Raw genomic sequence first — 121,896 nt, forward strand, 5'->3', positions numbered from 1 at the left:
ATCATGATGGAAAGAAGAGGTAAGAAAGCATATAAAGATGAAGAATGAAAAAGAAAAATCAAGAAAATTGCAACAATTATTAAAGCCAAAGGAAACGTTAACGGTAACTGCTGTCAAAAAACAACTTCTTTCTTATTAAATGTGCTTAATCACAATTTTTCAACTATTTGTATTACCGAGACTTGGTTAAATGAGTCAATTTATAATGCTGAAGTAATTGATTCTCGATACAATGTATACAGAGGACTATAAGAATGCGGATTTCATGCTTTTATATCGACGTTTAACTGATACGGATTTTTCTTTTTTGAGTACGTATAATAATGTTGATGATGCAGTTGCTGTATTTTATGATAGTCTATATGATATCTTAGCTGATTATGTCCCGAAAAAGCAAGTTGGCGCTCGTAAATATCCAGTGTGGTTTAATCAAGGTATAATAAAAGATATTAAGGCTAAGCATTTCCATTTTAAACGCAGAAAAGATTCCACGTACCATTTGGATAAATATAGAGAACTGAGGGCCAGGGTAAAGCGGGACACTGCAATAGCTTACAATAGTTATACACGAGATGTTGAAAATAATATTGTAGCTGATCCGAAGGCATTTTGGAATTTTATTGGTAGCAAAAGGGATAACTTCAACCAGAGCCAGTTTTGTTCCGACGGAGTTCCTCTTGGTTCTAGCAAAGATATCACATCTGCTTTTGCAAATTATTTTAAGTCCGTTTATGGTTCAACGTCGAATTATTCTCTTTCGTTCTATGATGACATTATCAACGATAACTCATTCGATTTGTTCAACTTGAAATGCTTCTCAATGAATGAAATTGGTGATGCCATAAATAACCTTAAGTCTAAACGTACAGAGGGACCAGATGATATTCCCAGCAGGGTTTTCAATCATGTAAAACTTTCGTTGAATGTTAATCAGCATGGATTTATTCCTGGTCGCTCTGTGGAGACCAACTTAACTATCTTTACGGATTATGTTTCCAAATCATTGGATGCTAGAGCTCAAGTGGATGTTATCTACACGGATTTTGCAAGCGCATTCCATAGGGTGGATCATGATACGCTTCTGCACAAGCTGGCACAACACGGGCTTTCTTATTCTACTCTTACTTTTTTTGTTTCATATTTGTCCAACAGATTTTATTACGTCTCTTATAAAAACGCAGTATCAGATATGTTGGGGATTGATTCAGGGGTTCCGCAGGGTAGCAATCTGGGACCTTTGTTATTCTTGTTATTTATAAATGATTTGTCCCTGGTAATTAACTCAACCAGATGCTTACTCTTCGTGGACGATCTCAAGATATTCACAACTGTACATGACTTAACTGACTGCCGGTCCTTACAGTCTGATTTAGATAACGTATTTAATTGGTGTCGGCTCAACAAGCTCCATTGGAATGTGTCTAAATGTGAGCCAATGACGACGTATACATTGAGGAAGAGGCCGGCAGAATTTATATATAAATTAAATAATGTGAATTTGAGGTGTGTTGTTAAAAAGAGGGACTTGGTGTGTTGTTTTCGCCTGGTTTATGCTTTGCTGAACATATTAAAGCCACAGCAACCACAGCTTTGCGTCTCTTAGGATTTCTCATTAGAAATGGGTACAGTTTCTCAAACTTACAGACGCTGCAATTACTGTTCAATTCTTTAGTGCGATTCTTTATTTTAATTTTATAGAAACTATTCAAAATAAATTCATTAGGTATTTCTACTTCAAAAAATTCCGTGTTTTCATTGGTTTTAGATCGTACGAATTTGCACGCAAATTATTTAAGATCACCAGGTTGTCTCTCAGAAAAAAAATTATATCGCTCTGATAGTATGAATATGATAATGATAATAGTATAAATGCTCCATTAATATTAGAAAATATTGGTTTCTATGCGGCTGCATATTGTGGTACGCTAAATTCCTCGGTTTTCAAGTGAACTGAGACGAAATTCTCCTCTTATTAGAATCCTTTCACTGTACAACACACTGTCGGCTTCTTCCTTCATACCTCTGTTTGGCATTGGTATTAGATCGTTTAAACAACATTTGACACCTTTGATAAGTGCTGCAGCCACCCAGTAGCCAAACTTGATTTTTATCCTTGATTTCTGTAATTTGTGATGTAATTCTGTTCATTTTTATTAAGTTTTGGTTCAACACATCCTCCGCGCGTTATGTGATGCGTTAATTAATATTTATGCTTGATCTTGGTTGTTTTGCTTGTTTTTATTGGTTATATTATGTACTAGTAGACTTAAATTCTGAAATTTGTAATATTGACCTGGATCGCAAACAAAAGATGACGGATGAACTATTTACTGTTAAGCAAGTGCTGAATAAAGCGTGGGAGCACAATACCAATGTACCGATTCGATTACCCGAGAACAATATTCTCTATTTCTATTTTGCATGAATTGGGATTACCGGCAAAGGTGGTGAAGCTTATAAATTTTATTATAAAGCAATTGCGCGTAAAAAAAGGAACACGACTAAATAAAGAAATCAGAACTACCAACTTCTGACATCTCACCTGCTGAGAAAGAAAACAGTTAAGCTGACAGCAGGGACACGGATGACATCAATATAATGGGACGATCAAATGCCAAATATATAGGACTGGAAATCAACACAAGCAAAATAAACATCTTGATACAGTCAAGAGATGATGTGGTCACTTATAACTGATGAATCTTACTAGCGATGGAAAGGAACAAGGATTCAGAAACAAAAAGGATTGGCTCTGAAAGATGGAGCGTTACCCAAGGAAACAAAAGTATTGAGGCGAATAAATAATGTAATCATGAAATATACCGAGAACTAAGAGAACTACAGGGCACGCAATAAGAATGGCTGAATTGCCTACCAAGAAGAACAGCAGATTGCAAGAAAAACGTCCAGTAAGAAAACCCCCGAAAGGTGGGAGGAGGCAGTAAACGCAGGTGCTATTCGGCTAAAAAGGGCTGTAATTTCAAAAATTATGATTCGAGGGGACATTGAGCTTGTCTAAAAAGAAGTAGGTAGCAGACTGTGAAAAAAAACCAAACGATGATTGATGTCTGATCGATGATTGATGATCGGCGACCACTTGTAACTACCCAACACAAGTGGACGTTACGCAATAATACGAATGTCAAAATACGACAAAATAAATAAAGTGTTAGATTTTGATAAAATTTGTAAAAAATATAAACATATAAATATCAATCGTGCACACTCTACGCTTTGCAGTTGACTGTTGATAGTCTACAAGTCTACACTACAGTAACGGTAACAAGATCACGATGAAAATTTGGATTTTTGTAGCTTACGGCTTGGTTCAATTATTAATTGGTAGCAGTAATGCAACCCCCGTTGCTGCCGAACCATTTGAACAACTCGATGTCTTAGACGATGACACCACTCTTGTCGATCAACATACTAGAATAAAGGTGAGTTTCACTTCGTTACTTTTACCATATACATTTAATGTATTTATTGAGTACGATTACGTTTGTTTGGAACAGTAAGATTCGTTTCAATGTTTTTTATTGCTTGCAATTATAAATTATGTATTTCAGTTTGAAATTGAACCAAGTAATTTGAGTGGTGATATGAAGAATACAATTATGGGTTTCATTAATAACGCGTGCGATTCTAACAACTCTGCTCAGGGTCGTACCAACCATATACAACAAAGTATGGCTGAAAAGTATAGTGAAAATAAATGGATCGTTATTGAAAACCCATCATCGCTAAGTTTCGACGATGATGTAGTAGAAAAAAAAATGACCTTCAAGAGACGTAAAACGGGATCTTGGACAACATTCGTCATCCTCGGTTGTCATGCTTAAACTACTTTTTATTGATTTGTTTACCAAAATTATCTTAAAAAATAAACCGATTTTATTCAAAAACCGTATCTTTTCAATTAACAATTTATTAATTTTAATAATTTAAATATCGCATCTCGATATCTCCAATCGTTCTCGAATTATAGAAGAAAATGTTAAAAATTCGTATACCTTAATCGGATCAAGTTGCCTTAGCAAACAAATAAGAGATCACAAAAATGTTAGTACTGGTTTAAAACTACTTTTGAGGCGCAATTAAAGGCCAACGGATCAAGGAAACATCAACAATGACAATAAAACAAAAAACACAGGAAAAACCGCTGCTTAAGTCTCAGTCCTGGACACGTTCCCAATGGCATTTCGTATTTTGTCATATTTTCCCTGGTCATTGGTTTTTCTTGAAAAATGGGTTTTTTTGGTCTACCCCATGAATAAAAATCTAGAGGGGGTGGAAGCAATGTGGGTTTTGCTCGAACCAATAGTGCATATTATGCAAATTTTCACCACCTACGTTATTGAAAGACGCTTCATGCGTCCATAGTATTTGTGATAAAAAGTTTTTTTATTTGCCCGAATGATATTTAATAGCCAATGATAATACTTCAGTCTGTTATCATAATCGGTATCTGTTAAGGCCTGATATAAAACAATGTGGTGGAGATGTATACTATTTTCTTAAGGAATCTTGTGGACAATTGTTTTCGGGATTCCCAGATTATCTGGGATCATATTGCGCACCAATGTGATTTACGAATTCATAGAGGTGTCTGTTTCCCGTTATCGCTATGCCTATCTAAGATGTCTAGATATCGTGTATCTTGTTTCTTTGAACATTGAAAATAAATCCCTAACATATCATACGCTTCTGCGTTACTAAATGACATGTTCACGGTTACCATGGTTATCTGAATTGTTTTTCTCGATGAGGTAACTGGATTCGATTGATGGCACTCGAATTTTTTACATTTTCTTCTCTAATTCGAGATGCGGTTTTCACTGATATTTAACAAATTTTATGGTTATTAAGGCTTTGTGAAATGCGCATAAAATGCTCTTTCAAGGAGATATTAAAATGTAAACATTTGAAAACACATTTGCCTCTCCCTCCCTTATTATGACAGGAGAAATGTCGCAAAATAAAAGCTCATAGCTTATGGCTCGTCATTTAACTGTCTGAGATAGCGGGAATTTTATGTTTCTCTGTGACAGTTACGCCCCTAACAATCGAATTACGAATTTCAACATAATTTGCAACTATTTCTCTTGTCCACTTTGCCTACAAGATTTTTTTCCCAAACCTATAGGTTTGGGAAACCATTGTCGAGATACAGATACAGCAAAATTTGTTTTCTTCAAACGTCATTAAATGACAACTTTGTTGGCGTGTTTACTCGCGGTAGAAGTAAGTCATTTTTGCATAACGACGGTTGCTAAGATCAACATAGCAAAAAAGTACTTCAGCGTTATGGCGCTAAAATAAAGAAGTTTGAAGAAAAAATACTATGTTTTATTCGGAAGAGAAGCAGTTTCGTTTGTGGCCGGTCCGTCATTGCCGGACGAACGAACTGAGTCTGTTCAACTGTCGGATACGCCACAATTTTAACGGCTCATCTGTCATTAGCGACTCACTGCGTTCGTCGCTAAACAACAAACCACGCCATAAAAAACACTGCTTCTCTTCCATATAACACAATATACTATTTTGTACTCATAGCATCTAGATACCTATTTCCCGCACAGAGAGGACGTGCGGGAAACGCGTTTTCCCGCACAAATGCTTTTTGTTACCGCAACTAACAGGAATATTTAATGACCAAATGTGCATGTTTATAAGAAAAGCTTAATAAGAACGTTGTTGGGGGGTTGAACAATGAGATTCACGAATCCCCCATAATTTCTTACGATGGGGTTTTTAATAATTATTTTCTGTTACTCTCAATAAAACACGTGTCGTTTCTATTGGAATCGTTGGAAGAATGATGTCTCTCTTTATTTCGATCTCTCTCTTACAAAATAAGTCATTCGGAAGTAGCGCCATCTCGCGTTCACGGCACAAGCTTACAACTAATAATCAAACATACTCCCCGCGTTGAAAGTTGGTACTTTCAAAATAAAAGAGAACAAATAATACAAATAAAATACAGCTTAACCTATATTGAGTCTCTCTCTTCCGTGCAAAACGGTAACACACAAACTCTCTTAACTGTCGTAGTAGTCTCTCCAGCTGCAGTCTTCAACTTCACAGTACGAATCACACCGTCTTGTCCGGGTAATATTTCTATGACTCTACCAAGTTTCCACTGTTGCGGTGCTGCGCGTTCGTCTTTGATGACCACCATATCATCAATTTTGACGTTGGTGTACTGTTGTTGCCACTTGGTACGTTGTTGCAATGTTTGAATATATTTAGTGCTCCATCTCTGCCAAAAGTGCTGGTACATTTGCTGCAACCTTCGGTATTGCTTGAGCTTGTTGCTTGGAACCTCTGTAACATTTTCCTGGGGCAACGCATTTAAAGGCTTTCCGATGAGAAAATGTCCCGGGGTCAAGGCTAATAGGTCATTAGGGTGATTGGAAATAGGCATAAGAGGACGTGAATTCAAAACGGATTCAATTTGCACAAAAACAGTATATAGCTCTTCAAAGGTAAGTACAATATCACCAATAACACGTTTAAAATGTTTTTTAGCCGAGCGAACGGCCGCCTCCCATAAACCACCATAATGAGGGGATCGCACAGGAATGAAATGCCAGCGTATATGATTTTTTGCACAAAATACTTCAATTTTCTGTGTTTCTGAAGTCAATTTCTTAAGATGATTATTTGCGCCAACGAAGTTGGTTCCGTTGTCTGTGTAAATGTTTTGACACAATCCGCGTCGTGAAATGAACCTTTTTAAAGCATTCAAAAAGGCATCAGTACTCAATTCACCAACCACCTCCAGGTGTACCGCCTTTGTAGTAAAGCAAACAAAAATACATAAATAGGCCTTGATAATGGCTCGATTTCTTAATTTTCCGTCCTTTATGTTAAACGGTCCAGCGAAATCTATTCCAACGTTATCAAAAGGCTTGCTTTCAAGAGCTCTAACACGCGGTAAGTTAGCCATTTTATACATTACATCCTTAGGTTTAGCTCTAAAACAAGTAATACATGTTCGTAAAACTCCCTTTATAGTATTTAAACCATTTACTGGCCAAAATCTTTGTCTTATAGTTGCCAGAAGACCCTGAGGTCCAACATGTAAGTTACGCAAGTGTTCATCTCGTATAATCAGGTAAGTTAGTTTATGTCCTTTTGGTAATATAATAGGGTGTCTGGTATCAAAGGGATAGTCGCTATTGGTCAATCTACCACCAACTCGCAACAGGTCATCAATGAGAAATGGATCCAAACCCAACAAACCACTGTCACTAGGTAAGCTTTGTCCAGCCTTTAACCGTTTAATCTCGCTAGAAAAGCTTTCCAACTGAGCAATTCTTATCAGTTTCCAGAGAGCATTTTTAAGCTCGTCCCCAGAAATTTCACTACAAGGATTCTTAGTTTTGTTCTTAGTTCTGTCGATAAACTTTAAACAATAAGCTGTAACTCTTTGTAACCTATGTAACGATGAATATTTTGAAAATAAATCAAGTTTTTGAACGTTTATAAATACCATTTTATTTTTCCTAGCTTCTGGTACCTCACTTATGCCTTTTATTTCCTTGCTCGGCCAATTCTCTTCTGTTTGTGATAACCACTGAGGGCCAGTCCACCAAATATCTGCATTTACAAGTGTTGAAGCATCCATTCCCCTGGATGCCAGATCTGCTGGATTGTCCATAGATGGAATGTGCCTCCATTGATTTTGTTCGGTTAATTCTTGAATTTGTGCAACTCGATTTGATACAAATACTTGCCATCTGCATGGCTCCGAGTTGATCCAGTTTAATGTTATCATTAAATCGCATCAAAGAATGATAGACGTAGGAACATTATTTAATGCTCTAAGTGTATTCGTCAATAAGTTCGCTAATAAAAGTGCTCCGCAAAGCTCTAATCTCGGTACTGTTAGCCCCTTTAAAGGTGCCACTCTTGTTTTGGAAGTTAACAATGATGTTCTTACTTTATTTCCCTTTCTTGTCCTTATGTAAATACAAGCCCCATATGCAGTCTGAGAAGCATCGCAAAAACCGTGTATTTGAAAATCATCAAAGTTATTTAAAAATGCATGACGGTGAATTTTGATCGTATTCAATGCTGAAAAACCATTACATAGCTTTATCCAAGTGCTATGCAGCTCTTCAGGAATCGATTCATCCCAATGGGTCTGTAATTGCCACAGTTTCTGTAGGACTAACTTCGCTCTAACAGTAGTAGGTGCTATTAATCCCAATGGATCAAAAATCTGTGATATGGTAGATAGTATAGTTCGTTTCGTTACACCGCTTGTTGGAGGAATGAATTTAACTCTGTAATGTAAAGTATCCGTAGCTGAATTCCAAACCAATCCAAGAGTTTTAGTTTCGATGTCCTTTGTTAAACAATGATCCGTTCCTTCCTTATTTTGGTCGAATTCATCTATATTCGATTGCCATTTTCTCAACTCAAAACCATAATGTTGTAATGCCTCTGTTAGTTGTCGTTTTATTTCAAAAGCTTGACTGATAGTATTCGTGCCAGTCAGCAAATCATCTACATAAAAATCCCTCAAAATAATACTGCTAATCCGAGGTAAATCCTGTTTGATGTCGTGCGCAATTTGTTGTAAACTTCTAATTGCCAAAAATGCAGCTGACGCCGTTCCATAAGTAACCGTGTTAAGTCTATAATGATGCAGAGGTTGTCTAATATCTGATCTCCATAAAATTCTTTGTAAATCCGTGCACTCATTACTAACGAAAACCTGGCGATACATTTTGGCAATATCAGCGGTTATGACATAATTATGCTCTCTAAAACGATATAAAATCAATACCAGTTCTTGTTGTATTGTCGGCCCAACCATTAGAATGTCATTTAATGACAGACCTGAAGTAGTTTTTGCAGATCCATCAAAAACCACTCTCAACTTTGTAGTAGTACTAGAGTCTTTCAACACAGCATGGTGTGGTAGGTAATAAGTATTTTCTTGCCAAACATTGTTCATGTTTTCTTGGATTCTGCTCATATGTCCCAGACTTTCATATTCCGCCATGAAGTTCCTGTATGATTCATAAGTAGCTACGTCATTGACTAACCTTTTTTCTAGTTTTAAGAATCGTTCGGTTGCCATCTGAAGTGACTCACCCAATTTTATGCTTTTCATACGCATTGGAAGCTGTACCACAAAATGTCCCGTGTTGTTTTTTACTGTTGTCTTTGCATATAGTTCCTCGCATTTGGCCTCTTCTTTGGAATAAGGCTTTGGGATTGAAAAGTCTTCTATTCTTCAAAAGTTCTCCAATTGTTTTCCGATTTTGTCAATAGTAAGACTGCAATGGATTTTTGGGTTGTGTATGTTTAAATTGCATATCGCTACCGGTCCTGATACAATCCATCCCAACACGCTCTTCTGTAATGTAGGTAATCCACTGCCAAGTTTGATCTGTCCAATGGAAACTAACTGTGCGAAAATTCCTGCTCCCAATAGAAGATCGATCTGACTAGGTTCGCAGAAATTAGGATCAGCCAATTTTACCTGTGCTGGTATTTGCATCTCCTTCTGTTTTACTCTAAAATTTGGAAATTCGTCAGAAATCTGCTCAATAGTCAAAAATGATAAATTTGCGTGGAAATTGTTATAAATCGATTTAATCTGTGTACTCACGCCTTCGGTAATACGTGTAGCTGTTTGGTTAATTCCTGTTACTGGCAAATCTACCTTGTATGTGTGCAGTTTCAACCTTTGGGTTAAATCATTTGTAATAAAGTTGGATTGAGAACCAGAATCCAATAAAGCTCGTGCTCTTTGCCATTTACCTTCTCCATTCTTTACTTCAACTATCGCTGTTGACAAAAAAACATTCTGCTCGTTGGTGGCGTTCAAAGCTTGTACGGTTGGTTGTTCATCGTTTTCTTTGGTGTTCTCTGGTGTTATATTTGTCGCTGTTGGAATTGGTTTTGCTACATGCAACAATGTATTATGCCTTTCCGCACATTTTTTGCACGTGGACAACGACTTACATTTACTCGCAAAATGGCCACCCTTCAAACAATTGATACAAAGTTTCAATCGTTTTGCCTCGTTATACTTTGTTTTTACATCTAAATCTTTAAATTTACCGCAATTGTAGATCATGTGATTTCCCTTGCATAGGTAGCATTCCGCTTTGTCGACGGTCAAATGTGCCGATACTTTTCCAATCTTTGGTTTGCCTCTTTCGATCGTTTCGAAAACATTGCATCGGTTTGTTAAAAAATCAATCATACTTTGTGCATCTGGTATTTGTTTTCTTTTGTACGTTTCAACAACGTGTTCTTCCCATTTAAATCGCGTTGTTTCATCTAATTTTCTGGCTAAGATATGAATTAAAAGCGTACCCCATTGCTTGACGGGTTCACCTAATGCCTTTAATGCGCGCGTGTGCCTGTTGTAATCGTCAAGTAAACGACGTAAATGCATATGAGATTCTTTTGTAATCGCTGGTAATTCGAACAACGCCGATACGTGAGTTTTTATTATTTTTTCTTTGTTCTCGAATCTTTCTTTTAACAAATCACGTGCAATCTTGTAATTATCTCGCGTTATCTCTAATGAAGCGATTGTTTTCGCCGCATCACCCTTTAAACAGCTGATCAAATAATAAAATTTGTTTATATCATCCATATACGGATCATTATGTACCAAAGCACAAAAAGTTTCATCGAAATGTACCCAATCCACGTAATCACCATAAAACTTTGGAAGATCTAACGTCGGTAATTTAACATTTTTTTGTTGAATTGAATCGCTTTGTCTCGGAAGCGCGTAAACATCTATTGTATCACTTGCCGCTGCCGACGTAGTCGGTGTCCGTATTATGTGTTTTTCCACGAATTCAGTCGCCTTAGATAGGATCGCAAAATACTTATTTTCAAAATTATCGCGTTCATTGCCTGTTAGCTCGTTTTCGTCGATTAATTCTAATTCTGATTGTATCTCGTTAAACTCTGCTAAAGCGTCCTTGACGTGTTCTAACCGAATTCTTGCCTCGTTTGCATTTTCCGGTAACGCTTTTTCAATATACGTTTCAAATCTAGTAATTCTTGCTTTTATTTGACCTCTATTTACTGTTAAAACTTTCTTTCGTTCTGCCATTGTTGAATGAAAATGTAGGAAGGTAAGAAAAGGAACGGGACTTACGTACGTCACTGCGTTGCTCTTCCCATGGACGCCCAAAATTTCCAAATTTTCTGTAACTATGCGGTTCGAAGGACCATATGTTGGGGGGTTGAACAATGAGATTCACGAATCCCCCATAATTTCTTACGTTGGGGTTTTTAATAATTATTTTCTGTTACTCTCAATAAAACACGTGTCGTTTCTATTGGAATCGTTGGAAGAATGATGTCTCTCTTTATTTCGATCTCTCTCTTACAAAATAAGTCATTCGGAAGTAGCGCCATCTCGCGTTCACGGCACAAGCTTACAACTAATAATCAAACAAACGTTTTATACATTCGTGTGCAGATAACACAGTTTTAAAATATTTAAAAAAATTTATAAAAATCAATTTGCAATCAATAAAATCAATATTGACGTTTTGAATTTCGGTTGATTTTTTCCTGTCAAAAACCCCACATGCAACTCATATCGTCACACAGGGACGTTTTATTCGTTACAAAAAATATTGTACAATAAAAATCCTTTCCGCATGAGGAAAGGATTTTTCCAGCATTCGCACTGTTCAACTGTCGGACACGCCACAATTTTAACGGCTCATCTGTCATTAGCGAGTCACTGCGTTCGTCGCTAAACAACAGACCACGCCATAAAAACACTGCTTCTCTTCCATATAAAACAATATAAAATAAAAAACAAAATAAAATTGATGAAATTGTGTTGACATCAAAGTCTAGCACCCAACCCTCTAACCCTTTGGACGTAATTAGTGCTGAATTCAACAAATTTAAGTTGTTAGTACAAAATCATATACAAAGTATGCGGAAAATGGTTGAGAATAATGCGAAAGAGATTGACAATTTAGAAAACTATTCACGAAGAAATTGTCTTGTGTTCCATGGAATCGAAGAGGGCGAGGAAATAGAGAAAACGGATGAGTTAGAAAGGAAGGTTTTGGATGTTATGGCTTCTCTAAACGTTGCTGATTTTTCCCCAAGTATCGACATGATAGATAGATGCCATCGTTTGGGAAAGCGGGTTAAAGTTGGGAACACCAATCGAGCAGTGATAGTAACATTTACGTCGTATAGACATAGGCAGGTTATTTGGTCCAATAAGAAGAATTTAAAAAATTCAAAGAAATTGATAACAGAATCCTTGTCCAGTAAAAGATTGGAGGGTTTCAAGAATGTCAGGGAGTGTTTTGGAAATAATAACGTTTGGACGTCTGACGGCCGAATTATTGTAAAAAATGGAAAAAGTCTTTATACCATCCTATTCCACAGCGATTTTGAGGAGTTCAAGAACAAGATAGGGGTTCCAACTGTGGTGGAGGAAAAAAAATATTTACGACCACAAAAGCATAAAAAGTAATAGCTAAGTATTTATTATTGTGTTGTTATAATGGACTGAGTTTTGTTTAGTATGGTTATTCGAGTAGTTTCTTTTTCTTTTTGCGCTGTTTTTTGTGCGATAAATTTGTATTTGAATAGCAATCTTTATTTATAAGTGCAACTGCTGCTAATATTTCTCCTCATTAAGTGAATTCACTTGCCTTTTGATTTAATTTTCTCCCAGTTTTATTCTTTTTATCTTTTACTGCTTAAAATTAATATAAACTAGTCATTCCATAACGGTTTCGTAAATCTGCTGTTTTTCCTTAAATGTTTATGCTCATTTTTAAGTGTTAATGAAAATAGGTCATTTGAATACACGATCGCTTCCAGCTCACTTTGCTGCCGTTAAAAATATTATACAAACAGAATCGTACGATATTTTCGCCATGTTGGAGACATGGATATTCATAACTACCGTCATTTGTTTGTTGGTCGCTCAGCCTCTGATCCTCCTGATCGGGGGTTCGGTGTTGGTATTTATCTAAAGTCTATTTACAATTTGAATGTTATTTTTAGCGAAGTTTTTCCTTTCATAGAACATTTGTGGATTGAGGTGAGTAGAGGCGAATTTTTTCTGACGGTTGGTGTTGTATATAGACCAAATGTTGATTTTTCTCAATTTTTAACTAGTTTTGAGGATGCCCTATCGCGTCTGGTTCTACGATCCGAGGGATTGGTGTGCTTGGGTGATTTCAATATTAATGCTTTTGGTATGACGGGAGCTTACAGTAGTCGTTTACTACCGGCTATTGAGTCATACAATCTGACTCAAATTATTTCATCAGCAACTCGAGTTACAGATACGTCAGCTACACTCATTAATTTGATTGATTGTCGATGTAGATGCACCCGTAAGCGATTCGGGGGTTATTCCGGTGCATGATATAGCTGACCATTCCTTAGTTTACGTGAACTTAAATTTATCAGGTGTGAAGGCATTGCCTAAAATATTACACTACAGGTATTTTAATTACGTTTGGAATAAACTCACGTTCTTCTACGTAAGCGATACCGTCCAGCTGATTTACGGGTATCCGTATGGGTTTTGATTCAAGGGCATTTAAAACTACTCTGTTGTCTCTAAAATGGATTGGAATTTGGGTATTTTCAGTAATTAATTTTCTTCTGCGAATATCTAAAACTGCGTTTAATTTTTGTAATAAATCTATTCCTATAAGACCATCGAAGTTCTTACTAAAATCGAATTTATAGAAAACGTGTTTGATTGGTGTTTTAAATATGTCCGGAATTTCTACGTAGATAGCGTCATCGTGACACGATGTTCCACGCGCTGTCTTTACTTTAAAAGGCATTTTTATCGCAAAATCTTTGAAATTTTTATATATTAATGAATTTATTAAAGTTTTAGTGGAACCTGTGTCGATCAAAAATTTAAGTCCGCTAAATTGTATATATGGAAGAGTACTGCTAATATTGTTTAACTCAATCGTTTCGGGCTTATTTTTCGTTATGGGTTTCGATGGAAGAGGCCTATTGCATGAAAATTTACTTCATCTTCGTCATCATTTGTCTGTTCGTTATTTTCATTGTTTTCGTTAGTCGAATCGGCTTCTTCATAGTAGTCGGGTTGATTGTAATAATAACCTTCGTAACTTGTATCTGCTGATTCATCGCTGATCTGTTCCTCTGGATAAGTTTCTTGATAGTATAACTTGTTAGGTCTTTTATGCACGTTTACAATGCTAGATTCTGCTCGTCTTTTCATTGCAGAAGTATCCACATCCATTGGTGTCGGTTTCGGTAACGCTTGTGCTCTATTACCGAAAGTATTGTTAAATTGTTGTGGCCTTCCGAACTGTTGTTGTGGACTTCCCGCCGCATTCCAGTTTCCAAACGAATTTCCAGTTGGGTTTACATTGGGTGGATTAAAGAATGATCTCGGAGCAGATTATGGTAATATCCAAGGTACATGAATATAAGGTATGCTCATATGGTGAACGAATTTTAGCACGTAATGCGCATTGGCCAGCGTACGTCATCACCGTGCGTCACAGCTTAGCAGCCACTTGTAAGCGAGGGTTTGTTTACAAAATTACAAACATTGGGTTATTTCGTTTAAGTGTCGTTAGATTTTTATAATGTATATTGACGTTAGAAAAGGTGTTAAATAGTTTAGTTTTTTTATTTTATAGTATTATTAATTATTAGTTAGATTTCTATGGTGGATATAGACGATAGAAAAGGTATTAAATAGTTTAGGTTTTCTTATTATATAGTATTAATAGTGTTTTGTTGATTACCAGGTAAATATATGTATAAACATTTGATAAATCCTAATAAAATATATGTCTTCTAGCTGTTAATAAAGTAGCCCCAAATTGTTTTAGTAAAAAGAAAAAATAAAATGAAGAAATTTTTAAGATAATATAATAGATAATAACCTGGTTTTATTTTCCCTTTTTACCTATAGAATAGTTATTTATGATATAAGTGTTAAAATTAAAATTTTATTTTGTGTGTGGAAATTTTGTCTTCTTTGAATGTTTTTAATTTATTTTTGAGTGATGTAACATAATTCAGTAATGTATATTGAGTTGCTTACATCTCATCAACGTTTTAGAAATCGCGCCAGCAAGTGGCTCCAGCGCGTCATTACTTTCTGCGCACAAGCATACCTTATATTTAGGCCTTCTGCACACGAAGCTGCTCGTCATAGACGCGTATTAGATGCGATTGTAGGAAAGCGTACGCTTCAGTGCATCTCACGTATTTTTAAATGAAAACCTGCAAATAACGACGCGGCTTGGCGATTTCGTCTAATAAGACACTTAAAAGCGTCATGCAGCGACGCTTCTTATACGCCTAAAGATCCGCAAACAAACCGATCTTAAAACGTATTTTATTCAGTACTTGCCAATATGTCAAGTGACGAAGAGGATCTACTTTTGTTAAATTATCTTCGTTCTCGTAAGAGAAAACAGAAATATAAGAGAAAATTTTGGGTGCATCCTTATATTCGCAAAAATATCGGCAAGAGAATATTTATTGCTGCCAAAGAGCTATCAGTAGACGACTCTAAATTTCAAAGTTTCTACAGAATGTCTAAAAATATGTTTAAAGAACTGGTGTTAATTGTAGGTCCCACCATTCAAAAACAAAATACTAACATGCATGAATGTGTTAGTGCAGAAGAGAGAATTTTGATAACGCTAAGGTAAGTAAAGTTATTTATTATAAAAACAATAATACAAGTTATATATTTAATTTTTAAAGAAAGCCATTTATATTACTACTACAAGCAGGTAAACTTTCTAAATTATGAATTATGTATCCAACCGTGGTGTCATAAATAGTGGAAGCTGAAGACGACGCAATACTAATCGGCGAAAGAGCGTGATTGCTTTGTGTGTTTGAATCGTGCATTTGAAAATGATCTATAGATTGCTCTTGCTGCGTTAACAGTTGTTCTAGCAATACAAGTGTTTTAATTTTAAATTGTCGCATATTTTTGTCTGATAAGTTCTTTATGTCGGGTAATAAACTTAAAAGAAACATCCTTCGATCGTCATCTAAAGTTTTATTACTTTTCTTTTCTTTGATATAATCTAAAATAGCGTGATCGATTTCATCTTTTTCCTCTACATGTCTTCTCTTTCTTTTCTTTTTTTCAAAGTTAAAAGAACTTTCTTCAGAAGATTTCGTGACTTTATCGTTTTTATTTTCTTCAAGCAGGGTATAACTTCACTGAGGTTCAGGATTGTCTTCGTCGGTCTCTGTCACTATTTCACTTTCTTCCAACAAAATGTTTCCGGTTTTTTCTAAATGCTGAATGGGTCCTACATATGGCAAGACAAGCTACATAATGTCGTGTAAATAGTAAGGTTTTTTAGATTTTGCTGATGATCCGCTCGCAATTGGTTTAAGGCTGCGTACAAAACCATTCCGAATGTTTTTCCATTTATCTTTACAATCTGCCGTTATAAAAAATTCCCGTGTTTATGAGTAAATATAGCGTGCTTTTCATATAATATATGTATACAACTATTTTTTTTTTTTGGATATTTAGCTACTGGATGTACATTTACTGCTCTATCTTTATATTTTCAAAGAGGTGAACGTACAGTGGGAAATATTGTAGAACAAACTACAAAAGCGATAAGGAATGTGTTGAAGGAGCCATATATGTCGTTACCAAATACAGAAAAATGGAAACAAATAGCAAGCAGATTTTTTGAGCTATGGCGGTTGCCAAACTGTTTAGGAGCAATTGACGGTAAACATATCCGCATTCAGGAATATCCAAATTCCGGATCCACCAACTTTAATTATAAAAATTATCATTCTGTTGTTTTATTTGGCTATTGTGATGCTGAAGGTCTGTTCACAACAATAGAATGCGGGTATGCTAGCCGAAATAGTGATGGAGGCATCTTTCGTGTTTCTACATTTGGTCGTTGGTTGGAAAACAATAATACTTTGCTATCTTCAACAGAACTTTCAAACGACGGAAGTGGGAATAAATTCCCATATTATTTTGCAGCTGATAACGGATTTCCTTTGAGACAAAATATTGTGAGGCCATACCCCGAAAGAAATACCTATTAACAATAAAATGCGAATTTTCAATTACAGACATAGTCGTGGAAGAAAAACAACAGAATGTGGTTTTGGAATGATGACTCAAAAATTTCAAATTTTTTTAACACCTATACGAGTCCGCAAATTTGAAACAATTATATCAATAATACAATGTGCATACGTTTTACACAATTTCATTAGAAAAAAAGATGGCACATTATACGCAGTTCCTGTAATAGAAAAGAATCCGCAAAATCCGAGAAACTTGCCAGATATCGAAAATATAAATATCAATGAAACTTCCTCACCTCAAAATCTCCGAAACAATTTAGCTAATTATTTTTATCACCAAGTGTAGCTTTACCATGGCAATGGAATTATTGTTTATAAAATGTTAAAATGAATATACATATAATATAATAATATATGAAATAATTCTTGAATTACCTGTCCATTTCATCTTTTGACCTATTGCAGACCAAGCTTTTTCGGTAACATATTTTCTAGAGTGTTCAGCTAATGTATGATTATACAGTGCTAGCGTAAAGTACCCCCCCCACCCTTTTAACTTCTGAACGGATTGAGATATCAATATGAACAAAAACACGTCAGTTTCTATACTTTATCAGCACAAATATTTTCTTATGGAAAATTTTGCTGTCACTTTTAGTTTTTCCGGAAAGTGGATCAACTTTGTTTTTTTAAATGGAACACCCACTATATTATGGTACCTTCCGAAAGAATAAAACAATACGAATCCAACGATACGCCACAATCAAATATCGGTTTATTAGTTTTTTGCATAAAAATTAAACAAAATGCGGAATTTCGCCAGAAAAACCAACGTATCTTCGTTGACTACCTGTCGAGATACAATGGACCAGGTGAATGGTGGACGGTCAGTTAAAGGTCGGTCTACGCTCCGGTTAAGCAGGGTTAAAATCGGTAATTTTTTTAGAATTTTTCTATGAAACAATCAATGCAAGAAAAGGATAAAAAGAAAGTTCTTCTTAAAACTTCTAAGAAAAAATTGTCATAACAACAATTTTAAAGTTTATAGGTACCTTGAAATTTTGTATTTAAGCCGGCATGCAAATATTTTCCTTCATTTCTATCTTTGAATTCTACCCGACCAAGTATAACCAAAGAAAGGCGAGATCAAAATGGCTAGAAGGAGTTTAGAGCACAAAATCGAAGCAATTTTAATATTCGCTCGTGCTGACAGAAATCTACATGAAACAGAGCGACAATTTAATGAACGATTTCCTGAACATCCAATTAGTCGAAAATATTTAAGAGAACTTGTAAATAAGTTTTTGGAAACTGGAAGCGTCGAAGACCGCAAAAGAACTGGTCGTCGTTTGATTTCTGAAGACACACAAGTGCAGATATTAACAGAAGTAGTTAATGCGCCCATGATGTCGTCTGCTCCTATCGCATCAACGTGTGATGTGAGTCCAACAACGGCACGGAAATATTTAAAGAAGAATAAATATCATCCATATAAAATTAAAATGCTTCATGAATTAACAGAAGATGACCCTGATAGAAAAACAGAATTTTGTGAGCTAATGACAAATATGATTGAACGAAATCCATCATACTTGAAATATATTTGTTTCAGTGATGAATGTACTTTCTTTTTGGATGGAAAATTGCATCGGCAAAATGTACGTTACTGGAGTGATGTTAATCCACATGAATATCGCGAAGTTAACACTCAATTTCCCAAGAAAATAAATGTTTGGGCAGGCATATTGGGAAATCACATCGTGGAACCAATATTCCTAACCGAAAATTTGACCGGAACATTGTATTTAAGATTATTAGAAGATTATCTTTCAGAGATAACGTGCAGAAATCAGACATAAAGTATAACGTGCGGAGCGATACTCCGCACCTGTTTTCTCCTAAGTTAATAAGAAAAAAAAGGAGACTAGTATAATTAATGCTTTTTTTTTGTATTATTTTATTGTATTACATACAAAACTCAAGTTTACAATTCATATTCACCAAAAACAAAAAAACAAATTGTTTAACAAAAACTTATAACTAGTTATAACATTACCTAAATAGGAATTAAATTTTCAAAAAAACATTAGTTTTCAAATTGTTGATCTTCATTTGCGCAGCCATGACAAATATTTTCGGAATGTTCTAAACAAATGAATTTTCGGCACTTGAAACATTTAAACCGGGTGGGCCTATTTTTTTTTCTGTCGCACTGAAAACATCTGCCTTTCTGGGCCTCAGGGTTAATTGGTTTTAAATCCTGCTGATCATTTATACCTAATATTTCCTTGAGACGAATTCTAATATTTCGTGGGATCTGTTCATTTAACGCTCGTCGTCGTACGTGTTCATTTAGAAGTTCCATGCCAAGTGACTCTAAAAATATTCTTCGAGGTGTCTTATCCTGATACCCTGCATTACTTTTGAAAATAATAAATGAGTTGATGCCAGCTATATTCAAAGTGGTATAGAATATGACCATGGGCCATCGCCGGGTAGTTCTGGCACAATTATAAGCCTCACACATTTTATCGACTGTGTCGACACCTCCTTTTGTTCTATTGTAATCTAAAATTAGTTCAGGTTTTCCAGTTTCCTCGTTAATAGAATCGTCTTCGAAGTGCATTGTAGATAACAAAAGAACAACCTTATTTTTTTTGGGAATATAAGAGCAAATCGTAGCTTTTTCTTGGAATCCAAACATGCTTGTTTTCTCCGGCCGAGGAACAGGCTGAGTGAACTCCAAAGGTAATTCCTTTCTGTTTTTCCTTATGGTTCCAAGAATTGTTAGTTTATGATCGATAGAGAGTTTATTCGCCACAGCCATACTTGTAAAGAAATTGTCCATCGTCACGTTTCTTCTACTACCGGAAATTGGTTGACAAAGACGAGATAAAAGGGAGACATTATCTGTTTGCACTTTGAAGGGTCCAGGGGGTTGCTGCCCAGTATAAATTTCCAATTTCGTTGTATAATACATTTTTGCGTCTACTAAAGAGTATATTTTGATACCGTATCGATTTGGCTTATTGGGCATATAAACACGAAATCCACATTTTCCACGAAACGCTGCTAACATTTCGTCCACTGTTGTATATTCAGACAAGCTAAAGTATTTAGGTAAGTTGGAATTAAATGCATCAAATACTTCTCGAATTGGCGCCAACTTATCATGCCTTTGACGTTCCTCACGAGTACTTTTATCGTCAAATCGAATATAACGTAATAGAAATTTGAACCTCTGAAGGGACATAGTGAGACGGAAAATCTCTATAGAGGTTCCATTCGTTCTAAACAAATCAGCCGCATTAACATGATTATTCTTTGACATTGCTGAAATATATAGCAACCCAAAAAGTGCCTTCAATTCAATAATGTCGGTTGGCCTTGCTGTTCGATTAGATGTATCATAATTCCCCATGCCAATAAAAATATTTGTGTTTTCTACAATAACATTTAGAATATTGTCAGGGAAAAAAAGGCTCCAGATCTCTAGCGGACTTTTTATTCCTTTTGCGTTTTTTTTACACCAGGAAGAATCTTGATTATGTTGTCTGCACGAGTTCTTACTTGTTTATTTCCAGGATGCTTACGCCAGTGTGTCTTTCCGTCTTTTCCTATATAAAATGCAGCAGACTGTTGCCCCGTGTTTTTCCCTGACAGTGGAACATCCAAATCGATGGGCTCAATTGTTTGTTCGTCATCGGTGTTATGATCTTGGATTTCTTCGTGGTCACTTGTGAAACTCGCATTATCATCATCAATATCGGTCTCCACCTCTTCAAAGAGCCTTTGAAGATATTCCTGTTCCTTTTCGTAATCCATAGCTAACTCTGGAACTACATAATTATCCATAGTAATTAAGCAAACAAATAATAAAAAACCAATAACTTACCTATAATGTTTTGCAAAAAGGATAACGTGAGGAGTATCACTCCGCAAGCGGCTAAAATACCAGAACCAAGCGCACCCCCGAACAGAATATTTAACACTAATTTCAAGACGCCAAAAGCAACAGGTACTGAGCCGCCGAGCATTAAAGTCGGAAGATTTTGTTAAATATCGGAAAAACTCGGAAAGTGCGGAGCGAGGGTCCGCATGTTATTCCTGGAAGGTTAATCCACGACTTTTGCAAATTGTGCAACAGAATCCTGACGATTTTGAAATGGAATTAGTGTTTCATCAAGACGGAGCACCTCCACATTATGCGGCAATGGTACGAAATTATGTTGATACAAATTTTAATGGACGGTGAATCGGTCGACGTGGGCCGATTGAATGTCCAGTAAGATCACCAGATCTGACACCTTTACATTTCCTTTTATGGGGTTATTTAAAATTCAAGGTATATGAAGGTCCGCTAGACAGTATTGAGGATTTAAAACAAAAAATTATTGACGTCTGCCAAAATATTGATCATCACATGTTAAGCCGTGTGAGAGAGGAAACACTGCAAAGATGGTACCACTGCCAAGAAGTTCAGAGTAATCATATCGAACAATTTATTTAATAGTTTGTTCTAAATAAATAACATATTCAATAACAACACTAAGCCAATTTTTCAACCGTTACGGATACTAGCAAAATCTTTGATAAAATTTTTTTTATCTTATCATTTCTTATATTGACTTTGATTTTTTTCTTTATAAATATTTTTTGATTAAATATGATTAACTTAATATACTTCCACCCAACGTTTATTTTATTTCTAAAAAAAATAAGTAATTGAACTAGCAATTTTAAATCCGTCTTAGCTCGAGCGTATACCGACCGTTACCCTACCATCCACCATTTACCTGGTGGACTGCATTTCGACAGGTAGTCGACGAAGATACGTTCGTCGTTTTTCCGGCGAAATTCCGCATTTTGTTTAATTTTTATTCGAAAAACTAATAAATCGATATTTGGTTGTGAGGTACCGTTGGATTCGTATCGTTTTCATCTTTCAGAAGATACCATAATATACTGGGTGTTCCATTAAAAAAAACGAAGGTGATCCATTTTCCGGAAAAACTAAAAGTGATAGCAAAATTTTCCGTAAGAAAATATTTGTGCTGATAAAATATAGAAACTGACGTTTTTTGTTCATATTGATAGCTTAATCTGTTCGGAAGTTAAGAAGGGGGGGGGGGTTACTTTACGCTAGCACTGTATGTATATTGTAACTTATCTCTTGAAAAAACCGGTAGAATTGGAGAATTGGCGTCACTGACATCATAGGCGCCGTTGGAACAACCGATGCAAAATTTTAAAAGTATCCGGATACTACCCAACTCTACAAAGATAGCAAAGCTTATCAAAGTGACAATAACGGGTGCCAGGCATTCTTCAATCTGGCATTAGAAGACGTCATATGGCAATCAGAAGTACACCGAGAGAAATATATTCTTAAACGAAGATTATTACTCTTGACTCAAGCTTATCATATTTTTATATATCCACAAGAAGATCATTTTGTTGAGTGAAGAAAAACGACATATTCTCAAAGCAAGTATACAAATATTCTTGATTCTCAAGAAAACGAATTCTTCTTGAACGTGTTGCGTCAACAATCCCTTTTTCTTGCAATAAGTGTATTGATATCTTGAAACAAGAATATGTTAGTGTTGCCATTTTCTTGCAATAAGTATATTAATAACCTTGAAACAAGAATATGTTTGTATCAATTGTTGCATCAACAATCCCATTTTCTTGCAATAAGTATATTAATAATCTTGGAATAAGAATACAGGCGTCCCACGGAAATGGGACATAGGATTTTATAGGGAACTATAGCTGCAATACATTTGATATTTGGCACGCCGATATATGTCTAAGATATCAATCTTTTAAGGGTAGTGCCATGTCTCAATCACTTTTGGTTATATCGGAAATGGCTACTAACTTTAATATTATTAGAATTTTCTTAAAAATAGTGAAGTTGGTAGCAACTTAGGAACACAACATTACCCTGAAAATATCGACCCCTCTCCTCTATATCGATGTGCGAAATATCGAATCAATTGCATCTATAGATTCCCTATAAACCGCTATATTCTTATCTTAACTATAATATTGTTGAGATTAGGTACATGTTTATAAAAAAATGTTTAATATTGTAACAAAGTTTATTTATTTCATTTAAGTTATTTAAATAATTTATATACAGTATGTCCCCGAATCGACTTACAAAGAGGAAAAAAAATGTTATTACTGAATTTTTAAACTTATCTCAGCATAAATAATGCGTCGGATATGTTCAAACCACTAAATCGCACGAATTTTATACTCTAACTGTCGAAGTTAACTAATTATTCCCATTTTTATGTAAAAATTTGACCTTTTTTCTAAACTAAAAATTTTTCAAAGTTCAATTTATGATATGTAACCATAGAAGAGTGATGTAAATCCAAATTCTACACTCTCTAGACGAAGTCTACATTTCAAAAAAGTAAATGTGTGGTGTGCTATAACATATCACGGGGTAATTGGGCCATATTTCTTCGACGAAAATGTAAATCAACAGAAATATTTGGATATGTTAAAAAATTATTTTAATGAACTACTTGATGAATTACCCTTAAATTTTATACGGTCAATGTATTTTCAGCGAGACGGTTGCTTAGCTCACCATCACACATTATGACCAAATGGTCCTAGTTTATGACCAGCACATAGTCCTGATCTTACAATTATGGATTTTTATTTTTGGGAACGATTGAAACAAATTGTTTACAGTGAATCATTACAAGGCGATGCAGAACTATTAAACCTAGGAATAATTAATGCGATAGAATCTCTACCACTGGCGGAAATTCGAAATTCTTTCAAAGAATTTAGAACATGTGTGCCGAATGGTTGATTTGTTCACTTACAAACTTACATAGTGTGTAAGTTATTAAATTATTAAAAAAGAACCACTGACTAAAGCATAGCAGTGATCGCTGCTCGAGAAATAGCAAATCAAGACAGGACATAGCGTAGTACATACGATAAACCTAGCTACTATGTGTAAGGAGCGGCTCTTACTTTGTTGTGTGGGCGTGCTAAAGGCGTATGCGACAAGCAGAACCTTGTCACGCCGGCTTGGATTTAGGGAGCAAAGTTAAATGAAATTCAATAAAAGAAATCAAGTCAAATTTAAATAACAAATTTAATGAAGTGAAATCATACGAAAACAATAGCAAAAGAAATAAAATACAACCTAAAATTAATAAACAGAATTAAAGTTAAAATAAATTGGAACAAGCAAAATTTAGCTACAAAAATAACTCGAAAACTTTATATTGATTAACAAGAGAAATTTTAATATAGTAATTTACCTGACTTTACTTGAAAATCTGTATAAGCAATTTAATTAGAAACATCAAAAAATATCTAAGTTCAACAATTACAAAATGATCAATTTAATAAAATGAATAATTCAAAAATAACATCGAATATTACGTAGGTTTATACCAAATCAGAAGAAGCCAAAGCAATTAGTTATAATCTTTACAAATTAATATGTAAAATAAAACATTAACGACTTACCAAGGGTTAAAGCGATCATATTGAGAGGAGCGACTCGTCAAAAAGTATAACACTTTAATTTTAATCCGATCGAATAAAAGTTAATTAATAATTATTAATTAAATAACTTGCATCAAACTTAAGAATTACCGGAGTCTTACTCGGACTTTACACTAAGACTCTTAACCGAAACCGAACAGGGTGCTTCGCCGAAGAAATTAATTTAAATCCAAACCGAACTGCCATAAAAGGCGCTCCTCCTCAATATTTAAACCTTTACCCCCTGGACGCTCTTTCCTCGAGGAAAGTCCTCATTGGCCAACACATGGCTCAACCAATTAGAGATTGCAACATCAGCAATTAAACAAAAGAGAGGGAAGGAAAACAAAAGGAAAACGTTTTCCCCCTGAACGCTCTTAACTCTAAGAATAATCTTATTGGTCAACGCGTGGTTTAACCAATCAAACAATTACAACTATAACAATTAAACAAAAGAAAAGGAAGGGAAGGATGAGTCGAGCAGCGATCCCCTCTATCCGAGAATGAATAAAAATATCAATAATTAATTACCAAAATCTGAACTGATCTGCGGATCGCTACATCTGCGTCAAAAGTTGTAATACATTTTCCGAAGCAAAGTTATGTGAAATTATGCATTAAAATGCATGAAAATGTTTAAATTATTAAACAATAGCGAAATTAGTACTCACTTCCGGTATAACCGGAGGTACAAAGATAATGATTTCATGTCGTAATAATCCGTTTTAACGGCCTAATTATGCATTCCAAATGGTTTTCTTATATCACTAATAATACAAAAAAATATGGGGTGAGCCACTTCTAAGGGACACCCGGTATATTAAATTAAAAATATATTAAAAATACCGTGCTGAATAAGAGTCCACAAGTAACCACTGTGAATTGGATACTGTGCTCCTGTCACATGGAAGGACTTGAAACATAATTCAATCGCATCAATTACCTTCTTGCATTTATATTTTATGTCATCGATGATCACATATGAAGCACAAATAGAATTCCACGCATTTCCTTGGAATAAAACGTATGGCTGTATACTTATCTTTTGGTCAGCATATAATCATCGTTGGGCAATTATATTTTGTTCGATTTCTTCTGGATTCTGTAAAGATTTTATTTTATTTATTTTACTTCCGAAATTACAGGGTTGCCCCTAATTACAAATTTCAGAACTTAAGTCTACTAGTACATAATATAACCAACAAAAATAACAAAACAACCAAAATCAAGCATAAATGTTAATTAACCCATCACAGAACGCGCGGAGGATATATTGAACCAAAACTTTAAAAAATTAATAGAATTACATCATAAATTACAGAATTCAATGACAAAAATCAAGTTTGGCTACTGGGTGGCTGCAGCACTTATCAAAGGTGTCAAATGTTGTTTAAACGATCTAATACCAATGCCAAACAGAGGTATGAAGAAAGAAGCCGACAGTGTGTTGTACAGTGAAAGGATTCTAATAAGAGGAGAATTTCGTCTCAGTTCAGTTGAAAACCGAGGAATATAGAAAAGATTCTTTAGCCTACCACAATATGCAGGCGCACAGAAACCAATATTTTCTAATATTAATGGAGCATTTATACTATTATTCAACATTTTATACAGAAAACAGAGTGATATAATTTTTCTTCTGAGAGACAACCTCGTGATCTTAAATAATTTGCGTGCAAATTCGTACGATCTAAAACCAATGAAAACACGGATTTTTTTGTAGTAGAGATACCTAATGAATTTATTTTGAATAGTTTCTATTAAATTAGAATAAAGAATTGACCCGGGATCCCATACTATTACCGCATATTCCAGCTTACATCGCACTAAACAATTGAACAGTAATTGCAGCGTCTGTAAGTTTGAGAAACTGTACCCATTTCTAATGACAAATCCTAAGAGACGCAAAGCTGTGGTTGCTGTGGCTTTAATATGTTCAGCAAAGTATAAACCAGGCGAAAACAACACACCCAAGTCTCTCTTTTTAACAACACACCTCAAATTCACATTATTTATTTTATATACAAATTCTATCGGCCTCTTTCTCAATGTATACGTCATTGACTCACATTTAGACACATTAAAATGGAGCTTGTTGAGCCGACACCAATTAAATACGTTATCTAAATCAGACTGTAAGGACCGGCAGTCAGTTAAGTCGTGTACAGTTGTGAATATCTTCAGATCGTCCGCAAAGAGTAAGCATCTGGTTGAGTTAATTACCAGGGGCAAATCATTTATAAATAACAAAGGTCCCAGATTACTACCCTGCGGAACCCCTGAATCAATCCCCAACATATCTGATACTGCGTTTTTATAAGAGACGTAATAAAATCTGTTGGACAAATATGAAACAAAAAAACTAAGAGTAAAACCCGTGTTGTGCCAGCTTGTGCAGAAGCGTATCATGATCCACCCTATCGAATGCTTTTGCAAAATCCGTGTAGATAACATCCACTTGAGCTCTAGCATCCAATGCTTTGGAAACATAATCCGTAAAGATAGTTAAGTTGGTCTCCACAGAGCGACCAGGAATAAATCCATGCTGATTAACATTCAACGAAAGTTTTACTTGATTGAAAATCCTGCGATAAATCAATTGTTCGAAAAGTTTAGCAAAACAGGAGATTACCGATATAGGTCTATAATTTCCTACATCACCAGAGGGGCCAGATTTGTGAATCGGAGTCACTCTTGCGACCTTCCAAACATTTGGAAATGTATTCGTCACAAGTGATAAATTAAAAATTATGTATTATATGGCATTACAAAGGCGTCTTTGCAGCCCTTCACAATGTAAGGGGGAATACCATCTGGTCCCTCTGTACGTATTTCATTCATTGAGAAGGATTCCAAGTTGAACAAATCGAATGAGTTATTGTTGATAATGTCATCATAGAACGAAAGAGAATAATTCGACGTTGAACCATAAACGGACTTAAAATGATTTGCAAAAGCAGATGCGATATCTTCGCTAGAAGCAAGAGGAACTCCGGCGGAACAAAACTGACTCTGGTTAAAGTTATCCCTTTTGCCACCAATAAAATTCCAAAATGCCTTCGGATCAGCTACAATATTATTTTCAACATCTCGTGTATAATTATTGTAAGCTATTGCAGTGTCCCGTTTGACCCTGGCCCTCAGTGCTCTGTATTTATCCAAATGGTACGTGGAATCTTTTTTGTGTTTAAAATGGAAATCCTTAGCCTTAATATCTTTTATTATACATTGATTAAACCACACTGGATATTTACGAGCCCCAACTTGCTTTTTCGGGACACAATCAGCTAAGATATCATATAGAATATCATAAAATACAGCAACTGCATCATCCACATTATCATACGTACTCAAAAAAGAAAAATCCGTATCAGTTAAACGTCGATATAAAAGCATGAAATCCGCATTCTTATAGTCCTTCATGTAATGTGTTGGTAAAGTTAATTTATTTGCCGGTTTGCAAGATAATTTGATTTCTAGACAAGGGTGGTAAAGATCTTCTTCCACAAATGGCAAGTCAAAAAGGCCAACATCAAGCGCAACATCTGACAAAACTAAATCCAAGGTTTTTCCCTGTATGTTTGTTATACTGTTGTGCGAGTTGCAATTGCAAAAACTAAAAAAGTCGCCAATTACATTGTATTTCACACTGTTGACAGCAAAAAAATCAAAGCCGAACTCGTTCACCAAAGGCAAATTAAAATCACCTAGAATTATAAACTTGGCATCATGCGACATATATAAATTACTCATAAGCTCGGCAAACTCCTGATACAGCTCCATACCGCTAGCTGGCCTAATGTAAACCACCACAAAGATAATAGAAATATTAAAGAAATGCGTCTTGGCCGCAACAATCTCCAAACCAGTATCCAATGGAATCTGAGATGATAAAAATTTTGAGCTAATAGCCAGCAGTACACCGCCACCAGTGAACCATACCTACGATCAATTCTGTATACATTGTATCGAGAATCGATTACTTCAGCATTATAAATTGACTCATTTAACCAAGTCTCGGTAAGACAAATAGCTGAAAAATTGTGATTAAGCACATTTAATAAGAAAGAAGTTGTTTTAGATCGCAATCCCCGCACATTCTGATAATAAATCAACAATTGTTTCATTAAATGAAAATTAATTAAACGATACGATCAAAATAAAACAAAAATACTGTTGGTTTAAAAAATATGAACTATATAGTAGTTGAAAAGAAAAAAAAACTACAGTAGTAAAAAATAATAACAAATTTGTAACAATATAAAGAAAAGAATTATTATGTGAAAATAATAATAAGTTGTACAGTATTCACTCCGCAAAAAGTAGAAAAGAAAAAAGAAGAAAAACTATTCATAAGTTTAGCAAGATCAATCTCACTTATAAAAGTATTACAGACCTACAGAAAGTAATGAATATAACATTATGTTCATTATAAAAAAAAGAACAGACAAATAGAATATCGATTACAATAATTTATCTAAATCACCTAAAGACGAGCAAAAATTCTACCATCAGAGGTCCATACAGATTTTATATCTAATTTGGTGACCGCCTTTTGATATAATTTATATCGAGTCGCCGTAAGGTCTTCTGTAACTCGAACGCGGGACCCCTTTAGCAACTTCCGCTTTTGAAGAATCAATTGTCGATCTTTATAGGAAACAAAACGCACGATTACGCTTTGTTTACCATTTACCGGCTTTCCAACATGATGACATCGATCGATATTAATAGTATCAATGGGGACTTCTAATTTTTCATTAAAAAGACGTAGAACATTAGTTTCCACTTCATTATTCGGATAGTGGTCCATACCGCTAATTCTTACCGATGTACGTCGGGAGTACTGCTCCAAAGCATCGCAACGTTCGACTGTTTCTTCGTTCCGATCCTCCAGTTCAACAACCAATCGTTCGAGGCTCTTGTTATCCTCCTTTAACTCAGTTAGGCACTCTTCAAGTTTGGCAATTTTTTCTTTGAAAACTCGATCCACCTCTTTTGCAATATTTTCACTTAATAAACGCAAAAATGTTTGGTCCTTTATGATCTCTAACATGCAGGATTTAATAATATCCCTCTTCTCAGAGGCGAATCGAGTTCTATCACCTGCCATTCCTCGAATTATTCACTAATCACAAAATAAACTAATAATAAATCTCGTAAACAAGTCGTCTTTAGGCGGAGCGAAATAAACGTACACCTCACGCATCAGACATTTTTCTACTATCTATCTATAAGATCATATACATAATTCAATATGTTAAAATACAACATCGTGATATCAAGTAAACATATTCAGATTACAATTATTTACCTTAACAAAGAAATACAGTGAATCAGCCACCTGTTTAGAACTTAATTTTACTCGTCTGTTAATCTGCCTCGTGGAGAAAGAACATACGGCAATAACATAAACTGAAGTCCCAATGCGATATCTAAAAAAACAGGTACATCACAAAACATTATAAATATAAACATGTAGGTAATGTAAAATATACAAGGTGAGTCAGAAAGAATGGCAAATACGAATACCGGAGACACTAGACACCAAAATATGACGATATAACCAAATGTCGGTGGTTTTCAAGGAACAGGGTGTTAAAAGTTAAATTCTTATTTCAAAATTTCTTGATAATTTTGAAGCTTTTTGTACTATTAACATACAATTTGGTGGTTATACATATGTTTTCGAGCATGAGAAATACGAATTTGAAATTTGTTTTGTGATTACTCGTAGAGGGCGCTAGATACACACTGCACGTTTGAGATTTGTCAGTTGAGGTATGGTGAATTAGAACCAGAAATCTGAAGGAGCTTTCAATTCTACACAAAAAAGGTAGTCTTGCTTACGAGTGCGGGAAGTTAGCCCCCCATTTTTTGATTTTTAAATTTTTTATTGTTGTTCTAGATTGTTCTAGAGTTGTTCTACATTGTTCCAAAGCGGCAAATTGAAAAAATAAAAACTCCACGAGAAAACCGAAAAAACAGGTTTTTTGACTAGCCCCCCATTTTTGGAAAAGTGAAATTTTCTTTGTTGTTCTGGGTTGTTCTAGTTGTTCTAGTTATTGTTCTAGAAAATCAAAATTGTGGGATACAGCATTACGAAGTTATAACTAAAAATAGGTTTGGCCGCCGAAATGTCTGGTTGATTGCTGTCACCATAGCTTTTCTATTATCAATTCCATATTACAAATATATACTTATTATAGCTAACGCAATCTGGAACAGCTATTATTTTCACTAGATCAACTCTCTAAAGGGCACTTTACTCTTTGAAAATTAAAGTTTTTCGAAGTTTCAGTCAGTAATTCTTGTGTCAGCGGTTTTATATTACACAATAAGAATTAAAAAACACAGAACAATCTAACATAACTCAAACTTTGCCGATTCAAATTGTTCTAGATGTGTTTTGCGTTCAACACGAACATTAATAATGCAAAATCACATATTTTTTGTTGCTCTAAATTGTTCTTGTTGTTCTAGGTACTTAAAATGTTTATTTAATCACTGCGGTTTTAGTTCTTTTAAAGTTTCATATTAAAAATTACTACTTACAACAATTAAAACAATTCAGAACAGCTGTTATTTTCACTAGAAAAACCTTAAATTTTATTAGTTGTTGTGATATCGGATAGGTTTTGTTGAATCAGTGAACCCAACCTTTAATATAATAATAGTTTTAAAAAATTAAAAAAATATGGAATAATCTGACCATCTAATTTTCTAAAAATCACCTTTCTATTTAAACTTATAATAATAAAACATAAGATGCGATTTAAAGTGTATTTTATTTTGTAAAACTAAGTAATAAATTAATAAATAAACTAAACTAACAAAACAATAACTATTCTTTCACAAAAACTGTACAAAAACTTATTCTAAAGTAAAGTATAACTAAATAAATTAAATCATCTAAATAGACTAATATCACGGAACTCATTTACACACATATATGCACATTTGTGCATTTATTTCTGTTGCTTCTTCAACTTGTATGGATTTTTTTCTTAAATCATTAAATAATAACCAATTGTTGGGTACAAATGCCGTGTAGTATCCTACATCACTCAAAGAGTGAGTACCTTCGTAGCTGATGATACTTGCGAGGATATAGACTTTGTTCTGGAGTTGTAAATTGCGGGGGTAATCGAGTACGGGAAGTTAGCTCCCTATTTTTTGATTTTTAAATTTTTCATTGTTGTTCTAGATTGTTCTAGAGTTGTTCTACATTGCTCCAAAGCGGCAAATAGCAATAATAAAAACTCTGCGAGAAAAACCAAAAAAACAGGCTTTTTACTAACCCCCCATTTTTGGAAAAATGATTCTTTGTCGTTCTAGTTATTGTTCTAGAAAATCAAAATTATGGGATTCGGCATTACGAAGTTATAACTAAAAATAGGTTGGGCTATTCATTTAGAAATCATGTTGAGAATGTTTGCACAGATTGCTTTAGTTTCCTAAAATTATTTTTAAAAACCGGTTCTGGTAAAGCAACATATAAAAAAGAGCTGAACTATTAACAGGAATAAATTATTTTGGAAGCCAGAATATTGCTGGCGTGATAATAGTGAATGCTATATCAAATATTACGTTTCTTTGCACACAACTATTTAAAGAAGAATTTAGTTATTGTAGGACTAAAAACTGCAATAATGGTTTAAACGTTACTTTCCATAAAAACATAATTTTACCAATCGACATTGACATCGTAACAATATGTGGCTATGCATAGCTAAAGCAAGTAATAGAAAACTACATGCAAACCCTAAGCAACAATTGCAAGAAAATGTGGTCTGTTTATAGAAACAACGAATGGAGAGAACAATAAAACAAAATTGAGTGATTACGCACGCAATTTGTAACTCCACAACAAATTCTATATCCCCGCAGGTATCATCAGTTACGAAGGTACTCAAACTTTGAATGATGTAGGACACTACCTGGCATTTGTGCCCAACAATGCCAATTGGACATTATTTAATGACTTACGAAAAAAATCCGTACAAGTTGAAAAAGCTACTGAAATAAATGTTTAAATGTGCATATATGTTTATAAATGAGCAAAGTGATGTAACCGTATTATTCCATGATATTAGTTTATTTACATAATTTAGTTTATTTAGTTATAGTTTACCTTAGAATAAATTATTGTACTAATATAGTAATACTGATCGAATAGTTATTGTTTTATTTGTTAGTTTAGTTTATTTATTAATTTATTACTTAGTTTATACAAAACAAATACACTTTAAATCGCATCTTTTGTTTTACTATTATAAGTTTAAAGAGAAAGGTGAAACTTGTGATTTTTAGATAATTATGATGGTCAGATTATTCTATATTTTTTTAGTTTTTTAAAACTATTATTATATGAAACTTTAAAAGAACTAAAACCGCAGTGATTGAATAAACATTTTAAGTACCTAGAACAACAAGAACAATTTAGAGCAACAAAAAATATGTGATTTTGCAAAATTAATGTTCGTGTTGAACGCAAAACACATCTAGAACAATTTGAATCGGCAAAGTTTGAGTTATGTTAGATTGTTCTGTGTTTTTTAATTCTTATTGTGTAATATAAAACCGCTGACACAAGAATTACTGACTGAAACTTCGAAAAACTTTAATTTTCAAAGAGTAAAGTGCCCTTTAGAGAGTTGATCTAGTGAAAATAATAGCTGTTCCAGATTGCGTTAGCTATAATAAGTATATATTTGTAATATGGAATTGATAATAGAAAAGCTATGGTCACAGCAATCAACCAGACATTTCGGCGGCCAAACCTATTTTTAGTTATAACTTCGTAATGCTGTATCCCACAATTTTGATTTTCTAGAACAATAACTAGAACAACCCAGAACAACAAAGAAAATTTCACTTTTCCAAAAATGGGGGGTAGTCAAAAAACCTGTTTTTTCGGTTTTCTCCTGGAGTTTTTATTTTTTCAATTTGCCGCTTTGGAATAATGTAGAACAACTCTAGAACAATCTAGAACAACAATAAAAAATTTAAAAATCAAAAAATGGGGGGCTAACTTCCCGCACTCCTTGCTTACATTGTCTAAGTCTACTGGTTTCCCAGTTTGTTACAATTTTTTCCGGAACTCTGGGTAGCGCTGGTTAAAACACTTCTTATTGTTTTAAATGATATATTTATTGTCATTATAAACGATGATTTATTTATTGTAATATGAATGTGATTAATACGAACGAATTTTAACGAAACTATTTTAAACGAAGTATTATTCGAAACGAAAATGATACTAGTGAGTTTTTTTTATTCGAGAGTGTCTTTCATTCGAGCACGTAGGCTCTTTTATTATATTTTTAAAACCAAAAAACTTGTATTTTAATACACAGAATTACAAAAATAAAATAAAATTATGTAGGCAACCCTACTTGCATTAAATACAAAAATAATTCTTAACACAGTTATCTGCTTTTAATTATTGTTTCAAAGTAATTTTAAGGTTAACAATTAAAATCAATAACAGACAGTAACTATAGCAATAATATATATATTTACTATTATAGCAATAAATTAGTAATAATCGATAACAATAACAATTAATTAATAAAAATAGAATATTGTGACCATATTCAAAAATCCAGTGGATTTAAATCTGGATTTCTCACTATTAGAAAACTCATTATGTCGTGGCATTTTCAAATTGGTAATAACTTTATTGTTGGTAAAAATGATTATTGCACACGGAAATTAGATCAATGTTGACAATTAACAAGCAATTGTTAAAACATGAGCGGAAAAATAAGCTAACTTTACTAATGTTGAAAAATGAAAATTTTAGAAGAAAAAATACATTTAAACATTTAAAAGTAAATAATTCGAAAACCGATAGACTTAGACAATTTAAATAAGAGTACCTTTTTTATGTAAAATTGAATGCTCTTTGTGATTTGTAGCTCTTATTGGCCGTAGCTCGACAGCCAAAAAACTTATGATTTGATTTATCAAATGAGCAGTGTGTATCTTGCGCCTTCTACGAGCAATAACAAAACAAGTTTCAAATTCGTATTTCTCATGCTAAGTACTAACAGCTTCAAAATTATCAAAAAATATCCAAATAAGAATTTAACTTTAAACACCCTGTGTCTCGAAAACCACTGACATTTATATGAGAGATGTTAGGTTAAATCATCATATTTTGGTGTCTAGTATCTCCAGTATTCGGATTTCCCATTCTTTCTGACTCACCCTGTATAGTTAATTACCAGCGGCATTTTCTTGATTTGTGTTAAGCTCTTCAAGAGCAGACTGTCCTTCATGAAAGCGAATGGAAATATCTTTCCGAAGTTTTAGTATTATCTCACATAACCTTAAACTTATCGTAGGTTAGGTGTCTTTTCATGCAGATGGATATTGTGTATCGAAATCTAAGAATATCTAAAAATAACAAAAATGTACTATGCGCTTTTTATTTATACGCAACAAAAACTTACTAAACTATGTGCTCTTGCATCGTTCAGTATCGTAAAGCTGCTTTTAATTTATTCAAAAAGATTTTATATGTACCTTCAAAAGTACTGACACAAGGTCCTCCAAACTCCTAACTTTTCAATAAAGTATCCATTCCCTATAACCTATTCTCTTCTGTATATAATTGAATAAAACTACAAGAAAAAAATTAATCTTTCCACAAAACGACGTGTACGTAGAAGCGCTGTTAAATCGACTGTCTCTCCTCCGAAAATTTCATCCCTTATGTACGAAGAAGAAGAAAAACAAATTTTATTCTGTACTACATAAAAAAATAAGAATAACAATAAAAATATCTATATGTATATACAACAAAAATAAAAAAGTTAAGGGGTGAGAATAGGGCTACCGACCAAGGTCTTTCTGCCCGTGATTTTTGTAGTCGGCGGCTTGTTTCAGTCTTCTCTGACAGCCAGGAGTTTTTGGAAGAGAAGAGGTGGGTTGTTGCGAGGGTGGAGTAATCGAGGCGATATAAGCGTGTGTTGCAAGGCGTTGGTAGGAAAATTTAGAATGGATTTATCGGACAAAGATTGAAGACGGGTATGGATAGGGGGTATATCGGTAAGTTGGTATAGCAGATCATTGCTAGGGTTAAAGAGGGGATTACGGGGGTTCCTAATTCGGGTGATGGATCTCAGTGCAGATCTTTCCGCTACTTGCAGGTGGTACTTCGTTCTTCTTGGTGCGTTGCTTAGCAGTATTGATCCATATTCTATGATGGGCCTGCATATGGTCTTGTAGATGTGCGAGACACATGAGGTAGAGATTCCGCGACCGCTGAACGAGAGAGATTTAAAGTGTTTGGCGCGTGTCTTTACTTTCATCTTCAACTTGGTTGCATGAGTGGAAAACTTAAGCGTTCTGTCAAGTATTATGCCAAGATACTTGCAGGTTGGTGAAACGGAGATTGTCGTTGATTGGATTGTAATTGTGGGAGAGGGAGCGCGGGGTGAGAGGAATGGGACAAAAAATTGTGTTTTTGTGGGATTGAGTATGCGCCATTTTCGGTACCAATTTTCCGTTTCGTTTATGAGCGTCTGCAGCTTACGGACCGAGGAAGTGATATCCCTACTGTGCGAGACCAATGCTGTGTCGTCGGCGTAAAGAAGTGCGTATGCAGTGAGGTTAAAGGCGTCTGGGTTGTCGTTGTAAAGATCGTGGCAGAATAGATTGTATAGAGCGGGAGAGATAGGCGAACCCTGAGGAAGGCCTTGCTGAGCGGAGAAGCTGTGGGAGGAGTGATTTTTCAACTTCACGATGGAGGAGCGATTCGACAGGAATTGGTTTATCAGGGTTAGAAGGTAGTATGGCGTTTTTAGCTTATCCAGTTTAAATAGCAATCCTTTGTGCCACACGGAGTCAAAGGCCTTTCGGACGTCCAGAAACACTGCTGCAGATTTCAGTTTTACAAAACGTGCCGCCTGGAAGTTGGAAACCAGAATAGTGCGTCTCGAAGAGTTTTTCAATTACGGGGAGCAGTGAGATGGGGCGATAGTTGGCTGGATCAGATAGAGAAGAATCCTTCTTGGGAATACAAGTAATAATTGACGTCTTCCAGTCGCGCGGGAAATGCTGAGTAGTAAGGCAAAAGTTAATTATTTTTCTGATAAAGCCATGGATGTTAAGATCTAGACTTCTAAGCAGTTTCCTTGTGATGTTATCATAACCGGGAGCGGTATCTTTTCCCTGTCCAAGAAGAGTAAAATATTCGTCTTCCAACATGAGAGCATCTTCGGGTGTCTCGAACGGTGTCAAAAATGCGGATTCGTACCCATTATCTATAATGCTTTTATTGTGGGAACAAAACGAAACATCCTCGGTAAAGGTGAACACACCTTCTAGGTAGTCAGCGTGTATGTTGACAATCTCTTCAGGGTTGGAGTGCACACCGCCATCGGTAGGATCAATGAGCTCCTCCGTTCCAGATGTCTTTTGGTATCTTGATAGTTTTCGAATTTCGTGCCAATAGTTTCTTCCTTTACACAGTTTTATTTTGTCACAGGCTTCCATGTACTTTTCCGTTCTGTATTGCTGAATTAGTTTCTGTATCTTTTTGTTGAACTCATTAAACTTCTTTTTCAACTCAGGCACTTCATATACCCTGAATATACCCTGCCTATCCTACATATACTTCATACATCTATCGAAGATCGTCCACCAAGAAGAACAGTAGACGCAGATCGGCTAATCGGCTAATAAGGGCTGTAGTGCCGCAGAAGTCTGAGATGTCGTTTAGAATTAGCAATATTCTATTTTCAATAGTACCGTTATCGTTTTTAGCATCTTTGTCTTCGTGGTCGTAGTATTCGCCGTAAACGTCATCATCCTTTTTTCTTTTTTGATATTGTTAGATACCAATGTACCAGGAAGCTTTATTCCTAATCAATTCTAACCCTCATTACCCTAACGAAGTATTTTCAACCACGAAAATACGATAAGAACTGGAGAGCGAACAACAGGATGTGTGTGCGACTAGATTATTTTTGCCCCTAGTTCATTCACACGAGTTGACCACCGAAAATGCGATAAGGTCGTATATATAAACCCTCGATTCCAAAAGCTCCCTCTCTTATTCGCTGATTTTCTAAGACTTCAACACAGTGAACAACTGTCTTCTACTCGTCACACATCTCCTGAATTCGTTCTTCAATCATCAAGTTACCGAAGTGTAAGAAGACAATAAAGAGTTCAGCTTTACCGATTGTTGTGTTTTACTATCTACATCCTGACAAAAACTTTGTGTTGCCAAACACGTAGAAAAAACTGGCTGGGTTCAACTAATCTCGATACCGCAACGACCACTTGTAATTACCTAATATAAACGACGATACGCGATAATTCGGATGTAAAAATACGACAAAAAAATAAAGTGTTAGATTTTGATAAAATTTGTAAAAAATATAAACGTATAAATATCAATGGTGCAAACTACGCTTTACATTTGGTAGTTTATGTCTATACTACAGTAACGGTAACAAGATCACGATGAAAGTTTGGATTCTTGTAGCTTACGGCTTCGTTCAATTGTTAATTGGTAGTGCTACTAATGCAACCCCCGTTGGTACCGAAATATATACCTTTAAAAATGCTAGACAGGTAAGTTTCATTTCGTTGCTTTTACCATATATATTTAATGTACTTATGTATCTAGTATTTGTATTACTTTTTGTTTGGAACAGTAAGATTCGTTTCAATGTTTATATTGCTTACAATTATAAACTATATATTTCAGATGACTGTTATAGAGACTAACATGCATGATAAGATGGTAGGTGACGTTCAGAGTATCATTTCTCCAGTGTACGAAAATAACCCAGTTGGTGATTATACCGGATTTTGTATTAGTTTATAGTATATTATATATAAGTATATAATGTTTATAGTTATTATGTATTAGATTGCTTACAATTATAAATTATGTATTTCAGATTACTGTTGAAGAAACTAACATGGATGATGTTATGGTAACTGCAATTGAGTATATCATTGCTCAAGTGTACGCAGATAACCAATCTAATGATTATATCGCCCTTATACAAATGAAAATTAGTGAACAGTTTGCTGATTTTAAATGGATCGTTATTCAAGTATCAGGAGACCAAGCTTTGGGTGATATTCCAGCAAAATACGTGTTGCTCTCGAGATCCCAAAACAACCAGACATCACGATTCTTCATCCTCGGTTTTCCGAATTCAACAGATCAACAGGTAAGTTTAATTTCGTTGCTTTTACCATATACATACATATAATGTACTTATTAGGTATTTGTATTAGTTTTTGTTTGGAACAGTAAGATTCGTTTCAATGTTTATATTGCTTACAATTATAAATTATGTATTTCAGATGACTGTTATAGATACTAACATGGATGATGAGATGGTAGAAAACGTTGAGACTGTCATTACTAAAGTGTACGAAAGTAACCCAACTGGTGATTATACCAAACTTATACAAATTGCAATTACTGAAAAGTTAACCAACTTGACATGGATCGTTATTGAAGAACCAAAAGCGCAATATTTCGGTGACTATTTAGACCGTTCCCCGAAATATTTGTACATCAAGAGAGATGCATCAGGCTACGACAAAGCAATATACCTCATTGTCGGTTCTTCAACTTAAATCAATAGTTTACTATAGACTAAAAATAGTTTACTATAATCTAAAATCTACTTTGTATTGATTACTTTGCCAAAATTATCTTAAAAAATAAACAAATTTTGTTAAAAAACCGTATCTTTTTCAATTAACAATTATCCTTAATATAAGTACGAAGGCTTTCACGGCCGGTGTGAATTGAACTAAAACTAGAACTAACACTAGAAACTATAAAATAGGAAACAATATATAAGTCGAAAAATTGATTAATAATCAATTAATGCTAATTATTAAGACGCAATTAGTTAATAGTTATTTTTTTTTTGTTTGGATTCTTGTACACTGAGAAAAATGCTATCAAATTTACAACTATATCATGGTATGAGTTACAATAAATTTATTGTACTAATAACTTTTACTATCATTTTTTTGTAACAGTACATGTTATCGGATATTTACCAACTTTCTATAGTTTTTTTACAATATATAGATTGAAATTTAAACTTGCATTGTAAAAACGCAATTTTCAATATATAAATAAATATCAATATCAATATATAAAAATTAAAATTACTTAATAAATTACTTGTAAATTTCTTTCTTGATTGTAAATTTTCGTTATAGGGATTAATTTTACTATCTCAACTGAATAATACGACCATATCATAGGGTCCAAATTACTAATGTGTACAGGGTGGTTCAAATTCGATGTCTGAATAGGCTAACTCGAAAACTATAAGAGTTAGAAGAAAAGTAGCTTACATGTCATGATCTCGTTTTTCGAGAAACTGCTAATGCCGAAAACCTCATACCGCTATCGTCTTTTGTTTTTCCGCTAGAGGCCAAAATTGAAAATATCGTAAAACCCGCAAATGTAATTATCTTGGTTATTACTATAGGTGGAGTATTATAACTAAAACATTATATGGACACTTTTTTACAGAGAATTTGATGACGTAGTCAAAAAAATTTTGTCGGTTTTAGATTTTGAGATATTATCACAATTTTTGTTTTTTTAAATGGAAACAAGCACTGATTATTCGCTTAATAAATTCGGTATTTTTTTCTGATTACAAAAATATAGGGTTTGACAGGCCTATTTCTTATTGTTTTATAATAAAACTAAAAATAAACTTTTCTTTTAGTGTCGTCGAAGAAATTAAATTTACAGTTTCCTGTAAATTACGATTCTATAACTAAAAATTAAACAACATATTTCTGATATTTGAAACAAATATATTTGTTGAACTGTTTAATTTATATATGTTTTACACAAAAGTTGGAATAGATTGCATTATTTCACATTTTTTATTACGATTTAATATTATTTTTAAATAACTTAATAAATTATCGATAGATGGCGCGGATATGTTTTTTTTTTTATTCAAATAAACATAGCAACATTTGTTTGTATTCGAAAATTTTCTGAAGTGTCACTTTAAAAATCCTGTTTTTAAGATCAATTACGAAAATTTTGAAAAGTTTGACATGTTAGAATATTACATATTAAAAAATTATTTGTTTTTAAATACTAGAAGTTATCTTCGTATTTAATTGTTAACTTTTTAGATTTTACCTACCGCCCCGTAACTTACAGGAAACTGTAAATTTAATTGCCTCGACGACACTAGATGGAAATTTTATAAAAAAACTTTATTTTTAGCTTTATTCTAAAACAATAAGAAATAGACCGGTCGAACCCTATATTTTTGTAATCAGAAAAAAATAACGAATTTAATAAGCTGATAATCAGTGGTTGTTTCCATTTAAAAAAACGAAAATTCTCATTATATCTCAAAATCTAAAAACGAAAATTTTTTTTTGACTATGTCATGAAATTCTCTGTAAAAAAGTGTCCATATAATGTCGTAGTTAAAATACTCCACCTATAATAATAACCAAGATAATTGCACTTATTGGTTTTACGGTATTTTCAATTTTGGCCTCTAGGGGAAAAACAAAAGACGATAGCGCTATGAGGTTTTCGGCATTAGCAGTTTCTCGAAAAACGAGATCATGACATGTCAGCTACTTTTTTTCTAACTCTTATAGTTTTCGAGTTAGCCTATTCGGACATCGAATTTGAACCACCCTGTACATACATTGTAAATCGACCTTATTGTTTTTCTCAATGTAGCTTACGGCTTGATTCAATTATTAATTGGTAGCAATAATGCAACCCCTCCGGTTGCTACCCTACGGTTACTTCCGAACCATGGAGAGAGGTTTTAGACGATAACACCATTTCTGTCAATCAAAATATTAGAAAGGTAAGTTTGATTTCGTTACTTTTATCATATACATCAGATGTATCTATTTAGTATTTGTATTAGTTTTCGTTTGGAAAAGTAAGATTCATTTCATTGTTTAATTTGCTTACAATTATAAATTATGTATTTCAGTTTAATGTTGCATCAAATAACATGGATGCTATTATGATTAGTGTAATTGAGAACATCATTACTGAAGCGTACGAAACTAACGGGTCTGGTGATTGTATCAAGTATACATACAGAGTGGTTCAGTTTTAATCGGGAAACTTTACTAGGACGTAGTACTTGCCAAAATAACACAAGTTTTTTATATAAACGTAGGGTCGCAGCTCGTTTGTTTTCGAGCTATAATCTGTCAAAGTTGAGCCAAAAATTTACATTTTGTTTTGTATTTCTATAGGCATATACCTGAATAGGTAAAAAAAAATTGCATATACAAGGTGATTCACATAAGAACCGACACAGAACAGGGACATGTAGAGGACAATAAATTAAGACGATTTAACATAACTTATCTCTATACTAAGTTGTACTCCTGAGGAGTTATAGGCCTTCAAAGTTGGGTTTTAAATTTTTAAAACATTGAATATCGTAATACATTAAGTTAGAAAAACCAAATTTGGTATACGTTATGAGTGTACCAAGGGTATTAATTGGTAGCAAGTTGATACCAATTGAGGCATTTGAAAGGGTTGATTACGAGTGATGGTCCCCTAAATTTTGACAGATTTTTTTAACCTTTTGGTGGATTTAACACATGATTACCTGATTTCATGTGGAATTTAATTCTAAAACATTTTCTACTCTTATTATTTTTTAAAAAACATTGTCGTTTTCATAAAAAACTCAAATAACTAAAGACACGAATTTCGTTAATGCTACTTAAAATTATCGAAAATTCAGTAGTCGGCTGTGAAATTGTACGTCAAACTTGACAAATAGGTTATAAAACCTTGTCGTCAAATAACTTTATAACCTATTTGTCAAGTTTGACGTACAATTTCATAGCCGACTACTGAATTTTAGCTTATTTTAAGCAACAATACGAAATACGTGGGTTTAGTTATTTAAGTTTTCTAGGAAAACAACAAAGTTTTTTAAAAAATAATAAGAGTAAGAAAAGTTTTAGAATTAAATTCCACATGAAATGAAGTAGTAATGTATTATATCCGCCAAAATATTAAAAAAAATCTGTCAAAATTTAGGGTACCATCACCTTTAATCAACCCTTTGAAATGTTTCAATTGAGTTCAATTTGCTACCAATTAATACCCTTAGTACACTCATAACGTATACCAAATTTGGTTTTTCTAGCTTAATGTATTACGAAGATATTGGACTTTTTAAAAATTTAAGAGCCAACTTTGAAGGCCTATAACTCCTGAGGTGTACAACTTAGTATAGAGGTAAGTTACGTTAAATCATCTTAATTTATTGTCCTCTACATGTCCCTGCTCTGTGTCGGTTCTTATGTGAATCACCTGTATAAAAAGCTAACTCTCTTGAGTATAACTTTGTATATTAGAAAATAATTTTAAACCATAGTAAGAATAGTAAGAATTATAATGGGTGGTCTTTCTTCAGACCACCCATTATAATTCACAATATTTATCAAATGGTTAAAAATTTGTAATTATAATTTAAATTTTAAATTAAGATAACCATTAATAATTATAGAAACAAAATTAGTGGTACAATTTAAGAATAGACATGTCGATTAAAAACCGACAATATTTTTTACCGGTGTGAAATCGCTCAAATAAGCCGTTAAAAATAAAAAAAAAAGTGCGGAAAAGTGAAAAACGTACCGAAAAATGAGTTTGAAATTTCGATGTGACGTCACGTTTCGTGACGTTACGACGTATTTTTCACAACACAACGGTTAACACTGGTCCGAGAAAATTATTTTTCTACATCCACGCACACAACACGAATAAAGTAAAAATTAAAAGATTTTCTCAAATTTAATGAAAGAATTAACAACTTGTTAGTATTATAACGCATATTTTCGAGTGATATATCCATGTTACTTTGGTTCTCGACGCATAACCAATAAACGTCTTTATTTGCCATTTACCTGTTCGTGAGGATAAGATATGGAGAAGGATGTGGGTCGAATATTGGTATGGTCTTGTTGAAAAAAAACTGTTGTGAGGTGTTAAAAATTAAACCCAACTCTGTCGTTTTATTCAATTTATTCCCAATTATAATTGTTACAAAGTGTTAACATTTCGGTGGTAACTTATGAATCATAAGTTATGATCTAAAATTCTTTATCGTTGATTCCCAGTTTATCGAACTTCGCACCTAAATCGTACGATTTTCTTAACCAATCAAATTAAAGAATAAAAAAACACTTAACAAAAGCATTGAACGATTATTTATTGATTTTGCAAAAAAAAAGTAGAACTGGGTGTCAGCGATTCACGTGTTGCACAATTTGTCGACATAGAATTTAATAAAATAACTAAAATAATAATATATATATACTTATATTATATAGGAGGTAAAGCAGGGCTTTACAACACCTCCCCCTTAATTTTGAAAATTGTAGCGAGGATTGGTACAATTTTTATCGCTAATATTACTAACATTAGCTTCTGTATCAAGCTCTATTTCAGGATTAGCTTTGTTTGACCTTTTTTTAATTTTTTGAATACAAGCTTGAATGTTAGTTAATTTTGAAAAACACAAATACAAAACAAACATGACAATAATTGTTGCCAGCGCTGAATAAATGATCACATAGTGGAGATGCGTTTCATCTATGTGTGAAGTATTTTCTAACATAAAAAGTTTCTAATCGTTGCCCTAAATTGTTGAATTCCTGCTCGCTGTTTGAGAGGCTATCTAATCTAAAATTTGGTATTGAAATGTTGATTTTTGGCAAATAAATTACAGATATTTGATCATTAATCAATGAAACAGATTTTGTGTAAGCTTAACAATTGGAATTTAGCGTAAGATGCCTGTTCCATTTAGTATAAGTGTTATCTCCCTATTATCAAATTTGCAATTTATATGAAGATAATCCTGCAAAGGTGTAGCAAAAATCCAATCTTCGGTTGAGCTAATTGTATGAAAAGTGTCATTATTAATTTCTTACTTATCGAACAGTCAATAAATAAAAAATAACCAATAATAGATAAACAATAAGATCAAATAACAACAAAAAAGTAACAACGAATAGCGATGAATAGCAACAAATAGCAACAAATAACAACGAATAACAATGAATAACAACAATTAACACAAAAAACTCCACAATACTACTCAAAATAATCTCATTAACGCACAATACACTGTTTCAAATCGAATTTTGACACTTGGAAATTTTAAATCAAAACATTTGGTTGCCATGGTTACGCACGGCTACTACTATTTTTTATATCAAATAAATGGGAAATAATTAAACTTTAAATTAATTTTTCTCGAAAATTTTCTTATGTAACCGATATTAATATTTATTGTACATAATTCAGAAAAAAATTCTCTTTCAAATTCTGATATAAAAAAATGGGGTGTTCCATTTAAAAGAAACTTCGATGACGTCATAACTCGTTTAAAAATGGCGGAAAAATTTAAATCTTTAGACCCGTTTCAGCGATTTTTTCATAAATTGTTTATAATAATTTTATCGAATTTATCCGTTTCTTTTGAAACGCACTGTATATATAGTTATAATAATAATAATAAATAAATTTATTGCCATAATAAGAAACAAAAAATATAAATTAAAGAAAATGTATACATTTAACTTAATGCATAAATACGGGCAAAAGGGTCGATTTATCGCGTAAGCGATATCTTCCAAACAACCCAATCAATCAGCAGTATACTAAGTTATATAAGAAAAACTATGAATAAACGGCAAGCTGCTATGCTAAACTTATGGTCACTAAAAACGGTGCATAATGATAGTTGCTGGAATAAAAGAAGAAGAGAAGAGAAGAAAAGTAGAAGAAGAGAAGAAAAGGGACAAAAAAAAGATCTCAGGAAGATACTTGGAGAGCCAATAAATGACGTTTAAGGTGGTTTTTAAATGTTACAAGGTGAGGAATATTACGGATCTCAGTAGGCAGACTATTCCAAAGGGTTATTGCCTGCACAGCAAACGATTTATGGTAAATCTCGGTACTATGGGTCGGGAACATAAGCACAGAATCTAACTGAGATCTAGTGGGTAAACCATGCGACGACAAGCGTTGAAATATACAATACAGATACATCGGGGTTTGATTGTGAAATACAGTATATAATCTGCAAATAATTACGGTATGGGGTTATGTGTTGAGATCTCTCGAGATCAAAGATATACCGTATGCAGTTGTTTTGAAGTCTTTGCAGTTTGTTTCGTAGTGTTACCGAAAGATCAGGATATGCCGTGTCAGCATAATCAATATGGGGGAAAATCAGGGAAAAACAAAGATTACGACGGATCATGGAAGGAAGGAAGCAACGGAGACTTTTCAGTGAGTGGAAACAATGATAGACCTTTCTGCAGACGGATTGAATTTGAGGTTTCCAGGACATTGTAGAATCCATAACCACTCCAAGGTTTCTAACCGTGTCTGACAGCTGAATAATGTCTCCGTCAAGCATTAAGTGAATGGATGAAACATCATTCAGCTTTGCCAGTAAAGGTCGACTGCCAAACGCAATTGCTTGAGTTTTAACAGTATTTAATTTAAGACCATAACGTTTAGACCAATCCAAAATATTGGAAAGGTCATGATTAAGACGTGCAATTGCTTCGGGAAAATCATCAATAGTTGTCGTAGTGTAAATTTGGAGGTCATCAGCATACACATGATAATTACAAGAAATACAGTGGGTGACGGCATTAATGAAAATCGAAAAGAGCAACGGACCCAACACACTACCCTGGGGTACACCACATTTAACAACCGAATCGAACGCCTTGCTAAAATCAAGTAATACAAGGATGGTAACACAACGTTTGTCGTAAGCATACCTAATATCATCTGTAATCTTAATAAGCGCTGTTGTCGTGCTATGACCCTTACGAAAACCCGATTGAAAGTCGTTGTGCAAGTTAAATTCTTGTAAATACTCTTGAACTTGTAGATAAACAAGGCGCTCGAGAGCTTTAGATAGAACAGATAAAATGGAGATAGGGCGAAAATCATTTAAACTTGAGGGACTCTTGGATTTAGGTATAGGGACAACATGAGCTACCTTCCAGATTGAAGGGAATGAGGATCGTTCAATGGAGAAGTTAAAAATGTGGGTAATAGGAGTAAGAACAATATCCAATATAGGAAGAAGAAGTTTGAGACCAACTCCATCAGCTCCCACACTCGTAGACCTCGAGTGATTCAAGGCATCGCGGACTTCTGAAGCAGTGACCAGGACAAAGGAGAAAGAGGAGGATTTAGATGAGGCAAGAATTTCAGAAATAGTTGTCATCCTAGTCCCACCACTAATGAGCAGAGGAGGGTCAGCAAAAAACCTCGCCAATGAATCCACATCACAAGCAGCCCGAACAGAGGGAGACTCAACCGCCCTAAAGGAACGCATCAACTTCCAAAACGTCCTCAGATTAGCATTGGATAGTCTCCGGTAGAAATACATTTTTTTGGCATTTCTACATTGGTGATTGCAACGGTTACGCAAGATCCTATAGTTTTCACGATTAATAGTATTTGGAATACGTTTAAGTAATAACACAGTATACCGGGTGTCCCTCAAAAGTGGCTCACCCCCATATTTTTCTTTATTATTGGTGATATAAGAAAACCATTTGGAATGCATAGTTAGGTCGCTAAAACGGATTATTACGACATGAAATCATTCTTTTTGTACTTCCGGTTACACCGGATGTGAGTACTAATTTCGCTATTTTTTTAAATCTATAATTTTTTTTTCTTCAGTTGGGTAGACAGTATAATTTTACATAACTTTTACTTGAAAAAATTTTCACGATCGCTTATAATTTTTGAAAAAAAAAAATTATTTTCGTTATTTTTTAACGTTTTAGTACCTTCGGAAAATGTATTACAACTTTTGACGCATAGTAGCTAGGTAGCTAGTAGTACAAACTACGTTATGTCCCTCTTGATTTGCTATTCCTCGAGCAGTGATCACTGCTATGCTTTAGTTAGTGGTTCTTTTTTAATAATGGTGTAAATTAACAGTTGTATTAAATTAGTTTTAAAAGAAAAACGCTATCCAACAATTAAATTTAATTAAATTTTCAAAATGCTCCCGCCTCGATTTTGACATAATTGTATCTTGCGTATTGTCGATCTAACGACTCGACGTTATTCCTGCAGAGATATTTAGGTAATACAATTTCTAACTCGATTTATTTTCTAATACCTCACGAGACCTTACTGGTGTATTATACAGCTCATTTTTGATTTTGCCCCATAAAAAGAATCTAAAGGTGTGAGGTCAGGTGATCTGAGAGGGTTTAACCAAAATAAAGTAAACAATCCAAATTATAATGTACAATGGACATTGTAAGTTACTATCAGCTACAGAACATTTAGTGTAAAAGAACAAAAAATAAAGAAAAAAATAAAAAATCAAAAATAATTAAATTAAACTTAATTGTTTGATCGCGTTTTTCTTTTAAAACTAATTTAATACAACTGTTAATTTACACCATTATTAAAAAAGAACCACTGGCTAAAGCATAGCAGTGATCACTGCTCGAGAAATAGCAAATCAAGAGGGACATAACGTAGTTTATACTATTAACCTAGCTACTATGCGTCAAAAGTTGTAATACATTTTCCGAAGGTATTAAAACCTTATAAAATAACGAAAATAATTTTTTTTCAAAAATTATAAGCAATCGTGAAAATTTTTTCAAGTAAAAGTTATGTGAAATTATACTATAAACCCAACTGAAGAAAAAAAAAATTATAGATTTAAAAAAATAGCGAAATTAGTACTCACATCCGGTATAACCGGAAGTACAAAAAGAATGATTTCATGTCGTAATAATCCGTTTTAGCGACCTAACTATGCATTCTAAATGGTTTTCTTATATCACCAGTAATAAAGAAAAATATGGGGGTGAGAAATATATATATGGGTCCCCCTTTTGAGGGACACCCGGTATATAACAGACAGTACTCTCACTCGGTTTGGCGGGAAGATATGCGCAGCCCTCATTACGCAGGCGAGCGGCCATTAGGCTGGTTTAAATCTTGCTAATCGCCAGTGTGTCTGTGAGGTTTGTTTTTGTGCAGAGCCGTAACGACAAGTGTAAAGATTAAAATAAAATATCAAATATTATAAATAATGACGTTATTACTTATATAATATATAACTCAATAACTAATGTTTTTATCAGTTCAGAAATTTAATTGCGAATAACTTTTTTAATTTAATATTTTCGACGTTTTAAATATTTTTAATGCGGACCTGTTGCGTTTCATGCCAGAATAATGGCTTCGAGGTCATTGAAAATCAATGCGCCACATCAAATGTGCCGCCACTGACTGAGAGTACTGTCTGTTATATATACTGTGGTAATAGCTTTGCACGATTACGCTTCGAGTTATATTATATAGTAGGTAAAGCAGGGCTTTACAACAAAACGTTACATTCGGATCCACCTAATATACTGATTTATTTCCGAATTTTGTGTAGAAATTAGATTTTTAGTTAGGTTAATTTACGTTTCAACTAGTGAAAATTTCTCAAATGTCAGATTAGATGTGAAGTAGGGTGTGGGTCAAATATTGGTATGGTCTTGTTGAAAAAAAACGTTACGTTAGTTATATTCGCCAATCCTGTAGGGTTGCAATAAAATAGAAGTAGGAGTTAGAGATAAGTAGCGGTCTATATAATTAGATGCAGCACTACAATTAATTAAGTCTACTTTTAATCGCTATACCGTGGGCGTCGGGTCATATGTTAATTTTCCAATTCCAACAAAATAAAACAAATAAGTTTCAAGTTTAAAAGTTGTTTCGATTTAATATGATTTTAAATAAAAAATAAATTCTTTTTAAAAACCTTAACCGCTCGACACGATTTGAAACTCGTTCGGATCCACTTAATATACTGATTTATTTCCGAAATTTGTGTAGAAATTAGATTTTGAGTTAGGTTAATTTACGTTTAAACTAGTGAGAATTTTCCAAATGTCGGATTACATATAGAGAAGGGTGTGGGTCAAATATTGGTATGGTCTTGTTGAAAAAAGACCGTTTAAACTAGTGAGAATTTCCCAAATGTCGGATTAGATGTGGAGAAGGGTGTGGGTGAAATATTGGTATGGTCTTGTTGAAAAAAAACGTTACTAAATATACTCTATTCTTAAATTATACCTAATTAGCTTGTAATTAGCGTTAATTGATTATTAATCAGTTTTCCGACTTATATATTGTTTAATTATTTTCGATTTCGTTGCATCGAACCAGTTTCTGAAGAAGGTTGCAACATGGCATCTGAAACGTCAAACCTATTCTTAAAAGACGCACGGCAAAACCCGAAAGTTTCTAGTGTTAGTTCTAATTTTAGTTCAATTCACATCGGCCGTGAAAGCCTTCGTACTTATATTAAGGATAATTGTTAATTGAAAAAGATACGATTTTTTAACAAAATGTGTTTATTTTATAATTAGATAATTTTGGGCAAAGTAATCAATACAAAGTAGTTTTTAGACTATTTTTCTTAAGTAGTCTATAGTAAACTATTGATTTAAGTTCAAAATCCGACAATGAGGTATATTGCTGGCTCGTAGCCTAGTGCATCTCTCTTGAGGTACAAGTATTTTGGGGGACGGTCTAAATAGTCACCGAAATATTGCGCTTTTGGTTCTTCAATAACGATCCATATCAAGTTGCTTAAATTTTCAGCAACTGCATTTTGTATAAGTTTGATATAATCACCAGTTGGGTTATTTTCGTACATGTCAGTAATGATACTCTTAACGTCCCTTTCTAGGTCTTCATCCATGTTAGAGTCTAGAACAGTAATCTGAAATACATAATTTATAATTTTAAGCAATATAAACATTAAAACGAATCTTACTGTGCCAAACAAAAAGTATAATACAAATACTAAATAACTATATTAAATGTATATGGTAAAAGCAACGAAATGAAACTTACCACTCTAGCATTTTCATAGGTACCAACAGGGGTTGCATTACTGCTACCAATTAATAATTGAACCAAGCCGTAAGCTACAAGAATCCAAACTTTCATCGTGATTTTGTTACCGTTACTGTAGTATAGACATAAACTATCAAATTTAAAGCGTACAGTTTGCACGATTGATATTTATACGTTTGCATTTTTTACAAATTTTATCAAAATCAAACACTTTATTTTTTTGTCGTATTTTTACATCTGTATTATTCGTATCGTCGTCTTTATTGGGTATTTACAAGTGGTCGTTGCGCTATCGAGATTAGTTAAAAATGCTGTTGCCGATAACTATCACACACCATCGTTTGGTTTTTTACAGTCTGCTAGTTCTTTTTATACCAAAAAAGAAAGAAGATGTTTAGGACAAATACTATGACGACGAAGACAAAGATGCTAAAGATGATAACAGTACTGCGTTATCATCTGCGTACTGCATTACTGCATCTGCGTCTACTGCCTAGTTTCACCTTTCCGCGGCTTTCCTACTGGCCGTTTTTCTTGCATTCCACTGTTCATTTTGGTACAGGCTTTATTAGCAAGATCGACGCCCCTTTTAGTTTCCGAATCTTGCTTTCCATCGCTAGTAAGATTCATGCCCAGGCAGCACAAACGTTTTATGTTATCATCAGTTATTATTGTATAGGAATCCCATTATATATAGTCCCATTATATTGATGTCATCCGCGTGCCTTCTGATTTCCTTATCATGTCTTCTTATGCCAGATTGAAGAAGGTCTAGCACCCGTTATTGTCATTTTGGTAAGCACTTTGGTGTCACTTTTGGTTTACCATCTGTTACTTAATTTTTCTGAAATGCGCTGATTCAAACACACTTCTTTTATTGTATTTAAATTATTCTTTATTTTATTTATTTTCCACTTGTTTATAATTAGTTGATTGAGATATTTAACAGTTTGTGAAATTTGCGAAGTTTTGCTATATTATATACAGGGTGTATCTGAATGATTGCAACAAACTTCAAGGGGTGATTCTTTAGTGAATTTTAAGCGTACTTTCATATATGAACCATGGGCGACTTCGGCTCCCCTAAGGAGCTACACCCCTCCAAAAATGGCGGAAAATTTTAGTTTAATTTCTTTTTCTCGAAAACCATAAACGCTGAATGAATTTTTAATGAAAAACCCTTAGTAGGCTTTGCAATCTTTGTCAGACATCCAAAAATATTTTTGATTATGACTCAGATGTATTAGAGAAATATTTCATATTATATAAAACGAACAGAGTAATAAATTTAACCAAAAAACAGATTCCAAACAATATTATTAATCTATTATCATTGGGTGATAATTTCAGTTTTCTTACATTTGGTTTCAAGAAATCGTTCCATAAAGATATAATTCATCTCATTGCAGACGTTGAAAAGATTTTTACCACCATTAATACAGTGGAAAATCACATAAATGTTACAAGAAATAAAATTGTCAACGAAATTACCAATTTTTTATATAAGCAAAAGAATTTACATTGGCAATCAAATTTGCAGGCACAAATTTGCAGGGACATTATAATTTAAAAAAAAATCCTATTAAATAACAAAGACTTGATAGTTATTAAAGCAGATAAGACTAAACAATTGGTTATCCTGAATAAACAGTCGTATAACGAAAGAATTGCTAATTTGCTAAATGATAATAAAACGTATAGAACGAATAGGTCAGATCCAGTACCTCCGTTGGTTGATAAAATTAACGATTACCTAAGAAGACTTGAAAAAATGAATTACATTGTAGATAAACCCCTGAAATTAAAATTGGCACCAACACATTTCATAACACCGAGAATTCATGGATTAATTAAAATTCATAAACAAGACAAGCCATTGAGACCAATTGTTAATAATATTAATGGACCCACATACGCATTATCAAAATTTCTCAATAGTTCTTTGAATAACCTGAACTCAATGAATGATTACGACATCAAAAATTCATTAGAGTTAAAAGAAAAGTTAAAATCATTACATCTGGATAATCACATTAAATATGATATTGTAAGCTTTTATGTACAGTCCTTATTCACAAACATACCTTTACAAAAAATGATAGAATTAGTAGAAACAAACTGGGAACATATAGAAGATCACACTGTAATTAAAAATAAAAAATTGTTTATTGAAGGAATTAAACTTTGCACGTTTAATAACTATTTCAAACAGCATAATAACTATTACAGACAAATTTACGGTCTTCCAATGGGGTCCAGTTTGAGCGTGAATATTGAGTGGTATAGTGTTGAACGATTTAATAACAACACAATTAAAAACAACCAAAATAAAACCGATACTAATTGCTAAGTACTACATAGACGATCTGTTACTAATCTTACCCAAGAATGAATATCCAAAACTATTGGACACATTCAACAGTTACAATGATCGATTGAAATTTACAGTAGAAACGCCCGATAATGATAAATTACCCTTTTTGGATATAGTTCTGGTAATGAATCGAAACAACAACTCAATTGCAACGAAATGGTATAAAAAAGAAATTGCTAGCAATAGATTGTTAAATTTTCATAGCAATCACCCTAAGTCCCAAATCATTAATACCATGAACAATTACATAAAAAGAGCTATCTCAGTTACAGACAATGCCTTCTTAAAAGAAATAAGAAAACAATTATATAACATTTTATTAGAAAATTTCTACCCTAAAAGATTAGTCAATGATGCTTGGTATAGAATTAAAAATTCTATTGACAATGATAATCAAGATAACAATACAACTTCTCACATATCGAGACCTACAGAACAATATAAAAAAGAATATTTTTTAAGAAGTAAAACAAAAGAAAAAACAGAAGGGCAATCATTAATTACACAATATTTCGATAAACATAATCAGAAGAATGATAGTGAACAAGATAATAGAAATATAAATGACGAAACTAATAAAATAACAAATTTGAACAAGTTTTGTAAGATTAAATACATACCGTCATTAACGAATAAAATAACTTCAGTATTCAGAGATCATGATTTTAAAGAAATTAAATTTGCAAAATACAATGATAATAAAATAAACACATTGATTTCAAATATGAAGGATAAAATTAAGATGATAGACAAAGTCAATACCGTTTACAAATTAAATTGTATGAATTGTGATAAAGTTTATATTGGAGAATCAAAACAACACCTGAAAAAACGAATTCAACAACATCAATATGACTCAAAACAGATCAAAATAAATAATAAAACAGCATTGTGTCAACATTCTGTACTATTAAACCACAAATTTGACTTTGAAAACCCCAGGATTCTCAATACAAATAAAAATACCTTAATAAGGAAAAATTTAGAATCAATTTATATAACAAAAAATATCAATCACGCAGTCAATTTCAAAACCGATGTTGGGAAAATTGGAGCGCATTACGCGAATATCTTAGATAGATTAAATATATAAAGCGAGATAGATAGAAGACGTTTGGGAGTGGTAGAAAGGAAGAACGAATTCCAGCTTTTGGGTAGTACAATTAACCTTGAAACTCCGTACAATGGTATTTCAAAACAGTTGTACAATGTGACGCACATACATATATGCAAAGTAATTTTAAAATATTGTTTTTTAAATTATCATATCAAGATTAGAGGTAAACTTTTTTTTTTTTTTTAACATTCGACACCGATTAATTTTATATAATATTACGAGTGACTATTTGTAGACTGAAGATGGGAGGTGTTCCCGAAACGTCTCAGATTGATTAATTTATAACAATTACGGAGGAAAAGTGGTCTTTTTTTTAAAAAAAAAACCTTTGTCAGAAATATTTTTGATGTTTAAATGTCAGTGGTTTTCTTACTATTATTATTATTTTATTTAAAATTTTGAGCCTAAATGCCATAGAACTTTATTCTAAAATTAATTTGAAAAACAATAATAATAGTAAGAAAAACATTGACATTTAAACGTCAAAAATATTTCTGATAAAGATTGGAAAGCCCACTAAGATTTTTTCATTAAAAATTCATTCCAACTTTTGATCAACAACCTCGTTGTTTAACGGGCAGTGTTTGCTTTATTATTCTTTTTCTCAAAAATTAGTCGTTTTTGAGAAAATTTTAGAGAGACAAAAAAGTTTTAGGATACTTTCATCTAGCTATGTAAAATTTTTCTAATGTATTTATCATCTGCATACAAAAAATTTAAGCAAAAATGTAAAGGGGGTGGTTACGTTTAGTAGTTTAGAAGGGTAGGATGAAAGTACAAATAGGGTCAAACCATGCCCTATTATGAGTTAAACATATTCCCCAAATTTCAGTTTCCTAGCGTTTATGGTTTTTGAGAAAAAAAAAATTCAACCAAAATTTTCCGCCATTTTTGGAGGGGCGTAGCTCCCCAGGGGGGGCGAAGTCGCCGATGGTTCATATATGAAAGTACCCTTAAAATTCACTAAAGAATCACCCCTCGAAGTTTGTTGCAGTCATTGAGATACACCCTGTATATGACTGGTATGACGAAAAATATCGAAAGACGTACTCAATTTTGAGCGCACAGGCTCTTTTAACCTTTTTGGGAACACAAAAAGTGGTTCTCTATTTAACCAAAATTGAAAATAAAATTGAGTACTTTATGCAACTCAAACTGCTATTAGTTTTAAACCCTAAAACTGATAATTTGATAATAAATTGAAATAAATCTTAACACCATCTTTGCCAGTACTCCCAATTCATGCAACATATAGTACAATTGTTCTTGGGTAATCGAATCGGAAGAAAGGTATTATTAGTCTTATTTAGCACTTGCTTAATAGTAAACAGTTCATCCGTGGTCAACTTTCTCACTCTAAAATTAGCCCCAATTATGATTTCGGTAACGGGTTCAAAACGCTTAAGTTTGTTTATACTCCCTGGTAATCCGTTCTTGATTTGAGGAGAATGCCATCGGATTTTGTTGTTTCTTAGAAGTTCAAGTGGGGTTCTTACTTTTGTTACTGTTTTGAATGCTTTTATTACCATCTAGGTCCTCCTCGTTCACGGTTCCCCTTTAACTCTTCTTCGGTCACTACTTTGCCCTTCTTTATCTTTAATACTTTGTACATTTTATCTCTTTTCTGTACTTAATGATTTCAGTATTCGATGGAATAGTTCCAGGCTTTCTGTGCAACTTTTTCCATTGTTCATTTTTGACAACAGTTACCGTTTCCTTTACCTTCTTCTTTTCTTTTTGGTAATTATTGTAACTTTCTTGAGTTTTTTGTCAGATACTTCTTCCATAACCTCATTCTTCATCGTTATATGTTTTTTTATCTCTTCTTTCCACCATGATGCATGATGCTATATATACTCTATGTTTCCATTTTTCATGTGATTTGTGTTACTGTCCACTTTCCTATTCATAAATTGCACAAATTTGTTCGTTGTATTTTCCATTTCCGTGTGTAATTTTATTGTTTGTATATTTATATTTGAATTTCTTCTTGTACGCGTTTTCTATCAGCACGTAATCTATTATTGATTTTTGGTTTCTGCTTTATACACTCTCAGTTCTTGACAATAGTCAAATAATCAAAAAGCTGTAACTAAAACTGTTTAACCATAGATCAAAGCTTCTCAGAACCACAGAGATGAAAACTGTTAACAATAAATTAATGTTGTACCCAAATTCATCGTCGAAAATTCAAAACCAAAATAATAGAAGATAAAGCATATCTTTCGAGTAAAAACGTTATTCTTCTATCTTCAGACACCACGTCAATTATATTGAGAATATTTCAATTAACAAATAGTAACAAATATGTCAGGCTGTTACAACGTGGTTCCTGCAATTTATTCATTCTTCTTGTTTTTAAAAAAACTTACATATAATTTCTGCCAGCATTAACATTATCTCATGTTGAATTTCGTAGTAGGTTATTTTTGTGTTTAACGATACCTCCGATGATCGATACATGTCACGTTGATTTAAAATTGAGAAATAAAACCAGTAGTAAAACACTTCTTTTGGATTTTATTTAATCGTCGCACTGGTTAAAATTATGGATTTACATATTCAACAATCATTATAGGAATGCCGATTCCAGGACGGAAGTCAAGCGCAGTAAAGACTTTTTGATGGAAAAATATGTTGATATAAGTGAATTTCTTTTTTATATTCGCTGCGAAACATTTCATTGTCGAGATTGGACCTTTACGGATAATAAATATCTATGGAAATGGTACGCCGGTAAAGACAATGTAATTCGCTTCGATTGTTATTGTACACATGACGAATAGGCCTATCATCGGCGGTATCATATATCCGGTCCGTAGTTCTTCAGAAGCGATTCAGAAGGCGAGGCCATCACCATCAAAGGCGAGCGCTACAGATAAACAATGACGTGGACAACATATGGTATGTACAGGGTGGGCAAATTTGGGTGTTATTATAGGCTATCTCAGAAACTATAAGAGATACAAAAAAAGTAGGTGCCATGTCCCGGTCTCTTTTTCCGAGACTAATCCAATCCCGTAAACACCAAATCTCTCTAAACTGGGAGCGGACTTTCCATGTTTGAATGGGGATATGAAGACTTATGTATCATGTTCAAAGCGGACACCAAATTTAATTTTATCGTTTTATTTAAAGAAAATAACGCTTATTTTTCGCAGAAACATCATGCGTGCGATACATCATTGGAAAGCTAAAAATATACTCTTTTCAGTAACATCATAATAAAGTATAGTTTGTATTTAAAAAAATACAACTTTATGTTATATCTCAAAAATTATCAGCTATGTTAAAAATTTTTCAACGGCAGTATTTTCTACTGAAAAAAGTGTCTTAAGAATGCATTAACCCCATTTCTCTAATTTGAAAAATAAACGAAATATGAGCATTTTTTGAAATCACGAAAATTTGACTTTTTGGCTATAGCTTAAAAACAAAAGAAGATAGAGGTTTGATGTTTGCGGGATTGAATTAGTTGAATAGAGTTACTTTTTTCGTATCTCTTATAGTTTCTAAGATAGCCTATAATAACACCCAAATTTGCCCACCCTGTACGTGCCAATGGATATTTTGTATAAACGATTTGAGGGTGTTAAGATTGTGCGATTTAATCGCTTTAGGTTTTTTTTCTTGTGGTCTTGTCGTTCACACCAACAGCTTGTTTAATTCCATTTCAGCATCGACTCATTCCTATTGGAACACCCGTTAGTAGTGGTATCGTTGTTCTAGTTTTTAAGAGACATTGCGCTGTTCCTTTTCTAACCAGTAGTACCATTTTATTTTAAAAACTTTTATTGGAGGAAACATTTAGTTAATATAAAAAGAAGTAGTAGGAAAAAACCAAACGACGGTTTTCAATTTTGTTAATGGGTAAATATCAAATGTCAATATATATTTTTGTGTGATAGTTATCGGTAACATCACTTTTAACTTAAATTAATAGCGTAACGGCCACTTGTAATTACCTAATAAAGACGACCGTATGTAATAATACGAATGGAAAAATACGACAAATTCGGCAATCATGAGGAGATTGGATTCTTGTATCTTTGCTGGAGGCCTGGAGGTGATCATTTTCAACAGTTATTGTAGATTAGGAAGCTTTTTGTAGTTTTGTGTCCGCAGAACGTGCTTAGCAAAAACAGGGAGTTGTCCTTTTTGAGTTCTTTATTATTATCTTCTTAACTTTAACACAGTCTTACATTCACTTATTCTCCTTTTGATTCATTTTTTACTACTACTCTTTTTTACCGACTTAAAAGTACTTCTTTTTTATTTATTCTAATTTACCATTGATACCATAGATGGCGGCACTTGTACATAAACTTCAAGGTCTATAGAACATAAGGTTATCCAATACCGATTCTCCTCTTCTAAGAGGCAAGGTGGGTTAGTGACGTAGCTGGTTCTATGAACAACACAACACGATGCGAGGTTTAAATATTTTATACAGACTGTACCATAGTATAAGCACGTATAGGCTATCTTTTATTCTGACTGTATCGAACCAGTGACGTCAATCTGCGGGGTAATAATCGATACTACAGAGGCATAGGGAATGAGGCAACCTTGCATAAACTTCAACACTTATATTTGTAATTTTCACTAATAAAATGTTGTTGAATTCTTTATTGATTCTGTAACTTCGAAGCAAACTGGTTTTTCAAAAATTATCAAAGGTTAAAATATTCTTAGAATAGTTCAAAGAATAACCCCTTGAATTTTTGCCGTATGTTTAATCAACACCCAGTATATGTTTATGTTTTTTATAAAGTTTATCGAAACATAGAAATCTAACAGTTTTTTTTCGTATTTTCACATCCGTATTATTGCGTAAGGTCATCTTTATCGGGTAATTACAAGTGGTCGTTACACTTTCAATTTTAGTTAAGTGATGTTGCTGATAACTATCACACAAAAATATATATTGACATTTGATATCACCCACTAATTGAAAACCCTCGTTTGGTTCTTTTTTACTAGTTCTTTTTATATAAACTAAGTGTTCCCTCGAAACAAAGTTTTTAAAATAAAATGGCACTAGTGATTAGAAAACGAACAATGCAATTTCTCTTAAAAACTAGAACAACGATACTACTACTAACGGGTGTTGCACTAGGATCAATCTTTCCATCTCAAATCCAAATCATATTCCTCAAAAAGAGGAATATGTAGCATGCTGTGTACAGGATATTCTAATTGTCAATTCAAATTTCTATTTTCAAGTGTTACGGTGTTACCAACTGCTGCATACCTGTTTCCCTACATTGTTAAAATTAATTTTATTTTTGTTAAAAAAAAGGATAAACACGCAAATTACAAAAAATTGTAAAAACTATTATTTGGCTTATTCTATTTTTGATTAAAATTGATTAGCCCCATATTTTATTTATTTTTGATTCCGAGGCTTAGTTGTCCCAAAAAAAATATTTAGGTTTGAAAAATCCACGGGGAATTTAACTACGTCATCAAATTTCTCGCGTCTAAAATAAGCTTATAAAAATCATTGTTTATAGAGTATATTAATTATTATAGAGTATATATTCTCTATAAACAAAGTAAAAATCCATAAAAATTGAGAGAACGAGACAGTGCTACTAATCTTATACGCTAGAAGAAGACAAGAAAGAACATATCTCGCAGCTTATACTCAAGAACAAACGAAAATCCAATAAAAATTTAAATACTTGTCTTTTAATTTGAGATAAATTAATGATCGAAAAAAGAATCTAGAGATAAATTATTTCATCTATCTTGGATAGAAATCGATCTTTGCTGCTGATAAAATTACTTTATATACAACTATTGAATTATCTATTCATTATACATTTGATTTTTGACGGGTAATGACACGCATTGACAAAGTGTTGAATAATGAAGCCATTATTCCACAGTTCTGACACGGCCTACTAATCAAAAAATAAAATACTATCAGAAATGACAGTTTTTTTATATTGAGGTTATGTCTGAAATGTCTATCAAATTTATTTTTTTTCTTTTTTTTAATTTTTTTTTCAAAATTAAATAGTTGTAGATAAAGTATAGTGTATTCAACTTGCGTATAATGGATGTTACCCATTCAGATTACAACTTGCAACTACAACTTCATCTTCGTGGGTAACAGCCGCCATTATACGCTTGTTGAATAATATATTATTATCTATTATATTTGGGATGCAAAAGCCTAGTTCTGAACAAAAATAAAAAATTGCTAAAACAAGAAATTGATAATAATAATAATAAAAATTAACAAAAAAATCATCAAAACAATTTCAAGATTTATATGGGTTTATAAAGAGGAATGCTATTATCGGATTCAAAAGTTTTTGCCCCTCACTTTGAACGCGAATAACAAAAAAACTACTCCGTAGAAAATTGTTGGATGCGAAATTTAATTCTTTATAATTAAAGTTCGGATTTTTATGCAGTCAAATTGTAGGAAATATGTACATAAATATGCAAGCTTTTTATTGGAAATATGCAAAAAATATGCAAAAATATGTAGAAATATACAAAAGTAATAATTAATAAACATTTTTTAATAAGTATAATATATTCATATAATAAATAAAATAAATGTAGTACAATATTTAGACGGTTTTAACATAATAACAGATCCACAAACGAAATGAAACGAATACATCTAATAACGAATTTACAAATAAAACTAACCTAACAAGTACTACTATTTCCCACTATTGGAAATTATTACTATTAATTATTTTTATTAATAACAGAGTGCCATCGTATAACTAAATGTTTGTTCAAATTTTATTTAGTTTATTATAGCTTTATCTAGAAAAGTCTATGAGAAATACAATTTCGTTGTCTTCAAACCATTGGTAACTTCGCCGAAAACTCTAATTTTTAAGGAAAAGTATTCCCAGTAACCAGTACAAGTAGCGCTATAAGTTATTTTTACTCCAAGTAATAAGTAACAAGTATTTTTAAAAAGGTATTTGGAGTAATAAGTAATTTTATTTGAAACTAAAATTTCAAATACCCAGTACAAAGTAATTACAACCCTTGAAAGTACAAGGTGGTTCAAATTCGATGTTCGAATAGGCTAACTCGGAAACTTGAGCTTACATATCATGATCTCGTTTTTCGAGAAAGTGCTAATGTCGAAAACCTCATAGCGCTATCGTCTTTTGTTTTTCCCCTAGAGGCCAAAATTGAAAATATCGTAAAACCAGCAAGTGGAATTATCTTCGTTATTATTCTAGGTGGAGTATTATAACTCAGACATTATATGGACACTCTTTTACAGAGAATTTGATTACGTAGTCAAAAAAATGTTTTCGGTTTTAGATTTTGAGATATCATGACAATTTTAATTTTTTTAAATGAAAACAACCGCTGATTATCCGCTTATTAAATGCGTTATTTTTTTCTGATTACAAAAATATAGGGTTCGACAGGTCTATTTCTTATTGTTTTAGAATAAAGCTAAAAATAAACTTTTTTATAAAAAAATATATGAGCGCCATCTATCAATAATTTATTAAGTCATTTTATAATAATATTAAATATTAATAAAAAATGTGAAATAATGCAATCTATCCCAACTTTTGTGTAAAACATATATAAATTAAATAGTTTAACAAATGCATTTCAAATATCAGAAATATGTTTTTTTAATTTTTAGTTATAGTACCGTAATTTACAGGAAACTGTAAATTTAATTTCGTCGACGACACTAGATGGAAATTTTATAAAAAAAGTTTATTTTTAGCTTTATTCTGAAACAATAAAAAATAGACCTGTCGAACTATATTTTTGTAATCACCAAAAAGAAACGAATTTAATAAGGGGAATTTAATAATTAAATAATCAGTGGTTGTTTCCATTTAAAAAAACGAAATGTCATGATATTTCAAAATTTAAAACCGCAAAATTTTTTTTGACTACGTCATCAAATTCTCTGTAATAAAGTGTCCATATTTTTATTTATTTATTTATTTTATTTACATACAGTTGAGCACGGAAACGGGACGAACCCAAAGCATCGTGCCTCAAACATAACAACAGAATATATAAGTTATAAGCCGAGAACAAAGGAAATATAAAAGAAATAATGAGCAGATTCTTTTATAATCGCCGTAATAAATTAATGCGCTCAACTAGAGATAATTTATTCTAGTATCAATACACATTGTATTAGATTCAGTGTAACTTTTTGTAAGCAAGTTCAAATAAATAAGTAAAGTTTGTGTATGTCGATTTATTTGTTTTTAGTACAGTGGATTTATTAAGTACAGTGTTGGGCCAAGCACACTTCCTTGAGGAACTCTGGCTCGTGTTTCATGTAGTAGTGAATAAGAGTTATCGTATTTTACTCTAAATACGTCTAACTAACTATTTGTCTAGTTTGTAATTTAAACCATCTAACCAGACTTTGTCGAAAGCTTGCGCAACATCCAAAAATACGGCGGAGCAGACTTTATTTTCTTCCATTGCTATTTCGATAGTATTCGTTATTCTATGCACTTGGTCTATTGTTACATGTTTATTCCGAAACTCAAATTGATGTGTTGGTATTAGGGCTTTTTCTTCTATGACAAGTTTTAGTCTTTTTAATAGTAATTTTTCAAGCAGTTTGATAGTAAGGGTAATAATGAGATTGGCCTATATGATGTAACATCTGTGGGGGGTTCATCAGGTTTAGGTATCATTATTATTTCAGCAACTTTCCATATACTTGGGAAGTATTTCTGTTTAAAAGCAGCATTAATTATGTGTAATAGTTTTGCAATCGCCCGTTTTGGTAGATGTTTCAACGTTTCTCCATTAATTAGGTCATAACCTACTGATTTCTTTATATTTAGTTTTTCTATTTCATGATACAGTTCTTTCATTCTTACACATGGTATATTACTCTGCTGATCATTTAGAATTATGCTAGGAACACTATTTAGCATAGTTGTTGGACTGTCTGATGTAAAAGTTTCTTTCAGATGTTCAGCAAACAAATTAACTTTTTCTTGATTGCTCTTAGAACAAATTTCCATTACCATTTCGAATTGGAGGTGTATGTGTTTTTGAAACTTTAAGCTTTCTTGTTGCCTTCCACAGAGAATAATCAGTACTGGCATCGTCAGTAAGGTCTTTTAAGTAATTTTGAATATTACTATCTTGAACTAAAATTAGAACTAAAACTAGAACTATCACTAGAACTAATACTAGAACTAACACTAGAAACTTTCGGGTTTAACCTTTTTCGGGTAAACCTTTTCTTAAAAGACGCACAGCAAAACCCGAAAGTTTCTAGTGTTACTTATAATATTAGTTCTAGTGATAGTTCTAGTTTTAGTTCTAATTTCAGTTCAATTCACACCGGCCGTGAAAGCCTTCGTACTTATACAGGGTCATCCACGACGAACGCCCATTAAAACTAAACAGGATTCTGGCCAAAATAAAAATTTGAAAATTTAGATTTAAGTATTATCAATTGCGTTGCGATGGTTCAGGATCTTTTTTGATTGAAACATGATGTAAGAATAAATGTTTATTAAAATATGATTACATTAATGTATTGATTGCTACTACTCATCCTTCGCAATCATGACCGCTTTTTAATAACGAAAAGTGATTACGTTACATTGTGATCGATTACGAAGAATTTGCAATAGCGCACAAAAGAATACTTAACCTACTTAACAATTAAATTAATATATTATTTATAATTAATTACTACACTACAGCGTTCTCTTCGACTAAAATATTTTCAGATTTCCAGCACTTCCGGTTATACTTCCGGAAGTCGCCACCTACTTTATTTTTTTAAATGCAACACCCTGTATATTTTTATATATTTGGATTTGTCTGTTTTCAAGGTTTATGAATAACTTTACTTTTTGCAATTTGATTCGGCCGTTCTCGAGTTATTCGAATTTTTCTTGAAAAATTTGCTTCAGCAGACATTTGTTCAAAAAATCAGAGAACACTCGATTTTTGGGATATCAATTTAGGATTCAGAACATGCTTAAGTAACATGATGCAGTATGTGTTGGTAAAAATTGTAGACTTGTGATGTTTGATGCCAGCTTTTTAACTAAAATATTTTCAAGTTCCGGATACTTGTTACACCGGAAGAGGTGACAATTTTCATATTTCAAATGGAGCACCCTGTATTTTATTACATTTTTGATATTTTTGTTCAATTTTAGACAACTTTTATGTTACATACAACACTATACCTAAGTTGAGTCATTTTTGAGATTTAAATTTTTTGTTATCAAAAAATAAATCATCTACTTTGACCGCTGGAAAAATGTTGTGGTGTTTATGTATTATCGGAGGATCAATAAGGAAAAAATAAACAGTTTGACATTTGCTAAAGCTATGGTTTATTTCTGTTGGTGTGAAGACTAGGTTACTTTTTGTAGTGATCTGTTCCCAAACAATGACACGTTTTGGATTTAGTAATGAAAATTATTTGAATCTGATAATAATTTATAGAGAGTGCAACCAAAGCCGACACGCACGCGCAATTATTTAGTTACACTCTCCATAAATTATTATCAGATTCAAGTAATCCTCATTACTAAATTCCAAACGTGGCATTTCTTGAGAACAAATCACTACAAAAAGTAATCTACTCATCACACCAACAAAAATAAATCATAGCTTCCATCACAAGTGTGGAAATTTTCAACCCCTCATTTCATTTGATTATTCACTAGGCCATACTAGGTATTCATGGAACACTATGTTAAATATCGATATGATGTGTGCATTTTTCAAAGAACCCTAATTATCTCCGAAACTATAAATGTTAGGTATAGGACATATGGGATATAAAAGATGTAAAATGAGACACCGAAGACGACTAAATATAAAATATGGGGGGGTGCCATTTAAAAAAATGAAGTTATGGTACTTCCAAGTTTCAAAAAGTTAACGTGCCATAGTAAAGTGACCAAACGTTCTAGACAGGCGTACTGGGCACCAAAACATACTCCATCATGTTGCTTAAGCTTGTTCTGAATCCTAAATTGATATCCCAAAAATCGAATGTTCTCTGATTTTTTTAACAAATGTCTGCAGCAGCAGATTTTTCTAGAAAAATTCGAATAACTCGAGAACAGCCGAATCAAATTGCAATTACTATTTTGTATCAAAAATAACTATAAATGGCTATTATTGTTTTTTTTTTTCGAGTTAATTACAAGTTTAATAGAAAGTGCGCCACCTCTGGAGAATATTATCAATTAAAAACAGATAATGATGATATCCGATCGCCACCGGATATATCAATATTGTGGATTCCTTTTGCGAAGACGGTAACAGCGATGGCCACCGCTTCTCACAAATAGATAGCGCTGATTGTTTAAATTTTCATATATTTATATCAACTTAATACGTTTATAATATAAATTATATACAGTTGAGTTTTTTCCATGTTTAGTATGGAGATCTCGAAAACTAGCGGAGATAGAGAGACGATTAAATAGGGAAAGAATTGCAGTTTCATGAACTCAATTTAATGAGCTTTTTGTTTTTTAGATGTAATGCATGGCTAGATATCTAACTATAACTAGATATCTCGAAAAAAACCGTTTTTTCGTTATATCGTTCGATACCTATGGCTCCGCTATTATTGATTTTAGGAAAAATGTGTAAAGGAAAAATTTGTAGGGTATTACATGTTTAATAAAGCAGTCTAACTGATTTTTTTATTTAAGCAATAATTTTTGAGTTATGACACAAACTTGTAATTTTTCTAATGGTAGAAAAGGCCTTTTCTCAACGATTCTAATGATATACCACTTGACACAGATATTTTTATTAATAAATAACTTATAGCCATTTATTCTTTTAATTAGAAAACTATTCAGGTAGTATGCTATGGAAACAGTTGATAGATACGTTTGGTTATGACAGCTTAAGGCAAACGTATGTGTCGTTTAGTTGCTAATTAACGTTGATTGAGGTTTTGTAAATTATAATCAATATGAATTTTTCTAAACAATAAAAGCGTGATATCATTAAGTGTTACATTTTATGCTATAAAAATGCAATACATGCTGCAGAAAAACATTTTGATCGTCGCCAGCCTTCTCTTCACCCTACAAATTTTTCTTTTACACATTTTTCCTAAAATAAATAATAGCGGAGCCATAGGTATCTAACGATATAACAAAAAAGCGGTTTTTTCGAGATATCTAGTTAGTCATGCATTTTATCAAAAAAACAAAAAGCTCATTAAATTAAGTTCATAAAACTGCAATTTTGCGCTAGTTTTCAAGATTTCTATACTAAACATGGAAAAAAACTCACCCTGTAGATATTATAGATAGATATTATATTATATTAATATCCGGATTTCTTTGAATACAGAAGCAATAAAAAATGTGAATTTAACGCCAATAAAACTACTACTATATGAAATTTTGTTTAAAATTCTACTAAAATTATTTAAATGAAATTGAAAATTAAAAAAATAAATTAAACAACAGATTGTTTAAATAATTTGAATTATGAAAACTTAATAATAGCTAAGGGAAATAGGAATCTGCTTTGTTGTGAAGATCGTCATCAATGTTACTGTAAAAACAAAAAAAAAAAACATTTCTTTACAAATAAAAAAAAATCATTTGTATCTCTAAAATAAATAAGATGAAAGGGATAAGAAAAAGGAAAAAATAGGTAACATGGTTCTTTAAAATTCATACTTTATTTTTTTATCAATTGTTTTGATTAATTCTTAATGTTCGTACATAAATATTAAAACTTTTCTTTATTTTCAATTACTCTTTATTTCGTTTCTTTTCTATTGTGATTGAACAAGTTTTGTTAATAATTTTGGTACGTGCCGTTTTCTCTTTTTATTTTTGTGAACCTTTTAAATTGCATCTTACATCAATCATACAGTGTGTTAATTAATTATCGTATCCGACAAAGTATGCAACCAATATCACAGATTGGTATTGCAACGCGACGATAGTTCCTAAAAACTATGGCGACAATTCATTAACTTAAAAAGCTGTTTAAAATATATTTTGATATATTTTAATAATTAAAAAATATTTTAAATATAAAAAAAGACCAACTTTCTGTCCTTTTATATAAAATAATTTTTAGTGTACCCATAGATTGAAATTAATGTTGAAAGTAGTAATTTTGATTTGTTTATTGATTTACCGCTTAAAGCAACCGTTAGAAGCAATGATAGTTCTAAAAGAACTGTTTCGAAAAATATAAAGGCAGCAAAAAACGGTTAAGAACAAAGAATATACGGAAACGGACAAAGCGTACGACAATCACAATAACAACGCACGATCAGCTGTCAATATCTGGTTAATAATTAAAAATTATCCAAGCCATCACCACATATTGAGATATGCAGCCAATATTACACAGGTCACGTGGGTTACGATAATTAATTAACACAGTGTACTTTCTTCCATCTCTCTACGCTCTTTCATCAAATTCCCCGGTATTTAGATTCTTTAGAATTTATTTACAATTGACAAGACAGTCTACAAAATCTACTCCCTAAAATCCAAATGTGCTACAATATATTTTTTGTATGATTTTCAAAAGATCGAATTACTAAAAAAACAAAAGAAAATAATAACAATAATAGACTTGACAATTTTATAAATACTTCGTTTCGTGTCTTGTATCTAAAATTATAATGCATATGTTGTAAAATATAATTTATTTATAAAGTATAACACGAAAAGTTTTTAATTGTGGTAAAATCTTTTAAAGAAAACAACAATACCACAACATTATTTTGTGTATGTGTAATTTGGGTTGCCTATTATATGTGTATTCTGTTCAATACACATATAATTTGTAGAGAATTAAATTCCCTTTCGGGTAGGCTAATAGAATATGGGGCATTCCATTTAAAATTGTCGACTTTCTCCCCATTGAATATGGAGAAACGGTAATTTAGTTTTTGGCCAGCCTGTATAAGATAAGCTGATACAACAATGACAATCTATTTGACAGGATCTGAACAGTAATCGTGCCAATTTAGACCTTTTTTGAATGAACGTTGGCTGGGATTGGGATATGGCGTTTTAGAGAGCATGGTGAAGTTTGCCAAAAAATACTTAAAATCAAAATAACTCGAAAACGAAAAACTCTAGGTACCAATAACTTTAATGGAAGTCAACATACTTTTTTACGTACAATTAAAAGGTGTAATAAAAACTATAGCATTCCATTTAAAATAACGAAGTTATGGTCTACTTTCGGTAGACCGGAAATGGCAGCCATCTTGAAAATATTTTTACGAATTGTGGAGCCTAAACAAGTTCTAACAAACCAGTTACGTGAGACACCCTGTATTTTTAGATTCAGAACGTTCTTAAATTTTAACTTGTCAACGTCTAAATTTTGTCCTTAATTTTATTTTAAATAATTGCGGAACTATAACTTTTGTAAACGTAATATTTAATGATATGACTTTTTTGTGATTTCTTGTGGAATGTAAGTAATCTTTTTTATTATATTTTTATGAATTTAACTTTAATATTAATTTTCAAGAAACTCGTTTGTTAAAAAGTTGACTTGAAAAAATGTTAATCTTATTGTAGATTCTCTGAAGACGGCCACGGGCCGAAACTGGTCAGGCTAAAATTAAATAAAACCAGTTTAAGAGTACAGATTAAGAAAATTTACTATTTGTCCTATTTGTCAAGTTGGACGTACAATTTCATAGCCGACTACTGAATTTTCGCTTATTTTAAGTAACATCTGTCAAAATTTCATCACCCTTAATCAATCTTTTGAAATGCCTCAATTAAGCTGAATTTACTACCAATTAATACTCTTGGTACACTCATAACGTATACCAAATTTGGTTTTTCTAGCTTTATGTATTACATTACATTACATTACATAGAATACATATCGGGTAGGCGGACCAACCATCCTTGCACCGCGACCCTACCGATAGATATCGTTATCAAATTTCACCGTGCACCTTGCTCGGCGAAACGTCATTCAGATCTTTTGAGGAGATAAACTGCGACCCAAACATCGAGAATCTGATACGGTTAACGGCAGGGCAGTGGCATAAAACATGCTCAACCGTCTCTGCTTCCTCCGCACATAGTCGGCATTCAACATCGTCGGCTAAACCCAACAAGTTGAGGTGTGCTTTTAATCGGCAGTGTCCAGTAAAAACACCCATTAGAACTTTTGTGCTACTACGGGCAAGTCCTAAAATATTCCCGGGTTTGACAGTGGCGATGTTAATAAACACCTTAGCATGTCTCATTCCAGGAGAACTGGTCCACAGTAGGCGAAGTCTCTCTTCAGCCCACAGTCCAATCATATATTTGGCCATCGCAAATGATACACCAACTGCTGGTTTCGGCCCCACAAACGCTTCAGCGCTGCCATCTCGTGCTAGCTTATATGCTGCTTCATTGCCAGCAACCCCAGAGTGACCCGGGACCCAGATCAGAGAGACTCTGTTATCACAACTCAGTGTGTTTAATGTTCTCTTACAATCATTAACCAGAGCCGACACCGTTTTCACGGCTTGCAGCGCCTCGAGAGCGGCTTGACTGTCTGAGAAAATTCGTACTGTCATGTTCTTCACCCCTCTTTCAAGAAGGATTTTAGTACCCATGTCAATAGCAAATACTTCCGCCTGGAATACAGTACAGTACGTACCCAGGCTGTAGGCTTGCTTAATTCGAGGTGTCTGGCAGTATACTCCTGCTCCTACCACTTCAGGCGTTTTTGATCCATCTGTGTACAAGCAAATGTCAGCAAATGTCCAAATGTCAATCTGGTATCGAGCATTAATCACTGATAGTGATACCGTCAAATCTGACGGCATTGATAGCACAGTATCAGTGCTTATAATGTCTTACGCAGCCCATTGGTAGGACATGTCGGAACAGTTTTGAGCATATTGCTTAAATCTGTAAATGGTTGTTCTAGCCACTTTCTCTATATGCAAATACAGAGGAGATAGGCCAAGCAGAACCTTCATTGCTAGAGTTGGCGTTGTGCCTATCGCACCAGAGATTGCCAATCCAGCTACTCGTTGAATTCGTGAAAGTTTACTGATAACTGAAGTCTGTCGGACTTTCCTATACCATGCTGCTGCTCTGTATGTGATCATAGGTCTAACCACAGTCAGAATTTCTTCACCTTGGATAGTTGGGCGGATTAGTCCATCCAACTTTCGCTTCCTGGTGAAGGGCACAACAATTGTCTTTTGCGGGTTTATTGAGAGGTTCTCTCCCTTACACCAAGCGCAAATGGTATCTAGGGTCACCTGGAGGACTTTAGATATCCTAGCTTTATGTATTACGAAGATATTGAATATTTTAAAAATTTAAGACCCAACTTTCAAGGCCTATAACTCCTTAGGGGTTCAACTTAGTATAGAGATAAATTGCATTAAATCATCTTAATTTATTGTACTCTACATGCCCCTGCTCTGTGTCGGTTCTTATGTGAATCACCCTGTATACTTATTATAGTATCTCTCTATAGTTCTCTCTTCCAACTGAGCCTTCTTTCTTGTTGGCTATACTATCCCACCACACTCTCCAAAAAATTTAAAGACGCTCCTCTGCTTCAGCAAATCCTCCTACTTCTCCTCTCTCACTACATATCTCTCCTGAATGTCCACTACATACATTGTGACACTCTTCGCCAATTCAACAAACATTATTTTTCGTCTGCACAAATCTTTCCTTCACAAATAATTTACTTGTTTTTCTAATTATTTGCCTCAACTTCATCATTCCCATTTCTCCCTTTTCCGTTTCCCTCCATTGACCTCATCATCCTTCTCAACTCTGTAGCGTCTGTTGGCACCACCACCACCAGGTCATCTGACTATGCTAATAAATGTATCTTTTCATCCGTCACCATTACTGCCTCGTTTCGTTTTCTCTTCAATCTCTCTTCTAGATTCAAATCCGACCTTAATGTATATCCCTGCCTCACACCTCCAGTTGAATATCTTCCATCCTCTCTATTAAATATTCCCTAATTCACCTTCACCATTTCTCCTTATATACCGTATCAAATCCCCCTTTTAGATCTATGAATAGTGCACACAATCCCTCTTTTTATCTAATTCCCTATTCAGCAGATGTCTCAGTAAAAATATGTTGTCTATAGTCCCTATATACGAGAAAGAAGTAATTATAACGGTTAAGCGAAGAAAACCGTTATATATAGGACATATCATGAGAATGAGGTGTAGAAATAAGATAATTATTAGATTCACAAGATCGAGACCATGTCGATAAAATGAAGGTCGATAGATGAGCGAAGCGGACAAAGAAAGACAAAAAGTGATTCAAGTATTATAAGTTTTATGCTATGTTATTAAATAAAGTTATTACGAGTTATTCTTCCAAGTAAAGAAGTTAATCGAAAATTTAGCGAAATAGATATAGTATAATAAGTTAAAAAAACTAAAATCATTTCCAAACAACAATAAATTCTGCACATTACATGCCCCAAATATATTAGATCATCAATTTATGATATATTAATCATCAGTTAATGAACATTACTCAATTTACGTGTATTTATATCGACATTCACTCTAACAATAAGTAATTTTAGGAAAAATGAAAAAATTAATATTTCATTACTACTTAATCATTATCTCGTGCAGGTAATTCTAAATAACTCATTTGCACTTAAACTGAATGAATTCTAAAATAAACTCAATTTCCCATTTCCCCCCTCATCCAGTCCCCACTCCGTACCTCTCCACAATCCTTGTTTTGCTCACTTGTTCGTCAGTTACAGTTGACTTCATTTTAACAGCAACTGCTGAGCAACGCCGGTATCTATCGGCCAACAACCGAAACATTTACACCTGTTCCTACCTGTAAACCATTTCTACCTGAACGGCAAAGGTGGGGAAGTCACGTGACCGCTCGGAGAATTATTTTTTACGTAAAAAGAAGCAAAGCCGCGCCTCCGAACCGACCAGTAGACGGCAGTTTTCAACGATCGCAAACGTATTTTCTTCGCATTTTCATATTTTTTGCACGATTTTAGTGATTTTTCGTGGTAAACTTGGTGAATTTTAGAAATTAGTGCGCCATTTTTGAGTGTTTGTGGCGATTTTTGAAAATTTTAAAGGAGAATCTTAAGTGGGGATAGAAATATTTTTTTGGTTTGGTGATATGGTGATCTGTTAAAAGAAAATGTACGTTTCGGTGACTTTTTTTCTCTCAATTTTATTATTCGTTCCTGGAAGATCGCAATGGAGTTCAGAAAATGTTTTAGAAAATCAAAAATTCGATGTTCAATCGGACCCACATAGAAATTATCCAGAAAATTATCCGCAAAATCATCCAGATAATTATCCACAAAATTATCCAAATAATTATCCACAAAATCAGCCAGATAATTATCCACAAAATGACCCTGAAAATTATCCAGAAGCTCATCAAGGATTTTATTCAGGATCAAATCATGTAGAGAACGATGAGAAAAATCATGAATCTTACCCAGATAATGGGGAAAATCGTCCAATTTTAACAGAACACCCTGGAGGGACATTATTAGAAGACACATTGTATTTTACAAAAGAAAAAAGTCCGTATTTGGTGCGAAGTGATTTGATTGTTGAAAAAAATGCTCGTTTGGTGATAGAGGCAGGAGTTGAAGTTAGATTTGAACCTCAAACGGGAATAACAGTTCTTGGAGTTTTAAACGCTGTGGTAAGTCTTCAAACTCATAATCCTAGTATCTTTTTTATTATTTCTCTTTATGCAACAAACCGCTGTTATTAATTAAAACCTTTATTCACGCATGTTTATTCGATGATTCACCTGATAAAACCAACAAAAGTTTTTTATCATTATCACTAAACCCGCGAATGTGAATTAAGCAGGTGCCGCAAGAATTGATTACAATATTTGTTCTGATTACAACTGAATTGAGTTTTTAGGTTAGATTGTGTATTATAACCCATTTTTTGTGTTCGTTGGATTTTGAGGTTTTTAGATCAGAGCTGGAAGTCAAGTGCAGGTTGTTAGGTCAATATTTGGTGGAGATAAAGAGTTGATTTTTCATGTTAGTCAATATGTGGTTATAAGATAAAATCAAAACGATATTTTATTTGATTTCTTTTTAATTGATTATTCAGTTAGAATTTGAATTGACAAAGAGTTGGGAGAGTGGAATCCGAATGCTTTAAAAATTCAAACCATGTCTCTCAACAACGACATCCTTTTCCGGTACAAGCTGGTAAAATGGAAAAGTAACGTATAGAAATAACCTAAAATGGAAAAACGAAATAAATAAATGACAATAAAATTCTTTGAATCCTATCTTAATCTAAAATCTGAATGAAAGGTTTATTGTTGGGATGTTTCGTTATCTATTTAGAGCGATTTGGTTGGGTTTTGTTTTATTTTTATCTAGGTGAAAATACTGATAGCATTGAACCACTTAAAACCTACATCAATATCGAAAATCAAAATTAATTCTTATAAAATTTCTCTATTAACTTTCCATAATTCACTTTTTATGCAAGATAAATTTCGCATCCTTTACGTAATCTTTGAGTATCTCAAAAACTAATTGAGATATCATTATGAAATAAAAAGCAATTTAAAGCAAATTTATTTAATATTTAATATGTTGAATATCATTTCTTGGAATCTTCAAATTTTGAAGTTATGATTTTTTCAAGGCAACCTTGCATAATTTTAATTATAAATATTAGGGTAATTAACCTTTACGTATCTCAAAAACTACTTGAGATATCATTATGAAATAAAAAGCAATTTAAAGCAAATTTATTTAATATTTAATAATATGTTGAATATCATTTCTTGGAATCTTCAAATTTTGAAGTTATGATTTTTTCAAGGCAACCTTGCATAATTTTAAACATATTTGTTAGGGTAATTAATCTTTACGTATCTCAAAAACTAATTGAGATATCATTATGAAATAAAAAGCAATTTAAAGCAAATTTATTTAATATTTAATATGTTGAATATCATTTCTTGGAATCTTCAAATTTTGAAGTTATGATTTTTTCAAGGCAACCTTGCTTAATTTTAAACATAATTGTTAGGGTAATTAATCTTTACGTATCTCAAAAACTAATTGAGATATCATTATGAAATAAAAAGCAATTTAAAGCAAATTTATTTAATATTTAATATGTTGAATATCATTTCTTGGAATCTTCAAATTTTGAAGTTATGATTTTTTCAAGGCAACCTTGCATAATTTTAAACATAATTGTTAGGGTAATTAATCTTTACGTATCTGAAAAACTAATTGAGATATCATAATGAAATAAAAAGCAATTTAAAGCAAATTTATTTAATATTTAATATGTTGGATATCATTTCTTGGAATCTTCAAATTTTGAAGTTATGATTTTTTCCAGGCAACCTTGCATAATTTTAAACATAATTGTTAGGGTAATTAATCTTTACGTATCTCAAAAACTAATTGAGATATCATTATGAAATAAAAAGCAATTTAAAGCAAATTTATTTAATATTTAATATGTTGAATATCATTTCTTGGAATCTTCAAATTTTGAAGTTATGATTTTTTCAAGGCAACCTTGCATAATTTTAAACATAATTGTTAGGGTAATTAATCTTTACGTATCTCAAAAACTAATTGAGATATCATTATGAAATAAAAAGCAATTTAAAGCAAATTTATTTAATATTTAATATGTTGAATATCATTTCTTGGAATCTTCAAATTTTGAAGTTATGATTTTTTCAAGGCAACCTTGCATAATTTTAAATATAAATATTAGGGTAATTAACCTTTACGTATCTCAAAAACTACTTGAGATATCATTATGAAATAAAAATCAATTTAAAGCAAATTTATTTAATATTTAATATGTTGAACATCATTTCTTGGAATCTTCAAATTTTGAAGTTATGATTTTTTCAAGGCAACCTTGCATAATTTAAAAAATAATTGTTAGGGTAATTAATCTTTTCGTATCTCAAAAACTAATTGAGATATCATTATGAAATAAAAAGCAATTTGAAGCAAATTTATTTGGTATTTAATATATTAAAGATCATTTTTTCGAATCTTAAAATTTTAATGATATGATGAGTGAATGTATACAAGTAAAAATTACTATAGACTTAAAATTGTACTACCTTAAAGGATCACGACCTAAGAAGATTAAAGATGATTCAATTAAAGTTCATTTACTCACCAATTTACGCACTAATTCGCTCGGTTATAGTGGACAAGTGAGCAAAAAAAATCTATCGTAATGGATTAAATTTCCCTCTATAGTCGGCTTCTTTCATTCATTCCTCCTTTTACTACTTCTTCAACTCAACACCTTAAAAATATTAAATATTATTAGTTGAATGCACTTTTCAAACATTGTAAAGTCCTGAATTCATGCAATGTTGATTTAAAAAGAATTATATCAACATATTAGTAAATGCGAATGTAAACAGTACTGTTTACACGTGCTTATGTGTACAGATGAGTGAGCAACGCGATAAAACCGCACGTCTATGAGGGTTGGTCTAATTAACTAGATTTGATAAGCTTTCGATAACCTTACTAAAATGTGATTTAGAGTACTATTTAAACATTTGCTGTAACCATTTTCAAAGTTTTATTTTATTATGTTCGCAAATATATTTTTTAAAAGTTAAGATAAAAAATAATTAGAGGTAATTAAGATGTTTCCCAAAAACAATCTTTATAGTGATATGGTATAGATTCTTGGTAAATGATTCATCATTTAAAATCGATTCTCTATAGTCTCTAGACAACGTCAGAACGTTAAATCACCTTTAAATACTTAACGGACTTCAAGGTGTCTCAACCGTCGTCATTCTTGTGTTTTGTTCGCTCAAACTCGGTTTAAAGAGAAAGGCAAAAACCATAAACATCGAGCCGGAAGGTTTTAAAGCCGAGATAGGTTCAATTAACGTCGAAATTCCAAGTCCAGTACTTTTTTATGAATCAACTCGATGATTCACACTATTTATATACGTAATTATGTGCATTATATTTAACTTTTGCTTGAAAAGCTGTCTTGTTCGTGGTATTAAAACAATAATTGTTGTAAAATTACTTACATAGCAATTTTAAAAGCGATATTCATCGTTTTTCGTTCGCCTTTTTGTCTCGTATTCATGTCATTTGTAATAATTATACAGAAACGTTTGTAAATTAACTACTTTAAAATTAAAAAAAAATAACAGTAATTTTTAGAAGTTCATGAATATTTATAAACTAGCATTTCATCTTAACATTTCCTTTTTGAATTCGCTATATAAAATGTTTTCTTATTCCCATAAATTAAATCTAAATGGTCTTTAAAGTTGAGGTAACATTTAACATTTCTTGCTTATACAATGGTACAGAAAATTCCCTTCCAGTTATAAATTGGCACTTGCATAGCTAGGTGCTCATTAAGAAACCATGTAATAAAATTAATAAAATGCGTAGATATCATTATGAAATACAAAGATGTAGACAATTTGAGATCTCAATTAACATTTTAACATGATAACGATGATATCACTATGTGTTAGTTCTACATAGTATACAGAGTATCTCAGCGAGACCGGTTATTAGACGTTTCTGGGGTTCTGGCCCAAATAAAAATTTGAGAATTCAGACTTAAGGATTATCAATTACATTCTCTTCGCCTAAAATATTTTCAAATTTCTAGCACTTCCGGTTATACCGGAAGTCGTCACCTACTTTATTTTTTTAAATGGAACACCCTGTATATTTTTACATATTTGGATTTGTCTGTTTTGAAGGTTTATAAATAACTTTACTTTTTGCAATTTGATTCGGCCGTTCTCGAGTTATTCGAATTTTTCTAGAAAAATCTACTCCAGCGGACATTTGTTCAAAAAATCATAGAACACTCGATTTTTGAGATATCAATTTAGGATTCAGAACATGCTTAAACAACATGATGGAGTATGTTTTGGTGCCAAGAACAGCTGTCTAGATCAGTGGTTCTCAAACTATGGTACGCGTACCACTGATGGTACGCGAGAAGTTCTCAAGTGGTACGCAAAACAGTTTATATTTGCATTATCATTATTGTTTTTTTTTTGTTCAGTGGTACTACCTGATTTTTAAAATAGCCTTAGTGGTACGCAAGGATATAAGTTTGAGAACCGCTGGTCTAGATCGTTTGGTCACTTTACTACGGCACGTTAACTTTTCGAAATTTGGAAGCACCATAACTTCATTTTTTTAAATGGCACCCCCCATATTTTATTACTTAGTCGTCTTCGGCGTATCATTTTACATCTTTTATACTCCATATGTCTTATGCCTAACATTAATGGTTTGAGAAATAATTAGGGTTTTTTGAAAAATGCTCACATATCATATCGATATTAACCTAGTGTGCCATGGAAAACAAATGTTTAATAACTTATTGACAAACGTCAAAGTCTGATTTATGTTGTTTGATGCTTGTGAGTCTAAAACCAGTTAAAATAGATATTAATAACGTAAATAATGTTTATACAAATGAAGAAATCCATAATTTATTTTTTGTGCACGAAAAGTGCGACAATGTTCTTAGTAGAACTTGCAGAATGTTTAATGAAAATTATCCACATTTACCTCCGATGACAAAAGGTAAATTTAGAAGAATAGAAGCAAATTTTTTGCATTTTGGACGAATTAATCACGTGTTAAGCTGACCAAAAAATGTAGTAGACAATACAACAGAAGATGTGAATACCTTGCCTTATTTCGAGCCCAGTCTCAACACCTCAATTCGAGCTGCCAAAGAAGATCTTGGAATCATACTACGAACTTTGTAGCGTTTTTCATGCATAAAAAATAAATTAAGAATTTCTTGATTTGTGTAAATATTATTTAACTCTTTTCAGTACTAATATTAAGGGACCTAACAGATAATTATTAGCTCACATGCATCAAGTGACGTAAACAAATGAGTTTTTGACAAGAACTCATTGAGAAGGCTTGTTTTTCATGGCACACTAGGCTAAATATCCATATGATATATGTGCATTTTTCAAAAAACCCTAATTATCTCCCAAACTATTAATGTTAGGTATGGGACATATGGGATATAAAAGATGTAGAATGAGACACCGAAGACGACTAAGTAATAAAATATGGAGGGTGCCATTTAAAAAAATTAAGTTATGGTGCTTCCAAATTTTGAAAAGTTAACGTGCCCTAGTAAAGTGACCAAACGTTCTAGACAGCCGTTCTCGGCACCAAAACATACTCCATCATGTTGCTTAAGCATGTTCTGAATCCTAAATTGATATCCCAAAATCGTGTGTTCTCTGATTTTTTGAACAAATATCTGCTGGAGCAGATTTTTCTAGAAAAATTCGAATAACTCGAGAACGGCCGAATCAAATTGCAAAAAGTAAAGTTATTTATAAACCTTGAAAGCAGACAAATCCAAATATGTAAAAATATACAGGCTGTTCCATTTAAAAAAATAAAGTAGGTGGCGACTTCCGGTATAACCGGAAGTGCAAGAAATCTGAAAATATTTTAGTCGATGAGATCGTAATTGATAATACTTAAGTCTGAATTCTCAAATTTTTATTTTCACCAGAACCCAAGAAACGTCTAATGACCGGTCTCGCTGAGACACCCTGTATAACAGTGTTAGTTTTAATTGTCATGCAGCGCTAGACCAAGAACTAGAATCATTCGGGTTTAGCCGTCTTAAGACACGTACGGCTAAACCCAAATGTTTCTAGTTCTAGGTCTAATGTTGGTTCTAATGACAATACAAGTGTAAAACTAGTACTAACACTAGACCTAGAACTAGAATCATTCGGATTTAGCCGTCTTTAGAGATGTGTGGCTAAACCCAAATGATTCTACTTCTAAGTATTGTGTTAGTTCAAATGTTTCATTATTTATTTAGAGCGATTTGGTTGTGTTTTGTTTTATTTTTGTCTAGGTGAAAATACTGATAGCATTGAACCACTTAAAACCTACATCAATATCGAAAATCACAATTAATTCATATAAAATTTCTCTATTAACTTTCCATAATTCACTTTTTATGCAAAATAAATTTCGCATTCTTTACGTAATCTTTACGTATCTAAAAAACTAATTACGATATCATTATAAAATAAAAAGCAGTTTAAAGTAATTTTAGTTAGTATTTAATATGTTTCGAGTTATAAATTGGCACTTGCATTGCTAGGTGTTCATTAAGAAACCTTGTAATGAAATTAATAAAGTGCGCAGATTTCATTAAAATTGAAATACACAGATGTAGACAATAATTTATTTGAGATCTCATTTAACATGATAACGATGTTATCACCTATATTGTTCAGGTTTAAATAAATTATTTTATTGTACTTTGACTGGTTTATTTTATTTTATTTGTTCGTCTAACTAGTTTCGCCCTAAAGGCATCTTCAGAGACTTTGTCGATATATATATAATTAAGTTACATTCGAATTTTGAAAAATATTATAGAGGACTTTATGAAACATTTTAATAGTTATTTACGAAATACAATATAAAACTTTAAAACATTTTTAAACAGCACGTTACATATTAAAATGGTTGAACTACATCGTATTACATTTGTAAGTGATGAATTTCAATCGCCTCTCTTGTCATACTTTGGTAATAATGTCCGGTTCTTGCTAACACCTTGTGGTAATACTCTGCAACTGCCGAATGCTGGATCTTATCAACGTTACTCAACGTTACGTCCAGTTTGGCCAACGATACTTCCAACAACTCCACGATAGTCGATAGACTCCCGCTTCTTTTAATACAATTGGGTCACACTACCACACCGTACCGAATCCTGCCACGATATTGTTCGTCTTCAAGTACCGTGCAATTCGCTCCATCAAAACGGAAACATAAGGGAGGCAGATAAAACCGGCTGGTGTAATACTTACCGTGTCTTCCCGCTGCTTGTGTTGTTTGGAGGCTCGCTGGATATCCCTCAGAGTGTAGCTGTTCTTCTGGAGTAAATCTTCTAGAAATCTGTCATTCATTAATTTCTTTTCGTCGCATATCCTTTCTACTCGCTGGATAAGGCTTGGATCACTAACATGTTCCGTTGTAGATGATGATGGGATGAAGCCTGTAGATCGTTGTAGTTCTATACTCCCAAGTCTTCCTATTTATCAAAACTGGTAAGAAAAAGGTAACTGTTGCAACTTCCATTTCACCGATAAATTTGATCACGTTGTGTTGCGAGCTCAGATGATCTGGGGATTCTTGGATACGCTCTTTTCCATGCTACCATCAAAGGTATCATCATCTTTGATTTCGTTAACGCTTCTTTGTTTAACTATACGTTTAAAGTTGTTAACATTAGAAGTATCCATTCGAAAAAGTATTAAGATAATTTTGTCAGCAGACTAACTAATCTGCTAACCATTGTGAAGTAAAAAATAAATTTAGAGCATTTCATTGTTCGTTGACAGTATTTAAACCGTTCAAAAGTTATAACCATCATTGTATTGGTTCCATCGGATGCAAAACCAATCAGATTTTGCAAAGGATTATTTTGATTTTTAAATGTTGTCTTAACTGTACGGGTTAGTATCCAAAACATCCAGGAAAGGTAACTGTTTAGCAGCTTCATAATAATAATAATAATATCTTTATTTCCATAGGCTGTACAGCATCAGAAATTGTCATTACGCTAATGATTACAAAAGATAGTCAGTACAATACGTACGTTTCGTCATCTCACAGCGAACATGCACAGCGAAAATACAAAAAACTATCACAAAAGGAAACAAAACAAATTACTGCAATTCTCTGTCATCGTCGTGGTCCCATTCCGTGTTTAGTAAATATTCCCCCACTGAGTAAAAGCATTTGGATGTAAGGAAGATTTTCAATTTATACTTGAAACGGTTGAAATCAAGCCTCTTAAATGTTATCGGCAAATGATTGTATAAGCGAATCATCATATGTTGAGGGCTATTTTGGGTGAGAAACAGCCGGCATTTCGGTATGTACAGATTTCCAGCCTGCCTAGTGGGGTATTGAGTATTTATATCACCACTCCTAGCAAACTCCGTAAGGTGTTTCTTTACATATAAGAGTGATTGCAGAATATAAACACAAGGCATGGTTAATAAGCGATTCTTTCGAAATGATTCCTTACATGATTCATTATAAGACAAATCAAACATCGACCTAATGACTTTCTTCTGGGCCACAAACACCCGTTGTGAAGTCGAAGAAGATTCTATATTAAATTTAATCATGGGGTTTTCTAGTGTTCATCAGGTGGTCTAGCAATTCTTTGACGCTTCTTCTTCAAATATTTCCATGTAAAAATGGCGATTAACAGTGATTCCATAGCTACCCGTTCATGTTTCTTATAAGTTTTTCTTTTCCAGCTCATCCAATATGTCGATGATAAACTCCTCTTGGAACACATTCCGGTAAATAAAGATTCTAAATCGAAACCTACCAGGATATGCCGGGGATCTAACTTCATACTTTCGATATTCCACAGAACGTATAGAATTTCTAACATATGATACTGTTTTTCTTAAATCTTGGTAAGGTGTTTGCTAGCTGATGCGTTGGAGAATTTATGGCACTGAAAATATCTGGACAAACAAACTTCTGCGTTGTTCTGTTGGAATTTTTCTAGTTTTCACCAATTCTTTCATTTCTCTTATTATCTTCTCGGTTGGATCTTTCTTGATTTTCTTGTAAGTAACTGGACCCAAAAGGCACGTCATTTTGTAGTCGTAGTCTTTCCTGTCCATGACCATAGTTGCATTACTATTAGTTGCAGTTTAATCAGTTCACAAAACTCCCGATATGTTAATGTTGGTTATGGTTGCAATTTTCAAATCAATTGCAGCTTAATTAACTGTCATCAATCAATCATGTTAAATAACAGACTTTTGCTGTTAACTAGAGAAAAAGCAGATGTTGCATAGAGATTAATTCTAAATTAAACAAATACCTGTATGGTATTTCAAAATGCCGCAAACATGTTTTCTGGACCTGTTACCTCATCTATTCAATGCAATTTCTTATTCTAATTTCCTTCCCTAGATAACAATACAATATGAAAATTCACACTAGCATGTTCGTGTTTTTAAATGAAACATGATTATACCATAACAGTTCCCAGGTTCAGAGTTAACTTATTTAGTGATTTGGAAACAAACCAAAAAGAAAAAAATTAGAAGGAAATGTTTCACTAAATTGCTTGATTTTTTGTAATAATGGATTTGCAAAAGGTTACGATTTGTTGGTTAATGCAAAGATTGAAGCCCGTGATTTGAAGACAACGAACGTAATTTTTTAAAACTTGGGTTGAAACGCAGTTAATTCCTATATTAGCTCAAATTGAAAAACAAATGGGTTATTATAACGGACACTTATTATGATGCAAATAATATTGTGTTTGGTACGAAATAAATTGTAACGCTAATTTTATTGATGTATTCATACATTAACAAAATTATTTTCAGTTAGTAGAAATTTCCCTACATAGTCACTAATAGTAATAAGTAAATTCACTCTGTGTAATGTATACCCAATTCTTTGCTGCACAACCGACTTTGTCCAGCTATCGTTACACATCCATAAAACTCAAGACACACGTACTTGTCCATGCCCAATCGCAAATGATATAGTGTGTTCAGGAACGCGGCAAAGATTATATGACATTAAATTAAAGTTAATGACCAATTGTTTCGTATCGAGAATGGTATCTGCCTTCTTTTTCTTAAAGCAAATAATAAAAAATTTTTAAATTTACATATTACCTCTCATCAGCCCTTCAATTCTCAATCATTTAAAAATATCGTGAAATTCTTGAAAAGTTTTTTTTTATTCTTGATTATTCTTGAAAACTTTGACTTGGCCACCCTCTCCGCTGTTTAATGTTGTGTAGTAAACAACACTAGCGAGTTAAATAACCCAAACTCGAGAATGGTTTATGTTATTCAGAAGTGGAAGGTAAAGAAGTGGTTGGCAAAATGTTTCCCGAGTCGGTAGATTCAAAAAAATAGATAAATATCGGCGACTGCTGTCCAGAGTAATACGCTAGGAGTTTCAACAGGCGTCCGAACGTGTTGATCCGCAAGAAAGCACATCTGCTTGGTTTTAATGGTCATGGTACCACCCATAAGTCTTTGATCACTAAGTCTAACCGAGCTGCTCGGTTAATGTTTTGTAAAACACGTTGACAGTGGATACTAGATCAATGGAAACAGAATAAATCAAGATTCACCTTCTACCGTTCAGATAGCAGGGCTTGGATATTAGCCAAGAAAACGCATCCTTATCCGAATGCATTATGCCAAAAGTAAAGTTTGACGACGGTGGATTGAGACTATATAATTTTAGATCTAACTGACTTGCAGAAAGCAATATTGTCAGCTTAGGTACAAATTTAGGTACATTTTCATTATCCATGCATTATACAGAATGTTGTACCATATTAGATATTTTCATTCATAAAAGTTCCAAGAACGATCTAATCCAGTCTACAGCAAACTTAAAACTAGTCCTTCTTAATCTCTGATCCGTATCTATGATATGATTTAAATGCGACTTCATTGCATCGCAATTTTCCAGACGCATACTTATCAAATTTTGAAGTGCTTTTCCTTGAAAATCGATTGTCGTGGTACAAAGCTTTTAACTTGAACCAACGTCCATCACAGTAGTCACTTCTGGATTTTGCTTTCTTTGTTTTATCTTAATCAATTTTTATTCCAACTATACATTTAACCAACCCACTCAATACCAAGTAGCTTTTGATAACTTTTAAAAACCATTCATCGTAGTTCTCCCTTCTATTGAGCTTTTATACGACAAAGGCGGAAGTAAAGGCTTTTAAACTTTTCGTCGCATTCTTTTGAGATAGAAAATTAGCTGTAATGACCTAATCTCAACTTTCTCGCATTTTTGTATGATTTTGATTAAAAATGCAGATATTTAAAATATGGCTAAATTTTCAGGTAAATTTCCACTTACGCTTAAGCCATTTCATTGAAATTTTATGTCTGAACATCTTTCATGATGATAAAGGCTTATGTAACATTGGATTGAATTGTTCTAATTTCAAGTGCTATATAATCCCTAACACTCGTATTATAGAAGAAACTTTAAATTGGTGTTGAAATTTAAATGATGGTGAAAGTTGTTTGACCAGATACAAGTTAAAGAATTTTTGTGAATTACGATTACTTACACTTTCTTAACAAAGAAAATTAAGTTAACAATTTGATCTAAACTGAATGGTGGCATTCTATTGTGATTAGAAAGTAAAATATTTATCATCATAGGCATTGTGTGGTAAATTTAGAAATTTAATATTTGCGAAACAATAGATTCGAGATGAAATTGACGATCTCTTTTGTGTCATAATTTATAAATTAGCTAATCTGGGAAGAAAAAGGTTAATCAGTCTTTTTTGGTCCATTTCATTTTTCTTCTCACAGTGTACTCTAAGTTCTTTACAATCATCTCTTCTCGACCAGAAAGAAAATTCATCGAGCTGGAGATAAAATTTCCAAATCCCGTTAGAAGTGCAGACACGATCAAATGTCCCAGAACCAAGGAAGAGAAGGGAAAGAACCTTTTGCGATCCACTTTCTTCATCTACACTCACCGCAATCGTACGGAACCCACACGTGGATCTGGAAGACGCTTGGTCGAATAGATCCTAGGAAGCGGAACGTTAACGTTTCGTTTTGTAGATTTTAACTCCAACCGGGTCAATGGCATTATGCAATCCGCATCCTTTGTGCCTTCTCGTCTAAGCACAACACGAACAAGTTTACCTTCACCAAGGAAAAGAAGAAGGAGGAAAAAATGTAGGGAGGTGGGAGGAGTTCAGAAGACATATCTTGTCTTCTCCTTTCGTCTATCCTCTATTTTCTTTCTTTCCCTTTCCTTTTTTGTTTGTAAAGGAAGATGAGATGGTGGGAAAGGAGGTAGAGAAAAAGAAAGAGTGGTCAAACCAGATCGATCCAGGTTAGCAACGTGGCTTTGGACATTTAAATTGAACGTGAAAACGGTTTTTGGCGCTACACAGGATGTTGGTTATTTCCTTCTTGAAAAAATAACTGTCATTACTCTGGATCTTGGAATGTGTTTTTTTGTTTCATATTTTTAAAGAGTTTGAAGTTAATATTAATCCGGAAATGATAACGGTTACAACAGTTTATAGTTTTGGTTTCAGTGTTTCATTTACCGTTAATTTCTTTCTTGCTCTGATAGAGCTTAAAAGAATCTTACATGGTTATTATTTCGTTGTTATCTTCTCTCTTTGGATGGTTGGCGTAGCGGAAATTTTTAATAAAGATGATAATTTCGTCATAAAGCTCATTAAATGTTATGAGCTAAGCTTGACAATAAATTTAAGCTAAAAAAATTTATTAATATTAAGGATTTTCAGAACATTATCGGATACATAGAATTTCTCATTACCACAACGTTTGATTCAGAACTTTATCAGTAGCGTTTATTTACCACAACAATCTATAACAGGTTACAATGAGTAATCCAGTGATTATGTATGTGATGACGCAATAGAGAAAAGTGTGTATTTGTGACTCATTGAATATTTTGTGAATTGTAATTATCGAGTTGAATTGCAGCAGTGTTTTTGTGTTGTACTGGAGTTTGAATGAAATTAACATTTTATCTATTAAAATTATGTTACGAAAATCCTTGAAATATCTCTTTTTGGTTTGATGTATATGATAACTTAAAAGAACATTACGCAAAAATAAATTAAAATCATAAAAATCATTTCCTGTTTCTTAATAGGAAAACAATCATTCCTTATACATTGACCAATGTATAATTCACCTCTAATAATACCATTTAAGATTCTTTACTATTTATAGACGATTTTTTAATTTGTTCTTCTGGGTATAGAATAAATATAAATTCCTATAATACGTTCCGGGTAGTTCTCGCTCTTCGGTGGTGGAAATAATTACCAGAACGTTATTTAGAACGTTGTGGTCATTTAGGCTTGCTCACAATGCGTTCCGGTTCAATAATTCGGATAAAGGCTGAATTCAGATGTTGTGAATAGCATAGAGGGTAATCACTACAAATTTAACAAACGTAATGTCTGCTCATTCTTTGTGGAAAATATTAGTGGCCATTTCAAAGATAGCGGAGAATATTTGACTTTGTTCAGTAAATTATAACTTAGGTTTTTATGAAGATTAAGAAATGATTTTTACACTAAATTAAAGGTTAAAGTTTCCTCTTTAAAATGGCATCTAATAATTGATAATTTTATGTTGAAATTTTCTAGAAAAAATTCTTTGCGAAACCACTATAAACTTCTATAAACTAGCAAAGAAGTGATAACTAAAAAATCGTTCCTCGTGTATTTATGAAGATTAAGAAATTATATTAAAATAAAGCTTAAAGTTTTCTCTTTAAAGTGACGAATAATACTTAATAAGTTTATACTAAAAATTTTTTTGAAATTTGTTTTTATAATAAAGCTACCTATTTTACTACAACCATGTCTAACAAAAATACAGTCAACTTTATAAAATCATAACAGGCTTATATTTGCGAATTATGATATCGATTTTATACCAAATTAAAGTTTAAAGTTTTCTCTTTAAAATGACGTATAATACTCAATAAGTTTATACTAAAAATTTTCTAGAAATTTCTTTTTACAATAAAGCTACCTATTGTATTACAACCATGTCTAACAAAAATACAGTCAACTTTATAAAATCATAACAGGCTTATTTTTGCGAGTTATGATATCGATTTAAACCAAATTAAAGCTTAAAGTTTTTTCTTTAAAATGACGTACAATACTTAATAAGTTTATACTAAATTTTTTTTTTAATTTGTTTTTATAATAAAGCTACCTACATATTTTACTACAACCATGTCTAACAAAAATACAGTCAACTTTATAAAATCATAACAGGCTTATTTTTGCGAGTTATGATCTCGATTTTACAATTAGACCAAATTAAAGCTTAAAATTCTCTCTTTAAAATGACTTTAATACTTAATAAGTTTATACTAAAAATTTGTGTTTATAATAAAGCTACCCATTTCACTGCAACCATGTCTAACAAAAATACAGTGAACGTTATAAAATCATAACAGACTTATTTTTGCGAGTTATGATATCGATTTTAAACCAAATTAAAGCTTAAAATTCTCTAAAATGACGTATAATACTTAATAAGTTTATACCAAAAGTTTTCTAAAAATTTGTGTTTATAATAAAGTTACCCATTTCACTACAACCATGTCTAACAAAAATACAGTCAACTTTATAAAATCATAACAGGCTTATTTTTGCGAGTTATGATATCGATTTTATATCAAATTAAAGTTTAAAGTTTTCTCTTTAAAATGACGTATAATACTTAATAAGTTTATACTAAAAATTTTCTAAAAATTTGTGTTTATAATAAAACTACCTACATATTTTACTACAACCATGTCTAACAAAAATACAGTCAACTTTATAAAATCATAACAGGCTTATTTTTGCGAGTTATGATATCGATTTTAAACCAAATTAAAGTTTAAAGTTTTCTCTTTAAAATGACGTATAATACTTAATAAGTTTATACTAAAAATTTGTGTTTATAATAAAGCTACCCATTTCACTACAACCATGTCTAACAAAAATACAGTCAACTTTATAAAATCATAACAGGCTTATTTTTGCGAGTTATGATATCGATTTTATATCAAATTAAAGTTTAAAGTTTTCTCTTTAAAATGACGTACAATACTTAATAAGTTTATACTAAAAAATTTTTTTAAATTTGTTTTTATAATAAAGCTACCTACATATTTTACTACAACCATGTCTAACAAAAATACAGTCAACTTTATAAAATCATAACAGGCTTATTTTTGCGAGTTATGATATCGATTTTATATCAAATTAAAGTTTAAAGTTTTCTCTTTAAAATGACGTATAATACTTAATAAGTTTATACTAAAAATTTTTTTGAAATTTGTTTTTATAATAAAGCTACCTATTTTACTACAACCATGTCTAACAAAAATACAGTCAACTTTATAAAATCATAACAGGCTTATTTTTGCGAGTTATGATATCGATTTTATACCAAATTAAAGTTTAAAGTTTTCTCTTTAAAATGACGTATAATACTCAATAAGTTTATACTAAAAAAATTTCTTTTTACAATAAAGCTACCTATTGTACTACAACCATGTCTAACAAAAATACAGTCAACTTTATAAAATCATAACAGGCTTCTTTTTGCGAGTTATGATATCGATTTTATATCAAATTAAAGTTTAAAGTTTTCTCTTTAAAATGACGTACAATACTTAATAAGTTTATACTAAAAAATTTTTTTAAATTTGTTTTTATAATAAAGCTACCTACATATTTTACTACAACCATGTCTAACAAAAATACAGTCAACTTTATAAAATCATAACAGGCTTATTTTTGCGAGTTATGATATCGATTTTATACCAAATTAAAGCTTAAAGTTTTCTCTTTAAAATGACATACAACACTTAATAAGTTTATACTAAAAAATTTTTTGAAATTTGTTTTTATAATAAAGCTACCTATTTTACTACAACCATGTCTAACAAAAATACAGTCAACTTTATAAAATCAAAACAGACTTATTTTTGCGAGTTATGATATCGATTTTAAACCAAATTAAAGTTTAAAGTTTTCTCTTTAAAATGACGTATAATACTTAATAAGTTTATACTAAAAATTTGTGTTTATAATAAAGCTACCCATTTCACTACAACCATGTCTAACAAAAATACAGTCAACTTTATAAAATCATAACAGGCTTATTTTTGCGAGTTATGATATCGATTTTATATCAAATTAAAGTTTAAAGTTTTCTCTTTAAAATGACGTACAATACTTAATAAGTTTATACTAAAAAATTTTTTTTAATTTGGTTTTATAATAAAGCTACTTACATATTTTACTACAACCATGTCTAACAAAAATACAGTCAACTTTATAAAATCATAACAGACTTATTTTTGCGAGTTATGATATCGATTTTAAACCAAATTAAAGCTTAAAATTCTCTCTAAAATGACGTATAATACTTAATAAGTTTATACTAAAAATTCTCTAAAAATTTGTGTTTATAATAAAACTACCTACATATTTTACTACAACCATGTCTAACAAAAATACAGTCAACTTTATAAAATCATAACAGGCTTATTTTTGCGAGTTATGATATCGATTTTATACCAAATTAAAGCTTAAAGTTTTCTCTTTAAAATGACGTATAACAGTTAATAAGTTTATACTAAAAAATTTTTTGAAATTTGTTTTTATAATAAAGCTACCTATTTTACTACAACCATGTCTAACAAAAATACAGTCAACTTTATAAAATCATAACAGGCTTATTTTTGCGAGTTATGATATCGATTTTAAACCAAATTAAAGCTTAAAATTCTCTCTAAAATGACGTATAATACTTAATAAGTTTATACCAAAAATTTTTTAAAAATTTGTGTTTATAATAAAGCTACCCATTTCACTACAACCATATCTAACAAAAATACAGTCAACTTTATAAAATCATAACAGGCTTATTTTTGCGAGTTATGATATCGATTTTATACCAAATTAAAGCTTAAAGTTTTCTCTTTAAAATGACGTATAACAGTTAATAAGTTTATACTAAAAAATTTTTTGAAATTTGTTTTTATAATAAAGCTACCTATTTTACTACAACCATGTCTAACAAAAATACAGTCAACTTTATAAAATCAAAACAGACTTATTTTTGCGAGTTATGATATCGATTTTAAACCAAATTAAAGCTTAAAATTCTCTCTAAAATGACGTATAATACTTAATAAGTTTATACCAAAAATTTTTTAAAAATTTGTGTTTATAATAAAGCTACCCATTTCACTACAACCATATCTAACAAAAATACAGTCAACTTTATAAAATCATAATAGGCTTATTTTTGCGAGTTATGATATCGATTTTATATCAAATTAAAGTTTAAAGTTTTCTCTTTAAAATGACGTACAATACTTAATAAGTTTATACTAAATTTTTTTTTGAAATTTGTTTTTATAGTAAAGCTACCTATTTTACTACAACCATGTCTAACAAAAATACAGTCAACTTTATAAAATCATAACAGACTTATTTTTGCGAGTTATGATATCGATTTTAAACCAAATTAAAGCTTAAAATTCTCTCTAAAATGACGTATAATACTTAATAAGTTTATACCAAAAATTTTCTAAAAATTTGTGTTTATAATAAAACTACCTATTTCACTACAACCATGTCTAACATAAATACAGTCAACTTTATAAAATCATAACAGGCTTATATTTGCGAGTTATGATATCAATTTTATACCAAATTAAAGTTTAAAGTTTTCTCTTTAAAACGGCGTATAATACTTAATAAGTTTATACCAAAAATTTTTTAGAAATTTCTTTTTACAATAAACTAAACGTATCTACATAATTGTATGTCTAACAAAAATACAGTTAATTTCATAAAATCATAACAACCTTATTTTTGCGAGTTATGATTTTGTACCAAATTAAAGTTCAAAGTTTCGTCTTTAAAACGATGTACTCTTATATGCTTTATGTGGATAAACTTTGATGTATAATTCTTAAATATGTTATATGAAAAAGCTTTGAAAAGAAAAACCGTTTTGTCGCAAATGTTACTATTTTTATTTAATCCTAATTGATTAAGCAGAAGTAGTTTGACTTAATTTTGCCAGTAAAGTAAATTGATTTATAGCAAATTTAAGTTTCATTGCAACCAATTTTACAATAAGTGAAGAAATAATTTTTAACAATTTTACAAAATACTGTAAGAAACTATTTCATTAAAAAATTACTTGTATAACTATTTCGTTACATAGCTATTTAGACAGCTTGATATAATAAATTGTTGATTGTTATCTTCACTTTTCAACTCCCAAAGCGAAAATAAAATTATTCCATGCAATACCGAGCTTAAATCGTTTTATCTCACTAACTTGTATCCTATTGAATGTGGTAAATATATCAACAATACCAGATAAAATCGACGGGTTTATTGGCTTAAATTTAGTGATGGATATAAAAAAAGGACCAAGCTATAAACGTTACTGTGTCGATAACTCCAAAATTTACCGTAAAGAAACTTCTATTAGCAGATAACAAAGGTTGTAAAAATGGGTTTGCGTTTAACCCAAATTTCAAGTTATTTCTTTTTTCCAAATAACATTCTATTGTTGTAACCGTTAAATCGAAACGCGATAAGATCGCTTACACATCGTTTACGACTGCATCTTCTGCAACTTTGCGAATTTAGATAACAATGATGGAATGATTTCAACACTAGAAATTTCGTCAAACAGAAATGTTATTCACTTGTAGAAGTTGTAAAAAAATTTTTAGTTGACGTTTTCTCTTTAAAATATTCAGTTGTTTCTCTTCACAATATCAGTGTAAACAGTCATAGATTGCAGTCTATGCCACTTCCATTACTGTTGTTTTCGCTAATCAATCTGATAAGATTAACAAAAAGATAGGAAAGGTAATCCTGTATATAACAAATAATAAACTTACAAGGAAATAGACGTGATAAACAAAAAAATATTGTAGTTAAACAGAACTATTTTTTTTAATTTAATATACAATATTGCTTAGAATTATGGAGTATAAAGATTGCAAGGTGGTTATTTTTCTTGATGCTTTTCAAATAATAATTCAGAGAGGCGATAATATCGTTGGTATCTAGTGTAGCAAAATTATCAGAAAATCAAAAAGATATTAACTACAAGGTCTACACAAAACAGACTGGCTCTGCAACGATTTTACAACAATGTAGTTGTTCCTTAATATGCGAAGAATATAAGAGAATATTTTTCCCAACTTAGAATCCTAAATGAATATTATTTATAAGAGGCGATAAAAGATGCCAAAAAAAATACAGATTAATAAATTTACTCTGCACCATCCTGAATTTAACTACAAGAATCATAAGCAGAAAAGCTACAAGAATTCATTATCAGACGAATAATAAGGATTCAAATCAGGAAAATCTTGCACAGACACACAGTGGTCTAAATTCAAAAAAACCCGAACAAAAATATTTTAACGCAGGTTGGGTTGAGATAATTTTTTGAAACTAGGTATGTGGCTATAGGACTATATGCTAAAGACTTTGTGAACTTTTGGATCAAATATGGCAACCGGAAGTACTAATTTACTTGAGGTCACATTCTATTTTTTTCATATAATTTAGGTCCTTAGAATTGGATAAATACAAAATTTTATACAACGCTATTAAATCGTGAAGGATAGCTAAATACAAAATTGTTTAAACTAAATTGGTTATATAGTTTACTTCGATGTAAGGTTTCTATAAATAAATCTTTAACTACAGAGTGTCTCACGTAACTGGTTCGTTAGAACTTTTTCAGGGTCCACTATTCGTACAATTTTGAAATTTTGGTAGCATGGGTTGTCCATTCGGAACTTTCAATCTAAAATATTTTCAAGATTTCTGCCACATCCGGTCTACTGGAAGTAGACCATAACTTCGTTATTTTAAATAGAATGCTATAGTTTTTATTACACTATTTAATTGTACGTAAAAAAATAGGTTAGCTTTGATAAAAGTTATTGGTACCTAGCGTTTTTCGTTTTCGAGTTATTTTGGTTCTAATTTTTTTTTGGTAAATTTCACCATGCTGTTTAAAACCCCATATCTCAGCCAACGTTCATTCAAAAAAGGTCTAAATTGGCACGATTATTCTTCAGATGCTGTCAAATAGATTTTCATTTGTTGTATCGGAGTATTTTATACAGGGTGGTCAAAAATTGAATTATTGTTTTTCCATTTTCAATAACGAGAAAGTAGAAAATTTTAAATGGAACGCACCATGCTTTTTTAGCCTATCAGAAAGGGAATTTAATTCTCTATTAATTATCTACGTTGCTTAACAATGTGTGTTTCTTCTTGTTCTGTTTCAGACCATTCTTCGTCATCTTCGTTGCATCCTGCCTCATATAGCTCTTGTTCTGATTCTTGTTCTTCTACATTGTCTATTATAAGTAATCTTTTAGTCTCCATACTCATCTTTCTATGTTTTCTAGGAATGTGCTGTTGAAAATTACTTATAAATGTATCTGAGCTGAGTAGCAGTCTTTTAAATAGATCTTCATTCGTATTCAGTCTACTACATTTCCTTGTGTGGCTCTCTCTAAATTTTCAGATTTTTTTGTTATTAGCTTCTTGCGCTTCTTCCGACAACTCTCCAATAGGTAGTAGAGGTTCTTTAATGACTGCAGATTCATGTATCAAAATTTTATGAACGCTGATTGGCATATATATATACACTTTTCGGCAGTTTTGAAACAGTATTTATCAAATTCATTGCAATTAATATTGTACCCACTGTTTAATGAAATCTCTAATGATAATTTAGTAAAAGTACGTATGAACCAGTCACCTTCCAAGTTCTAATTTTTAATCTATATGAAATGTGAAGCAGACACACAAAAAACCCAATGTATGCATGGAGAACAGACAAATCAAACTTAAAACCTTCTAGCTCTACCGTTTATCAACTAACACTAGAAACTTTCGGGTTTTGCCGTGCGTCTTTTAAGAAAAGGTTTGACGTTTCGGATGCCATGTTGCAACCTTCTTCAGAAACACTTCGAACCAGTTTAGTTAGTTAAGAGTTAGTATTAGTTTTAGTTCTAATTTTAGTTCAATTAACTCCGGCCGTGAAAACCTTCGTACTTATAAAAAAAGTAGATATTTCAAGAGTTCCAGTTTTTTGCCGCACTGTATCTAACAACCACTTCCGGTTGTTAGATATGCCTGAAACTTTAGGTCTGGTATTCTATTATTGTTATGCGGGTTTACACCAAATATACGAGAGTTATCTTTTAAGAAAAAGAATATAAGCATTTTATATGAAAACAGTCAAATAACACACTCAGGCACTGATCATCTTTGATCGCTAATATCTTGGTAAGGAGCAAGTTAAAGCAAGATGTGGTTATCATGTTATATAGAGCACATCTCAAAGAATAAGAATATTCTAGCGACAAAAGCTCTTCTTGCGTCTTCTGCGACATATATATGTTAAAACATTTGGTTGTAACTTCAAGTAGGTGTTAATTAGCTTTAAAAGAAGTGCTTATTGCGTATTTCTGCAAAAATATTTTAAAAATTAGAAAAGTGCCAAATGAAGACCTTTCTATACTGTTCAAGATAGCAACAACGCATTGTCTTGAAAAAGTGGAACACAATATATTTTCTTCATCTAAAGTTGTAGCATTTTATGATATTTAATATATAAGTATTATAGTACAGTTTTATTGCGTACAGTTGGCACTAGAGAGTACATAAGACTTTATTCCTTTCACCTCTCAGTCTATTAGGACCTAAAGTACATGTAACATGTTAAAAAAAACGAAAAAAGAAATTTCGAAAATTTGATTTTCGTTCACATTTTACCGCTTGTGGACCACTGTGAGACGCCATCTTTGTCGTAAGACAAATAATGGAAAAGTTGGATCTGCACAAGGCTTTCCACCGAACGATACGATCCACCTTGTTTATGATAGACAAATAGAGAATATAAAAAAACAGATACTTACGTCTAAAAATACAGAGAGGAAGAAGAAGAAGAATTCTTTCTGTCTATAACATGATATAAGCTACCTAGCCTCATATGGTTTTTAGACAAGGGCAGCATTTGGTACTGATCTGCCAAACTTACTACTTATACATACTTAAGCTAAGATTTTTCAGTAATTTCTTTTTTAATACATTAACTTCTGCTTCATTTTCTTATACACATTCATTTTCTCCATGTTCTGATTGATAAGGTGAAAATGTTTTGTAAATGATCTGTGCGTACATCTGCAAACAGTTTTTTACCTGAGCTAACTTTCGATAGTAAATAAGTGTTTGATAGATGCGACGTAGATGCTATAGAACCAAAAACAACATGCTGTTGCCTACCTTTTGGCGGAAGAGAAATCTTTTGAACAAAATAATAGTATATTAAAAAACAAGTTTCGTAAGACACTCTTGAAATGCACGAATTCAAGTTGAAAAACGAGTGGCGAAGCCACGAGTTTTTTAATGAATGAGTGCTTTAAGTCTTATGAAACGTGTTTTTTATGCTATTTTTTGTAATTCGCGTTTTTATCCTTTTTTTTTTTTAACAAAAATAAAATAAATTTTGACAATGTAGGGAAATAGGTATGCAGCAGTTGGTAAAACCGTAACACTTGAAAATAGAAATCTGAATTGACAATTAGAAACTGTCAAAACACAAAATATATTCACCTGAAAAAAATGTTTGATGTACACCTCCCAAAATAAGAGAAATTGCTCAGGGTCAATGTCCTCATCATTGTGGACCTTGTATTCGATGCTAAGAACGTGTTTAAACATCCATAGACAAAAATTGTCACATTGACAACTAGAAAAATTAATGACCCAATGTCACCAACTTAAACTGGTTCCATAAAATGTTACTAAAATCTCATTACAGCATCGGATGCTGTAAGGAGTCTCATTACAGCACCCGTTTGAGTACTGTTACAGCTTCCATTACCGTAGCGAATTACAAAAAAATCTTTTCAAAGTATTTTTCAATCTAATCATCACAATAAAATAGTAACCACGCGATCAACTCATCTTATTAGAACACGATATCTAGGTTTTATTGAAACGCCTCGTGAACCAAAAATGCAAATTTCAACCTTGGTGTAAATAAACAATGCCTCTTTCATAGAAGAATAAGAAATGATCCGTTATTACTCATTCTTATCACCCGATTTCACTTCATACCTTCATACGCATATTAACATTACAATGGTTAAAAGAAGGAAACATCCTTCTGATAACATCTGAATTATGTTACAATTATTATAGGTCTATTAAATAAAATTGTTTGTTGTAGGGAACTGACAATGAGAGAATAACCTTAACAACAACACAAGATGCGTCATCTAGAACGATTTCAACACCGGATATCCGTTTAATTGATGGTCCAAGTATTTTCGCTGGGAGAGTCCAGTTAAAACATTATGGAGTGTGGAGAAGCGTTTGTACAAATTCGAAAAAGTTCGTATTTTTAATCTTATTATTATTTTTTTTATTATTAATTTTTATTTTAGTTGGACTTTATCAGATATGGAAACCGCCTGTAGACAACTCGGTTTTCAAGGCGGCTCTTTCTATAACTGGTTCAATCGCCAGATGCCATTAAAACCCCGCCTGTTATACGAAGAACCTCGCTGTCGCGGCTCTGAATCCAACATAATTAACTGCAACTGGAATTCGCGTCAAATGGGCTCCGGTGTTTGCGACTATCATCCCGATCTTGCCATTCAGTGTCTTCCAAGACACGATCAACCTCTCCCATATTGGAGAGGTCTCCGATTCGAAAACGCAATTTCCGATAAAGTATTAGCTGTGGATAACACATTACGAGTTCCTTATTCTTTATCTCGATTGCAATACGTTACGATTAAGTACGCGGGAAATGGAGGATTTCATAACGCCACTAGTGCCATTGAAGTTATGGGAATTCCCCCGATTATGGATCGAGTGGATGTTATGGAATCCGCTTATAACGGAATTAATATAACTTTGCCCGATGGCGGATTTGAAATAACTAATTCAAGAATAACCAGGAATCGAGGATACGGAGTTTTTATCAATTCAACTTATGGTTTAGCTAAATTAGATAATTGCGTGATAAGTGAAAATGGTGGTGATGGAGTTAGATATGTTCAATCCGAAGAGAGGCCCGATGAAAAGTTCGATGGTCAAGATAAATACGATGATATGTGTATTTCGGCTACAACTTCGAGTCAAACTTATCCGGTTCACTTTTTCGTACAGCAATCGATTTTTGCCGGGGCGAAAACGTGTTCAAAAAGTTTCCAAACAAAATATGGGCATGTTATTACTTTAAATTTTTTGCGAGCCGAAACTGATCGAAATAACAGCGCCTCAATTGAAATTTACGATGGTTCCTCTATAAATCGAAGACTTCTTACTAGTTTTAATATCAGAAACAACACTCGTCCCCAATCCGTAACCAGCATTAGCAATCAAATGTATATAACTTTTAAAGCGGAGGAGCGAACAAAAATGTTTATGTACATGAGATTATTATCGGGGTATCAAAAAACGTACGATTTAAACGTTAGCCGATCGGATATTTCTGAAAATAATGGAAGAGGTGTTTTGGTGGACAACTTAAAATCGATGGTTCATATTTATGAATCGACAATTTCTAAAAATTCGCACGGATTTCATGTAACAAGTGGAGTTGGAAGCATTAACGTTACCCAAAGTAGGATTTCTTTTAACGAAGGCGATGGGATTAATATAACTTACACCGGAGGAAGCAGAAACATTTCTAAATCATCGATAAGCTCCAACGAAGGATATGGGTTAGCGATTTGGTTAAATCAAACCGAAGAAACCGAGTATATTTATTTAAATCAATCCTCAGTGGTGCAATATTCCGACTTTGTAAAAAATTTGGATATCGGCGTCCTCCACGGGAATTTTTGCGGCGAAGCCAACGTAAACATCACCGGAAATAATTTCAGCTCAAATCAAAACGATGCTTTCGAAATCTTATCTTGTTGGATCCCAACAAATAATTCTTTAAAACTTCAAATCGGCCACAACTATTTTATTTCCAACGAAAAAATTGCGGTGAAAATTTACCCCGCTCTAAACATCGACGGAAAAATCGAATTTAACTACTTCAAGAAAGGTTTATTCGGCGCTTTATTAATCAAAAATAAGCCACTTGAGGAATTTAACATTTTAAAAACTCAATTTTTGGTGACCCAAAATTATTTTTTACAAAACTCGGGGGCTTTCGCTGTAAATTTGGCTCTATCGCCGTATTCGCAATATCAATATTTATTGTTTAAGCGAAACTTCGTTAAAGATAACAACATCACCGAACCGTTTATTTCGGAAGATTCAACGTCTTCTTTAAATCCACGGAGTAGAGTCGCAGCTCCGATCGTAATTGGTTCAAGTAACGTCGATGTTTTTCGGAATATCATTGAGAATCCTCTATCGAAATACGAAATTGGGAGTCAAGTTGAAGATCAAAGTAAAACTATTAATTGTACTTTTAATTGGTTGGGGTCGAATCGCGAGCAACACATTTTTAATCGCATCTTCCACAGAAATGATCGTTACAGCTTAGCTAAAGTACACTTTGTGCCTTATTTATTACACAATTCGAATCCGTTAACCGATAAGGTTTATTACAACCAAATGTATGTGCATTTATTTATAACTCAAGATTCCTCCATTGTTGGTGGTGAGATTGAAGGCGAAGAGATTTTAACTCCCGGGGATTACACCGTGGAGAAAGATATAAATATTCGCCCGGGTGGAAAATTAATAATCGAACCCGGAGTTACGTTAAGATTCCCTCCTTCTATTGGAATCATGATTGGGGGGAAATTAGAAGCAAGGGGAATCGAACCTGATAGTATTTTGTTCACTTTAAAAGAAGAATTATCTTTTGCAAACACCTCCTATGAAATTCAAACTGAAACGGGAATCGAAAACACCGACATAAATCATGAAACAGAAATAGTTTCGATTGAATCACAAAAACCATTACGATTATTAGGGGGGAAAACCGAATACGAAGGTCGATTACAAATAAAAATTAATAACGAATGGGGGACTGTTTGTAATTATGGTTGGACGATTAAAAACGCCGCTTTGGTGTGTCACCAATTAGGTTTAGCCTTAAATCCTAACGATTGGAATTTAGAACGAAATGAAATTCCTTCAGCTGGAACAAGCGAAAATGTGATTCTATCGAATGTGCAATGTGAAGATTTCGATGTTGATATAACAAAATGTCGGGCCGAGCAGAGATTGGAGTTTGAAAATTCTTGCACGCACGATTCGGATGTTGGAATACGATGTTATCCGACTTCTTGGGCTGGAGTTCGATTCGGGGTTTTAGCGGAGCGCTCAAATTTGCAGTTTATCACAATCGAAAAATCGGGATTGTTGGATTACGCGACGAACTCATTTAAACCAGCCCTTCAAATGGATTTTGCTAAACATAACTTTGAAAATATCCGAATAAGAGATAATTTCCACGATGGTTTAGGAATAATGTATTCGGATATTTACACGGAAGACTCCGTTAACGTTGTAAAAGACTCGGAGTTTATAAATAATAAAGGAGCGGGAATTAGTTTTAAACAATTAGGTTTAAAAGTTTATGGGAGTTTAATCGAAAAGAATTTTATTGGAATCGAACATAACCCGGCGTTATCCGGATTGCAACAAAGAGAATTAGCGGGGTGGTTCACGAGTAATGAACCAGAAATTAATTATAAACCGATTTATATTCCACATTACAACGATGCGAATCAAATTAACGTCGAACAAGGAGAAACTAAGTATATCGTAACTTCCCAAATTATAGGGGATGAAATTAATAGGACTTACCGTATAAGATGCACCCCAGGATTCGTTATCGGGATCCAATTGTTAAATCCCATCGCAAATAGAAGCACGGAAAACGTTTTAATTCGAGACACCTTATTAGATAATTTTAACCCCATCAATTCGAATCAAATTAAATCGGATATTTGGAGTTTAAAACGCGATTTAACAGTTTTCCCAACGACTTCAAGCAGCCCGGGAATTATTTTGGAATATTCGAGCGGGGGTTATTCTTTGGGGGGAACTGTAATTGTTTTGAGCGCTATAAGAGCACCAGTTCAAAACGTTTATAATAAAATAGTGAAAGGGCCGATTCCTACGACAGTTATAAATAACAGCAAAATTAAAAGCAACACTTACGGGATTTTTGTTTCTTACTACAACAGATACTTAAACGAACTTGGAGACCACTTCTTAAGAAAATCGAATGAAAGCTTAAAAATCATTCAATCAGAAATTTCTCACAACACAAGAGAAGCCATGTTTGTTCATTCCCCGCATTGGGATCTCCATAAAAGTAATATCTCCGAGATTGTTTTTATGATAAATAATTCCCTCATTACCGATAACGGCGCGGGGATTTATCATTTTTCGAGGGATATGCGAGCTTCAAATAATTTATTCCATTACATTTTACAAGACGACACGATCGAACGAAACTTCGCCGGCGGTTTTCACATAAATCTCCCGTACGTTTGGCAATACAACGAAAATTTCACCCACTCCGTTTACATGAACAACAACACTTGGAGGCACAACTCAAATTTCAACATAATAATCGACGGCCATTTCGCTTTAGTTAACATAACGAAAAGTTTATTCCTCGAAAACACTTGTAAAAACACTTTATTATCGATGCGAGGAATGGAAAAAAAGATGTTAATCGATTTTAATAAAATGGAATCAAATAATGGGAAATACATCATCGATTTCAGCACGGATTCCCAATCGGAGATAATCGGGGAAGTCCCCGCTAAATTTATTTTTAACGAACTCACTAAAAATCGATACTTTTCTATGCTAAGGGGGGTGTTCCAACAAAGAGATATGCCGAGTAGCGTCGTCAATTTTAAAGGAATCCAAAAAGTTAACATCAACCGAAATTTATTCTCCGACAACAACTTAGAATATCAATTAATCGCAGGAATCAAAACGGCCAAAATCAACAATTTCCTCGACGTCACCGAAAATTGGTGGGGAACCAACGAAGAAGAAAACATAAAACACACAATCTTCGATTTCGATGATTGGAACAATCACGCCATCGCCAAATTTAAACCGTACCTAACCGATAATAATTTCGAGGCAAGTTTTTCAACAGCAACCGAATCCGAAAATCCCATAAACTTCGATTTCTTAGGTGGTAGATTAAACGAAAATTTAACGATTACTTTACGAGAAACCCCCTACATCATTAATTCCGACATAACGGTAATGCCAAAAACGACACTAACAATTAATCCTGGAGTTACGTTAGAATTCGCCCCAAATGTAGGAATTTTAGTTCTTGGGACATTAAAAGCAGAAGGTTTTAAAGGGGCAGAAATCACGTTAAAACCACTTCGCCGCACGGGAAATTTAAAACACAACATCGACAAGCGTCAATTAGAACATTTCGAAATGGGGAGTACAATAAGATTATGCCAAGGACAAGATTGCCATTTAAACTCCGAATTTAATAACGAAGGATTTTTAGAGTACTTCAACAAAACAACTTTGCAATGGATTCCGATGTGCGATCCAAGATTCACCGAAAGAAACGCGCAAGTTGTTTGTAGAGAACTCGGTTTCGATCATTTAAACGCATTTTTCGATCACGGAATTCGAATCGAATTTCATAGCAATTCCTTGTCGCGAATTTGGTCTTGGCCTCAACCTCTACAATGCAAAGGTACCGAGTCGAGATACGATGATTGCCCAATACGGTTAAACGGGCAACAATACGGGCATAGACACGAATGTAAATGGAACTCAAAATTCGTTTTTATTTATTGTGGCCAAAGAAATATGCACCCAGGATTAGAATATTGGGGCGGTGTTAGATTTGCAAACTCCGAATTCGAACAACATCTTTACGAACACAGAATTCATGATATAAACACTCATGAAACGGGACAAACCGAAGAATCAACGTTAAGATTCGTGAATATTATCGGAGCGGGGATTTTGCATAACGAAAAATCACCAGCCATTCAGAGTATTATTAAAAGTCCATCAATAAGTTATGTTAACGTTCAAAACTCGGCTTCGCACGGTATTAATTTAATATCGCCATCGAATACAATGAATTTAGTTTCGAATAAAGTTAATACTTCTTTGGGTGTTGGATTAAATATTTTATCGATAACCGGAGAAGGAAGGGAATCGGATGAAAGTAGTTTTGCCCCAATAAAAGACTTAAATATACCATATCATTTATTCGGATTGGTTGACATTTGCGATACAACAAAAGAAATTATCGTGGAAGAGCGCGTTTTGGTTTATTATAAATACGATAATCATCCTGTAAATTGCGTGAAAATCTTTAGGAGTGCCTATAACATAAAACCTTTCGGATTTAGATTGCTTCAGTTCAACCTTTTTAATTCAACGAATAAATACGGAATCCCCGATTTTATACAATTATACAATGGAGACATCTACAACGTTACTTCAACAGTAATTGGAAGATTAACCACAGATTCACAAGTTGAGAAGAAATTGTTTAAAACCCAATTACCGAGTCTTAGCATAAAGCTTTTCGCAAACGGTGCATCATCAAGTCATGGATTCATCGCTGAAGTTGTAACTTTACCTATTTCTGCAATTGGATTTAGTAAGTTTAAGTTTAAAATAAATTTTAATTGGGTTTAACCGTAATTTGAACTTGTTATGTAGATCGAGATGTACAACACAACATCACTAACAGTATATTCCAGAATAATCGTGAAGGTGGGATGAGTTATATTTCGGCTGGAGAAGTTAATCCTATAATAACAGTTGATAAGAATCAATATAGAGGAAATTGCCAAAAATTGTATGGAAATTTTTCGACGTGCAAGTCCTCTATTGATATAGATGTTCAAAATACGCAAACTTTATACTTTAGGGTAAGTAAAAGATTTATTTCATTTACTTTAGTTATTATTACAATTACTATTTACTATTATTGTTTTAATTATTTCATTGGTTTTATTACTCAATGCGTTATTTGTGTTGCTAGCAAACAATTAGTAACTCGCTCAACTAAAAATTTTTTGGTCTCTCAAACAACTTAAACTCAACTAAAACATCTCATGCTTGTTCAAATAATAACATAAGAATTTCGACTTATATTTAAGTTATCCTCCTATGGCGCTACAGCCTCTCCATTCCTTCTTATCTAGAACGGATCTCTTCTAACAATCCAGGAATCAACTGCCATTAAAAAAAGGATAGTCTAAGCCCTGCGCTTTTTAATATCATTATGAACCAAATTATAAGTATTGTCAAGAACACTAATATATTTATGTTACAAAACGGTAAATTATAAAATACTGTCAAACTGAAAACAACCGGAGAGCAATTTAACATGCAAATTTCTACCCAGAAAACATAATCAATAGTTATTTCCAAAGCCCCAATACGATGCAAGATTATTATGCATATTATGACGGAACAAACACAAACGGTAAAAAGCAAAGTACAAATCTATAAAGTCGGCGTAAACCGCACGTATGTACTCATCGTATAAAGTACCTATTTGTTCATCTTCATCCAATCCATCAAGTTGTATTTTGTCGCCTTCCTGTTGTTTCTTGTATTACTGATATTGCAAGGATCATGATTAATGTTCTTATCCTGACCAGTTTCAAGTTGTTCAAGCTCGACTGTATTTAATAAGTCTTCATCACAAGAGTTCTTATAAAGTTCATTTCCTGAGCTCACCGTCTCTTCGCCGTAACAATTATGGCATAGATAAGTATCGTCATCATCAGAAATAAGAATTCGAAGAGATTTTGGAACTCATTTCTTATGAAACTATGTTTACATTCCTCACACTTCAAGTTAGTCTTATTTTGACACGGTTTTTTGCAAACAAAACATTTCAGTGATTGTCGTCTTCCTTTTCTCATTAAGCTTTCTTCTTTTCGCTTCTTTTTGTCGTTCTGTTTCTATCTGTAATACTCACTTCTTCTCGTGCATTTCCTGAAATTTTGGTTATGATATTGAAAATGGTAGCCTTTCGGTGTTTCGTTTGCCTTTACGTTTCGATGTAATCGATAAGGTGAGATAATTGCCAAAGAAACCTGATTTGGCCACATCGGGTTGATTAATTGATTTGACTAAACTCGTTGCGGTGTCCTCATCGCTGGACGAAAGTTGATCATTTGAGTTTATGGTAACATTTGTAATTATATGCACTTTTGGACCTTGATAGTGATCAGAATTTGATACAATTGGAATATTATCATTTGCTTGTTTAGGGATCATATTTTCTGTATTCCAGTCGCTCTCAACACTCTCGATCGCATTTCCGTTGTTGTCAACCCTTTGTATTGCATTCCCGTCGTCCTCAACACTATATCTCATATCCTGATCATACATAACATTTGCATTTTGTACAAGTGAAAAAAACACTTTCGCAATTTTATCGATAACTTCAAGCCTTTTTCTCTTCTCCCAAAAGGGAGACAAATGTTAAATACTCGATCATAAATAGTGTGATCATTTGTGATGTTTTTCCTTTGTCTAAACATTTTGTATAATCCACTGTATTGGAGTTAAACCGCATGCTTTAAATCCGTTTATTAATGTTTGCGGTTGTATAACCCCAATTGCAGCTTCAAAAATTGATGCAAATATAATTTTGGTCATTACTTCACCTGGATGCATGTCATGACACTTTTGGACTTCTTTCCTCTTTGCAATTTGAAGAGGCCCAAATACTGCCACATCTGCTGGTTGGATTATTCTAGTTGCATTTGGATACAGAGCTACAAGTTCTATTTGCAGTTTTTTATATAACAGACTTAATTCATACGTAACGTGTGACTTATGTCCATCATAGAAATGCATGGAATACATTCGCAACGTATTCATAAAATGTTTCCGCAGTCATATACCCGTTATCACTCATATCATGTTTCATCGCCATTAAATATTCTATTAGGATCTTTCAATACACTTTCTAAATTTCTCTCTTTTATGTATCCCTCTATCTCTTTAAACCATTTTCTTATATCGTTTTCTGTCTGACGTTTTAAAAATGCTATGAACCAACCGATACCTGGTTTGTTATTTGCAAAGGATTTTTTCCTTGGATTTTCTTTCAGAAAGTTCTGAACGCTCATTAATATATTCTCTTTATTCCTAGGAAAACCTCTATTAGCCATCTCCTTTATCTAATATACTAAACAAGTTTCCTCGTTTGCAGTTAAAACGCTGCAAAGCCCAAAACTCTTTTACAAAATGACTTGCAGTAGCAACGACGATGTTCAGATTAACTTAACATGTCAACTTTACGTCACATTTCAGTAACACCACAGCCATCTCATAGTTTAGATAACAATCTACCACTAACAATCGACTATGATACATAAACCTGCGTAAAGTTCTTGTTCTTAAAAAATAAATCTGGGCAGTCCAATAACTGTCCAATATTTGTATGGTTTATCCTATATGTCAGCAAAAAATGTATTTAATCATTTTCTGTTCCGTCAGCCGTTAGCTCCACGCCTAAATAGGTCAAATTAAACAGGTAATGTTATTTAAAGTCGCCATGAGTGAGGTTTGCTCTCTTTTGTTATCACTTTTGTTTTATTCACGTTAATGTCAAGACCGATTATTTTCGCGCACTTTTTCAGATTGACATATGTTTATGTTTGGCTTGTTATCTTATCTATGTTTATCTTCTCCCGCTTGTTTTGTTCGGCTCATTACTATTTGTACGTCATCTCTTCTCACTGGCATATTTCTTATAACGTATTATAGAACTAAATTGAATAGAGTCAGTTTCAAGTCTTGCGTTATTTTAAATGAGTTAAATTAATTATTTAAATTCCTACACAATCCTCCGAGTCAATAATCGTCATCCTATACATGATCTAATAAAGTTGTTCTCTGTGTATGCCTGGCGAAAATCAACACAGATGTTGTGAACATCTATGTCGTGTTCCCAGAGTTTTCTATAGTACCTATTTGTTTCACTGTGAAGATCTGGTCGGTGGTTGACCTACCCTGCCTGAAGACTGCTTGGTATTCACCAGTCAAGAGCTCTATGATTGTACGACCTTGTATTCTACATACTGCAGCGATATCCCACGCTAGTTGCAGTACCTCAATTTGTCCCCCCTTTTATATATTGGGCATATTATGTCTTTTTTTCCATTCATCTAGGATCACTTCTTGCTCCCATATTTCTACCAGTAAGTGTAGCTGACTGGATAGTTCGCGACTGCCGTATTTACGAATTTCAGCTAGCATTCCACTAATTTCAAGAGTCTTATTCTTCGTTGACCCTAAGGCTTCCGCGATTTCTTCTATTGTAAGAGGGTTCATAATCAGGTCGTTTTCCGGTTGCTGCCTTTCAATTAAGTGTCCCTGTTTCAACTTTAAGCCTTGTTTCGTGTTCAACAGATCTCTATTTAAAAAAAGTTTCCAGGTGCTCTTAATTTCTTCTTGTTTGCTTATTATTTGTCCCGAATCGTTTCTGCACAGGATAATGTTTGGTTTGTATCCCTGTCTCAGTTGCTTGAAATATTTATACGCTTCCTCGTGTCATGCGCATCAAAATACTCTTTCATTTCAAGGATTGGGTTATTTTTCGTGTTTCTCTTTTTTTTTACATATTTATTTTGTCCATTCTTCTGCGGCTATCTTCTAAGATCCTTCTCCTTTCGCTCGATTTTTACAGACTCCTTTAGGTTGTTCCACTGTTCATTCATCTCAATTTCTTCCATTCCGCTCTAAAAGTCTATTAGAAATTCACCGTTTTCATGAACATTTACTCCAAATTCACTTGTTCCTTTTCACTATAGAAGATCGTGTGTGTCACACCGTTGCCTAGTCACCTTGCTTCGTGTATTGGTGTTATTGCGAGTTTATGTATACCCTACGTTTAATAGACGCTACATCCATAACTAATAGAAGATTGCAGCAACTCAAAATGAAGCTCCTCCTCATTGACATAATGGCGTGCGTCAGTATCTAAATGAAAACTCCTTCAGTGTTTGGTTGGGCCATGAGATCATCAAGATTTAATTTTATTTGTCTATAGTTTTCGTACCACCAATCCGAAAAACACTAAATGAACCTTGGCATTAGTGCTATTATTAATAGCATTATCGAAATAAACTGAGCCAAATTACACTGTTCTATAAGTTTCTGACATATATATTTTTAAATCTTTCTTTTCTTTTCTTTCACATATCTAATATTTATGTAATTAAACCCATCTTAAAATTAAAATCTTAATATACCTGTTTATTTCTTTCAGAATAACTTAGTGGATTCCAACCAAGGTGGGCTCTCAATTAGAGCTGATTCGAGAGGTTCCGCAACCTCCCTAAAAGGTTACGTCCATAATAATCTCTTCGTGAACAACACAAACCGTCCAGCATTACATGTCGAAGGTCGACAATCGTCTCCGTATCAGGAAGTCACGATTTACAGGAACTACTTCACCAGGAATTATGCTCTGTACGAAAGCAACATCGTGTTAAAGCAGGTTGTTTCTAATTTTACGTGGAATTACGTTAAGAGAAACGTGGGACTTCACAATCTGGTCGTTTCGGGTTTCGATAAAGTTCGATTGCCGATTTACCAAACAACTACGCATAATGGTTTTTATGAGTAAGTACATATCTCGTAATATTGGTATTATTAATTAGGGATGAGAAAATTAGAGGTTTTATTAAGTTACATTTATTATTTGGGTTAGTAATTTATTTACATTTTAGTAATTTCGCTGTTTTACGCGAGAGCCGCTCAACTATTGTCGCTGGAACTGCTGGCCAACACTACGTTGACAACATTTTCTTCAATCCCGACAATGATTACGAAATGATCACAGTCAATAAATCACTGTAAGTATAATTCCAAAAACTTTATTATTATATTAGTCAATTATAAAAACGTAGATTTTGTTTAATAAAATTTTGTTTTAAATAGACACTTTTTAAAATAGAAAAAATAGAAATATAGCTTGGCAAATCTATCTTAGCCTGTGACGGTCAGATGCGCGGTAGCAAACAACATAAAATGTAAGACACAATCCTTTCTAAATTCTCATAAAGTAGGCTTCGCAGTAGTAATTATAAAGAATTAAAAAAGGCATATTGATTGCTGCAACCAGACTTTATACTACACATAAGGAGAGCCTGAGATTGTAGATTTCAGTGAATTTACAAGAATATCTAATATGTTATTTGCAAATAGTAGTTCACAAATAAGATGAGCTTGTTAATAGTAAATAAAGTCAATCAATTGGAAGAGTTGTTGTTAGTGGGAGAGCCGACAAGTTGATAATAAATGCTTACAGATTGATTAATTAGTATTTAGTATCATTCCACTAAAGTATCGTGTCTCAAGAATCATTTGAGATGTAATGATAAAATTAACAGCCTTTTAATGCAAAGTTAATATAGATCCAAAGTGCCATAAATAATTTCTTAATTTTCCATAATTACCGTATTTTCTCGAATCTTATCCGCACCCCCATTTTAAAAATGCATAGTGGTAAAAAAATTTAGTTTGCGAATGTAATCCGCATCTTTCTTTGAGTAATTCAACAACACCAAAACGATGCGATGCTTGTTGTTAACCATAAATATATATTTTTTCTGTTGACTGACGCTGATGTACCTAAAGAAACCTTGCTTACGACGAGTTTTTATTAGACTAGACTTTAAATTTACCAAGCCAGAAAAAAATGGAAAATAAATATAATTTTACAAATAAATAGTAATGCCTAGCACGAATTCCGTTCATATACTGCCCTCGTAGTAGCTCGAACGTGGTGTGTGCTTAATTATACATATAATAGCGTAATTATAAAAAAAAGTAGCAAAAATCTAAAAGGTTCTTCTATACAGCAAAGTTTAAAGAGATGTTATTAAGTTAGCGTTAAGGAAACCGAAAAGCTGGTACAATTTTTGCTGTTAATGAGAGTAACCTTGCGGCCGTTGCGGCTGTTGCGGAAAGACAAGGTAGCTATTGCAGACTGTGAGGCATCGTGCAAAAAATTTACCGGGCCAAAAAAGAGATGATTTCATGAAATTGACGAGGCAGTTTTCTAGTTCTCTCAAGAAAAACGAAAGGAGGGACTAAAAAATTTTTAATACTAGCTAAGGTTGGACTGTGGGATTTATGCGCCGAATGGTGTTATCGTTGAGGCACAGAACTACAATTTCCCAAAAGCTCCTAATGATTCTCAAGAAAATTTCAATTTGTCTCAAACTGTAAATGTCAACGAAATGGTAATATATCTGGATATGCCACCCAATTACACACTGGAAAGAAGAGGTGTGTGGGAAATTTCTTTATAAACGAGTGGTTCCGAAAAATTGCGCATAACGTTGATGCTAGCAATAACAAGTGATAGGGAAAAATTGCTGACATTATTAATATTGAGAAAAAAACCATTCTGAAATCTGAAAGACTTCCTGAATGACGTCCTAGTTAGGGCACAACAAAAAGGATGGATAATGGAAAAGTTGATGATGGAATGATTAAGACAAGTATGGAGTCTTAGACCAGGAGGATTATTAAATAAGGATATTAATTAATCATAGACTGATTGGCCTTGGTTTAGACTTCTTGTCATAATAATAATACCTGGTGGAATAACATCCATACTACAACCTGTGTATGTATATGTATATTAACAAACTCGAGAATTAACAAAACCGGGAGCAATTAAAGGAGGGAAAACGATCCCTGAAAACAATATTATAACATCATTTAAGAAGTTTTGTATAATCCGAAGATGACGTAGTATGGGAAGAAAATGACACATAAAAATGTAAATATCGTTCTAAAACCCTTAATAAGTCTTATTGTTATAATGTGATTTTATTTTACTATTTTCCAAATTACAACTATACGACAGCGAATCTAATCCGCACCCGATTGTAATCCGCATTTGATTTTAGAGCACATAAAATTTGCAAAAAAGGTGCGGATTACATTCGAGAAAATACGGTATAACCTACTCGGCATATATGATTATTGCAGATTTTAAGAATATAAATTTAATATATTATGTCATATATTGTGTCTCAAGAAGTCAAAAATTTGGAAACTTTTTGACAGAATTAAAACGCTATCAAAATACACTCAGTAAAGGCCTTTGGAATCAATTTTAGCAAAATATGACAATCTCCCCATTCCAGGGGGATAATGGTACTTGAGAGTACCGTCAGGCATTAAAATATATTCTAGTGATGTTGCAGTATACAAAAACTTTTATTGCTAATATAAAAATAATACATTTTTTATTACATTAGAAAATAAGAAACACTTGCTGTAGCTAAATCACATTATAATATTCAGAAAAACAGTTCTTTCTTTCATTACAACATAAATAAACATTGCACGCAGTACATTTTGAGTGAGGTCTGGACTGAATAGCTTTGGCAGAACAATTTTCACACCTTTCTCTTTCTTTTCTAAAAGTAATCAAGTGCGAACCACGGTTCCCAAGTCTTATGTCGTCAGTAACAGAATAGCCGTACTTTCGTCTTTTGGGTAACTGGGTTGGTGTACTTGCGCTACGACATTTTCGTGGATGCAGAAAATTTGTATATTTATTTATCATAGCTGTAGCTACAGAACGACGAAAATCTAATAGCGTCATTTTTTCCTCTTCACATTCAGAATATTTGACGAAAGAATTGACGAAACATATATCTGTAAAACCAAATAAAAGCCTGTGCCACCTCTTTTTGGAACGGCGATCGAGTGCATACACTTGTTGAAGTTGATCGGCATGATCTACCGAACCCATGTTTTTATTGTAATCAACGACTGAAGGACAGCGCACATCAATTTTCGTTCCATTCTTTTGCTTTCTTTTTACGGTGGTCTCTTCTGTTTCTTGAAAGTTAGAGCAAAATTTCACGCACTTACTGTCCTTCCATTTGTATTAACTTGGATTGAATTGTTTCATACTTGACCTTCTTTTGAACATTATCATAGGGGGGCGTCATAATTCTACATGGGGGGCGCCAACACATCAAAATGAAAAAAAAAGATAATTAATAAAAAATTAAGTAACTACAGTACACGTTTAAACTAATACACACGTATTATTACCTAGGTATTTAATTACTATAAATATAATTGTATCAGTAGGTACTGTCAAATGCCAAATGAAACTAATAATAGACTCATCAGTACTAAATTAAAAGTAGCTGTAATAATTATAATTATTAGTGACTCCCTTGGGCCTGTTTCGCACAGCAAAGTTTTTCAAAAGAAGGTTTTATATTACAAATAGCCACTCTCAATTCTTTGGTCTATCTTCAGTCGAGACCTATATTTTGTCTTTAAAGCAGCCACCGCAGAAAATCCGGCTTCACAAAGGTAGGATGTTGAAAATGGTAATAATATACGAAATGCTCTTGTTTTCAGTGGAGAAAATTCATCATCCAATCCAGTCCAAAATTCAAGAGAGATTTATTACTAAATTCTCTTTATTACTAAATTTCGCCGCTTACAGTAAAGTCTATGAAGATTTCTTCTTCTGCAGTTGAGAGAATAGTTCGAAATGAATCCCTAACCCACTTGTAAGTTGTTACCATTTTGTCGTCAGCAAGAAAATACTTTTTAAAATTCTGTGCCAACATGGCTAAATGACTTTCTATTGTTACAAAAACAACTTTCACATACTGTTCTTCTTCCTTGTATGTTTTGACACACTCATTCACATTTGCAAACATTTCTAGTTTTTTTTGTTTCACATTTCTGCTCCACAGCTCCAAATTTCTACAGAATGCACTAACTTTATCACTGCTATCCAACATATGTGTGTTTGCTCCTTGGAGTTGTAGATTCAGGGTATTTAATTTCTCGAATATATAACCAATTTCATCACAAATAAAGCATCTCGAAACTTTTTGGCTTCCAGGCGGCTTTCCTCTTCTAGAAAAGTGGCAATTTCCTCTTTTAACTCATAAACACGTTGTAGAAATTTCCCACGCTATGGCCTCACAATAAAATAGCAACGTTGAATGTTCTGCACCCATATATTTGCAAAGTGCATTAAAGATTCTTGATTTTACGGGTCTCATTTCTATATAAGTTATTACAGTTACAACCGTCGTTAGCACAATGTTGAGCCTTTCTATATATAGATTTCTATAGCCTTTCTATAGATGATCGGTGTCTGGACACATTGCGGAGATTTTTGTTTCACAAGTGCTTGTACGCTTTGGAATCTTCCAGATATTGTACAAGCACCATCGGTGCATATTCCAACGCAATTCTTCCACTCTATGTTTGCCTCATTAATAAAATCAATTAAAATATCAAACAAAGCGAGTGCTGTTGCTTTGAGTTCTATAGGTTTGCAGAAAAGTAGTTCTTCTAGTGCCGATATGCGATCACAAAATCAGACATCGGCAATTAAATGAGCGTCTTTATTGCTATCTGTTGCCTCGTCAAGTTGAATCGAAAACAATTTGACAACTTTTCAAGAAGCTGTTACATTTTCGGCTATATCACCAATTCGGCGGGCAACAGTATCATTTGAAAGAGGTATGGATTGTAATTGTTTGGCAAAATTATCTCCAAACATAGTTTCTACAATCTCCATCGCAACTGGCAGAATAAGGTCTTCACCAATGGTGTGAGCCTTTTTATATCTGGCTATTTTATATGATACTTTGTAAGAGGCAAGTAAAACTTTTTCGTTCACAAACAAAGTTTTTTTGAAGAATGATGTTTGCTCTTCATATGACTAATTTTAATTCAAAGAATTCTCGGGGCTTGTTAACGTACTCACCATGAAGTGTTTCCAAATGGCGTCTAAGTTTATTAGGTTTCATGCTGTCTGCTGCCAAAATTTTTGAACAAATGACGCAAAAGAAAGGTTGGGGTCCGAATACTGAAACGTTGAGAAACGCTGTCCTAGTGCCATGATAACAACTGGAGAACTAACGGTTAAGTGTTTCAAAATACGGACGGATCTTGTATAGTTAGTCCGTATTGTTCTTAGGAATAATGCTGTTATCGTTGACATGCAGATATGATAAAGTTTCCTGAAACCTGTTACATTGTTCGAATGACAAGTGGTACACCTAAGTCTTCAGCATTACTCCAGAATAGTTTATAGCTTGGCAAACTGTGATAACTCATTAAAAATTTATGCCAAGGAAACATAGCAACTCTTCTTTCTTCCAATTTAGCGTTTTAGTTATTTGGGTGGCGTACAAATTATACTTTAAAAGGTAATATCTTTCACACAATTACCCATCAGTGTTAGAAAATAATCTGTAGGATTATTGCAAGTTGCAAAAGTATTACCCATTATATTATACCTTCTGGATAATCGTATTCTGGAATGTCACTTTCCTTATTTTGATTAGTTAGTTGTTCTACTTCATCTTGCAGCATAGGTACATTACTAGCACCAGTAATAACAATGTCATCTTCTTCATTTTCTATGTCTGTCTATTCAAAATTATCCAACGGAAGATTATCTAATTCAACACACACTTTTTCAGCCTCAACCAAAAGTTCTTCATTAGTCAAAGCTTTGTTCAAGTACCAAAACGTATGTGTATTCGCTTGGCTCATTTTTCATCAATGTCAATATTGTACCTGTTATTATTTTGACGGTACTTTTATGTTTGCAACTTTTCGCAAAATGTAACTTTTTTTGGGATAAAAATAAGAAATGTTTGAAAATTTTAATTGCAATACACGAAGCTGCTTACAAATGACATCTAATAACCGTTTATCAAAGAGATACCTTTTTCAACAACAAAATTCAGTAACACCACTTTTCACTAAACTTCTAACCTCACATCTGGATGAATAAGTTTAAATATACATAAAAACCCTACAGTGCGAATTGCGTCAATTTCTATGCAGGTTCTTTCTTGTATAGTAGAAAATACCGACAGCTCTAAATGCAACGAATAGATGACTACAGATTAAAATGTGTGTTTAAAACTGCCGGTACTTTGACTAACTACCGCAAATTTTATAAATATCCAATGTCCATAATCATCGTTGTTATGATTTTTTAAATCCAACTCTGCATGTTTGATGTCTATAGAAATGAAATATAAATTTAAAAAATGGTATCTGAAGAACGAATTGAGATATCATCATGAAATAAAGAACATTTTAAAGCAGCCATGTCCAACTGGCGGCACACGGGCCGCCTGCGGCCCGATTGCGATTTTTGTGCGGCCCGATAACAAAAAAAGGAAATCGCACAAATTAATATTTAAATTTTAATAATCGATAATACAAATAATTTTTATTACTTGGTCGAATGACGTTTTATAAAACTCCTATATCTTAATATATAAAAATGGAATCTTGTATGTATGTGGGTACCTATATACCGATTTTACTCAGTTATTCCTTGGCCGAATTTCACCAAATTTGGTAAACACATAGCTTAATATATTGGGAAGAACCTTTCATCTTAATTTTTTTGACACCGCCGCCGAGGTGTCGGCAATGACGATGTTAAAAAAATAATTTGCACAATAGCGAATCCCGATGTATGGCGTTTACGAATACAGTAAATACCCCGACCTACGTAAACCCGACTTACGTAGATTCGGAGATACGTAACTGCGAATTTGTCCGTTTTGTCGGGTATTCCCCTGTTTCGCTCAAAAGTGGATTGAATCATAAAATTTTCTAGTCCCTTCAGTTTATGCGAGTTCTTCGTAGAGAGTTGATTAATCACAGAGTTGATAAACTTATTGTTTTAAAAAGGTTGTGAAAATAAAAGTAAGTAATATTTTATTTTAATTTGCAGTCCTACAAAAATTTATTCGTTTCTTTAATTATACCAGAATAAATAAAATTGTCCATAATATTGACGTGCGATGTCGGGTAGGAAGAAAAGAAAACTAGAAGATGAAAACAAACAATTTAAAAATAATTGGGAAGATGACTACTTTTTCTTGCAAGTAAAAAATAATGCTGTGTGCTTAGTTTGTCGTGAAACGATTACTGCTAAAACTTATAACATACGAAGACATTATGAAAAACATACGGAACTTTCTGTACTTTCTGGTGGTGAACGCAAGGCCAAATTACACTTACTTAAAGCTAACTTAAAGTCTCAACAAAATGTGTTTCAAAAACAAAATCAACAATCAAACGACATTGTCAGTACAAGTTTAAAAATTTCTCAAATTATTGCTAAAAAAATGAAACCTTTCTCGGATGGAGAATACATCAAAGAATGTTTAATTGCTGCAGCTGAAGATATTAGCCCGGAAAAAGTTCATATTTATAAACAAATAAGTCTGTCTCATCAAACTGTTGCACGTAGAGTTGATGATATTTCCAATGAAATTTCCCTAAACCTCAATGAACATACCAAACAATTTGTGTACTACTCATTAGCTTTGGATGAAACAACCGATATCAAGGATACATCACAACTTGCTATATTTATTCGCGGAGTTGATAATAAGCTGAAAGTAACAGAAGAACTCCTTGATCTTGTGAGTCTGAAGGATACAACAACGGGCAAAGATATTAAAGATGCTGTTCTAAAATGCGCGGAAGATTGACAATTAGATTAAAAAAAACTTATTGGTATTACAACCGATGGAGCACCATCAATGATAGGAAAAAACATAGGAGCAGTTACTTTAATTTGCAAACATATTGAAAGCTTGGGACAAAATACATCATTTTTGGATTTATTTATTTGTCATTGTTGTTTACATATAGAAAATCTATGTGCTCAGTCATTAAATATGTTTCACGTGATGTCAGTTGTCATTAATATTATTAACAAAATAAAAAATAATTCATTAAAACACCGCCAGTTTCAAGAATACCTTCGCGAACTGGAGTCCGAGTACTGTGATCTAATATATTACGCCAAAATACGATGGTTGAGTCGTGGAAAATGTTTATTAAAATTTTGGAACCTCAGGGAAGAAATTAGAATTTTCATGAATGAGAACGGCGAAGACGTTCCACAATTATACGATGAAAAATGGTTGTTGGATTTGTGTTTCTTAATAGATATCACAACTAAATTAAATGAATTAAAGCGTAAGGGTTTATTTGATCCATGATCGACCAGTTTTTGATAATTGAAAAGAAAAATCAACTGTACTTTTTACTGGTTTTAAATTTATTAATCGTTTTGTCTTACATGTTTCGATAACAAGTTATCATCTTCAGAGACGTGCGTCAAATTTAATTAAGAAGAAACATTTAAATTAAGGTTCAACGTGAATACAATCAAAGATCGGGGTGTAAAACTAAAATTCTTGTTTGTAATTTGTTTTTGGTGTTAACATCTATGCTGTTGCTGTCGAAAAAAAAAAATGTTCGAAATTTTTTTTTCGACAGCAACAGCATAGATGTTAACACCAAAAACAAATTACAAACAAGAATTTTAGTTTTACACCCCGATCTTTGATTGTATTCACGTTGAACCTTAATTTAAATGTTTCTTCTTAATTAAATTTGACGCACGTCTCTGAAGATGATAACTTGTTATCGAAACATGTAAGACAAAACGATTAATAAATTTAAAACCAGTAAAAAGTACAGTTGATTTTTCTTTTCAATTAAATTAAATGAACTAAATCAGAATCTTCAAGGAGAAAATAAATTAATTACGAATTGCTATCAAGACATAAAGACATTCATTGCTAAATTAAAATATTTTCAAAATCAACTGAAATCGAATAATGCCACACATTTCCCTCACTTAAATGATTTCGAAATGGAAAATAAACCCATTTCCGAATATTCGCATAATATTAAAGATTTGCTTGAGGAATTTGAAAAAAGATTTGCCTACCTAGAAAAATTTGAACAAATGTTCAATATTTTTAATTGTCCATTTAATATTGATGTGAATTCAGCTCCAGGTTATTTACAACTGGAACTTATCGATCTGCAGTCCAACTCAGAAATGAAATTAAGGTTTGAGGACATCAATATAGTCGACTTTTATGGAAAATATATCCAGGAAGATAAATTTCCTAATTTGAAAAAATTAGCTATGTGTATTGTGGCAGCAAACGGCACAACGAATCTCTGTGAGTCCTTTTTTTTCTAGATTAAAATTAATCAAAACCAAAGACCGTAACAGGCTCACCGACGCAAATTTGACGAATCAGTTACGTTGTGCCACAACAAAATTAGAAGTTGATATTAAAAAAATTTCAAATAAAATAAATAAACAAGTTTCACATTAAATATCTGTTGTAATTTACTAAAATACCTATATATTATTGTGTATATCTGTGTACATGCTAGTTTGTGTATACGTATCTCATTTGAGCGCGAGTGTGCGCTAGAATTGAAATTTTCTTGTTTAGGTGGGTGGCGGCCCAGTGCCTTGTACATTCCTAAATTTTGGCCCGAAGAGTAATTTGGGTTGGACATGGCTGATTTAAAGCAAATTTGATAAATATTCAATATGCCATAGATGATTTCTTATTTTCCATAATCATCATTGTTATGACTTTTTCCGCATGTTTGATTATCGTAGATATGAATTGTTAATTTTAGAAAATCGTATCTCAAGAACGAGTTTAGTTGCTATTTAATATTTTGAAGATGGGTTTTTCAAATTTATTGTCGCAGTCCTTCTGCGCAACTGACCTGCCAAGATAAATTTGCCTAGTTGTAGATACAATTTTAATTGAACTAATTCAAACTTATTTTTTCTATGTTGCATGGTGCATGAAAACAGATTTGAGTTTAACAGGTAAGATTTAAGCGATTTTTGCACTGGATATAGCTTACGCAATCTTTTATCCAATTTATTGTTAATTTTCGTCATTTTTTGTGATGTATTGTTTTTTTTGTAACATTAAATATGCTTCTTTTTGTAAGGAATTGTTACTGTTTTAATTTAATTTATAATTTAATTACAATTATTTTTGTAGTACTTTGGAACTGTGGAAAACCAAGATTGACGCGAGATACAACTTTTGGGGATTCAACACCACTCCAGCTGTAACTGGAAGAATCAAAGATTATTCTGATGATGCGAGATTATTGGAAGTGGACTACATTCCTTTTCACTTCAACAACAAATCTATATTAAACGGGAAATGTCCACCAGGTTGGGAGTTAGTCGGTGATACTTGTTACACTTATATTGGTGCACCAATGAACTTTTACGAGGCGAGAGATTTCTGCCAAAAAGATAACGCCACGATGCCTTATCTAATTGGAAACACCAATTATTACATTTTGTATGATTTCCTAAGAAAACAGCAGCAATGGTTTTTGTATTCCGATAAAGTTTGGGTGCAACACATCGATCGCATAAATCAATGCACTCAATTTGCTTACCATACAATCGAATTGGGAGATTGTTTCGAACGAAATCCGTTTATTTGCGAAATCGATCCTAAAGTTTTTATCCAGCCATTAGTATGGCAGGGAGATGCTTTATTAATAGCGATAATTTGCACGATCGCTGGTTGTATTTTATTATTAATACTCGTAGCCGTTTGTTGGTGGAGCAAATCTAAGTATCGCCAAACTCAGCGGTTTGAAAGAAGAAGCAGTATTAGAAGAAGTTTGCAATCTTTGAAATCGGTTGGAACTGTTAATGGATTTTCAGATCCTGGGTATAGAAGAAGAATGGGACAATTAGTAAGTTATAATTATTTATTAAAAATTCCGTTAATTTTCTTTTTATTTTAGAGTACAAGATCAACAGATACCTTAACAAAAAATTCTGATTACAAAAAAATGATAAGCGAAGGATCAATAGACAGCATGGAGAAATCCGCTTATACTTCAACAATTGATGATAATCAATCTTACGAAATCTACGCAGCTCACAACCCAAACACTTCCTTTAATCAAGTGTATAAACCCGAAACTAACCAATACGCTCAACCCCAATTTAATTTAGCCTTCAAAAACGAAGGTTTTAAAGATAACTCTACGTTTGCGAGTAACTCAAATTATCAATCGCGAGCTGAAAGCGTCCAAGATGGAAACACAAACGAGGAAACTCCGATTATTCACTCACAAGATCCCCAAACTATGTCGTATCCACCGAGTGAATATTACACAACGGATACGCTTCCTTTAAGTGACTCATCAGGATCGAGTTTGAAGAACAGAAAAAATGATTCAAATATATACACCCAACCGAAAATCAACTATTTGGAAGAATTAAATAAGAAGTTACCGAAACAAAGGGAAAAATTGCCGGATCCTCCACCTGATAATCAAGATCACGAACATCATTATGCAAGGAGCTCGAGTTATTCACCAGATTTGCAAGGTTTTGAAGAGAAGAAAACGAAAAATCGATCGAAATCGGAAGCTTTGTTAGAAACCGATTTTGATTACTATGAGCCAGATGAATTGATCCAAAATCATCCTATAAGTAAATCGAGTAGGAGTAAGAGTCAACCTTTAGAAACAGCCATGTGAACTTCAACACAAAATATCAAAATTAAATATCATATTTTTTTAAATAAAAGAAAACTATATGGAAGAAGAAAATAGTGCTTTATGTAAATATGTGATAATTACGTTTTTTTAATGGACTGTATAAAGAGTTTAATAAAAAAATGTGATACTAGTTTAACTCGACATAAAAAAATAACTAGACCTATAATGCTACAATGAACAACTTATTTTAAATAAATCTTAATTTTAATCTTTTTTTACCGTACTTTTTATTGTGTTCTATGTATTAATTTTACCAAATTTTAGATAAGTTTTTTATGTTATTTATTAATTACTTTTTCTTTTGTTAATAAAAATATTACACTAAATAATTTAAAAAAAATAAAAAAGAACCGTCCACTTATGTAAATGATAAGCCTTGAATGACTGCCTTAAAATTGTAATTAGATTTTAAGATTTTGACTTACCCTGTGTACACATATAGCCCTTTAAATTAGAAAACCGATTTTTTTATAAATACGTAAAATTAGTTGCATTTTTTTGTAGTTAAATTCGAGATCTCATCGAAATAATGTACCAATAAAAACTTATCATATAATTTTTGTTTTATTTCAAAAATTGATAATGAAAGCTTTTTAGGTAAATTTATAGTCATTAATTTGTTCTTGAGATACGATTTTTTTAAATTTATATTTCATGTCTATAACAATGAAACGTGCAGAGTTGTATTTAAAAAATCATAACAACGATTTTTATGGGAAATAAGAAATCATTTATACCACATTAAATCTTTATCAAATTTGCTTTAAAATGTTCTTTATTTCAAGATAATAATAATAATGTTTATTAATCGGATAAGATATAATATATGTACAAATAGAAAAAATTATAAAAAGGCAGTTCCGATTAAAGAGGGTCATGTGACCAAGGCCCCTTTGTCGCACTGTTTTTCAATGACCCTCAGCAAAATAATAAGACAAAAATTGAAAAATAAAATTTAAATGAAATCAAGCCGATTATAAGCGCAAAAAAAAATTAACAAACTTAAAATACACAATAAGAAGCATACTTATATATAACAAGCATACATATATAAATCTCAATCTCCCCCCCGGCTATGAAACCATATCAAAATAAACAAAGAAGAAGAGTGCTCAGTCAACCTGCCGCTCACTTAAACAAGCCCTAACCCTTGCCTTAAAGGAAATCAGAGAAAGACTCTTGAAGGAATCAGGTAGCCAATTGTATAAGTTAGGCATACAATACGTAAAGCTGCGTTTGAAAATTTCTAAGCGGTGGTGAGGTATCGTTAGCGTATGTTTTTGCCTAATATTAATATTATGGATATCTGTGCGAAATCTAATTTTATCATAAAGGTAAGGCGAATTTAATTGAATTTAATTTTTTAAGATAATTTTGTGGTAGAGACATAAGCAATGAAGAGTCCTTCGCCGTGTCATGCTCAACCAACCAGCCCGTGCCAGCGTATGTGATATGCGCTCCCTTCTACGGATACCATATATAAATCGCAGACAAGAGTTTTGTAACTTTTGAATTTTAGCAGTGTGAACGCTGTCAAGGCAGGAGTGATATATTACGTCACCGTAATTGAAGATGGACAACACCAAGGTATCACACAGATGCGTTCTAAGGTTTTGGTTCAAAATGTATTTGTTGTTGTAAAGCAACCTTAATGTAGAGTAAGCTCGCCGTAGAAGGGACCGAACATGCCCATCAAAGCGAAGGCGCTCATCGAAACATATACCCAAATTTTTTACATTTTCCCCAAAGCTAAGACGACTTCCACCCATCACCAATTGCAAGTTAGTTTTTACAAACTCGAATGAAGCTCTATCCCCAAAAACCATAACCGATGACTTACTAGAATTAATCCGTAGACAAAGCTTGCCAGCAAGTTCTTCGACCTTAACTAAGTCATGATTAATTTTGCTTTCAGCGTCTTCCATATCACACAGTTTAAAGGAGTAGAGCAGTTGAGTATCATCAGCATAAAAGTATGGCAGTGATCCAAAACATTAGCGAACCCAATTGTAGATATCAGATATAACAGAGGACCCAAAATAGAGCCCTGTGGGACACCCGATATAACATCTGCGGTATTGGAGGTACCACCATTAAGTTTAACCAACTGCTTTCGTCCAGACAAATAACTTTGTACTAAATGAATCGAACCTAAAGATAAACCTATATAATGGAGCGCAACCACTAAAGTATCATGATGTATTCTATCAAAAGCCTTAGAAAAATCCAAAAGTGTTAAGATAGTAACCCGTTTGTCGTCAATTGCTTTGAAGATTTCATCCGTCACACCCAGAAGCGCAGTAGCGCTACTAAATCCCGGACGAAACCCAGACTGGCAACTGGGCAACACATTATAATCATCAAGATGACAGCGAAGTCTGACCGCTATGACCCTCTCACAAACCTTGAATCCTCATGAATATATCATGAGGATTTTGGGTTTTTGGAATTGGAGTTACCAAAATTGAGAATTGGGAATTGGGCGATCTTCCAAATATCAGGGAACACAGAACATTCAATGGAATAGTTAATTATATGGCACAAGAAGGGCAAAATTGTGGGACAACACATTAAAAGCATTTTAACACTTATGCCATCCATACCAACAAAGTTTGATTTGATACCACATAGAATACTGAAAATTTCAGTTTCATTTGTAAGAGCAAATGTTAGTTTTTCTGTAACTTGTGGAAGTATGTTATTGCAATAAAAGTTAATCAACTCAGCACTTCCCGTTGAATTAGTTTGAG

The 121,896-nt window shown here is 32.8% G+C and overlaps 6 protein-coding genes and 1 long non-coding RNA gene across 10 annotated transcripts; 2 read left to right on the top strand and 5 right to left on the bottom strand.

Annotated features, from left to right (window-relative positions):
* Positions 1 to 5,992: 5,992 nt before the first annotated feature.
* On the bottom strand, positions 5,993 to 7,783 carry LOC139431775 (uncharacterized). The gene has a single exon (XM_071199940.1). It carries the CDS (start codon positions 7,781 to 7,783, stop codon positions 5,993 to 5,995), a length of 1,791 nt encoding a protein of 596 aa, XP_071056041.1.
* A 9-nt stretch (positions 7,784 to 7,792) lies between these two features.
* LOC139431776 (uncharacterized) lies at positions 7,793 to 8,740 on the bottom strand. Its single transcript, XM_071199942.1, has one exon. It carries the CDS (start codon positions 8,738 to 8,740, stop codon positions 7,793 to 7,795), a length of 948 nt encoding a protein of 315 aa, XP_071056043.1.
* Positions 8,741 to 9,253: 513 nt separating this feature from the next.
* LOC139431777 (uncharacterized) lies at positions 9,254 to 11,101 on the bottom strand. The gene has a single exon (XM_071199943.1). The coding sequence runs from the start codon at positions 11,099 to 11,101 to the stop codon at positions 9,254 to 9,256; it is 1,848 nt and encodes a 615-aa protein (XP_071056044.1).
* Positions 11,102 to 29,089: 17,988 nt separating this feature from the next.
* On the bottom strand, positions 29,090 to 29,716 carry LOC139431779 (uncharacterized). Its single transcript, XM_071199946.1, has one exon. The coding sequence runs from the start codon at positions 29,714 to 29,716 to the stop codon at positions 29,090 to 29,092; it is 627 nt and encodes a 208-aa protein (XP_071056047.1).
* Positions 29,717 to 37,957: 8,241 nt separating this feature from the next.
* Positions 37,958 to 39,316, top strand: LOC139431966 (uncharacterized). 3 transcript variants are annotated; one of them, XM_071200288.1, is made up of 4 exons: positions 37,958 to 38,196; positions 38,333 to 38,416; positions 38,529 to 38,807; positions 38,944 to 39,316. In XM_071200288.1, exons 1-4 carry the CDS (start codon positions 38,086 to 38,088, stop codon positions 39,220 to 39,222), a joined length of 753 nt encoding a protein of 250 aa, XP_071056389.1. In that variant the 5' UTR covers positions 37,958 to 38,085; the 3' UTR covers positions 39,223 to 39,316. The 3 variants fall into 3 exon arrangements, with proteins under 3 accessions (XP_071056389.1, XP_071056390.1, XP_071056391.1); XM_071200289.1 differs by having other exon boundaries at positions 37,960 to 38,196; positions 38,333 to 38,368; XM_071200290.1 differs by lacking the exon at positions 38,333 to 38,416 and having other exon boundaries at positions 37,962 to 38,196.
* An 11,042-nt stretch (positions 39,317 to 50,358) lies between these two features.
* Positions 50,359 to 51,480, bottom strand: LOC111421003 (uncharacterized). Its single transcript, XR_011641913.1, has 2 exons — positions 50,567 to 51,480; positions 50,359 to 50,432 (listed from the first exon to the last, which is right to left on the bottom strand). It is a non-coding gene; the product is annotated as an uncharacterized lncRNA (long non-coding RNA).
* Positions 51,481 to 71,837: 20,357 nt separating this feature from the next.
* On the top strand, positions 71,838 to 119,702 carry LOC111417870 (protein bark beetle). Of its 2 annotated transcripts, XM_023050263.2 has the most exons (9): positions 71,838 to 72,737; positions 95,982 to 96,145; positions 96,199 to 102,350; positions 102,413 to 102,624; positions 106,992 to 107,347; positions 107,455 to 107,580; positions 117,417 to 117,431; positions 117,613 to 118,330; positions 118,382 to 119,702. In XM_023050263.2, exons 1-9 carry the CDS (start codon positions 72,219 to 72,221, stop codon positions 119,123 to 119,125), a joined length of 9,006 nt encoding a protein of 3,001 aa, XP_022906031.2. In that variant the 5' UTR covers positions 71,838 to 72,218; the 3' UTR covers positions 119,126 to 119,702. The 2 variants fall into 2 exon arrangements, with proteins under 2 accessions (XP_022906031.2, XP_022906032.2); XM_023050264.2 differs by lacking the exon at positions 117,417 to 117,431.
* The last annotated feature ends 2,194 nt before the right edge of the window (positions 119,703 to 121,896 follow it).

The sequence above is a fragment of the Onthophagus taurus genome, chromosome 11 (genome assembly GCF_036711975.1).
Source record: "Onthophagus taurus isolate NC chromosome 11, IU_Otau_3.0, whole genome shotgun sequence".
Lineage (NCBI taxonomy): Eukaryota > Metazoa > Arthropoda > Insecta > Coleoptera > Scarabaeidae > Onthophagus > Onthophagus taurus.

Excerpts from the sequence above, each read along its gene's own strand:
- LOC111417870 (XM_023050263.2), top strand. The coding sequence starts at position 72,219 with ATGTACGTTTCGGTGACTTTTTTTCTCTCAATTTTATTATTCGTTCCT. Across the intron at positions 72,738-95,981 it reads TTGGAGTTTTAAACGCTGTG|GGAACTGACAATGAGAGAAT; the intron begins GTAAGTCTTCAA and ends TGTTTGTTGTAG. Across the intron at positions 107,348-107,454 it reads ACGCATAATGGTTTTTATGA|TAATTTCGCTGTTTTACGCG; the intron begins GTAAGTACATAT and ends TTTACATTTTAG.
- LOC139431777 (XM_071199943.1), bottom strand. The coding sequence starts at position 11,101 with ATGGCAGAACGAAAGAAAGTTTTAACAGTAAATAGAGGTCAAATAAAA.
- LOC139431966 (XM_071200288.1), top strand. The coding sequence starts at position 38,086 with ATGAAAGTTTGGATTCTTGTAGCTTACGGCTTCGTTCAATTGTTAATT. Across the intron at positions 38,417-38,528 it reads CAGTGTACGAAAATAACCCA|ATTACTGTTGAAGAAACTAA; the intron begins GTTGGTGATTAT and ends TATGTATTTCAG. Across the intron at positions 38,808-38,943 it reads CGAATTCAACAGATCAACAG|ATGACTGTTATAGATACTAA; the intron begins GTAAGTTTAATT and ends TATGTATTTCAG.
- LOC139431776 (XM_071199942.1), bottom strand. The coding sequence starts at position 8,740 with ATGTATCGCCAGGTTTTCGTTAGTAATGAGTGCACGGATTTACAAAGA.
- LOC139431775 (XM_071199940.1), bottom strand. The coding sequence starts at position 7,783 with ATGATAACATTAAACTGGATCAACTCGGAGCCATGCAGATGGCAAGTA.
- LOC139431779 (XM_071199946.1), bottom strand. The coding sequence starts at position 29,716 with ATGGCAGGTGATAGAACTCGATTCGCCTCTGAGAAGAGGGATATTATT.